Source organism: Rousettus aegyptiacus, unplaced genomic scaffold (assembly GCF_014176215.1).
Source record: "Rousettus aegyptiacus isolate mRouAeg1 unplaced genomic scaffold, mRouAeg1.p scaffold_m13_p_10, whole genome shotgun sequence".
Taxonomy (NCBI): domain Eukaryota; kingdom Metazoa; phylum Chordata; class Mammalia; order Chiroptera; family Pteropodidae; genus Rousettus; species Rousettus aegyptiacus.
In genome coordinates, this window is record NW_023416285.1 from 373,754 (window position 1) to 508,380 (window position 134,627).

The 134,627-nt window shown below is 64.6% G+C and overlaps 5 protein-coding genes and 1 long non-coding RNA gene across 21 annotated transcripts; 3 read left to right on the plus strand and 3 right to left on the minus strand.

The window, feature by feature from the left end:
* Window positions 1-6,304: 6,304 nt before the first annotated feature.
* On the minus strand, window positions 6,305-11,018 carry SPON2 (spondin 2). Its single transcript, XM_016159342.2, has 6 exons — window positions 10,794-11,018; window positions 10,115-10,334; window positions 9,571-9,794; window positions 9,299-9,490; window positions 8,714-8,882; window positions 6,305-7,054 (listed from the first exon to the last, which is right to left on the minus strand). The coding sequence occupies exons 2-6, from the start codon at window positions 10,329-10,331 to the stop codon at window positions 6,870-6,872; spliced, it is 987 nt and encodes a 328-aa protein (XP_016014828.1). The 5' UTR covers window positions 10,332-10,334; window positions 10,794-11,018; the 3' UTR covers window positions 6,305-6,869.
* Window positions 11,019-20,988: 9,970 nt separating this feature from the next.
* LOC107518003 lies at window positions 20,989-29,093 on the plus strand. 6 transcript variants are annotated; one of them, XR_004953011.1, is made up of 6 exons: window positions 20,989-22,069; window positions 23,503-23,590; window positions 24,749-25,895; window positions 26,642-26,748; window positions 27,620-28,585; window positions 28,988-29,093. It is a non-coding gene; the product is annotated as an uncharacterized LOC107518003 (long non-coding RNA). The 6 variants fall into 6 exon arrangements; XR_004953008.1 differs by having other exon boundaries at window positions 20,989-25,895; window positions 27,620-27,982; window positions 28,283-28,585; XR_004953009.1 differs by having other exon boundaries at window positions 20,989-25,895; window positions 27,620-27,739; window positions 27,846-28,585.
* Window positions 26,337-52,331, minus strand: CTBP1 (C-terminal binding protein 1). Of its 4 annotated transcripts, XM_036227380.1 has the most exons (10): window positions 52,149-52,322; window positions 45,293-45,485; window positions 43,679-43,833; window positions 37,033-37,177; window positions 35,171-35,377; window positions 34,384-34,598; window positions 32,973-33,103; window positions 32,452-32,579; window positions 31,937-32,054; window positions 30,659-31,564 (listed from the first exon to the last, which is right to left on the minus strand). In XM_036227380.1, exons 2-10 carry the CDS (start codon window positions 45,297-45,299, stop codon window positions 31,378-31,380), a joined length of 1,293 nt encoding a protein of 430 aa, XP_036083273.1. In that variant the 5' UTR covers window positions 45,300-45,485; window positions 52,149-52,322; the 3' UTR covers window positions 30,659-31,377. The 4 variants fall into 4 exon arrangements, with proteins under 4 accessions (XP_036083274.1, XP_036083273.1, XP_036083272.1 ...); XM_036227381.1 differs by lacking the exons at window positions 30,659-31,564; window positions 45,293-45,485 and adding an exon at window positions 26,337-29,830 and having other exon boundaries at window positions 52,149-52,330; XM_036227379.1 differs by lacking the exon at window positions 45,293-45,485 and having other exon boundaries at window positions 30,659-31,561; window positions 52,149-52,331.
* Window positions 52,332-64,635: 12,304 nt separating this feature from the next.
* MAEA (macrophage erythroblast attacher, E3 ubiquitin ligase) lies at window positions 64,636-86,976 on the plus strand. 7 transcript variants are annotated; one of them, XM_016159296.2, is made up of 10 exons: window positions 64,636-64,760; window positions 72,856-73,038; window positions 74,618-74,821; window positions 78,422-78,544; window positions 79,144-79,257; window positions 81,511-81,587; window positions 82,662-82,770; window positions 84,907-85,040; window positions 85,805-86,000; window positions 86,165-86,976. In XM_016159296.2, the coding sequence occupies exons 1-10, from the start codon at window positions 64,692-64,694 to the stop codon at window positions 86,258-86,260; spliced, it is 1,305 nt and encodes a 434-aa protein (XP_016014782.1). In that variant the 5' UTR covers window positions 64,636-64,691; the 3' UTR covers window positions 86,261-86,976. The 7 variants fall into 7 exon arrangements, 6 of the variants coding, with proteins under 6 accessions (XP_016014782.1, XP_016014784.1, XP_036083277.1 ...); XR_001598703.2 differs by lacking the exons at window positions 84,907-85,040; window positions 85,805-86,000; window positions 86,165-86,976 and adding exons at window positions 82,988-83,872; window positions 84,006-84,900; XM_016159298.2 differs by lacking the exon at window positions 81,511-81,587.
* A 5,261-nt stretch (window positions 86,977-92,237) lies between these two features.
* UVSSA (UV stimulated scaffold protein A) lies at window positions 92,238-119,997 on the plus strand. Of its 2 annotated transcripts, XM_016159314.2 has the most exons (15): window positions 92,248-92,279; window positions 92,836-93,023; window positions 93,394-93,493; window positions 94,487-94,817; window positions 95,505-95,625; window positions 96,024-96,353; window positions 96,807-96,919; window positions 97,032-97,160; window positions 104,033-104,138; window positions 108,187-108,325; window positions 108,656-108,781; window positions 109,292-109,475; window positions 109,834-109,945; window positions 111,828-112,002; window positions 113,270-119,997. In XM_016159314.2, the coding sequence occupies exons 2-15, from the start codon at window positions 93,017-93,019 to the stop codon at window positions 113,361-113,363; spliced, it is 2,067 nt and encodes a 688-aa protein (XP_016014800.2). In that variant the 5' UTR covers window positions 92,248-92,279; window positions 92,836-93,016; the 3' UTR covers window positions 113,364-119,997. The 2 variants fall into 2 exon arrangements, with proteins under 2 accessions (XP_016014801.2, XP_016014800.2); XM_016159315.2 differs by lacking the exon at window positions 92,836-93,023 and having other exon boundaries at window positions 92,238-92,279.
* Window positions 119,998-125,784: 5,787 nt separating this feature from the next.
* NKX1-1 (NK1 homeobox 1) lies at window positions 125,785-129,090 on the minus strand. Its single transcript, XM_036227169.1, has 2 exons — window positions 128,676-129,090; window positions 125,785-126,632 (listed from the first exon to the last, which is right to left on the minus strand). Exons 1-2 carry the CDS (start codon window positions 129,007-129,009, stop codon window positions 125,785-125,787), a joined length of 1,182 nt encoding a protein of 393 aa, XP_036083062.1. The 5' UTR covers window positions 129,010-129,090.
* Window positions 129,091-134,627: the final 5,537 nt, after the last annotated feature.

The following is a 134,627-nucleotide window of genomic DNA, read 5'->3' on the forward strand; positions in this document are numbered from 1 at the left end:
TGTCCTGGGGGTGAGAAATGAGAGAAGGGGGTGCAGTGGGGGGGCATGGGAGTGTGCAGGGCAGGGGGTAGGGTTGTCGAGAAAAGCGTGAGGGACATGGAGGTGGCAGCGAGAGCCTCGGCTTAACTGAGGCCATGCCCTGAATGAGCCCGGGTCTCAGCTTCCTCATTAAAAAGGAATTACAGTCGCCAAGTGTGATCCACTGGGTCCTTTCAGTTCTGGCGTCCAATGTATTTTTTAAACCTTTTATTTTGAAATATTTATTGACACAGAAGGTTATAGAAACGTACAGAGAGGTCCCATGTGCCCATCACCTGGCTCCCCCTAGTGGTGATATTTCATCTGATCCAGAGGCCACATCACTGCATCATGGAAACAGAACTGGACTTTGCACTACATCTTAGAGCATCTTTTAAAAGAGCCTTTGTCCAGTAGATCTGCTATCCGGTCTTTCTCAGGGACAGTTTGTTAATCTGTGTTTTCCTTACAATAGTCCATACTTTTCTGTTTCTTAGCCTTGTGATTATTTGTTGGAACGTTGGACATTTGGGTCTAATAATGTGGTGAGTCTGGAAATGAGATTCTCCCTTTTCCTAGCGTTCACTGTTTTGTATCATATATCATCGTTTTGTGATTGTTGTAGGCCATCTCTGTGTCAAGGACCATCTGAAGTGACAACAGGTCTTCTCAGGTCTTTCCAAGATGTTCCCTGGGCATGCACACTTTCTAGTTTTCCTTGTAGGTGCATTGTTTTTGAATGTCCTTGTCTAAATGTTTGGCTTCCAAAAGGGAAAAAGGGGAAGCATTAAGGGGGAGTGGAGAGAAGGGGTGCCAGCGCTTTAAACCCCTGGAAGTCGCTTCAGCTGGAGGGGCGTGGCTTGCGACAAGGGGGGCGCTGCAGCAGTGGTGCTCCCTGCCTGTTTGTCCGCATGTCCTTATGTCCGCTTCAGAAGCAGCGGTCGCCCAACAGCTCACGGATCCCTGACGTTTGGAGGAAAGGCCCTCTTGGCCCACCCTGGTTCCTGCGGACTGCACGTAGGTTTCTCCAGGGCCACGTGCACAGCCACCCGCCCCGTGGCTGGAGCGGGGGATGGTAGCTGCCGCTTAGCTGAACTGGCCAAAATGAACCTGCGATTTACCCTCCACGGCTTCCCCTGAAGTTGCAAGCCTTCCACAGACTCCAGGGCCCCAGAATAATTTCATCAGACAGATCGTGCCTCCGCGATGGCTGCCCAGGTGGGAGACGCGTCTCACCTCGCAGGTGCGGCCTCCTCTGCTGTCTCCCTTGTCTTTTAACACCTTTAACATAAAAGCATTATGTGAAGGGTGTGCGTGTCTCCTGGGCTGTCACTGCCTTTAGCTTTTCAGAGGACAGAGCTAGGGGACACTTTGTTCTGAACCACACCTTCTGGAAGTTCCTTCAGTGGAGTTCTCTTGGTGCTAAACTCTCAATTTTTGTTAATCTGAAAATGCGTAAAAGCCCCCATTCTTGAAATATGGTGCTGAGTTCACAACTGTGGGTGGACAGGTAGTTTCTATCAACATGTTAAAAGTGTCACTTGACCACCTTCTGACTCCCTTGGCTACTGTTGAGAAACTGCTGTCATTCTGATAGACACTGCTTTATGGGTGGTCTGTCCTCTTCCTCTGGGTCCTTTGACGGTCCTCTCGTGTTGCCCAGCAGCTTCATGTCACGTGCGTGGGGGGTGGCTTCTTTCCGTCCTGTCCAAGGTATACCGTGTTTTCTGGTTCTGAAGCTACCTTTTTATTTTAGCCAGTTCTATAACTTGGCACTATTTTCTTCTTAAATATTTCCTTCTCCTTTATCCCCATTATATTCTTTAAAGTGTCAGATTTAAAACATTTTAAAACTTCTCACATTATCTTTTGTATCTTCTTGAAGTTTCCCACCTCTTTGTCTCTCTGCGCTGCATTCTGGGTGACGTCCTCGGCGACATTCTCCGTTTCACTGCCTCTCCCTCCAGCTGTGTCCAGACTAGCTCCCTAACCGACAGACTGAGTCTGTCTGTCCACATGGTCTTCTTTTCCAACCGTATCTGTCTGTTTCCAGTCACCCCGTGTTGATTGGTCGCTTTTGTTGTACCTGTTCTATAGTCCGTTTCTGACAATGTCATTATCTTGGGTGTCCGAATCTATTGGGTGTTTCCTGCTGACTTCCAGCCAATCACAGTGACTTGTTTTTGTTTAACTAGTATTTGGGGTTATACTCACTGCTCGATTTGGATTGGGCGTAGCCTGAGACCCATACTGGAAAAGCTTCCTCCAGAGGGGACTGCTTCCGCTCCCCCCGACGTCAGGGCGCCGCGGCTGTTCTTGAGGGCCTCACTCTGCAGCAGCCGTGGGAGCCCGGCCTTTCCCCGCTGCTCACCCAGCCCCAGTTCAGTGCTTTCGTTTGCTCATTTTGGGGAGCGGGAGGAAGTGAGAGTTCTCGCCACCTCTTCTGAGAAGGGCAGTGTCTCAGGCGGCATTTCCCTCCAGAACTTAGGGTTTAGTTGTACTGTGTGGTGGATGATGTCCCCTCAAGGCACCTGGGCACACCTGATGCCCCAGGCAGGCATCTGAGTGATGCCCTCTAAACGTCCTTTTCTATAGTTTAGTGGAGTTGGGCAGAAGTGGGGTTGGATGTGGGAATTTGGCCCACCATCCCTACCAGGAGGACCCCTTCCCTCTTACCAGCGTCCTGCTCTCTGCCTCCTTCCCCCCGCTGCCGCATTACCTGCTTGGTGTTGCTGACCATTCCTCCAGCAGGTGCACTGCTGGCTGCTTCCGCCGCCTCCTTGACACCCTGGCTCTGGGCCCTGCCACCTGCTGGGCCCCCTGCAGCCACCTGAAAACCCAGCACACACGTCTCCTGCCTGTGCAGGAGGCCTGCAGCTGTCGACGTAGGTGTTCGGCCCAGTGTCCCTCCCCTGTTCAGTAAATGGCAGCGCCACAGAACTAGCAGGAACCTCAGCCGCGACCTGTCCTCACTTGTCCCCTCCCTGTCCCTGGGCTCACCCCGCTGGGCCCAAACCTTCTTGAACTTAGTACTGTGAACAGAACCAACTGAGACTCTCCGGAGTCATGCAAGACCCCAGTCCGTGAGTGTCTGTATTCCCTTTACATCAGAATGAACCCAGAATCTGTCCACTCCCTACCACTTCCCCCAGAGCTCTGTGGACCCCCCTCCCTTTCTACATGTTCCTGACTCCTAGCTCACTCCCTTTTCCCGCCCCTGCCCCGCTGCTGTCAAAATGACCGGACGACTCTCTACATCATACGCTGATGACTTATCAGTCAAAGCCTTGCCATGACACCACATCCCGCTCTTCTGCCGAGAGGCGGGCTCATCAGTGAGGGTGTCCCCAGCTGCCTTCTTGGAAGAGTGTCCAGCAGCACCAGCACCATCATCACTGTCACCGTCGTCGTCATCGCTACCACCACTGTCGTCACCTCCACCACCTCCACCACCTCCATCATCGCCTCTGCCATCACCACCCCAGCACCAGCACCAGCACCAGCAGCCGTGTGCTCTGCCGCCTTCTCCGGAACCTGAGCACTTGTGTCTGACACGAGATTCCTTTCCTGGCTTACTTCCATTGTTTGTCTCTCTGATCTCAGTGCTTTAATACAACAAAGATTGTTTCAGAGTCGACTGTAGATCCCAAATCTTCTCCAGGGTGGGTGTCCTCAGTATGTCGGCCTCTGGTGGCTTCTGCAAAGGTCTCTCCATGTTGACATGTGCTTTGGGGTCTGGAGCGTCGCACACGATCAGTAAATGTCCTGGCCCCAAAGATACTTGTCATTTCTCCCCCTGCCCAGGGCCCGCCCACCACTTGCTCCCTTCAGGAGGGGAAGGCAGGCATGGATGTCCACGGGGGTCTCCACCGCAGTATCTTGCCCCAGTCTTTTAGTGTCCGTTCGGGATTTTACATGTCCTGTAAGTAGCACGTGGTTTGCGAATCCGGTCTGCCCGCCTCTGGCATTTGACCAGAATGTGTGGTCCATCTGTAATCTTGCTGTGTGCTCAGCATTAAGGTCTCCTTTTGAGTTTTGCACTCAGGCTTGGGGAACGTGGTCTGCATTCTTGATCACATCCTATACGTAGTAATCCCAACACCAGCGGCTTTTTGGGTCTGATCTTGTAGTCTGCTGTTTCCTCTGACTTAGAGGTGTCCTACTCGTTTTCCCGTGTGTTTGATGGGTTTTGATTTGTGAGTTCATGTTACGCTGGGAATTCTTTGAGTCCCGAGTCCATAGTGAGGTCTCCAGGGAAGATTCGTGCTCATTGCTTCCAGGTGCCTCAGGGTGTTACCAGCCCAAGGTTTTTTAAGCAAAACTTTTAACTAGGATTTTTCAGGTCCCATGCCCCTGTGAGCATGGGCTCACGTTCAGGAATTTTCACGGACAGTTTTCTTCTTTTCTATGCAGAGCCAAGTGCAAGAAAGGCTGTGCCTTTGCAGGGCCGCTGTGTGCTCCTGCACTGGGGCGGCGCCTGCAAGGGCCTCAGGCACCCCAGGCTGAAGGCACCGGAGTTCAGCAGGGTGTCCAGGGTGGAGTCTGTGCCCTGCACATGCCACTTACCCAGTGGCTGCTGGTCGTCTGGGCCGCAGAGGAGTGCCCTGCCTTCGAGCACTTCATCAACGCGTTGTATTTTTTTCAAGACATCTCATTTGTCTAGTGTTTTGGGTGCTCAGTGTAGGACTCTTGCGAAATAGATGAAGCGAGTTGAATTCCCTGCTCATTCAGCAGGTGTTTACATTGTCTGCCACGTGTCTGAGCTGCGCTGTGCAGCTGTCACCACCTGCGAGCGCTGCTCCCCGAAGCCTACCAGGCCAGCCGCTGCAGGGCAGGGGCGTCCGTGAGCGGACAGACGCGGCGTGGTGCTTCGCTGCAGTGCAGGGGCCGCGCGGGGCTCAGGTCCTTCCTGGGCTCTCCCTGGGCGTCACGGTGTCATGAGGCACCTCCGAGTTGTACTCCCGACGACCTCCCCGACAACCTCCCACAAGCAAGGCCCCTCCTCTCAGCACCTGCGGCCAGTCCGTTCAGCCAGTCTGTTCGGCAGCACATCCAGGCTTCGGCACGAGCTGGGCTTCCACTCCCTGCTGCTTCCGCTCCTCCTCCCCGAGGCCAAGGGTCCAGGTGACCATTGGATCTGAATCTCTTCTCGGGGGAGGAATGGGTCCAGGGGGCTGAGTGTCAGTGGAGGTGGAGGGTCTGAGGGCGGGCCCATGGGAGGCATGCGGGAGGGGAAGGGGCATCAGCTGGCCAGTGTGGGGCGGGGAGGGGGGAGATACTTGACGTATCAGGGTGTTGAGCCCCTGTTCCTGAGAGGGCTGAGAAGATACGCAGGGAACGTGGCCCTCGGCAGCCAGGGGGCAGGGCCGGCGTGGGCAGCGCAGGCAGAGGCAGGACCAGGCTCGCAGTCGCCGCAGCGTGGGCCGTGGGGCCGGGGACCTGGTGGGACGGAGAGGCCAGGAGAAGTGTCTTCTAAGGGGGAAGCAGCACGTTTGCTGGGAGAATGACCATGTAGGGACACAGAGAGGGGAGACTGTCACAGGGACGTCACTGGACGTGCCAAGGCCAGATGTGGGGTCCCACGTCGTTTCCGATGGGAGCGTGGGTGGTTGGCAGGTGGAGGGCTCAGCCTGTGGCTCAGAGAGAGGATGGGGGTGGGGCGTAGGGTGGCGGTCAGGTGGAAGCCGGGGTCCTGAGGAGGTAGAGAGGTGGGGCGGGTAGAGGCTCTGCGTGCACGAGTGTCCCGGATCAGGGGGGCAGGCCACGGAGGGCAGTGGGTGGGTGCGAGGGGAGCGGGGAGTGGGACCTGATCCTCCAGGAGTCCCAGCAGGGGGAAGATGGTGTGAGAGTGTTTCTTAGAGGGGTGCAGGCCTCCCTGTCCCCCACTATTCTCCAAGGGCCCAGCCTAGCCTCGGCCTATAACCCCTCAAAGATGCATACGAACCCTTGATCTCAGACCAGGGCCAGGGCCAGAAGCACTGAGCCCTCAGGGGCATCTCCCCAAGGTCAGGGACCTTGGTGGCCAGTGGCCTGGGGGAGGGGACCTCGTCCTACTCCTCCTCGTGCCTGTCACCGTCCTGTCAGCAGCCATCGTACGTGCTGCGTGTGCGCAGTGGGTCTGAACACCATTTTTATGTTATTCTGATGCTTGCCAGGAGCCTTCTGTGAAGTCTGGGTCATGACCCCTCTTGGGGCAAGGCAGTACTCCAGAGGTGGGTGCGTGGCCTGTGTCTGCTTGTCCTGCCCTTGCCCAGCGCCTATCTGGGAAATGCGAGGCCACAAGATGTCAAGAAACAGATTGTCTTTATTCAGGTGCACAGATTGGTAATGTGACAGTGCCAGGCGAGGTGTCCTAACCTGCCCCCCTTTATTTGTCTCCTACTGTGTTGCCTGGTCGGATTCCAGGAGCAGCAGGCGCTGGGTGGCAGCCTCGCTCTGAGGAGCAGGAGCGGGTGCGGGGCTCCGGGGCCTGCAGCTGCCCAGGCCCCAGGTCTGAGGCATTTCTCAGCCGCACGCAGTCTGGGATGCCCGGGCCTGGGCGCCTGGCTCTCCGGCAGCACCGAGCGGCTGGGCGCTGTGTGCAAGTCCTCTGCATGGAGGACAGTGTGCCACACAGTGAAAGCGGTGCTGGCTGTGACCGTGCAGACAGCCTCCGCGAGCGGCAGCCCTCAGGTGTGGGGGCCGCAGGGAGAACTTGCAGCAAGGAGGCGCCTGCTTACGGCCCAAGGCATGTCTGTGCAGAGGCGTCTGTTAGCAGCGGAGCTCAGACAGGTGATGACTGCGCTGCCCACTGAGCCCACTCGCTGTGCGGTCCCAGCCCCAGAGACTGGGCCGGGGCCGCCAGGCGGGGCTCACACGCAGTTGTCAGGGATGCACTCCGCTTCCTCCTCCAGCTCGGGGCAGGGCGCCCCGTGGTTGGCAGGCTGCACCCGGATGTAGCGTGTCCTGCTCTTGGCTCCCAGCTTCCCGCATGGACCTCCACACAGCCCCCAGGAGGACCATAGGGAGACCTCACAGTCCAGCGGCGTTTCTGGAACTGGACCAAGCACGGGGAGACCCATGAGTGTGTGGCGGAGGAGCAGGAGGAGCCCCAGGGTGGCTCACCCCCAGACCAGCTCCAGACCGCGGTGTGCAGAGGAAAGACTGGCTGTTCTTAGCACAGTTTAGAGTTGGCTGCAAGAAGATGCCACCAACGTGCCTAAAAAGCCACTGAACTGACTTGATGTCATGTTTCCTTGCTAAGAGCTGGATGCTGTGCTCAAGTCTCCACTGTCCGGGGCTGACTCTGGCACCATGGTGGTGGGAGCCCAGAGGGACTCTTAGCTGTACTCCCAGAGGAGAGAGTGGGGACTGCTCCTGTTGGGCAGTGTCCTTCAGGGAGCACACGCCGAGGGTCTCGATCTCCTGACGTGATTCGGAGCTGACCACAGTGGGAGCGTGGCCCCCATGCTCAGCTAGCACCCGACACACACAGGTTCCCTGCCACCTCCACTGACACCCCAACAACCCCTTTGCTGGGGAGGGTACAGAGGGATCCCCTGAGTGAGGTGACCTTCCTGTCAGTTGTGACATGGGCCACGTGCACACCTCTGACAGGGCTGGGGCTATTCCATACCTCACTTCTGGGCTGTGGCCGTGTGAGCACTCTCTCACAAATGTTGGGCAAGACTTGAGTCTTCAGTTTTAAGTTTGAATCAATCAGCTACCAGATCTCAGCACCCATGTTTTGTGCCGAATGCTCTGACCCCCGGAATCTGCGTCATCCTTCCCAAGTGTTCTGAACCCTTTGGACCCGTGTCATCTGGTGCCAGACACTCTGACCGCCAGAACCTGCGTCATCCTTCCTGAATGTTCTGAACCCTTTGGACCCATGTCATCTTGTGCCAGACACTCTGATCTCTAGTATCTGGGTCATTCTTCCTGAATGTCTGAACCTTCTGGACCCCTGTCATCTTGTGCCAAACGCTCTGATCCCCAGAATCCGCGTCATCCTTCCCAAATGTCCTGAAACCCCCGGACCCGTGTCATTTACCAAACACTCTGACCCCAGAGCCATCGTGGTTGTGCACCCATTTTTGAAGTCCCTCAGAAACGCGGATTCGTGTGGCCCTGAGCACGGTGCCTAGCTGACAGGGTACCAGTGTGCTCTCCCGGGTTTGATTCCCTGCCTGGCCCCTGGTGTCCCTGGTGGCCTCGATGGCCTGGTCTGGTTTGGCCTGGTGGTGGGGATGTCACACCCAGCAGCCTGGCTTAGAACTGGGTGACCTCAGCTGCAAGTTGGAGTTGCCGTGGGGGAGCGCCATGGAGGGGGACAGCGTGGCCTCGTCCCTGGACTATTGCCCTTCATGGGGTCGCATGGCAACCAGCTTGGCCTCCAGGAGAGTGGCAGATGTCAAGGCATTGTCACTGCCACTTCACAGACACCCTCCCGGGCGTTTCTGGCCTCTGTGTCACTTTCTGTTTCTCTAGGGTGGACAGTCACCTTTGAGTCAGCCTGAGGGTGAGAGGCGAGAGCCGGCACAGAAGGCCTGGGATCCACAGTTGCCTGTCGCAGTGAGGGCGAAGCAAGTCCCCGTGTGACACATGGACTCGCCCCCACGCTCCAGTGGCACACGTGCAGCCTCCGTAGGCCTGAGCGCTTGGCCCCAGAATCAAAACTGCTGAGGTCAGGGAACATGGCGGGAGCCTGGCTTACCTGAGAGGCTGTCCAGGATGTCATTGCCCGCCAGGTCCATGGCGGGTGGGATGAAGGCCCTGGGGCTCTGCCGGAGCCGCACCAGGGTCACCCTGGCGATGGGAGGCAGGGCCTTCAGCCGCGGGTAGTAGAAGGAGTTTGCCGGGTGGCTGGGGGAGGAGGATGTTATCTGGGGAGGGGTGGGGGGGTGGGTATCAGCACTGACCGAGGACGCAGGAGCCACCTGCACCTGCAGTGCGCGTGGCCCCAGATGAGAGCCGGGATGGGGTCCAGCAGGGTAGCGCAGAAACAGACTCCCACCTGGGCTGCTTCTGAGTGACACGACCCAGTGAGGCCTCTGTGGCTCCTTGGGGTGCTGGGCTCATGGCCTGGGAAATGTACCAGGGAGGCCTGGCCTCCAGGCCCCTCCCTGCTCCCCCCCCCATCTGCAGCGCCACCAGCTCCTCATCTTCTCAGGGAGCTGCCCCCCTGCTCACTGGGACCGCACACACAGGTGCCATCCTAACAATGGGCACAGCTGGGCAACAAGAGCTGTCCCGCGTGGCCAGTGCCATCACACCTTCTTAAGGGCCGTCAGACCCTCACCTCGGTCACCGTGTCCTGCGGGATGGTCGCAAAGTTGGGAGAGGAGAAGGTGAAGCCACTGTCTGTTCCGGCGTCGTGTGGGTAGAGGTCCACGGTGACCTCCTCCCTCCAGCGGTCCCCATCACACAGGTCCAGACTGTCGATACCCACAAACCAGTCGGGGCTGGGGACGATGCGGACCACAAAGGACACCTGGAGGGGCCGGGCGCTCAGCAAGGCCGACAACACAGCCCACCCACACCCTGTACTCCCTCATGCCGCCCGCCACTCACGAGCGAGTGCCTGGCGTGGGCCTCGAGCTCCGCAGAGGTCTGCCCGGTGCCGCTGGGCACGGCGGGCGCCGAGAACACTGTGTGCACGCTCTGCAGCCTCTCCCCGGCCGCCTGCATCTCCTTCATCAGGGCCCAGGCCTCGCCGCGCTCCGCAAAGTCCCTCAGCCCGTTGCTGGCGTACTGGTCCTGTCTCCACAGGCTGTAGTCGGAGCTGTGCACGGCCCCTGTGGACCTGCCGCCTGAGCAGCCGTGCAGAGTGCACGCCAGCCCTCCTTCCCACCCGCAGCGTGCGGACGTCCTGCGGCCTGGCGCTGCGGGTGGGGCCGGTGTCCCGCTGGCCCTCCCCATGACTGGCCATCCCGTTCCCACCACAGCCCCAGAGCCCAGGTCATCACCAGCTGGCATGCAGTAGGCACCCAGTAAATATTCTTGCTATGAAGTGTATTAAATGAGAGCACTCTCCAATCTGTGAAGTGTGGAGAAGCTGTTGGGTGACTGTCCCGTCCCAGGGGGACACACAGCTGGCGGCAGGGGCGTCACTTACCCAGCAGGGAAGACCACTGTGCGGGGGGCCGGAACAGGGGGTACTGCTTGGGGAAGGCCGTCTGGCTCCACTTGCCGGTGAAGGTGATGCTGTACTTGGCCAGGGGCCGGGCCGTGCACACGGTGTCTCCCCCCAGTGGCTGGCCGGCCGCAGAGCCCAGTGTGGCCAGAAGGAGAGCCCAGAGGGCGCTGCTGGTGGCCAGGGTTGGGGTTTCCATCACCTAGGAGATGAGGGAGCGCGCCACACGCTGGCATGGCCTGGCAGACACCCTGCCCTGCGGGGTGTGTAGGGAGGGGGCGGGAGGAGGGACAGCCCCTGAAATTCCTCTGGGCTCCACCTCCCGGCTCAGGCTTGGCCTGACCCCGGGCAGGAAAGCAGAACCGGTCGGGTTACAGCTGGATTTGTGGGCACGTCTAGAGGATCCCCCGGCTGCCTGGCAGGCTGAGGGTGCTGGCATCGGGGGCTTGCGCCCGGCTCGCACAGGCATGGCACCCCGATTCCATGCCCTGGCGCTGCCGGCCGAGGGCACCCAGAGCCTGGAGGGTGAACTCTGTGGACTTGCTCTGAGAACCACAGGGCCAGCTCGGGCTGCCCTCTGGGTGCTGCAGGATCCCCGGGGAAAGCTCCAGGGGTCTGGGGAGACTCTGGGGTGAGGGGCAGCGGCGCAGGGGACACTCACCCAGCAGGGGTGGCGGGAAGACAGGCAGCCGGGCTGTGGCAGCAGGCCGTCCCAGCAGGAACCCGAGCTCCAGCGTGTGCGCAGGATGGCACCCCAGGTCCTCCACCGCGGCCGGCAGCGAGGGCAGGACGCGGGCCGATGACTTCCCTCAGCGCTGCCTGCCGCCTCTGAAGCCAGCAGAGGCCCCTCCAGCTGAGGTCACTCTCCACTCGCCGCACCCCTTTCTTTGTCTTTTCCTCCCCCCGCCCCCTCCCTCCTCTCACTCCCTCCTGCTCTGCTTTCCCATCAAGCCCTTCCTAGTGTCTCCCTGGAGGTGGTGCCAAAGCCAGCGGTGGGGGTGGCGGGGCAGCCAGCGCTCCGCAGCCACAGCCGAGCCACAGCCTGGTGCGGTGCCGGAGCCGGAGCCGGGCTGGCAAAGCAGGGCGCGGGGCACCTCCTCGCCTCCCAGAGCTGAGCCTCAAGGAAGCATGCCCTGCCTCAGGGCGGGGAGGCAGCCACCCCCACCCCACACCCCACAAGGACGGGCTGACAGATTCCGAAGTTTATCGCCACTCACCGGCTGGAACATGTTTTTAGAACCCAAGTCACGAGGTCTGAGAACTAGGGAGAAGACTGGACAGAACTGCAGGGGTCTTACGAGCTTAAACAGAAAGCACTCTGGTTTTTGGAACCTTGTTAATGTTTTACATACTCGGAAAAAAATAAGTAGAATCAATAAGAACAGAATGCAAACGAAAACAAATAATCCCCCCTGCATTTCAGGTAAACAGCAGGGAGCCAAGCACAGTCTGTGAGGGGGGGCCGCCTGGTCTTCTGTGCCTCGGGGTGCTCGCGCTCAAAGAGGTGGTCTGTGTTGGTCACACCAGGTGGTCAGAATTCCCAACTCCCTTAAAAGCAGCCCAGCCACTCCGCCTGGCCAGCTCTGCTGCCCCGGCGCCATCCCGCGGGCACGGGCGTGTGTGTCCGTCGCTGTCCGCAGCCCCGCAGTGCGGTGGGAGGGGGCAGCGCCGTGTCCGTGGGGTCTGCGTGGTCACGCACACGCGAGGGTCACGGGCGGAGGGGCAGACGGCGCCTGCCAGCTCTTACGTCTGGCTCTCCTTGGAGAAGCAGCCAGCCCCGTCTGAGGACAGGAGTAGGGCATCGTGGCCTGGGGCACCCTCTCAGGCCCGGAAGTGAGGAAACGCTCGTCCGCTCTCCCGCGGTCCCGGCCGTTCTCACTTGCTGTTCTTGCCCTGCAACGCCACCCAGTGTCATCGTGAGGCCGCACTCCCAGCCCCCAGCACCCATCCAGAAAGGTGGCACCTGGGGTGTGTGTCCAGTGGGGACAAAGGCCACGAGACGTGGGGCGGGGCCGGCCTGGCCCAGGAGGGGTGCTGCCTTTGGTGGAGTGCGCTCCCTCCTGGTCAACCTGAGGGGGTTCTTGGGACACAACGGGGTGGGGGACAGGACCCACTTCTTTGCTGCGCTCAGGAAGGAACACAGAGAGAGGTTCTGGGACAGGCGACCTGTGGGCTTGGGCAGGGACTTGGCCAGTGGGGAGCTGCTCGCACCGTGAGTCCCGGACAGTGCTACAGACGGCTCTGACCCTCCGGCGCCCCTTCTGCAGACCAGGGTGCTACATCTGCCTCCTGCCGAGGATCGAGCCGCAAGGCATCGGGGAAACACTCCTCAAGGCGACTCCCTACAAACAGAGGGTTCCTCTGTGCACTAGGTGGGGACCCCCCCCAAGCCCCTGCCAAGGTGAATTCATTCAATAACAGATATCAAGCACCTTCTGGACCTCAGTGCTGTGGACACAGAAGTACCCTCAATAGACGAAAACCCTGCTCCCCAAGTCTGCGGGAGGAGGGGCAGCAGGTGGACAGAACACATTTTGTAGATTTTCTGTCATTCAGTGAGTGCTTGGTTAACTGGTTGACACTAATGCCAGGGTCCCTTCCTGAAAGTCTGTGGTCAGTCACTCTAGAGGTGGTTTTAGGGGAACGAGGCTCGGGAGCGTGGCTGCAGGCCAGGCTCTGCTCCACACCCCCTGACTACAGCCGCGGTGGGATCCCCTCGCCCGACCCTGGCCTTCGTAGCTCAGACTAGTCTGAGCACAGGATGGTCACTGATGATCTCCCCCTCCCAGGAGGTCTGTGGTTTTAAATGGTGTCTTTAGCCCAAATGTGGCCTTCAGGCAGCTGTAGAGTTCCTGCGGACAGGGGGTGGCTCTCGAGGAGTCAGTTTGTGAGCTACTGAGGACAGGGAGTGCTGGCTAAGCTCTGGCCTCGGCTGTGACCTGCCACAGGCCCAGAACCCAGGATGCCCCCGGGCGCTGGGCTCCGGTTGTACAGGGAAGGTCTGGTCACCTCTCTGGGTCCTGGCTGAGGGCCCTCTAGGTCTGGCCAACAAGGGTTCCTTCAGAGCCCTCCCTGGGCGTGGCACAGCACCTGAGGGGGACCCTGCCAGTCACACAGGCACGCATTTGTCTGCTCACCCCAGTTGCCAGACATTTACCAAGGGCTATTCCCACCAGACACCACAGCCTCTGCACACACAGCTCTCCAAGGGCTGCTCAGTCCTGGAGACCGACCGTCCCCAGTCATGGCCCCCTGACCTGCTGTCCCTCTTCACAGCTCCTCCTCCCGGCATCTGGGCTCCCTCCACCCCGACCAGAGGAGCACCTGGTCATGCCTATCCCATCTGGCTTTGTTTTACATCAGGCAGGGATTCCCCTCAGAGCACAGGCCAGGCCGACAATCGACAGTCATTAGGAGGGTGGGCAGACTGCGCTGAGCTCCTGAGCACTTCAAGGCCGAGCTGCTGGCCCCACCCGCCCGTGGCCTGCCCGCCTTCCCGCTCTGAAGGCCTTCAGCCTTCGGGACAAGGGATTCTCTGAGCACCCTGGTCGGGCAGGGCAGCCAAGGTCCTGGGCTCAGCTTGGCGGCCTTGGCAGTGCTGGAAGGACTGGGAAGGGGGGGCGCGGGGCGGGGAGCCCCGCCGCCCTCTGCTCTTCCCCTGGAGCAATGCTGGCGGCCCTTGCCTGCTGGACCACCTGTAGCATGACCCCAGCAGCACACCTGGCTCGCAGGGGCATCAGAGAGCCCAGGCTCTGGCCCAGCGTCACCAAGACCACCAGCCCCACTTCCTGGAGGCTGGGCCGCCACTGGGCTGCAGTCTGGAGGGTGTGAGCTGCTGTCTGGCCGCAGATGCGGCTTTGACCACCTCAGTGCGCCTGTCGGCCTCCCACGAACACAGGCCTGTCTGTCCAGCCGCATTTACCATGGTGTCTTCATCCAAATCCAGAAGCCAGGGCCTCAGCAAACATGGCAGAGTGAGGCATTTGAGAATGCCCTCCTTCGTGACGGCTAGGAGAAAACAGGCAGAGGCGGTCAGAGCAGACCTCAGCACGGTCGGCCCTCACTGAAGCCTCGTCGGCGGGTTCTGCGACTGAGCGAAGCGACACGTAGGGAAACCAGCCGTCCCACAGGCGGGCGGTGTAGTCGGTTAGGTCCCCTGGCCACTGGACAGTGGAGGGACAGGACTCGGGACTGGCCGTGCCAGGAGAGGCTGCCGAAGGCTCGAGGCAGGCTTCGCAAAGGCTGCGGGCTGTTCTGTTTGCCCTTTTTAAATTAAAAAAAAGAAATTGAATCTTGCTAAGAGTAGAACAGCAAGTTATGAGGTGTTTTTGTTTGCTCGTCTGTCTTTACCATCTTAACTATTTTTAAGTGGACAGCTCATTCGCATCGTTGTGCGGCCTCAGCACCATTCCCATCCCTTCAGCCTGTGCGCCTGACACCCTGTGCCCACTGAACATTCCCTGTCCCCTACCCTCAGCTCCTGACGACTCTAGGGACCTCGTGTAAATGGAGTTGTCCTTTGTGACTTGAGGACTTAGAGTAATGCCCCCAGGCCCGTCCACGTCGCAGGCATGCGGGGTTCCCCTCCTCTCTGAGGCCGGGTCGCCTTCCCCCGCCTGGCTCACCCTCGTCGTCCGCGCTGTGGCAGTGAACGCCGCCGCCCGCTGCCGTGGCGAGCGCCGGAAGTGTGTCGCCCTGCACAGATCGCTCTAGGTTCGTGGTCGCTCTAGCATCACATTTTCGAGGAACCTGCTCACTGTTCCCACAGCAGCTGCACCGGTTCACATTCCTGCTGACGGAGCAGGAGACTCCCTTCCCCCGCGTCCTCATGAGTCTGTGAGGTGTTTGAACCTGCCCGAGGCTCGTGCCCCCCGCCCAGCTCTGCAGTGGCCTTGAAAATCCACAGCCCACACTTGTGGTGAAACCCAAAAGCTCGTCAACCCCGGGATGGGACAGGATTGGGTTGGAGCCCCTTCAGAGCAGTGTCCCAGAAAGGTGTCCCTCCCTGACCCGCTCGGTGCTTTCCGGGAAGACCCCACCTGCCCTGCGGCCCGCGTCCGACTTGATTCAGCGCTCGCCCAGCATGGCGGCCTTCTAGAACACAAACGGGCGACACGGGCCGCTCCCAAGATGTGGCTCTGGGGAAGGGGGCCGCCACTTTCTCCAGTGTTCACCCTCCGGGGGCGGACAGGGCCTTTCCACACCGCTGCGGTGGAGGCAGGAGGCTGCGGGCGCGGGAGGGGCGGCCTGAGCTGTGGGAGCGGAGCGGCTCGCCCCCCGGCTGGCGGACGGTGCCTCCGGCCTCGTCGGGGCTGCGCCTCCGCTGCAGCCAGGCCGCGTCCTCACCGCCCTTCTGGGTTCTTGCTGCCCGAGGAGGGCACAGCTGCTGACTTTTGTACACTTGCCTTGTGTCACGTTTTCTTACTGATTTTTAGTTTTTTTTAACTGGGGCAGAGAAAAGCCCGTCGGTTTGCAGTCGCGTCATCAGCACATACGTACAGCTGCACCTGTTTTGTTCTTAATGTCATGTCGCTCGTTTGATCGTCTCGCCTTCCTGCGTTTGCGAGACCCTCCGAGGCCATCCCGGCAAACACGGCCAGTGCCGCAGCCGCTCCCCACAGGCCTGGGGACAGTTCTCTCCGTGTAGAGATCGTTGCCACTGGGAGTGCAAAGTTTTAATGTTTTAATCTATTGTAATTTGTGCTATTAGTCACGATTGCTGAATTTTGTCACATTTCTTGTCAGTGTGTACTGATTCGGTTCTCCGAATGTCCTGTGCTGATTTGCCGTGACCTAGGTCAGCCGCCAGCCCCGCGCGAGCCTGGCCCAGCCCTGCTGCCCCGACACAACCCCGCAGCCGCTTCGCGGGCTTCTCCCCGCTAATCCCCTGCTTAGACTTGTTCTCGCCTTCACCTGTGAGTGATAGCTGTCTATAGTTCTCTTTCTGTTTTTGTGGTACTGCATCAGGCTTTTCTATTAAATTATCCTGGTTTCATGAGATGAATTCTAGCCTTCCATCTTGTTATTCGTCTTAGAAGAGTTAAAATCGCACCGGGGCAGCTGCCCTCCCGGCTCGGGGCTGGGCCGCCCGCAGCCGCGCGCCCGCTCCCGGAGCTTCCCTCCAGTCGGCCGCCCCGCTCGTCTGGCCAGCGCCTCGCCTGCGCCTGTGCCTGCCCTCCCTTATTTTAAGTTATTGTGGTCATTTATGTTCACCAGAAAAACGACCTGTTGCTCCAGGTTTCCTCACAGCTGCCCCAGCTTTGCAGGCCGTGCGGCCGTCGCCCCCTGCCCGCCCCGGCCCCTGCGGCTGCTGACTGTGCGGGCTCCGGAGGGTCCTTAATCCGTGTTCTCCGCAGGGCGAGGGGCTTTGGGTTTATTTTCTTTTAGAAAAAATGCTTTATCGTTTCTCCTTTTTACTTGTGTTTTCTACTTAATTTCTAGGTTTCTCCTCATTATTCCCTCTTCCCACTTTTTAAAATGCGTCTTCTCGTTCTCGTGCTTGTTCTCATTTCCTGAGACGGGCGCAGCATCCGTCGCTGTCGTTCTTTCCTCCGAGTGGCCGAGTGCTGTGTCGGGTGAGCGGCTGGCTCCGCCGAGACGTGTTTACATTTTTGTGGCTTTCCAGAAAGCTCGCGTGTTCAGATTTGATTTCCTGTTTTATGTCAGAGTTACCTCGGAATGCATCTCTTGGTTTCTGAGTGTTAAGATCGGGGGTATACGTGTGACTTTTTTTGCTATTTTAAGTGTCGTAGGATTATAATAAGATCATTTTCATGAATCTCTTTGTGGCCAGGTGCACATCATGGCCTTACGGAAAACGCTCTGTCCTCTCCGAAGGTCGCGGAGGTCGTGAAGGTCCCCGTCTGCGCCCACGCTGGCCTGTGTGTGTCGGCGGCCTGACCGTGGAGAGATGGCGAGGGCTGGCGGCGGGGGCTGGGCAGGCCCGTCTCACCTCTCGCTTGGGCTTCATGGGTGTGGCTCCCCCGCGGAACGGTGCATGACTCACACGTCACGCACTCACTCCACGCGCGGCCACTGCACCCGCCGCCTACGCTCGGCTCTTCCCTGTCTCAGCTGGACGCGTCTGGTGGCCTCTGCTCCAGTTCCCAGCCAGTGCGCTCATTTCTTTCTGGTATTCCCCTTGGATGGGGTACACGGATGACATATGCTCAGAGTGACGACTTTCGGGGGGGTGTCCTTCTCCCTGGGTGACCTGTGGATGACACTGTCTTCTGCTGCCAGGGTTGCAGATGAGAACTCCAGGCCCGGCAGTGTGTTTTCTCTTGCGGCGACACGTGGTTTCTTTCAGCAGCACGTAACCACCCCGGCCGGGCCGCGCCGTCCACCCAGCAGGCTTCGTGGGCCTGCGAGGTGAGGCGCAGAGGGCAGGGGCCGGCGTGGAGCGTGCGGGTGGCCGCGGCCGTGATGGTGGCCGCACCGGGAGCCGCCTGCGGGCCCTCACGTCCCCACCCACCCCAAACCTCGCACGTGCTCGCAGGGGCTCCTCTGACACTGGTCAGCAGAGCTGCGTGAGCGCGCAGCTGCTCACCCCATGCGTTCGCCCGGCCACCTGCATGGGTGCCCGTGACGAGGGAATCGAGATGGGGCCCACCCGGCCCCTTGGACTCTGCTGCACTGGGGACAAGCTGGGTCCCAGAGCCCAGTAGCCTCCTGGGTCACGTGGCCAATGAGCCAGGAGCTGCACTCCCCCGGGCTCTCCGGCACCCAGTAAGCGACAGCCATGCCTTCCAGACACCCGACCAGCTCTTGCCGCCTGGGTGGGAGAACACCCCAAATCCACTTCTGCAGGTAGTCATAGGGCCCCACTCCAGACCACAGCATGGGTAGACTCTATTGTCTTCAGTGACGGGCGAGCAGGGCGGCCCCTGCCGGGCCATGGTGGACCCCGGCGTGTCTGCCCTTCAGCTCTGCTTGCGCGAATGTGTGCACCCTCGGACGGCCGATGAGGGGCTGAGCTAGAACCCTTGGCCCTTGTCACCCCCAGATGCACAGAGCCTGGCCAATAGCTCTAGCTAGGGACATTGGGGGCATCGGGTATTCTGATTGCTGAGCGCTTCCCCACGAGGGCAGGACCCCTGAAGGGGGGGTGGAACCAGGAGAAGGGAGCTGGGACAAGGTCACCCTCTGAGGACCCAGGAAAGCTGGGCCTTGCTCATTTCACACAGTGGCCAGAGCGACTGGTCCACCCACAAATCTGAGTAATATCCGCAGGGTCTGTGTGTGGCGAGGTGCCTGGCACGATGTGTGACCCCAGCCAGCTCCAGGCCAAGTGGCCAACCTTGAGGACTCATCAGCAGGTCTTCACACAGCAGCCAACATGTCAGTAATGGGCATGGCCACAACGTGACCCAAGAAGGACAACTGTCCCCCTCCCATGGGATGCCTGCCCAAACTAGCCTCGCTGCAGGCACCAAAATCAGCAGATGGACTCAAACGCGGGACCTGGCCAGCACCCTTCAAACTGCCCAGGGTCTAAGGAGAGGTGACCAATCGCAGCTTGGGGTCCTGGAGGGGGTCCCGCAATGGAGGGACACAGGTGGGAATGCCACTGAAGTTTGGATGAGGTCTGCAACTGCGTAACAACAGGTGTCAGCACCGACGTCCTGGGTCTGGGGACAAGGCGCCAGCAGCAGTAGAGGAGGCTGAGTGAGGTGTCAGCTGGGGCTCAGGCGGGGCGTGTGGGCTGTTCGTGCTGTGCGTGCTGGTGTGTGCATGTGCGTGTGGCACTTCGGGCAGTGCACACATATGCATGGCGTGTGTGCCCGGGGCGGAGGTGTATACATGCACGTGTGTAAGGCGCAGCCCTGTGCAAGGGGCCTGACCGGCTTCGCTGGCCAGATGGGCCGGTGCTGGAGGCCCCTCCCTCTTCCCCTCGTCAGTGGCACCTGTGGCCGGGGGCGCTGAGGCCGGGGGCTCTGTCGGCTGGGGGCTCTGACGGCCGGGCCCTGCTGCCCGCGGTCTGCGGTAGGGGCTGCAGCAGGCACGGCGCCAGGGCGCCCTCCATGATTCAGGCCCACAGCCCTTCGGGAGTGGGGCCCCTGGAGCTTCGTGGAGAATCAGGGGGCCCGGGGCAGCTTAGGGTGCAGACACCCTGGAGGGCGAAGGCGGGGGCACAGGGCCCTCCCTGCCTGCTTTGTGGCACGCAGGTGGTGGCAAGGGCAGGGGCACCACTGGGCTGGGGCAGGGCCCACCAGGCCCCCGCGGGCTCTTGTGCTTCCTTCTGTTTACCCGGGCCGCGGGCCCGGTGAGTAAACGCTGACCCACATTTCCATGCGCCTGGCAGAAAGTAGGCCACCGTCGAGGCTGGCACCGGGCCGTGCGGCCACAGGACTGCAGGGCCAGCCAGCGCCTGCTCAGACTTTCCAGGCTTGGGGTGGGTCCTGAGGGGGGGCCTCCCCCCGTGCCGGGGGTGCTGGCCCAGGCGGGCTCGAGGGCAGCTCCCTCCCGCCGCGGGAGCCTGACCCACAGCCGGCTCTCGGGGGCAGTGGGAAGGCAGCAGGGGCGGGGGACACTGACAGACCGCGTGCGTCTCCCCGCCTCCCTCTGCGGGGCGGCACAGTGTCTCCCCACCGCTCCCTCTGCTGGGTGGCACAGTGTCTCCCCACCGCTCCGGGCCCCAGGCCGGCCCCGGACTCATCCTGGGGTCGGCTCCTTTGACGCGGCCCCTTCCCCAGCATCCCGACGGGAAAGCTGGGCTGCTGTCCTGCCCGGACACTGCACCACGGCCTGGAAGGAGTCGGTCGCCGTCTTGGGGGAGGGGTGCGTGGAGGCCTGGCAGGCAGGACTGGGGAGAGTCTGTCCCCCATGAGCCCTGCCTGCCGTCCTCGGAGCCCAGGTGCTGTGTCCCTCACAGCAGAGTCCCAGCCGTCCCTGGTCCCCAGGACCCTTGGAGGGAAGATGTGGCAGACCCACCCTCGGAGCTCAGGACGGCAGGCACGCAGAACCACAGCCTGGCCACCAGGGGCGTCCCAGGCTTGTTCGCATTCCTAAGATGCGGGGCTCTGGGGCGAAGGTCCAGACCCCTCCCCACTGCACAGACATGGACACATCACTAGACGACGACGTCTCAGCATGGGGCCCTGGGGTGAGCAGGGAAGGGGAGTGTGGGCCCACTGCGCAGCTGCAGGGACAGGCCAAGCCCAGCTTCAGGCCAGAGTCAAGGTCAGAGAGGGCCCAGGCTGTGAGTGTGGGGTGTGCACCGCATGTGCGCTGGAGTGTGCGCATGGTGTGTTGGGTGTGTGCACACGTGCGTCGGGTATATGCATACAGGCAAGGGGCGGCCCTGTGCCAGGGCGCGTGTGAACAGAGCCGAGGCCCCCGCGGCCTCGGATCCCGGAGGGACACCGAAGCCTGTCTGCCTGCGCTCCATCCCCTGCGCCGCTTGGGCTGGCACCTCCCTCCGCTGGTGCTGGGCCTGCCCAGTCTCCCCGCCCAGACCCCTGCCTAGAGGAGCCCAGCTTCAGGGTTCGGGTGGGGCTGTCCCCCTGGCTGTGGCCCCAGGGGACTACTGTCTCAGGCAGGGGTGGGAGGAGGAAGGCGCCCTGCGGCCGGGCACCAGGGACTGTGAGGATTGTGCAGGCCCCTTGCAGGGACAGGACATGCCCGTGGGCTTGTCGCCCAGTCTGTGGTCTGTGTGTGGAGGAGAGGCGCGGGCCTCTGCCCCTCTGCTCGTTCACCAACATCACCCTGTCTAGCTGCCACCATGCTGCCATCAAAAGGTGCCTCTCCTGTGGACACTCAGTTTCTGCCCTAACGCTCACCAGAACACAGCATTGTGGAGGACCAGAAGAGGAAAGTCCCTTGGGAAGAAGAAAATGTGAAAACTAACCCATGAACCCCCCAATCCCAGGATCCGCCACAGCCCTGCTGCCAAGGCCCTGGGCTGACTCAGGGGGCGGGCCGCACTCCAGCAGAGCTACTTGGCTCTGAGGTCATAGGAAGGGATTATCTCTGCACTGAAGCACGCGGACCGGAGGAGCCCAGGGCCATCTGGTGAGCCGCGTCCTGTCCCACATTCAGTGAGGGACGAATGGCGCTTTGCCTGGAGAGGTGGGCACGCAGGGTCAGGCCGGGGGAGGGCCTGCGCGGAGCCCTCGGCCTGGCTCCGGCTCCCGGCTCCGGTCCGGCTTCTGCCCAGCCTCCTGAGCTTTGCTGCCTCTTCAGAGCCTAGGAAGCTCTGGAAAGGGAACCCGAGTGTCATGGGGCCGGGAGGGAAGGGCTGACTGTCCCAGGAGCCCCTGTACCCTCCATGTACCATGACCCCAACCACGTCCTGGGGTGCCAGTGTCCCAGCCGTTTGTGTACTCACAGCCACACTGCCCGCACCTGCCCTGGAGGGTTTAGAGCCAGTCCAAGAGCCAGGTTCCACAGGCGGGTCCCAGAGTGGGCACAGATGTGCGATGCGGATGACTGGCTACCTCGTCACTCTCTCAGCACAAGCGTGAGAAGTCCCAGTTGCCATTTTCCTCTTGTGGGTACTGACTGACTTTTGTGGAGGGAAGGGCCCCCAGAGCCAGCTGAGTGAGGCCCTGGCCTAAGCCTCTGGCCTGGGGCTACCTGGGGCAGGAGTGTTACCTGGGACACAGGCCGCGCCCGAAAGCCCAGCCCTGCTGCTCGCCAGCCGTGGCCCGGCCGCCATGGGCCAGCGCGCAGTCTCGCCACGTGTCTCACCCGGTGCCCTGGTGAGCGGTGACCTTCTCCAGGAGGAAACTAGAAAACTGACAGGAAAGGCAGGAAACCCACACGAGCAGAATTAAGCAGGACGTCCTAGGCGATGGGAAGGCTCCGCTCCCAGGTCTGCCCCGTGCGCTTCCCGTGAGCTTCCCACCTGTCCAGACTGGACGAGGCAGCCTTCCGGGCACCTGCAAAAGGAAGAGGAGGAGCAGCGGGGGCCCGTCCAGACCCCCGCCCTGCCAGGTACCAGCCGCGTGTCCTTGGGGGCTGACTGAGCCGCCCTGTGCCTCAGTTTCCACATCCGTGAAGCGGAGGCAGTTGTGGGGTGAGCGAGGGAAAGTGGGAAGTGCCGCAGCACGCGCTGGCGGCCTTGTCCGCAGGTCCAGCCCGTGCGCTGTTGACGTGAGGAGTCAGTCGCCCGGCACCCTAGAGCAGGGTCCAGAACTGGACCAGGGTGTGTGGATGCCTGGGGGGCATGCGCTGGGTTCAGTCGTAAGTAGATGACAGGAGCAGCCTTCGGGCCGGCCGGGGGCCCCGGGGCCGCGTCAGTGGCGCTGGGTGGCCGCCGCGAGGAGGAGGTGTCGCCCGAAGAGGAGGCTCTGGCCACACTGGCTCGGCACCCAGGATGCGGCCAGTCCACGTGACACTCAGTCCGAAGAGCACGTGTCCGCCGCAAGGCCCCTGCTCAGGGAGGGTGCGTTCCCTGGCGGCTGACAGCTGGTCCCCATCGGGGCAGTGCTGACCAGGGCTCTGGCTGCTGCTTGCTTTCCAGCAGGAAGTCCACGGCTGCTCGCCATACCACACTGCCCAAGCCCAGCTTCCGGGGCAGAGTCGTGGGGGGACAGATGGGGCCCAGGGAGCAGGCGAGGCCAGGCGTGCTGCCTTCTCATCTGCAGGACCTCACGGGGCTGGGGGTGGAGCAGGGGAGGAGGGTGGGGGTGGGGCAGTGGTCAGCATCCCAAGGACCCTCGGCCCCCAGGGTGGGACACAGCCTGTGGCTCTGCCGAGTGGTCTTGAGTGCCCAGGTCTAGGTGGATGGACACCCTTCCGGACCTTCGGCCGAGAGCCTTCCAGCTTCCTGTTGGGTCCCACCAGTTGTAGGCTATGAGCCAGAACCTTCTGGATGGTCAGACCTTCTTGTGTGGCCTAGCTGGGCCCATGCCAAGCTCCCATATCTTTGGCTTCCTTCTCCACAAGCCCAGGGCTGAGTCCTTTGTGTTTGAGTGTGCATCCTGCCCCCTCCCACCCCATGAGGTCTGCCCAGGGGCTGTGTGGGTGCCCTGCCCCTGGCACGCCCCTTCCCACATTCAGCTGAGACCAAGTCCCCTGCTCCCCAAGCCCCACTGCACTTGGGACAGAGCCACTGCACAAGGGGTGGGGCTCCCCACAGGCTCTCCGCCCCACCTGTCCCCTCCCACCTGCAGCGTGGGGCTGGCCCTTTCGTCATTCCCAGAGCATCCCTTGTATGGGCCCTGCCGAGCCCCCAGAGCTCACCCCTCTGGATAGAGGTGTGGGTCCTGCAATGGGCCAGGCCTGTGCCCAGCAGACCAGGCGGTGTGTGTGGCCAGAATGCCTTCGGGGAGGACGGAGCCCCAAAAGAGGAGGTGGCCTTCCTGGAAGAAAGCAGAGGGACATGTCACACAAGTGGAGTCGTGTAACACGTAGCCTCCTGTCAGGTCATGGACTTCACGCGATGCTTCCGGGGTCCGGGTCGTGCATGTGTTAGTACCCCGTTTCTCTTCGTGATGAACAGTGTCTCGTCGTGTGAGTAGAGCATGTTTCGTGGACCCGTTCCTCCGTGGTGACATCAGGGTTGTGTCCACCCCTTGGCCACTGTGGGTGACACGCTGAGCCCTCACGCGCTGGGGTTTGTGTGGACACGTGACCTCGAGTCTCAGGGTGTGTGCGGAGGCGTGGAGCATGGGGAGACGCGGGGACGCCGTGCGTGACGTTCCGAGGGCCGCCCCCCACGCCCGCAGCCATGCCACGGGTGTGCCCAGCGCAGAGCGTGAGGGGCGGCTGCCCCGGCCCCTCGCCAGCACTGCCTCCACTTGCCTTCCGGACTCCGGCCGTCCCCGTGGGGGTGAAGCACTGTCTTGTTTGCATCTCTCTGATGACGGTGACGTTGAGCATCTTTTCACGTGTCCATTTGGCCATCTGGAGAAATGTCTTTGGAGAAATGTCTGCTCGGGTCCTGGGCCCATTCTTTAATTCCGTTGTTTATCTTTCTATTGTTGAGTTACAAGTGTTCTTTAGCACATTGGTTTTCACTGCCTCACCCTGGAGGTGACAAACTTGACTTCTTGATCAGAAAAGTCTGATGCCCTCAACGCTGCTCGAAGAGGACGCACCTGCCCCCTCCAGGCGGAGTGTGGGGAGACGTGTCTCCCTCCAAGCTCCCACACCCACCAGGCGGGAGCTGGGAGCACAAACAGGGAGTGGGAGCCCCCATCCCCACCCTGCTGGCCAGCTCAGAATGCAGTTGTCACTGCGGGCCTTCCAGTTCCCTCCACTGGGTCCTTCTGTCCCCTCGGCTGGGGGCTGGCACAGAACGCTGAGCAGGAATACACCTCCTCCCACATACCCGCAACCCCATGGCCCACCACAGGAACCCACGCACAGTGGCCCACCCTTGACCGCCTCTCAGGGTGCCTGGCCTCTGAAACTAGAGAGGGCCCAACTCGGGGTGGACCAGCACGGCCAGCCCACTTGCCCCGTGGAGGCCCTGCTGCCGGTCCCCTGAGCAGGCCCAGCTCCCCTGGGCTGGCACAGGGCCCACGTGGAGCTGCCACTGGTCTGCAGGTGTGGGGTGGGTTGCCAGGCCAGTAGGTCACATGGGCATCCCCATCCACCCATTCACTCTTGCCACCAAGTGTGACCACAGCGGTGCCCATGCAGACCAAGTGCCTGCCCACCCCACAGGAACCACGTCCTGGGATCAGAGACCAGCCAGTGAGAGTTGGAGGGTGACGGCCACCGTGGAGATGCCTGGTGCCCCTGCCCTGTGTGTGAGCAGTGAGCCGAGCAGGGATGTGGGCACCCATCTGACATGGGTCGCAGAGCAAGAGGGGTCTGCACCTGAGTGGATCCCAGTCACCGCAGAGGGTCCAGCCAGCACACATGGCACCCACGGTGTAGAAGGACCCACCTCTACCTTAGCACTTGACCTGCCTCCTGAAGAGAATTGTGGGAGCTCCGTGAGAGGGAGCTCTTCTGAGCCCTGCCCCTCATCCCGGGGGATCGCAGAGCATCAGGGCTTGGAAGAGCCGGGGAGCTCCTGAGAGCTGTGGTTTGAGCATCTGCCAGGAGCCCAGAGAGAAGAAACCCATCCATGCCCAATCCCGGGGTACGGGTGAGAGCAGCCAACTGGCCACGGTGCAGAGAGCAGCGGGCAGATGAGGGGGGAAGGTGAGCAGACAGGTGACAGGCCAGGTGAGGAGTCCGGCCTCAACTGGGAGCCTGGCTCCTTTCCTGCCGAGGCGCTTGAGCCCGCCCGCCCCTGCCTTATCTATACTGCACCTCCTTCTTCTGTGCCCCAGGGGGCTGAGGGCGCCTGGTCCTTCCTGTGCATGATCTCGGCCAAGCCCAGCTGTGCCCTAGGATTAGTTTTTCCCCAGCAATTTCCAGGATCTTCCATTTGCTGAAACACTCACCACTTTCATTGGAAAGCTGGCCTTCAGCCCTGAGCGTGGGCTGCTGCCCAAGGGCTGCCTCCTCCTGGTCACTAGGCCCCCAGGGCGGCCACAGGAGACTATGCGCTGGGTGGACAGCAACAGCCCAGGGAGACAGTGACCAGCCACTGCTCGGACGAGGACACTGAGTCTAGAAGACCCTCGAGTCCCACCAGCAGGATGGAGGTGGTCTCTCCCCCTGGCCTCTCCTCAGCCTGGCACCACCCGAAGCACCTCCTCTGCCCTCCCAGCCCAGCCTCCTCCCTGTGCCTGGGCAGGAGGGGCAGGGCCAGCTCTGGTTCTGGCCCCCACCAGTCTGTGGCCCCCAGGAGACCAAGGCCCAGCTCACAACAGACGTGAGGACCACACGGCAGGCGCTGACCAGCCTCAGACCCTCGGTTGGTTTGGGACTGTTTTTCTCCATGGGGAATTTTAGCTTTGGACCCAGTTAGGACTATTAGACATTAGCTGCCTTGGACCATAACAGAGCAAGGAGGGAGACTGCCTCCCACCTCGGGGGCCTCCAGGGGGCGCTCTTCTCTCCTGACCACCCAGGGGGCGCTCCAGCCTCTCCATCTGGGCTGTGCCCTGGCCTCCACCCCTGGCAGACTCTGGAGAGCTGAGAGGTGCTGGGCAAGGCAGGCTTTAAGCTGATCCTGGGTCTGGGTGGGGTGGGCTTCAGGAAGCAGTGTGCATGGGGTACGAGGAGCCTGGAGCTGACTCCTTAGCGAAGGGGACATCATGCTTGGGCAGTCAGATACTCCTCGCCCTCCTGGGACCGGCCATCCAGTGGCAAAGAAAGACAATGTGTATGTAAACAGTTACATAAACAACAAACGATAGATAAAATGTCCTTAATACATAAAGAGACCTTATGAATCAATAGGACAAAGAACACCATAATTTTCGAAATAGAAAATAGTTTGAACAGGTGATTCATAGGGGATGGGGACATGGGCAGTGTGCGATCTCACTAGCACTGGGAGAAAAGCACATCAGCTGGGATAGAGATGCCCCTTCTCGCCGGCTACACTGACAAATCATGAAGTCTGGTAACTCGGGGTCACGGAGGCTGTGGAGAAGGAGCACTGGGAGTGTAAATTTGTCAATCTCTGCAGCACGCCATGTGGAACTCTGTCCCCAGGCCGACCCGCCGTTTGCAGCAGCGAAGTGGGGAGGAAGGTGTGGACAGGTGCACAAACAGCGATCCAGGACCACGGACCTCGGGCACTGATAGCGCCGCCATGGTTGGTGAGTGAGGGGGGGAGGGAGGCGGGTGACGCGTGCCCCCGCGGTCACAAACGCAGACCAGAGGAGTCACCCCGGCTGCCTGGAGGCGCCGCACAGTGTCACCTTGCGTGTTCACACCTCCTGGGCACGGCTCCCAGTGTTCGCGCGGTGCTGGCAGACACCGCGTCTTGCGCAGGAGGCCCCGCCGGCCGCTGCTCGAGGGCGGAGCTGTGGGGATGGCGGGGGCCGCGGCCCTCGGCTTGGCAGCAGCCGTGAGCTCCCTCCTACCTGGGTCTCGGCATGCCAGGCCTGGGGCTGGAGAGTCGGCGCCACCGACCGAGCCGAGCGTTCTTGCTGGGACCGCTGGGTGAGGCGGCCTGCAGGCACCCAGGGACCAGTGCTGGTCACAGGCCCGGGGTCCTCCCCTGGGCGCTGGCCCAGCGCTCCAGATGGCTTCGCTGTCACAGGAGCCCTGCTGCGGGGGCGGAAGCCGGAAGAGGGGTGCAGCTGGCCCTGGCTCAGTTTTCCTGATGCTATTTTGGCTGGAAGGCCAATCCTACAGACCCAGCTGGGCCCTGGCGAGAGAGCAGCTGGGGGTTCCTTCCTGCCTCCTCTACCCTGTCCCCAACGTCCTGCCCAGGGCTCAGCTGGCACCCATTCAGGGTCCCCACAGTCCTGAGCCATTGGAGAAGCACCCAGACCCAGGGCCAAGGGCCAAGGGCTGTGGCTGCTGAGCCCCTCATATGCTTAAAGGGATCAGCCTGATGGGGACGGGTGACCAGGCGCCCTGGCCTGGGGCCGGGCTGTGGGCTGGCCCTTCCCGCAGCCCCCTGGCCCCTGGCCCAGTGAACAGGGCGCCTGGTCACCTGTTCACTCTGCACCGGGGCCCAAGTTTTGTCCTTAAGGACGGCAGCAGTAGGAGTGGGTGTGCCGAGGCCTTCGGCCACCCAGGCGCCATCTGCCCGTGAGGATCAGCCCTGCGTCTGGGAGCACGGCTGCTTCCCTGCTGAAGGTGCGTCCTCCACCGACCTGTGCTCCCCGGATCCTGTCTCGGGTGTGAGCACACGCACGTAGGTACACGCAGGCCTGCACGCGTAAGTACATGCTCACGCCCGCAGCTGCACACACCGGGCCGGCCTGGCGGGCCCCCTTCCGCTGAACCCCGCTGGGTCTGTGGCTACGTCGGTGTCTCCGTGCGCCCTGAAGTCTCACGATCCCTGGGGCACAGGCCTTCGTCAGTCTGTATAAAATTGGGGTAAGACCATTGAATTGGCTAAAACAGCTGGAATTCTGACTGGGGTTGCAGTGGGTCTCCATGTGAATTTGGAGGGCGTGTGCATTTTACAGCGTGGCCCTCCACTGGTCCAGTGCCCACCGCAGAGGCCGGTGCCCTGTGCCGGCCCTCAGGCCATCTGTCCGACGTGCCGCCGGGTGGCTGGTGCCAGGCACCTTCCTCTGGGAGTGGCACAGGGGTCACTGCGTGTTGACACGACACGGGGAGGGCGCTGGGGGCCCCGGCAGCGGCTGTCTGGTGACAGCTGCCCGTCCCCTTCAGCAGGTCGGCCACAGATGTGAGAGCGGCTGGGTGGCTGCTCGCTCACGCAGGAGGGAGGAAGACCAACGCAGGCTGTCAAAACGCGAATGGCGGGTTTGGCCCTGACGTGTGAATTGCTTAGAAGTCATCACTGCTGTCCTTAAAAAAAGGAGCTGACAAACTGAAAAATCAGCAACTTTTCTTGGACCCAGCACAGAACCAAGGCCGCAGGGCAAACCACGATCCTGAAGTCTGGAGGGACAGGTGACAACAGAGTCGCCCTGAGGTCCCTCACCGGAGCAGAAGCCACTGGAGCCGTGACTGGTAGGTGACTTGATGCTGGAGGCTGAGTGGATTAGAGTGATAGGGACAGGGTCTGGGGAACACAGCCCCCTGGGTGCGGGGCCCTCCATCCTGACGCGGGAGCCTTGTCTGGAGGAAGCTGGGTGCTGGGCACCATGTGCGGGCCCACTGTGTCACGTGTGGACCTGTGCTCACTCTGCCATGGGTGCAGGAGCGCACTGTAACACAGCTGCCCAGCGTCGATGGGCAGGCGGGCGGGCTGGCGATGCTTGGGCGACAGCTGCTGAGGACGCCCGAGCCAGCTGTGTAGCTGCTGTGTGTCTGCACTCCAGCGGCCGTACACCTTGGGGAGGCTGTGCTGGGTGCAGGGCACAGGTGGGCTCCCTGGGAGACGGACTCTGAGAAAGGTGTTTGTGGGCGCAGAGGCGCCTCCAAGGCACTGGAGGCTCCAAGCCAGGATGGACCTTCCAGCTGTCCCCAGTGGAGCCAGAGCGGCCAGGTGGGTCTACCAGCAGACACCGGCATCGACTCATGGTTGGCTGTTGCCTGTCCTGGGAGTGAGCTCTCGTCCGCCGCGAATGCTGCCGAGGCCCAGCCGAGCCATCAGCACCAACACTAGCGGCTGCAGAATGAATACCTTGTCCCAAAGCGAGTCCCCTGCGGTCCCCACGGCGGCCCGGCCTTGCACGCCTTGATTCTGCAAAGCCCTGGAGTGGGTGAATGCGGCCTCCCAGGACGAGTGGGAGGTGCGGCCTCCTATGCGTCCCTGGCAAGTCACTGAAGCTGCCTATGTTTGTGACTTTGAGGAACTGGCTTTTAAGTTCAATTTCTTTAAAGCTGTAGAGGCTTCTGGATCTTTTACATTTTGTGTCAGGGGAGTTATCCATCGTATCCCGTCATCTCAGTGGCCTCGGCAACTGTGACGCCGTCCTCCTCTTCACACCTGATGACGGCTGGACTTGTCTTATCTTCGTTTACCTGACAGCGGTTTTTGATTGTACTGACTTCTTCGGAGAAGCAGCTGCCAAAGCCCTGGACCCTCCTTAGTGTTTTCTGTTCGCTCAGCTCCAGCCCTGCGTGTCTGATTTCTGTCCCGCTGCAGTGCATTTCGCTTCGTCGCCCCTTTGCTGGCTGCGTTGGACGCACGCCCACACCCTGGTCTCAGCCTTCGCTCTGTCTAATGTCTGGGCCTCGGTCTCAGTTTTCCTTTAATTACTGCAACTATTTTCCAGCTTTATGTGCTGTATTTTCCATCGTTCAGGATTCCTGAACGAGAAAACGGGATAAACGGGAAACAAGTGAAGACAGAATGGCTGAGAACTTTCTGTAACTGAGTAGACACAAGTCTGCCGGCTCATGAAGTGCGATGACTTCCAGAAACAGACCCACCCGCAGACACGCGCTCCACGAGAGGACAGGGTGCCCGGCAGCCACAGAGACCAGCATGCTGGCGACCAGAGTCACTGCTTTCGAGGACAGAGTGCCATGTGTGGAGGGGGGACAGGACAGCTCCTCGCCTGGAATTCTGGGCCTGGCCAACACCTTATCCAGTGTGTGGGCAAAACTAAGGCGTTTTCTCCCTAAAACTCTCAAATTGGTGTTTGCGGAGCGTGTCCCCAGCAGAACCGAGCTGGGGGAACCACGGAAGACGCGTGTGTGCCAGGAGGCACGAGATGCGGGCAGAGGTGCAGAGAACCCGGACGCGGCCCCGGGGACACAGCTCCCGGGACACAGCCGCGTCTGCCCAGGCACCGTCTAGTGTTCGGACGAGCAGACTGAGCTATGGGGCGCGGCCCCGGGGCTGGGCGCAGTGGGCCTCCCCCGGACTTGCCCGAGGCGGCGTGGGGAGGGCCGTTCTGTGGGGACCAGCGGTCTCCGCTCTTCTCCCGGGTCACAGACGCCTGGCGCAGGGGAGCTGAGAGCGGGTGGGCCACCGTGCGGGCGCTGCCAGGGCTCGACCGCGCCACGCTCACAGCCTCCCTCCGAAGGGAGCGTCCCGGGGACCACGCCCCCACCCAGGCCGTGAGAGCCAGGACTGAAACTCGCCACAGCCCTGTAGACGACGCCTCTGAAACAGACGCCGGGCCGGCCAGCTCTTTCTGGGGTTTTTATTTCTTTAAAATAATTCATACAAATGGTTACAGTCACAAACATGATTTAACCAAAATATTGCTAGCCTACCACATCAGCAGGACGGCACCCGCGCAGGCCGGACAGCGCCCTCACCCCCACGACAGACGCCGGCGGCCAGACCTGCCCCTCGCCCCTGCCGGCCGCCGCGCGAGGCCGCCTTCACTTGGAACACGGGGTTCATGCCAAAATCGGGAAAGACAGCCTTGGTTTTGTTTTTCTAAATTATTCTAAAAATAAGACAAGCAGGTAGAAAAAACAATGCACTGCGTGGCGTAGAAAGAAAAACGGGAGGATTCATTGTCCTGAGAAGTTTGCCAGCTGCCTCGCTCCGGGCACGTCCCAGCGCACAAAGGGGATGACCTGAAGTGACCTGCTGATGCCCCTCAGGCCTTGTCTGTTGGCAGCTAAGCAAACAAATCCTTTGTGATGCTCTAAAGACCGCACACGACGAGGACATCCATGATAGAATTAACTACTAACTTCTTTTGCTTAACGAGGACGCAAAGGACACAGGGCAGCGGCCGGCCCTTGGGACGGGACTACTACAGTCGGCGCGGGGAGGCCGGTGCCGCCTCTCGACGCCGGGCGCTGACACAGTCTCTGGAGCGCCGTGGCCGCCGCGGGCGCCGCCTCCACACACGCCCGGCCGAGGGCGCCGAGGCCGCAGAGCTCCGTCCGCGCTACAACTGGTCACTCGCGTGGTCTCTATCCGCCTCGGGCTTGACGGTTTGGCCGGGAGAAGGGGCGTGGGGCGGGTGGGACACGGGAGGCAGGCCATGGGACAGGGACATGGCGCTGGGGACAATGCCTTCTACAGCAGCTGGGATGCCGCTGGGGGCCACGCCCACCACGCCCGGGGGGTACCTGCTGGGAGAGGAGGGAGGGCAGGTGAGGCTGGCAGTAGGGGGACCCTGGGCCAGGCCCCGTCCCGTGGCTGTAGCACTGAGTGCGGCTGGGAGGGCAGGGGCTGCTGAGGGGACCCCACCCTGGCCCCGCCGTCCTCTCCCACAGACCCTGACCCCTGCTCCCAGCGTGGCCTCCATCCTGATGGTCTGCCGTCCACCAGGCCCTGAAGGTTACAACCTTGTTGTGGTAACGCCCCGGACTTGAGTCCTCTGCAGCCCAGGTGAGCGCATGTCCAGGCCCGAGAGCCCCCAGCTGGGCCACTGCCCACCCACAAACAGCCTGGAGGCCTCCCACATCCCCAGACCCCTGGCGTCCCCTGGCCCGCCTGCTCACCTGTACGGAGCCCCATTGAGCTCGGGGTGCACAACAGCGGGGTCCATGCTGGCCCAGTGGGTGGCAGCTGTCAGATGGTCCTTGTTGACGCAGTTCTTCAGGGTGTCAGGGATGCGGCCTGGGTGACGCAGGGGCAGAGGGAGGACAGCGCCGTGTCAAACAGCTGAGGAGCCCCGTGGTGTCCCTCCTCCCCGCACCCCTCAGGCACGGTGCCCTCAGCTCGCTGGCCCACCCTGTCCGCTACACCTCAGAGCTCCAGGGAGCAGCTGAGGGGCCACACCCAGGACATTCACAGGTGCCTTCTGACTTTTAGAAGAGTGGTTAACAAGCGACACATGCTAAATCCCCCAGTGGGTGACAGTGAGCCGGCATATACGAGATGTGAGGAGGGCCTGGGGCCGCACGACGTGTGGCCTGAGGGCTGACTCAGCGCATCACTGAGCACGATGTCCGCCCCGGAGCCAGCCCCGGCCAGTGGAGCACAGAGGTGTGCGTGGGCCGGCCCTGCGGCCCACCTGTGATGGCTCTGCGGATCTCCCGGGCAGCCTCCTCGCGCATCTCGATGGACGCCTGCTCGCTGTACCAGGCCGTGTGCGGGGTGCAGATCAGGTTGGGCGCATCCTTCAGGGGGCCCTGGCTAAAGCTACAGACAGTGCACCCGGTCAGGATGCGGGCAAAGGGTGCCCGCCCCTGCCCGAAGCACACCACCCTCCACCAGCCCAGCGGGCTCCCTGTACACTCAGACCTGCCCAGGGCTCCTGACAACGGCAGGAGAGGCCTAGCAGCCGGGAACGCCGCCCTGGCCGCCCTGGCCGCCCTGCAGGCTGGCTGACCCCAGGCTCTCCTGGCACCACTTGTGCTCTAGGACAGAGACTGCCAGGCTGGCCCCAGATGGGCGTCTCGGCCATGGGGCCTCCAAATGTGGCCACACGGGGCCCTCAGGGCTCTGCAGGAGGAGCAGGCCTGGGCCGGGCCTGGGAGGGAGGTGCCCGGGACCCAGCCCAGCAGCCCTGCCCGGACGCCGTGGCCCAGGCACCTGAAGGGCTCGGACTCGTGCACGTCCAGGGCCGCGCCGCGGATGCGCCCCTCCTTCAGCGCCTGGGCCAGCGCCTTCTCGTCCACCAGGCCGCCCCGCGCCGTGTTCACCAGGAAGGCCCCTTGTCTCATCTGTGAGGAACAAAGCAGCACCAAGGTCAGCCAGCAGGGCCCTCCCGCCCCCCGCCAGGGAAGGCCGGCAGGGACAGCCCCGGCAGGCTGCTCTCCCAAGCCGGCAGAGCCACCCGCCCCACCTGGAGGACCGCTGGCTGGAGCAGGCAAACCACGCTCGGCCTGGCCCCGTCTGTTCCGGCAGAGGGGACATCCGGTCTGGCACCCATTTGGATGCGGTGCCTGGGCAGGACCTGGGGCAACTGGGAGTGTCCAAGCACTTGGCCCCCACAGCCTGGCTCCTGACCCTACACTCACCTGGGGTGATGGGGGCCTAGGACCTCACAATACCCCAGAATCCCAGGATAATGGCAGAAGTCCCCAGGGCGTCTTCTCTGAGCTGGGTCTGTGTGGTGGCCCAGCCCAGGGCCCATTTCTAAGGGTGGGCTGCGGCTAAGGCCACTTTAGTCCAGCACAGATTCGTGGATCCTTTCCTTTTTGTTAAAAGCTCTCAGAGTTGGCCACTTCATGGTCAGGAGCGGTGCTGTCCAGCAGGTTCAGGTTAGGGAGGCTCTTCCTCAGTGACTTCTCTGTCCTGGCCTCACACTCGGTTCTCAGGGACGGCACTGCTCTGACCAGGGTCCCTGGCTATGTCCTGCCCCAGAGGCCCAAGCCCACTGGTGGGAACAGAGGGCAGAGCTCCTGACTTCGTCCTCCATGGGGCTGCGGGGTGCCTGCGTGCACACACTAAGGAAGCACATGCGCACACCTGTGTGCACACATGTAAAAGCACACGCCCACGCATGTGAACACATGCCGTCGCGTGCACGCAAGCACAGTGGACAGAGCAGCACACACATGGTCGTACACACACACACACAGGGACCCAGGTACATGCCGGAGCGGCAGGAGGTGGCCCCAGTTCTAGCCCCCCTGGACACCAGGCAGCTGGGGAGCCGGAGGAGCCTGTGGGCTGCAGGCTGCCGTGCCAGGCACGGGCTGCCCAGCGGCCAGCACCTCAGCTGTGGTGTAAACCGCTGCCCTCGACCCTTGGCTGTCCTGTGTGTCCCATGTGCCGGGAACTTGGCATCGAAGTTACTGTTCTGCCTCTGCGGGAACCTGCAGCCCGTCAGTACCCCTGGCAGGACTCAAACAGAATGAGCTGTGCACCTGAGCGCGGCCCAGCGTCCGCGTTGCAGGGGTGGGGGCCTGGACCTCAGCCAAGGTGGGGGTGGCCTCAGCAGAAGCGGCCAGCGGAGCCTGCCTGTCGCCCGGGCCCTGCCCCCAGGCCTGGCCCGCACCTGCTTGACGGTGAAGTCGTTGATGAGGTGGTGGTTGTGCTCGTTGAGGCCGCAGTGCAGGGTCACGCAGTCGCTGTGGAACAGCAGGTCCTGCAGGGTGCTCACCCGCTGCAGCCCCAGGGCCCGCTCCGTGCCGTCCGACAGGTAGGGGTCGTAGAAGAGCACGTTGAAGCCGAAGGCCTTGGCCCGCAGCGCCACCGCCTGCCCCACGCGGCCTGGCGGGGAGAAGGCATCACTGTGGCCGGCGGCACCCTCCCTGCCTCAGCGTCCCTCTCTGCCCGGGGCTGACAGCATGCATGCACACCGCTCAGGGTGGGCAGCAAAACCCCCTGGGCCCAAGGCGCACCCCCCACACTAGGGGGATGGTGCTGTGGATCACTGTGTGCTGGACCCAGAACATGACAGCACGGGACAGCCGCCTGCTGAGTGACCAGCGGGCGACGAGCACAGAGTGCGTGGTGGGGCTTGAGCGCTTCCCTCTACCCAGACCAGCGGCTACTGACAAGCCCTGCCAGGCCACCAGCCCTCACCTGAAGGCCGTGTCCACTCAGCCACTGCCACGCAGGAAGTGGGCAGGGCAGAGGGACCCTGCGGGCACCTGTGTGGCGTCTGTGTGTGTGTGGCCCATGCCCGATGCTCCTGGGGCAGACGGGGGCCAGCACAGCTGCCGTGGCAGAGACCCTCCGCCCCAGGCCGTTCCCGGCTGGGGGGACGGTCCTGCAGCAGACACGCTATGGCCTCACTGTCTGCCGAGCCACGCAGAGGGTGAGGGCAGAGGCTCACACACCTAGTCCGATGATGCCCAAGGTCTCCCCACGGATCCTGGCGGCTCCAGAAGCCACTTCCCGGATCTGCTCGACGCTCTGGACACGCGTGCCTTCCCGCAGCGCCTGGTGCAGCCAGGTGGTCCTGCGGTACAGGTTGAGGATGTGGCACATGGTGGAGTCAGCGGTCTCCTCCACGGACGCTGCCGGCACATTGCAGACAGCGATGCCTGGGGACACAAGACATGCATGGGCAGTCACCAAAGCCCATCCTGGCACTTCACCCGTGAAAGGCTGGAGGACATGTTCCCTGGCCACCCTGGGGACTACGAGACAAACGCAGGTACATGCTACATGCCACGTGGAAAAGCCACCCACTCAGTGGACAGGCCGGGGACAGGAAGTGAGGCTGCCTGGGCAGATGCCACGCCTGGTTCTGCCCAGCCTGGACCACCTGCCATTCAACCTTGCAGGAAGGGGTTATGGTCACGTTGGGGCCTGGAGCAGCCTCGCAACCACCCACACCTGCACGGGCACCGCCCTGTCTTCCTCCACTCCCCAGGCCAGTGGAGTCTGGCTTTGGGCAGGGCTGTCCCCATCCTCTCAGCCCCTGCAGCCCCTCAGCAGAAGTCACCACAGCAGTGGGGGGCCCTTCTCATCTGCGCCGAGCCTCAGCGCCCTGCGCACACGCCGCCGGCTCCCGTGAGCAGATGCTGGTCCCAGGTTCGTGCCCCAGCTGCACCCGCCCCCTTCTACCCTGCTGTCCCCGCGCCCAGCCCCCTTCACTCTGGTCCCAACGGTCTCCTCAGTGAAGAGGTACCTGCTGGCCGGGGGTTGTCTGACACACAAACAGGGCTGCACGAGAGGACCCAAGACGGATCTGGCCCTGCTTCCCCAAAATAGCTCCCCTGAAATTCAAGAGGTGGAGGGGTACGGAGGAGATGGAAGGGGCCCAAGCTGTGCCGCCCATTAGATTTTGGAACGAAGCGCTGGACAGGTTCCGGGTTGCCGCCTGCCAGGCCTTGAGGGGTGACCACGTGGCACAGCCCTAGACTGTCCCTGGCTGAAGGACAAACCCCAGCCTGTGGAATCGCAGAACTGAGGGCCAACTTAGCGCACAGGGACGAGGCCCTGAGGACACCAGCCCGACACTGCAGGTGCATTCCCGGGGACACCGACAAGGGGCAGGCGACAGCCGAGGCCTCGGTTGTGTAAGTGGGTGGTGGGCAGGAGGCCTTCAGAGGAGAAGACCCCAGGATGCAGGCGGTCAAGGCTGCCTGCGTCTGCAGCACACAGGCCAGGCCATTCCAACTCAAGGTCCCCGAGCAAGCAGTGCCGGACACCAGAGGCACTGTCTGCACCGCACCCCGTGCCGGCGTAGCCGCACCCTCCTGGGCTGCGACCGGCACAGAAACAGGAGAGAGACCAGAACATCAAGAAAACAGACTGAGGCCAGCACGTGCCAGTGCCAGACGGTCACGCACATGTGTGCACGTGGCCACGTGTCGTAACTCCCAGCACCAACTGCCCTTCCTCCTGGGTCTCGTGGACGGGGCCCTGTGCAGACAGACACGATGTGCTGGGTGCTGGCTGCCTGGGAAGTAGTGTGGAAGCCCAAGAAGCCAAGATCAGGGGACGCAAGACATGCACGTGCCCACAGGTCAGGCCGCGTGCCCTGGGCAAGGCTTGAGGAAAGCTGCTGAGACCTCGCACCTGCCAGGAGCTGCCGCCACAGCCCCCGGGCGCCAGCATGCAGTCTGCTTCCAGCCAGACCCTGGGGGGGCAGCAGCAGGATCCTCCTCGTCGTAAAACTCGTCGTAAAGAAAGACTGAGGTCACACTGAGGGCCCACCGCAGGAGGCCGCGAAGGAGGTGGGGCAGCGTACCTAGGTCCCCGGCCGACTTGATGTCAATGTTGTCGAAGCCGCTGCCAATGCGCACGATGATCCGGAGCGCCTTGAACTTCTCCAGGTCCTCGCGCGTCAGCGTGATGGTGTGGTACATCAGCGCACCCACCGCCTCGTTCAGCACCTGCGGCAGGGGCGGCATGGCGGTGAGTGCCCCCGGGTCCCGCCCCCTGGCCCAGGAGCCCCGCCGTCCACACCCTTGCTGCCCCCGCACTCTGGCTGCCTGAGAAGCCACGCGGACGCCCCCCCCCTCGAGTCCAGCCCTGGCTGGGGCTTCGGAGGGCCCTGCAGCCCCTCGCCAGCCTACCCTGCCCTGTACGCTGCAGGGTCTGCGGGGCCGGAAGCCACCTGACGCCACCCAGCGACGCCCTCAGCTTCAAAAAGCCAGGCGTCCTCGCTCCCCACCCGCACCGGAAGGGCAGGGGACGTGCAGCGCGGGCACTCAGATGGGGAATGCTAAGCTTTGGGAGGCCACAGCACCCACGCCCCAGGCCCTGCTGGTGAGGCGAAAGGCTGCGGGCCCGTCGACAAACTGCCACTGCAACGGGAGTGACCCTGCGACCCCGCACTGCCACGCAGAGCTGTGAACACAGCCGGCAGAAACACGCAGCTGAGCCCCGTGAGGGGGAGCCAGCTGCAGGTAAGCGCCTTGTCTCCTACACGCACGGGAACCCAGGCCTGGTCGCCCGCGGAGGCAGAGGCGGGTCCACGGAGCTTACTCCTGGGCCGAGGGCGGGGCCTGGAGGGCCAGGTGCTGGGCTCCTGCCCGGGCTCCGCGTGTGCGCACAGGCCGCAGTCAGTGCAGCTCCGGACGTACGGGACAGCGCAGTCAACACGGGTCCTGGGGACACGGCCTCGGGTCTCCAGCACAGTCCTGCCTGCCCCGTGGTGTCCGCGTGGCCTGGGAGGCCACTCCCCACGAAGCCCATGCACAGCTCAGTCCTGGCCTCTCCCCAGTGTTCGGATGACACAGATGGAAGTGCCACTTTTGCAAAACTGCCCGCCAAAGGCATGAACCTCCCCACAGCAGGGCTGCCCAGGCCGCCCCACGCAGAGCCACACACGTGGGGCACAGCACAGCGCCCTGGCATCTGAGCCCCATCTCGGTGCCCCAAGCCTGTGCAGGCCCGGCCGGCCAGCACACCCGGCAGCTTAGGGTGCCCGGCTCTGCAGGGACTTAGTATGGGTCGAAAAGGGCAGCAAGCCCACACCCCAGACCAAGAGCACGGCCTGGCCCCGCCCTGCTATCTCAGTCTGCAGGGGACATGCCCTGGCAATGGCCAGATGCAGGAGGACCCACAGTGTCCCACCCGGTGTCCCAGACCAAGGATAGTGGGCCACGGAGCTGGGGCCACTCCTCTCGGAGGGGCCAGAGGCATGGTGTAATCCATAGCATGTCATAGTTGGGGGACTAGATTAATTCTTCCCCAGTGAGACATATGAGTGGGCCTTGTAGTTAAGGATGTCTCAAAGTCACTGAAACATGGTGGTCAATGGGAACCTGTGGCTGCCCCCCTACTCCAGACTGAGCTTCCTGTGCTGACCCGGGTCCCCAGACAAGGGAGGCTGAAGCCTGCTGTACACAGCTTGCTGGACCCCAGAATGCCCGGCGTGAACTGAGAGCGCGGCCTGCTGCACCCAGGAAGCCTGAGCTCGGGGCTGATTGGGGGAATGAGACGGCGGGGCTCGCGCATGGGACTGCTGGCTGTCCCGTCCTCTTAGCTGGACGCGGCCACCCAGAACAGATGATCCCCTGTGAGCCGGCCTGCAGGACACGGCCAAGGGGATGGCTGGACAGCAGGCCAGACGCACAGACAGCCTGGACTTCTCTGATGAAGGGACACTGAAGACCTCAGAAACCACCCCCCGGAGGCAGGGGGCTGGATGGGCCGGGCCACTGTCCTTATCCCAACAGCGGTCCCTGGCCTCCTGGGAGGGCGTTGAAGCCCCACCGGCACATGGACCTCTGGTGCCAAGACTCAGCTGAACCTGGCATGGACAGGTAAAGGATCTGTGTGACGGCCGGAGCCAGTGCCCACGGGAGGCAGACTCACCAGGAGCACGTGGGGAGATGGACAGAAAAGGACAGCACTGGTGGCGGCCAGAGCAAGGGCCACGGAGTGGCTCCCCGTGCGGTGTGGGCTGGTGGCGGGGGCGGCCGCAAGGGCCGGTGGCAGGGGCAGTGCGGCCAAGTGGAGGCAGGTTTGGGGGTCCGCTGGGGGCAGGCGCGGCCGTGCCCTGGGGGCCCGCACAGGGTGGACGCACAGCGCGCGGAGCAGCCTGGCCTCGGCAGACGGGTCGGAGGCACCAGAGGTGAGCCCCGGTGTGCGGCTCGGGCAGGGGCCAGCTGTGGGCCCTTGCCGAGGTGAGCATGCGCAGGCCAGACGACAGGCCCTCGCAGCCCAGGCTCGCGCACGTGCAGGTCGGGCTGGCTTTCAGGCCTGGGCACTGATCCATGGCAGTGAAACCTTCACACCGTGACTGTGTGTTGTGCCCCGTCCCTGTGGACGGTCCGTGGCTGGTCTGGACGCTCCTAGTGTGGGGTGTTCGTGCTGCTCCCCAGTGTTGGCTGCAGCACAGATCCGCACGGTTGTCTGCCTGGACACGTTCTCAGAAGTGGGAACGAGCAGGTGAAGTGGAGAAGCCCCCTGGAGGCTGTGGGCCCTGCTGCCGGCCACACGCCGGAGGTTGGACTCAGCCCCGGGTGAGCCTGAGCGACGCTGGCCACTCGCAGTGTCAAGCGCTACGTGTGGTGGGTGCATCTGTGCTTACCGCTTCAGCTTGTGTCCATGACTTGCCGTGTGCTTCCTGGTAAGTTATTTTTTTCACGTCCTTTTTCTACTGAGCACACTTCGACTCGCACGGCATGAGGTGACGCATTCGCAGAACGGGAACTTGAACACTCCTCGAAGACCAGCCCATGCCGAGGGGGCCCGCGCCCGCCTGCAGGACGACAGGCCCCTGCGGCGGCAGCTGTCCAGACGTGCACAGGCCAGGGCCCCTGCGCTGCTCCGTCCAGCCGCCAGGGGCACGGTCCTTGCAGGTTCCTCCTGTTCCTCTTCATGGTTGCCAAGGGGCTGCGACAGCCCCGAGCACTGTGTCAACCTCCCAGGGAGGAAGTGTGCAGGAGGCCTCAGGGCCGGGTCCGCCTCGTGAGCACGAGCACCCAGCCGCCGCGGGCTGCAGCCCCTCGGTGTTGCTGCAGCTCCAGGCGCCCTGAGTGTCCGGGGGTGGGGACAGTGTTGCCTGCTTCTCTCGGGCACTGTTTTTGGCCAAATGCCCATTTCTGCTGATCTGCCTCTTTCCTGTGGACTGGGTACTATTCTACTGCTGGTCCTCTGGCTGCTACGCACCTGTGAACGCCCGCCCGTCTCCCACCTGCTTCACGCCTTAGCTCTTCTGCACGTGGTTTCTGTTTTTAATCAAATGATCTTTTCCGTTATCCAGCCATTTTCTGCTGAACTTGTCACACTGTTTCGTCCTGACCTCAGTGCAGCAAACGCACCCCTCCAGATGTTCCTCTAACGCCCTGAGGGGCACAGCACTCCAACGACGTGGCCCCAGGCTCGCCGGTCCTTACCGCCCCGACGGAGGCCACGTCCCAGGTACCTGGGGCCCCGGGATGGGCGCTGTGTCAGGGTCTGCGTCCTCTGCACTCGCGCAGCACCGGCACTGCCCCCAGCTCGCGGCGCGTCCACCTTGTCCCCGGACTTCCATCTCGCTGGTCACGCGGCCCCAGCACCCTCCCGGGACGGGACGCTGCACCCTGACAGCCCCCGCCGCCGGCAGAAACGCTCCTCCGCGCCCCCTGCACCTGCCCCTGGCCAGCTGGCGCCCCGCCGCCTGATGGAGCACTGGGTCTCCACTCCGTCTTCCTTCTCGTGGCTGCTTCTCACTTTGCGGGCACTTCCAAGAGTGACAGACACCTGCCTCTGCCACTGGATGAGCAGCTAGCTGCAGGTCACACCCCACCCCTGGCGCTGGCGGAACCTGGAACTCCAGTGGCAGTGCCCCTCGGGGCCCCGGCGCTCGTCCCGGCTTGGTGGCGGGGGGCTGGAGTCTCCGCTTAGCTCTGGAAGTGTTCTTCACCACATAGTGGTGGTGACGCCCGTTTCTCCCGTGACACGCAGATAAGACGCCAACAGCCAATGACCCGTGAAGAGGGCGAAATCCTGATCACAGCGACACCGAAGCCTGCAGACGGGTGGTCCAGGGCCCCGTGTCAGCCCCACGGCCGTCAAGGCACCAGGCTCCTGACTCGCCGCTCGCCATTCCCAACACATGGCTTCTCGTCACCTCCCAGGAGGCTCTCCAGGCACGTCATCACACCTGGTTTCCAGCCGCAGAGAGGGAAGGCGACCACACACAGCCTCCTCACTCTCACTGGCTGGACTGAGTCACTCGGCCACCGTGGCGGCAAAGCTGGGGAAAGCACGTGCTCGTCCAGGACTGCGCGTCCCCTGGGAAGGGGGCCCTGCCGGGGCCGCGGCCGCAGCAGCAGGCTGGCCTGGAGCTCCCGCGGGCCCCCCGTCCCCACCCTTCTCCTGTGCCTCTCTTGACCGTCCTCGAAGCTTCTACCAAAACTCAAGTTGTTGCTCAGATTCTTAACTTCTAAGCTCGTCCCGGGTCTGTGATGGTTCACACCCCGGTGCTGCCAGGAGCTGCTTCCGGTCTGAGGACACTAACTCCGCGGGGTCATGACACCGAAGCCGAGACCGTCCCGGGGGGCACAGCTGCGCTTCCTGAGGTCGGGTGGTGGCAAGTCGGCCATGACGCCGAGGGTCCTGCCCCTGCCCTCTCCCCAGAGTGTCTGTCATCTTCCTTGAGTTGTGTGTTAGCTCAGTGAGGTAGTTTTGGTGAATTACTATTTTAGAAGAAACCATCTGTTTTGTCTTAGTATTCAAATTTATTGGCAAAACTTGCTTCAATATTGCTTATGATTTTGAAAATTTTCTATTTGCATGTCTTTCCATAAATTGGTATTTTTAGAAATATCATTTTAGTCTGAAATAGTTTGAGACTCACAAGAAGCTGCCAAAATCGCGCAGAGGGCTCCCGTGTCCCCTTGCCAGCTTCTTCGGGCACCTCGGCCCACACGCCCACCTCTTCCCTGCACGTGCGCGTGCGCGCAGCTCTGCGTAGCCTCCCGTGTCACACAGAGGACGCGTCACCACCCAGAACACCTGCATGTGCGCGTTCTGGTCGCCCACCTCTGCCCCCGAGCTCCCAGAAACCGGGTCTCCATCTCCGCGGTCCCGCCACTGGGGAGCAGACAGGCTGGCACAGCGCCCGCCCGTGGGGGTCCGCCTCCGTGCCGTGCCGAGCTCCAGCCCCTCCTCCCCGCCGGCCGAGCCCGAGGGCAGCCCAGCCGCACTGCCGCCGGCTGCCCCTTCTGCACCGTCGGGGTGACGCTGCGGGCGTCCGCATGCGGGCTTCTGCGTGGCCGTGCTGCTCTCTGGGAGGAGCACCAGGAGTGCGACCACGCGGTGTGTGACAGCCGTGGGCTCGGCTCTGGAGGAAGCCACGGGTGCTTTCCAGGCGCCCGCGGCTCTGCCGCAAGCCGCACTGTGCTCGCCTCTGGCTGTCGGCTCCTGCCAGCTTTGGGAACTGTCCGCTGTGCTCTCATCGGGGATGCTTCTGGAGTGTCCCCTCCCTCACTCCCCGAGGTCTCCGCAGAAGCGCCAATGCCACAGCACGGTCCCCGGCGCGTCCCCCACCCACCCGCCCAGGGAATTCCCGCTCTCAGCCCTGCTGTTCCAGCTCCAGCGCGTCTGGGAGATTTGCCCAAATCTGCCACGTCACTGTTCCTGGTCACAGGGTTCCTTGTCAGGATGTCAAGCTCGGGGGCCACAGCCGCCCCCCAACCCGGGGTTCCTGTAAGTGCTCCTGCCCTGCCCCCTGGGCCGCCTGCTTGGGGGTGGGCGCCGCACTGAAGGTGATGAACAGAGACAGTCTGAGGCCGAGGTCACCCTCCTGGACGGCCGCCCTGTCTGCCTGGGCTCGGCGTGCAGGGCCGCCCACCCAGGCTCAAGGCTCGGTGCTGGCCAACGGGCTGGACGGCGGGCTGTGCACGGGCGCGTTTGGTTCCGCCTCGTCCTTCCTCCGGGCTTTCCGCCCAGGCCCACCCCGGCAGGCCGGTCCAGCCCACAGAGTCCAGCCCTCTGGTCCTGTTGGTTCCCGGTGCCACTAGGTTTTCTAAACCTTTTGTCCAGCTTCTTCCCGTCCCAGTGGGAAGGTCGTTCTGAAGGACTAACTCGGCGTGACTACAAACAGAAAACCAGATTAACATACTCCACGTGGTGGGGACCCTGTCACCTCCAGAGCAGACAAGGCATGAGAGCCGCCCCAAACCGGCAGCCCCCAGGCCGCAGGCTCCTGGGTCGAGGCGGCCCACGCTGGCGAGGGGCGAGGAGGACACGGCCTGCCAGCTCAGAGCACCGTCTGCTGCGTCCATGCCCCTGGGCTCCTCTGGGGACAGGTGACTGTGGAGATGACTCGAGAACAGAGCACGTCCCGTCTCTACCTCCCGACAGGGCCAGGTGCTGACGACAGCCCAGTGGGGTTTCGCCCAGTCCTGCCCTGCCCGCCCGCCCTGCTCGGGCCCCGAGCCCCTCTGCACGCTTACCTTCTCGTGGATCTCCTGCGTGGACTGTGCGTCACAGAAGGCCACCGTGGCCACGTCCTTGAGGATGGGCATCTCCACCGTGCAGTCCCGGCCGTCCAGCAGTGCCACCAGGGGCCGGGGATGCAGCGGCCCGTTCATGATCGGAGGTCGGACGCCTGCCACGACAGGGGCGGGCGCTCAGCCTCCCACGGCGCGGCCCCCGCGCAGTCCGCCCCCCGCGCAGCCCACCCCCCCACCGCTGCTGCCGTGAGAGCCACGCGCAGCTGACCCGGACGAGCCGCTCTGAACGTCCCGTCACCCGGGTCTTCGTCAAGAGGAAGTTAAAGCTCAGCAGGAAACGTGAAAAACTAGTGCTTTCTAGAGCTTGCTTACGCCTGACGGGAAGAGACAACGACCACCCCCGCTGCCCCACAGGGTGCAGGGACCAAGACGGCCCGTGAGGTGGGGAGCGTGGGCCCCTGTGGCCCAAAAGGGTCATCACCACTTTGACCCCGGACAGGCAAGTCCTAACTGACAGGAAGGTGGCCGTGTTTCCCTTCTGCCCAGAAACCACGGCGGCGACCGGCTCCTAGGCCCGGTGCGTCGCCTGCCCTGGTCGACGTCAAGGGCGGGGAGCCGTGCAGAGGCGGGAAGGTGAACGCCCCGGGGGAGCCACAGCCACGACCCCCCCACCGCGGCGGGGTGAGAGGTCTGGAGCCCCCGCTCCCCCAGCGCGGGGCAGCACGCTTCACTCTGGGCCCAAGCGGGGACACTCGGTACGGCCGTGCCCCATGCTGGGCTGCACCAGCCCCGTCACCCGACAGCTCTGCGAAACATCCCGTGGACGGCCGTGCGCCCATGGGCGTGGCGTGGCCAGCACATGCTGGGCTGGCTGAGACCGTGGAGCGGGGTGACTGCGCTGGCTCCCCACTGCCCACCCTCCCCGCGGGGCACGCTGGTCACCCCCTCCCCCGGCCTTCGCCAACGGCAAAGAGCCGCACGCCGAACCCCCAGCCCCGGAGTCTGCCAGGCCAGCCCCGCCCCGGCTCCCGCCCTATCCCTCTGCGAGCTGCGACCCCCGCCCACCCTGGGGTGACGCAGCCACTGGGGGTCAGAAGACGCGGACAGCAGCGCCCCGTCGCCCGGCCCTGCGGGGAGCGCGGGAACGTGCCTCGCCCCGGGGTCGGACGGTCGCCCGCAGCTCCTGGTGACCTGTGCACGCCTGCTTTGACTGTTACTAACAGAAACGTCGAGCGCTGCAGCCCGCGTGAACCACGGCGTCCTCGGGGACCGCGGGCACGAAGCGGGTGGCGTGTGACACTGCCTGCGGGGGGACGGCGGGCGGGGGGGGGGGACCCAGCGGGGAGCCGCTGCTGACTGTGACTCGGCGAGGAGCGGACGGGGCCCGCAGCCCTGCAGTCGGAGCAGGGCCGGCTCTCGGCACCGCGTCCCGCAGGAACCACCAGAACAAACGCAACACCGGCCTGCGGCTCCATCGGGCCCCGAGGACGCCCGCAGTGGCACACGCGAGGCCGCGCGCAGAGCGCTCCCTGGGGCGGCACGCGCCCTCCCCCAGGCTGCTCGCGGCCGGTGGGGGGGGGGCGGCTCTGCCCTGCGCCCTCCGGGAGCCCCTACCTGACATCGCCTACTATGGGCCTGGCTTCCACGACCATGAATCCGGCCGCTCAGAGCGTCTATCTTCAGAGTCCCCGGCAGAACCGCGTCCTGTCCCCGGATGCTCAGCCCGCGTCTGTAACCGCGTCGGACCGAAGCGCTCAGGCTCCTGATCCACGGCGACCACTGAAGCCTGCGCCGGGTCCGAGTCTGACTAAAAATCAAACACAGAAGACATGTTAAAACTCTGCCGGGGTCAGCGAGGCCGCAGACTGCGGGGCCTCTGCACAGCCGCGCCCACGCCCCGGCGTGGACGGGACCACGGGCACCCTGCGGCCGGAGGCGCAGCGAGGCCTCGCCCCAGTGTCGCCACCATGCGCGTGGGAGCCCCAGGGGTCCTGCCCCCCAGACGTGGGCGGGACCCCGAGGCCGCCGGGGGCACGGCGGGGAGGGCTCTGCACACGGTCTGCAGCCGGGTCTGGAAGCTTCCGCTTCACGTTGCTTCCTGGGCCTCTGTGACAGGACGGAGAGTGGCCGTCCAATGAGGCCGCCGGGCGGAGGGGCCACAGGATGCGTACGAGGACACACGACCCCCAGCTGTGGGCCTCCCCGGGTCAGCACACACACTGACCGTCCTCCCACCAGGCAACCCCCGGGACCGGCTCCGGGTCCAGGCACGGTTCCCCCCGCCGGGCTGGCCCAACAGGTGGCTAGACGTCAGACTGACGAGGCCCCCAGGCTGCAGGTGTGCGCCTGGAGACCGGGCTGCCCCGGGGCGCAGGCACCGAGCAGGCCCCCACCCACCGCTGGCGCAGGGAGACCGGGCGGCCTGACCCCACCACGGCCGGCATGACAAGGCTGTCGCCTGGCCCTGGGGCGGCGCTGGGGCTGGGGCCGCAGCCAGCAGGAGGGCCACCCACGTCCCCGTGGCCATGAGTCTGCACGTTTCCCCGTCACGTGCCTCTGCAGTCGTGTGCTCGTACCGATACCTCGTCGTCAGCCTCCCGGGACGTGGGGGGCCCACAGACCTTTACCCCTCGGTGGGCCCTCGCTGGTGCCACGCAGTGGGAGGAAGGAGTCCCGGGGACCAGACCCCCAGTGGGTGGCCTTGGGTCCACGCCAAGCCTTCCTAGTCCCATGTGGCCATGCGCACCAAGGCCTCTGCCCCCCCGCGGCCTCTGCTGGCCAGCTCCAGCCTGGCCCTCCCCCGGGGCGGGACTGCCCTCAGCCCCGGCCACCAGAGCTCCTCTCCCAGACCCTCTTCAGTCACAGCTGGGATTTCCTCACAGGCAGGTGGCGGGTCCCGAACAGGACCCTGGGGCCTTCCCAGCTCCGCAGAGTCGCACGCACACTCCAGATGTGCGTCTGGGCTCCAGGGTGAAGGACTCGATGCCTGGAGGCCCCCACACCCTGAGCTCCCTGACACAGACTCACAGCTACCCTCACCTCACCCCTCAAGAAAGCACGGACCACGGGAAACGGAACGTTTCCACGTCAACGTGACGCGCCCGCCTTGGATTTGACGCTGTCGCATGTTCAGTGAGTCACAGCTGTCGCCCTTCAACCCAAGACCCGGGAGCCGCTCCCCGACAGGGCGACACCCCACCCCGGTCTCCACAAGCGCGGGGACGGCGGCCCCCGAGGACACAGGCCACCAACGTCGGGTCGGCATGGCCAGAGGCAGCTGAGCACATGGGCAGGCCCCTCCCACGGCCGGCGCTCGGCAGAGATGGGGGTGCCCCGGACCCCAAAGGGCCTGCGACCCAATTCTAACTTGTCCCCTCCTCATGCTCCACAAGTTCCCAGAGTCACTGCAAGCTTATTCCAAAGCAGGGGCGACAGCCCCCCAAACCAAGGCCACGAGGCCCTGACAGGCAGCGCCTGCCCCGGCCAGCATGGCCGCCACTAGCCGCTGTGTCCCTGCTCACCCGCTGCTCAGCCAGGGGGCCCAGGCCTCAGCCCCACACGTGACGCGCCGGCACTGCACAGGGGTTCCAAGTGTCCTCGCAGCCCTGGGAGGTGAAGCAGACCCCGCGGGTGCCCAGGAGTGTCACCCCGTGCTCCCCACGCCCACGGCCAACGCGCTCTGCTGTGCTGACGCCTGCAGAGGTTCCCACGCCGGGGCGCGGCCGCAGGGCGTGGGGGCTGCAAGGTCAGCCCGGATCAGGGCTCGGAGACCCCTACGCCCAGTGCGGGTCGAGTGTGGCCCTTAGCCCCCTCGCCCCTGGGGACCGCGTGCAGGGCACCCCCCGCGCTCCCCTGTGGGGCTGGGGGGCACCAGGCAGGTGACCGAGCCCGTGCCTGCCCCGCGCCCTGCTCCTCTGCCGACCTGCGCTGCTGCGGCTACGGCACGCGGCCCCGGCGCGCGGCGGGCTGCACTGCGGCGTGTGACTGCACAGGGGCAGCCCAGCTCCTTCGGCAGCCCTGGTCGGGGGTCCGTGCTGGGGCCTCGGGGGCCAGGGCCTGAGGACACTGACGGCCGCTGTTCGCGTTCGGCCGGCCTGAGGCTGCCAGGTACCTAGGGCCCACCCGCCCTCGGCCCGACCCGGGGCTGAGTGCAAAGGAAGGGTTCGGCCGTCCGCCTCCCCAGTCACGACACCTGGTCGCCACACAGGCCGGGGCGCCACACCTGCCCTGGGGCCGCACCTCCTGGCGCTGCGCCTTTGGACTCCGCCTGCCGCGGGGCTTCGGCCCCGACTGGCCCTGCCATCTGACACGTGCGGGCTCCCTGCCCCCCGCCTGGCGCCGCCTCCTCCGGGCCCCCCGCCCACTGTGGGAGGCCGCGTGTGCTGGTTTACAGCCGGAGGCCCCAGTGCGGTCGGCGCGTCCGCTCCGCCAGGCCGGGGTTTCCGCGGGCGACGCCCCAGCACCCGGTGGGCGCCCGGCGCGCAGCCAGCCCACGGCCGAGAGTGGACGCCGGCGAAGTCCCGCCACGCACGCCTGCCCGCCGGCGCCCGGGCTGCGCTGACGCCCCACAGGGCCGGCGGCTCCGTGCACCCCTGCGCCTGTAACTCGGGTGGCGGCAGGGCCTGCACCCCCCACGCTGCTGGGCGACGCTGGCGGCGGGGGGCTGGGGGGCACCAGGCAGGTGACGAGTGTCCGGCACAGGACTCCAGGACAGCAGAGACGGTGGGGCCCTCAGGGGTGACGCGAGCACCAGGCTACGGCGAGACACCCCCCGGGAGCCGCGGGCAGGGGACAGGCCGCTGGCACTACCTTCGTCACGTTCCAGCAGGTCTAAAATTGACCTAAAACCATTCATTTTAAAGAACGTGAGGCAAAGGAAGGGACAACAGGCCCCGGGGCTGCGCCGGGCGGGCAGTGACCTTGCAGGCAGCTCCTGCCAGCGCCCAGGCGCCACACGGCCAACCTCTGGGCCGTCCTGCTCGGGGGCCGAGCCTCTCCACTGCACTCACTGTCGGGGGGGCCAGAAGTCGCACTCCAGGGTCGCAGGAGCCACAGAGCCCCAGACCAGTCACAAAAGGTCTCCGGCACCAGCGCCATCAGGAGGAACCCACCTTGGGCCATCCCCGGCCACATGCACCCTGAGGAAGGCGTGAGGTGGCCCCCGGCTCATGCCCCCCTGCAGTTCCGATGAGAGTCTCAAAGTCAGGACGTACCCCAGACTGCTCCCTCTGCAGCCTCGGGGGCCCGACCGCCCGCCTGCTCGGGCCCTGGCCTCGGAAACCTAAAGTGGAAACCTCGCCTGCACCCGGGAAATGCTGTGGGGTGCGCATGCGCCTGGCCCTGGCCCCAGCCCCGCACGGACGTGGCGCAGCGGCTGCAGGAGGCGCCGGGGGCACCTTCTCCATGGCCTGGCCTCACAGGTCAGACTCAGAAAGACCTCACAGCTGACGGCCAGCCGGCCTGAGACACAGCTCTGCAGACAGGTGGCCTGACGAGTCACCATGGACACCGAGCCCACCTCACGACAGGCCACAGTCCTCACCTGGGGGGTCCAGGAATGGCTCCCTTTCAGGCCGCAGTGCTGCACCCCCCCCCCCAAAAAAAAAAACCCACTGGGATCTCTTCCGACCCATCCCAGGTTCTAACCCACCAGGTCGTCGCCCTCCTCCACCCTGGCTCCGGGGCGGACAGGGAACACGGGCGGCCCCCTCCCTGGCACGGGCAGGAGCAGCACCACCAACAGCCACCGGGGGCGTCCGGCGTGACCAAAGCCCCCGAGTTCTCCGAGACTGTGGGGAGACGGCGTTTCCTCTCGGGACACCCCCTTGCCGACCCCAGGCTGAGCTTCCGAAGGAGGCGGCCCCTGCTACGGGGTGGGAGGGCTGTCCTGGGGGGCGGAGAGAAGTGCGGCGTGGTCGCCCCCGCCTGTGCAGACGGCGGTGCCAGGGCCACCCGGGGCTCTGAGCCTGGCATCCCACGGAGTGAGGGGAACTGCCTGTCTTCGAGAAGAATTGTCACCAAAAAACCTCTGACCCGGCCCTCCCAGCCCCGGAGCCACAGGTGCCACCAGGACCTACCAGCAGGAGCTGCCCGGAAGGCAGCTAGCTCGGCAGCAGCGTGGACTGCTGGCCCAAAGTGTCATAGTACTGAAAAGCCAAGCCGCCGGCCACTCAGACAGGGAACTCTAAGCGCGGGAACAAACCGTGAGCAGAGAAAAGCCCCATCAAGGACCCAATATGCTGCTGGTGGCCTGCTGGCCCCAACAACGCCCCCAGACAAGCGTTGGCGGCCATTGGCCTGGTAGGAAGCTAAGGCCGGATCTACCCCCAAACGCCAAAGGCCCCTCACCGGCCCAGAGAGCTTATCCTGGTCGCCCCGGGAAACACGTGAAGCCCATCCACAATAGGACCCAGACACAGCAGAGGGGCTGTGCTGCCCCGGGCGGCTCCCACCCACTGCGGAGCCCAAACGCCCACCTGCTGGGGGCTGGCTTTCTGCTGAGTACATTTTTATACAAACGAAGTTGCTACTTTGAAGAGGAGAATGGGGGAGGGGGTTTCTGGAGAAACGGGGGACAGGTCGTGGATATACAGGGCCACCCAGCCCTGGATCCCCCCATTTGCAACCTGACCCTCTAGTTCACCTCCACAACTGCTCAACCAGCATGCACCTGGGGGGAAATCAATCCTGTGCACCTGCCGTGGCCAGGCTCCCCTCTCCCCAACCCAAAGGGAGACGTGTCCTAATGGAGGTGTCACTGGGACGGGGCCTGGCTCCTGGCCAGGTTCCGGCTGCTCCTCAAGCCTGCAGCCTAAGGCCCATCCTCCCAGGCACCCCAGAGGCAATCCTGGCCTCAGCCGGCAGGCAGGGTCAGGGCTGGGTGCCAGCCAGAGAAAGCTCCAGCCTCCACCCAGGGCTCAGGTGTGGCCGCAGCTCCTCCCTCCCACAGGCCCAGCACTGACTCTGCAGGCTCCAAGGGCACAGGGAGGGGGGCTGGGAAACGGAGGTGAGGGCAGGCCCCTCCATGGGGCGGGGAGGCCAGCAGACCACACAGCCCCTCCCTGCTGCACCCCAAATGGCCCTTCCCTCGAGGAGGGCCCAGCCCTCGCTGGCTGAAAGTTGACAAGGACTGCAAAACGTGCAAGATGGCCACCGGCAGTCAGGCAGGACACGAAAGCAGGCATGGAGCCACCACCAGACCACCTCCCGCCCGAGTGGCGTCCCCAACCCAGCCTGCTCCCCGCACAGGCCCAGGTTCGGGACCCCCCAGTGCTGCCTAGAGCACCCTGAAAGGCCCTTGTTTCTGACATCTCGCCAACACAAGGGGGTGAAAAGTGCCTTTGTGACAAACAGAATTGGGTCCGAGGCCTTTGAATTATTAAGGTGGAAACAGACTGGCTCAGTCCAGAGACTGCAGCTCGCTGGTTCCCACGACAGGGCTGTGCAGGCCTCCCGCCCTACCACCCACACGGACAGCCCAAGGCCACCAGGGCAGGGCCGCCCTCCCAACCAGCTGGGCATTACGATTCTGCACATTTTTAGAAACGGAAAGAGGACCCCAACAGCAGTACGGCGCTGGCTATAACACTAAGCACTCCTGAGACCGCTGGACTGACGACATGGGAGGGCACGGCTCCCACTCCTCAGGGAAAACACTCCCGGCCGAGGGCCATGGCCTCCCAGCAGCCCAGCACCCAGGCAACCTGCTGGGGAGCACAGGCCTTGGCCACCCACTGCACCCCAAAGGAGACAGGCCAGGAAGGCCTGGCCAGAGCCCCAGGGGCAGGGACAAAGTCCCCACTGGGCCAAAACACAATTAATGCCTTCAGGACACGGAAGGTCTTTTCCTTTCTTTCAAAGCACGTTGTTTGCAGTTAATATTGTGTGCCAGTCAAGGATGTGACATTCCCTAGCCGGCTTAAACCTTGGGGGAGTGTTTACAACAGGAAGTGACTTCGAAGAAGCAAAAAAGTCAACCTCATTGAGACAAGGCTTGTGAACCCTGCAGGACGAAAGGGGCTCAGGCCCCAGGCCTGAGGCCCTCCAGCCAGACACCCAGCCTCTGGGATCTGGGCTCTGGGGGCCAGGAACCGGGGGTCTCGGGGTATGAGGCCCTGGGGTCCACAGTCTGGGCACTGTGGGTCTGGGGGGACCACGATCATGGGATCCGACTGGGAGTCACGCGGCCAGGATGCGACAGACCGGTGGACCGAGGGTCTGCAGGGTTGGGGTCCGGCGCCCCTTTGTGTCACCTGCGCGGGCGGCGGGCGTGACGGCAGCGCCGGCGCACGCGCACTCGCTCGCAGCAGCCCGCGCACGCGCTCGGCGCTCCCCGGCCCCGCCCCGCCCCGGCCCCGCCCCCGGCCCGGCGGCGCGCGGACGCCACCGCGCACGCGCACTCGCACACAAAGCTGGCGGCCCCGCCCGCCGCCCCGCCCCCGCGGCCGGAAATGCGCGCGCGCGGCCTTACCGAGCGGCAGGCCCTTGTTGAGCAAGTGCGAGCTGCCCATTGAAAGGCGCGGGCGGCCGCGGGCCCCGACGAGTCCGGCGCGCTCCGCCGCGAGCCCGGCACCTGGGGCGGCCTGGGCGCCGTCCGCTGCTCCGCCCGCTCGCCTGCGCCCGGGCGCCGCCGTGCCGAGCCGCGCCGCGCCGCGCCAGCAGCCGCTCCACCGGCGGGCGGGGACAGGCGCGCGCGCGCGCGGGCGGGGCTTCCGGCCCAGCGGCCTTCTGTTTCCCGGCGCGGGCGCCGCGCAGCACCACGCGGGCGGCTGCAGGCTGCGCCCGCCCGCCCCGCCCGCCCCGCCCGCGGCCAGACGGCCGGTTCCCGCACCTGCCCCACACCGGCGTCTGCCAGGCCCCCACCTCGGTGCTCTCTGCCGCCAGCGGCGCCTGCTCGCATCCTCATCTGCCCAGCACATGCACCTGCCCCGCGCCAAACTGCCGGGCCTGGGGCTCCATGCTTCCCGCTGCGCCGCACCCCTACAGGCACTGGCGTACGCGCCTGCCCCGCACCTGCAGACCTACCTCCTCCACACATGCGCTTGCACTTGGGGGGCTGCGCTGCCCAGGCAAGGCGACCTGGATGGGAGGCCCCTGGACAAGCTTTCCAAGGCCACTGCAAGCTCAGCGCTAGGAACCAGCACCAAACGAGAAACTAGAGCACACGGGCTTCTCGGCCTAGGCTGGGGGTCCCTGAGAGGTAGCCAGGTGTGGCAGAGTCCATGCCCCGTCTGTCTGGCCACCACCCCCAGCCCAAGAGAGTGGCCTGTGCTTAATTCCAGAAGTTCAGAGGAGACTCCGCTTTTGCAGGAGCTAGTGGGCCACAGCAGCAGCCCAGGCGATCCGTTCATGGGCAAGAACCACAGCCCAGCCGCGGGAGCGCCTGGGAGTCGGTGGAAGTGGGGAACGCTGGACTGCTGGTGCCGTTCCGTGGGCCCCACGGGCCACCTGAAGTCACTCCTGCTGTCGTTGTAATTCATACCTCAGTGAGAAAGTACGACGGATTCAAGAAAGGATGCCGGGGAACTGGGTATCTATTTGCAGAACAAATGCTATTCAACCCTGGGTACTGGCCTATGAAAATGCCTCCCGAATTGGATTGATGAGAACACGTGGGGGGCAGAAGTGAGAGTGCGCAGACCTTTGCGAGAACTTTCCCTGACAGATGCAAAAGGAGCCAGAAGGGAAAGTTCCGGAAACCAGACCAGGACGGATGTCTCACCCCACCGCACCCCGTTTCACTCCCTGCACGTTGTCCTGGACCAGACCTCCCCCTCCCCACCACACGGCCTGGACCAGCTCCTGCCCCAGCACCTCAAGTGCTGAGAGCCAGGGACCCCTGATATTTGCTCTTGCCACCTCACAGCCGCCTGGAGCAGGGTGACCCCAATCATTTCATCCCTGTGAGTGGCCCTGGAACATAGATCAGATTCTGTCATCCCCGGCTCAAAACCCTTCGAAGCTTCCCACGACCATCACACTCCAGAGGAGAGCCGAGCTTCCTGTCACAGAGAGCCCTCGGCCCGGGCCCCCCCCCACTCTCCTTCCACCCCAGCCATGTGGCCCTGCTTCCTGCCTGTCATCACAAGGCCATGGCCCCTGCCATTTCTGCTGCCTCCCCTGCTCTTCCCGTGGCCACCTTCTCCTTTCCTCGTGCCCAGAGCGGGAGTGTCCTTCCCATCGGGGCTGTGCAGCCAGCTCCGAGGACGGGGGGATCTGCTTGCCCAGCGCTGTGCATTTGAGATGGGGACGGAGGAAGAGTCGCCATGCAGCACTGAGCACACCTGTCCGTGTGCGCTCCTTGGTCCTCAGCGCTGGCCACAAGCACCAAGGCCACAGGCACTGCCTCTGGGAGGGGGCCCCGGGGGTCAGTTGGACACCCTGATGCCTTCCACTTCTCAACATCGTCGTGTGGCCCTGGAGGCCCTCAGCTCCCTTCAGAGAAACGGCTAGCAGATGGCAGGACAGGCAGAGAGAAGGGGGGGGCGCTGCCCCTGCCCTGGCTGTCCCCGCCGCGGCCTGAGGGCGGACCCAGCACCTAGGACCACCGCCCACCCTGCCTGGCCCTGCGGAGCCCTCGCCTACGGGAAGAATTCCTCGAGTGCGTGCCCAAGCACGTCCTGGTGCCTGAGCTCTGGCCTCCGTGGCAGCGAGGCCTGACTCGGCGACCGCGGAGACGCGCTGGGCCCCCAGCCCCGCTTTCCTCAAGGAATGTGAGAGCTTCCTAACGCCCGAAGTTAGTGTTGTTCTTTCCCTTCGAGAGTGACTACAGGTCCTCGTCCCACGGTCACCTGGGTCCTCTGCACAGTCTGCCGAGTGGCGGTCAGTCTGAGCTCGGGCAGCGCTGCGGGTGCTCAGCTCGGTTCACTGGCGGTTCTTGAGGGGACTCCGAGCGTCCGCAGAACACCTGGCCTCTGCCGAGGGCATGGACGTGGCCTTTGGGTCGGCTTCTGGCAGAATTAAAGTGGCGCTGACGATTCTCAGACATCAGGGCATGCTTGTGGCTTCCCGCTATTGCCGAGGCCTGGGCCGTCCCACTGTGGGCTGGCTCGGGCTGCACAGAGAATGGATCCTGGGGGTCCTACAAGCAGTGGGGCTGATGGGCAGTGGGCCCCGTGGGTGGCCGAGGGGCCAGGCAGGCTCGCCCACCCGCCCGCCTCCCTCGCCTCCCTTGCCGCCTGGGTGAGCTGACAGGCAGCCCCGCCCGTGTGCGGCGCCTCTGCTCCCTGGCCCTTCGTGCCAGGCCTGCCGGTGGCTGCAGACAGAGGCGCTCAGGGCCCGTCTGTCCCTGGAGCTGCCAGAGAGCCACCCAGGTCGCGAAGCCGGGGCCAGGGCACGGAGCAGAGCCAGCCTCGGCCCCCCTTGGGACAACAAGGTAGGAGGGACCACGTCTGCAAAGGAGCACTAGCTCTGTGTGCGTGACTTGGAATTCACTTAAATGTTTGTGTCTCCTGTGCCGGCCACATGCGGGAGGACAAGGTGCTGGGCAGGAAGGACGCCACGCCCACTGCCCTCGCCAGCACGAGGGTGCCAGGTCCTGGCGCTGACATGCGGCAGCCGGTCTTACTCAGCGTGTCCTGGCGGGCAGCACCCAGCATTGCGTCCCACTCCACGAGTACACGGCTCGAATGCCTGGAGGTCACGACGACACAGGGAGGGCACTGGGCTGCCAGCCAGGCCGCACGGGGAGAAACGAGATCGCCAACAGGTGCATCCGAAGCAGAAGCCGTTACCCGAAGGCGGGGGGCGTCGCCGCTCACGCAGCCGCCGTGGGACACCTCTGCTCTGAAAACGCGGGTCGCGTGAGGGAGGAAAGGGCAGCAGGCGTCTCACGTCCCACGGGAGAAGCGAGAAAGGGGCCACCAAGGACACCGAGGAACGAGGAGGGAGAACACGAGGTCCCGGAAGCGACTGTGCATCAAGTCAGGAGAAGAAGCGGGCGTTAGATTCGCAGAACCGAGAGCCGCGGGGCTGGCCACGGGCACTCACCCTGTGCGGCCCCAGCCGGAGCTGCGCTTGCTGCTCATTCCGATGGTGACGATGGGCAGACGGCGGTGCCAGGATGTCACCTGGATGAGTCACAGGACGTTGTCACTCAGCCCAGTGCCTGCCCCCCCCCCCGCCAGACTCGAGGCCCTTGGAGGCTTCGACCCCCCACCGCACCCCCCGGGGCAAGAGTTTGGGGCCAGCTCTCTGGAGACACAACTTGGCAAATCCCTGGGTGGGCAGCACCTGTGGGGCGGAGGTCAGGGTGCAGCTAATCCCTGGGAAGGGTGAGGACAGACCACCAACGGTGACGGTCGACTGCCTCCTCCCCCAGGACAAGTGCAAACAGCTGGGCAGAGGTGCACGGCGCGGCAGAGCCCCGGCCATGCGGCCTGGGCCGGGAGGCCCTAACGCGCCGGCGCGCACCCCAAGGACCCCCGCAGGCCCCACAGCAAGGAAGGTCAGCTCCCTGGGCCACTGGGCCGCTGCCTCCAGAGGCCCAGGCCCAGAGCCGGCTGGGGTCTCAGGGCCCAGGAGTCACAGAGAATGGTTGAGTTCACAAAATCTTCAAATACAGAGCCCGCGCCGAAGAGCCACGCAGTGTGGCTGCAGCACAGGCCGGAGGGTCCCCCGAGCTGGCAGGTTAGGAACAGCGAACCGCAGGGCGGGACGCAGTCGGGACAGGCGGCGGGGAGGACACTCGGGGCCGCCCACGGCAGGAGAGACGCTCAGGCCCCTGAGCCAGCGAGGGCCCCCCGCGGCGGCTGGGGGAGGCACGAAGGACCTGCCCTGGGCCTCAAAGGGAGCCCGGCCGCCACGCTGTGACCGTGGCCTCCGGCCCTGAGCTGAGGAACTGGATTTCCGTGTTCGAAGCCGGCGTGCCGTGGCGGCCGCGGGAGGCCGGTGTGGACGGCGGCGGCGCGCCGGCTTTCCTGAGTCCTTTCTCCGTTCGGAGGAACTTCCGAAAGAAATCTCTGTGCCGGTGGAAAACGCACGTCTGAGTTTCCTGGCGCTTCTCGCGTCACCATTTCTGTCCTCGGGGCAGAACGGTGGCGGGCCGAAGCCAGCCCTGGTGACGCCGCGCACGCCGCGGTCCTGTTTCCTCCACACCCGTCCAGCTCCCTCCGGCACTCTCGCCCCGCAGGCTGCGGGGCTCAGCGGCCGCCCGGGTGCCGACTCTTCGCGCGTGTGCGGGCACCTGCCGAGCGGCAGCGGGAGCGAGGAGACTGGCTGGGAGGCGGGAGCGGGGCTCCGGGCAGGTGGGGACTGTGACAGGGAAGGTGGCAGGGGCTCCCGGGGACGGGGTGACGCTGAGACCGTGGGTGCTTCTCCGTGAGTGCTGGGCGGGTGCCCTGGGATGGTGGCCCCCACCCCGCGTGTGCTTGCAGGTCGAACCGGGATGGCAGCGGTGCCGAGGCCATGACTGGCTGTCCCCGTTGGGGGGCGCATTGGCGGGAGGGGCAGTGCCACCACTGAGGGCTGTGGGGAGGACGCACAGGGCGGGGGACTTGGGGGTTTAACGGCGGCTCCTCCGTGCTTGGTTGCAAGGGTAAATGGGGACTGGAGGCACTTTCCCGTGGGGAGACAGAGGGTGTGGGTCACAGGGAGGCCACCGCACGGAGGCTCGGTGGACAGTGGGGATGAGGGCCACGCCTCTCCCCAGCAGCCAGTGAGCAGCAGCAGTGGAGAGAAGGTGGTGACCGTCCCCAAGGCCCCGAGTGAGGGCCGAGCAGGACTGACATGCGTGATGGGCAGGGTAGGGGTGGGAAGGGCGACCTGCACGCGGTCCCAAGGTCAGCGTTCTGCCGGCCACACACAGAGGGCCTGTGGCTCCTGGGCGCTCACCCCCACGCCGCCGGTGCCCGGTGCTGCCCGGCGACCCCCAGGCTCTCTCCCAGGGCCCACCCCTCTGGCAGTCCCCAGGGACCACCCGCTGCCCAGCTGGGGCCCCTGGCCTGCATCTCCTTAGGCCACAGTCTGTCCCCAGGAGCTAGGACACTTAATCCTTGCTCTGCCACCGTCCCCACTGGCCACCAGTCACCCCTGCCCTGCTCGAGCCCTCAGCAGCCACGCGAACGGCCTAGCTGGTGCAGGGTCCAGCCCCACGGGCCCTCCAGCCTGTGTCCTCTTGGGGAGGGGGTGGGCATCCCCGCCGGCAGACAGCAAGGCGGGCGCAGTCACTGTGCTGCTCCCCACCCCCGCTGGACGCCGGTCAGGCTGGCGGACTCCGCTGCAGCCTCTGTCGCCAGCCACCGCCAAGGGCAGAAAGTGGAAGAACGTCTTCCCGCTGGCGCGGGCCCGGGCAGGGGCAACGTGGGCGCCTGTGTGTCCGCCTCGGGGCCATGAGGGCCAGAAGGCGGCCTGCGGCCGGCAGGGACAGAGCGTGCCAGGACCCTGCATGGGCTGTCCCCACAGCCGCGGGCCCACTCAGGCACGTGGCGGCCACCTGCCTGGAACCACGCACTGAGAGGGGGGCTGGGCGGGAAACCCAGCTGGGGCCTGCCGACTGCCCGGCGCCCTTGCTCGACGCTGCCCGCGCCGAGAGGCGGCAACGCTAAGGCCCGCGAGGCCATGGCCCGGCCAGTGCGAGCACCTCCTGTGCCCTGGGGCCGTGCTCAGGCCAGCGGCACGGAGCGCACAGACAGGGCCGCCTGCCTTCCGCTGTCATGGGCAAGGAAGGCGGGGACCAGACGGCCCCGCAGACGCCTGTGTGATGGCGACCGTGGTGGATGGTGAAGAAGTGGGGGCTCCGAGCTAGTGGGGCCGCGAGGACACCGTGGGGGAAACGTCTGGGAGCGAGGCGATGGGCAGGGCCCGCCCCGTGGCCAGCGCCCCAGGGGCAGAGGCGGGCAGCTCTGGGGGCCGGAAAGGTCACCGGAGCTCAAAGGGGGGCTGCGGAAGCTGCCGGCGGGCAGGTGGGGAGGCCCTGGAGCCGCAGCGCAGGGGGCAGCCCTGAGCCGGCGCGTCTCCACGGCACGAAGCACCAGCAGAGCTGAGGCGGGGGGCGAGTGGGGGGCCTTCTCCCCTCTCCCGACACACGTCCGTCTCTGTGCAAGACGGGCCCTGGCGCCTCTGGCCACTGTCACCCTCCCTTGGCTTCTGGCCTCATGGCGCCACCGGAGGGGGCCCAGCCGTCCCAGGTGCCTCCAGATCTGCTGCCTCGCCCCTCAACGCCCCTCGGAGGTCTCATGAGCCCTCTGCTGAACACCTGTCCCAGGAGTGGCTGTGCGGGCTGGGGGTGGCCGGGAGGCGGCCTTCTCAGGCGGCGCTGAGGAGGACCGAGGGCCGGTGCGCATGGCTGCGGCCACCTCTCCGGCTCGGCCGCTGGTCTGCAGGCCGGTCTCCGCCCTGCGGGGCTGGGGGGACCCGGCCCCCTGGGCCAGGCCTAGACTTGTCCTCCCACCGGCTTCACAGCAGTGATCACGGGCATGTGCTGAGCCCTCCGGGTCCTCGGGGTCCCCCGTTTTCCCGGTGCTTTCCTCGAGCGATGTTATCTGTCCGGGGGAGGCCGTGCCATTGGCTGCTCCTCACGCAGTCACTCATCACGAGTGCTCAGCGCCGACCCGGGAGGGTCCAGAGGGACGACAGTGCCCGCATCTCTTCAGGACGAACACCAGTGCTGGCAGTCAGCGAGCGCGGGCGGCCCGAGACACTTAGATTATTCTGGGGGTGGCAGGGACCGGCCAGGGAGCCTCCAGCTCCCTGGACCAGACTTTCTGGCCCGAGGCGGCTTCAGCGCAGGTGGCCACCCTATCAGCCGCGCTCCCGGGTCCAGAAGCCCCCGCCTTGGTTGGCTCGTCCTGTCGCGGGGGCAGGCCCTACGGCCGCTCCCTTGCGGCCTCTTTACCCCTTTCTGCAGCTCCTAAGGCCACATATTTACCCCACCAGGTCACAGGCAGAGAGGTGCTGGAGTCCTACCATCTGCCTTTCCTTACTTAAGAGATAAAACGGTCCCCTCCCGGGCCCCATTGGCTGGGACGGTCAGGCGCCCAGCCAGTCCAGGCAAGGAGGAAGGGGAGGACGGCCGAGGTCCTCCCGTCAGGGTCGGTCCCCTGGGAACGGCCTACTTTCTCTGAGCCGAGGCACGGGGCGGCTGCCATTTTATTAGGGAAGGACTAGGAAAATACCAACGACGTTTGCCGCAGGAGGCAAGGAGGCCAAGGACCCAGAGCCCGGGCGCAGAGCGGGCTGTCTCGGTGGATGCGGCAGTCATGGAAACCGGGCAGCGGCGGCGGCGCCTGCAGCCGCGGGCTGCGGCCGCCACGCATGCGCCCGGGGGCGGCGGGCGCGGTCTCGGGCGCGCGGCCCTGGGCCCGCGGGTGGCGGCCGCCCCCCTCTGCAGAGGCGCCCTCTGTGCCTGCCCCAGGCCGCCAGCGGCCGCCCGCGCCGCACGCCGTCTCCGTCGCTGCGGTCCGGCCCTCCGGGCAAAGGCCGTGGGGCAGCGGCTGCCGCGTCGGGTCCGGGCGCCCGGATCACCACGGAGCCCCGGGGAGGGGGCCTGGCGGGCGTCCGGGCGGCGGCGTCGGGAGGGCCCGGGCGAGAGGCGCCTGGTGACTGGCCGGGGCGCGAGGTGACGTCGCGAGCCGTTGCGACGCTGACGCGGCTACAAACGCCTGCGCAGCGGCGCGCGCGGCGATGCGGCTGCGGGGGTCGCGCTCGTCGTGCGCCCGCCGCGCCCCGCGCCCCGTGCGCGCCCGCCCTCGCGCCCCCCCGTGGTCCCCGCGGAGGGCGCTCGCACCCGCGCCGCTGGAACCGCCGCAGGGCTGGCCGCTCGCGCAGGCGCCCCGTGGGGCCGGGGCGGTGGGGGCCAGCAGTGCGAGCCACCGGACCCTCGGCCAGATGGGCGGGCCACCCCCCTCACCCCCGCCACGCAGCCGACGATGGGACCTCCGACCCAGGCGCCTCAGCCACACTCAGCAGAGGGGAGCTGGCAGCTGCACCCGTGGACCGCTGCCTGAGCCCGAATTCGAGGTCTCCCCCTTGGGCAGACTGCTCCACAGAGGGAGGCTGCTCACCAACCCTGTCCATCTCCACACACGCTCTGCACTCCCTGCCCAGTCAGGGCGACCCAAACAGCTGTCACAGCACCTGGGATGTGGTTCACCCAGGAACCTCAAAACCAAGAGAGCGCCCCCAGACTTCCTGTTCCACACTGGACAGTCGCCAACCCCTGCTCCCCAACCTCCAGGACCCCCCCCCCAGACACGCGGGTGGGGCCCCACGGTGTCCCTCCCCGTCCCCAAGTTGTGGACTACCGCTCCCTAAGTCTTCAGCCACCTGGTGGAGGAGAACCCTCACCCTAATTTTTATTCACCCACTACCGAGAAGGTTCAGGGAGTGAAGAGGGTGGCCTCACAAACCCCGGTCGCCTCCTGGCATTGGGGCCTTGGGCCTGGCCTTGTCTCTGGCTTCCAGGGGGTACCCCAGCCGCCAGAGAAAACAGTCCCAGCTGTTCTTCCCACCCCACAGTTCGGCTTCTCTGGCAGACAGATGAAAGGTGGGAAACGGGGAAGAACAGCCTGTACCCAAAAGAGGGGGCATATTGACAGACATGAAAACCGTGAGGCCACCCGAGGGCAAAATCCGCCTTCCAGAGGTAGGGGGCCAGGGGCTGGCTGGAGGGGTGGGTTGCTGCCTCTGCAGGAAGTGGGCTCCTGCTCATTGTGGGCAGTGGCCAGTGGAGGCCTGGCCTGCTTGGAGCCATTCAGAGCACAGGCCCCCTGATGAGTCACTATGCTGAGGTGTTGGTGGGACCCTTGGCAGGGAACCAACTTCAGCCCAATGTCCTGGTAGCATGTAACCTGGGGAGTCTTTTTCTCCTGGGGAGTTCTCTTGTTCAGAGGCAGCAAAAGATGCTGTGTCTTAGAGCAGGACCTGGCCTCCCTGGACACTGCATGAGACGGCCCTGGGAGCAAGGCCCGGAGGAGGCCCCACCCTGAGTGTGGAGGCATCCTCTGCCAGCTCCTGAGGACAGGTCCGGGCCCCTGAGCAGGCCCAGCGAGGAGCTGTGTCTGAGGGCCCTGCCCTGGGACGGTTCCACCCAGAGGTGAGACTCAGGGCTGCTGGAAGCTTCTGCCTCTGGGCAACGTTCCCAAAATAGGGCATGTCTTGGCTTCATCCTCCCTGTCTCCCTGGGTCCCCACCGGCTCTGTGGGGATCAGAGGAGCCAACTGTAAACTGCTTCACTTCTCAGCCTCTCCCCAAGACTAGACACACTTGCACACAAAGATGTCGCATGATGATTATTTACACGTTGAGACAGTGGTGAGCACAGTATTGTTGACAAGTGGCAGCTGCAAACATTTCCTGGTGGGGTGAGACCCACGATGCTGAAACACTAACTCTGCTGCAGGGGGAGCAAACGCCGACAACTGGCCAATAACTGTGACAAATGACGTTCCCGGTGCTTGCCGCAATGGAGGAAATGGTGCACTAAGTTAATAAAAGACACCACAAAGCACACCTTTCTATTAAAGAATAATTTTGCAGTAACCCAGACATATGGAAGCCTCCACGCATGAGATCATGTGACATGCTGAGCAAAGGTGGCATTTTGTGATAAACTGTGAAATTAGGCTTTCTGCAGCAACCAGGAAGCATGGTGCCCACGGTGTGTGTCCACAGGCTTTATGGAGCCTCTGTTTTAGCAAGAAGAGGGTGTCGGGTCAGGCGGCCAGGACGTGTGACTGCGCCCAGAGCCCTCCTCCTCCATGGGGTCTGCGTGTGCAAGGCACAGACTTCACTTATCCACTGCATGCCTAACCTCGGGATTTCTGTCATTCCTGTCACGGGGCACTGTCACACAACCAGCTAAATCCTCGTTTTGATCTCTTAAAGATGTAGCATTATGTGTTTAACGACCTTTTCTGTAGTATCTACAGAATTGGAAATATTTGAATATAGAACGTCCATGTTGGCACACTAAACCGAAGATATTCATTCATTTTTTAACCAATGCCAGATGTCGGCTGCAGACCCTGGGGCCCACCTGCTTCAGCCGAGCGCATGGTTTGGAGAAGCCCAGGTACCCTCACAAGGGAAGGGGTGTCTCTCCCACCTCCAGGGCTGCCCTGCCTTCTCTTGGGCCCCAGGCCACCCTCACACTCCACATGCCAGCCCTGCCTCTCTGCAGACTCCTCTGGAATCAACGTCTTACCATGCTCCGGTCCCTGCCTTGGCCCCACATCCTCCAGTTGCCGCCACAATTAGTCTGTTCTCCTCTGTGGCCAGACTTCGTGGAAGCTGTGCCACTTCCCATCCTCTGCTGTGGGACACGTGTCCCCGGCCGGCCTCCCGGGCCTCCGCCCGCTGCCAGAGTGTTAGCTCCCCTCCAGTGGCACAACGTATCAAATATCTTGTACACCCTACACTCGCACAACGTTGTTGTACGGCAAATATATCTCCATTACAAAACAAAGGGGGCAGGGACGGGTCTGTGAGCCTGGAAAGAGGACGAGTCTGTTCCAGGGCTCACACTGCAGGTTCCTGCTGGGGAAAGTGCATTCGGATAACTTCAGGAGCTATTTTATTTCATTGGCTACTTTGAATGCAAAGCACCTATTCCGTGAACTTCTGAAATTTGAAGACAGGACGGCCTGGGTTAGTGCAGTTTCCCAACGCTGCGTGTGCTCATTTCAGGCCCAGTTTTTCTGTTGGAAACGACAGCTTCCTAAAGCCCCGATGATCCGTGAGTAGGTGAGCCGATGCATTTCCACGGTTCACATGTTTTCTTTTCTCTGGCAAAGGGTTTAAAAAGTTCTGGAATAGCTGCCTTTTTCTAGTCTTACACCAACACTTTTGTCTTAAATGTCTCTTGTGGGGCACGTGCCACACATGGACTCCACCTTCGCCCTTCTCTCCTTCACACGCTTGCAAATCCATGTGGACGCACATGCCATGCTGTCTGCTCACCAACTGCAAGAAGGCTGTGAGTGTTTCTGATGAAGCCACACGTGTCGCCATGAGCAGGTACAGGTCCTAGGTTTATCCAGGACAGGAAGCTGCTCCTCACCCTTCTGAGGTTCTCCCACCACCGGGATTTTGCTAGGGTGCTGCAGGGCATGGGTGCTGGGTGGGAGCGGAGGACAGAGGGTCCTGGAGCCTCCCACTCCAGGGAGAGCATCTCCCCTTGTGTCGTCCTAGTTATCTTTTTCAACACTAAACATTTTTTTAGTTGTTTCAGAAATAAGCATGAAATGTGAAACATAAGATGGTTTAATGTGAAAATCTTATAATTAATGAAACCTACTTTCATTTCTGCTTTAAAAAGAATAAAGGGACTAGTTGGATTTGAAAGGACGAGAATGTGAAGTGTTTGAGACGAAACGAGAGTCCCGCGCGGGTCACCGGGGCCAGGGGCGAGGGAGAGGACAGCGCACAGGCCCTGGTTGCCCGGGTTTTCCTGTTCGTTATTGTAAACACCCTCCCTTTCCTCTTCCGATGGAAAACCGGGGTTCCACGTCAGGACTCCAGCAGCTGCTGCTCTGTGGAAATGGGCCCAATGGGAAGTCGCTGGCTGACAGGCAGGGGTGGCCTGCACACACTTTGGCCACGTTGCCACGACATTATGACGAAGGACCAGTGTCACGAGGGACCACTACCAGGAGGGCTCGCTGCCTCAAAGGGTGGCAGGCGCCCAGTCGCCCACTGACACGCCTCTTGCGGGTCCCAGCCCCGGGTGGATCCGCAGCCGGCCGAGTCTGTCCTCCGTCCACCCAACTGCCAAGCGCTCCGTGCAGCCCGCGGGGCGGACGCCGAGGGTCGTACGGGCGCGAGCAACTCCGGCCTCCGTGCGGCCCAGCCGAGAGTTCAATGAGGGAACTACCCAGCTGCTCGTCCCGCTGATTGGCTGGACCGGAGGAAGGCCGGCGGTGATTGGCCCGGCCGGACACCCCTCGGCACGCACGCCGCCAGACCGGTGGGCTCACACGATTGGTGCAGACGCGTCGCCCCGCCCCGCCCGCACGTCACTACCCGGCGTGCCGCGCGGCGCTTCCCCTCCGCCCGCTAATGTTTTGGCCGATTCAAGATGGCGGTGCAGGAGTCGGCTGCTCAGCTCTCCATGACCCTGAAGGTGCAGGAGTACCCGACCCTCAAGGTGGGTCTGCGGGCGCGGCGACCGCGCCTGGCCGGGGCCTGGGGCCGGGGCCGGGCCCGCGGGGGGCAGGGAGGGGCGGGGCCCGGCGGCCAGGCTCCTGGGGGTCTGTGGGTCTGGGGGTCTGTGGGTCTGGGGGTCTGTGGGGTGTGCAGGGTCGGGCTTTCCGAGAGCGCAGGCTCTGCGGGTGTGGGGTTCCATGGGGCGGGGTGTTCGGGCCCGCCTCCCGGGGTCTGCAGGGCCTGTGGGTCTGTGGCCCGGGCTCCCCGGGTCTGGGGTCCTGCGGCCGTGGGGATCCGCGAGGCCGGGTGTGCGAGGTGTGTGTAGAGGGGAGGGTCGGGCGCCGCGGGGGCTGTGGGGTCTGGGGCCTGCCGGTCTGCGGGGCCGGCTGCCCAGCGCCAGCCCGCCGGGTGTGGCCTGCGGCCGTCGCTGCCCCTGTCCGGCCCGCGAGGTCTTCGTGGCAGGGCCGGGAGCGAGTCCGCCAGGCTCCCCGTTTCGACCTCCGGAGTCAGATTGTGGTCTCTTCGTCTTACTAAGCGTGAACTGCACCAGTGACAGCCCTCGGGATAGGCAGGCTGGTTACTTTGGAGGCTGAGATGGAGGCCGGGATTTCCCGGGCGTGGGGTCGCGGGCGCCGCGTTTCCTGGGCGTGGGGTCGCGGGCGACCAGCCAGAGTGCCCGACCTGACTCGTCGTTGGTGTGCAGGTGCCCTCCTGAGGTTTAACGTCCGAATGTGTTAGTGTTCTGGCCTCCAGTCGCTGAGGGAGGTTCTAAGGAGAGCTCTAACGATCTAATGGGAACCCATTTTGCTGGGCGTCACCAAACCTGAAATACAGCTTTTGCCACTTGGTTGCCGGTTGGGTGACCTTGGGTGGTCATTTAGCCAAGTCACATTCCATTAGGATGAAATCGCTGTTCCTAGAAGGGCCTGCACTTGCTCCTTACCTAGATAGTAGAGGATTTGATGGTGATTGACTGGAATGAAGCACCTGGGAATAAATCCCTTAAAAGGTCAAGGTCATAGCTTTTCCAAGAGAGCTGTGGCTGAACCTTAGTGATTCTGGATTCTTTTCCTAGGGGGCTGGGGACTTTTCCTCTCCTCACTGTAGGGCCTCAGTGTCCCTGTCCACCTCGGTGGTGACCAGTGGTGGTGGGTACAGTGTGGCTGGGTTGCTGTGAGCTCTGAGCCAGCCTGCCGGGTTTGAATCCTGCCTCTGTGTTCACTACTTACTGGGAGACCTCAAGCAGAATCCACAACTGCTCTGAGATCATTTACTCCTGTCAAATGTAGGTAAGCGAGCACCGATGTCACCTGAGTGTGAAGTGGGGACTCATGTTAGAAGGTACACGGCTGAAGTCAGCTGCCCTGCTGTGGGCATCGACACAGGAGAGCAGCAGCCCGAAATCTGCTCCTCCACAACCAGCAGTCAGTCGGCGCTCTGTCTGGGCACCCCTTTGATGAAGGAAGGGACGCATACCAGGCACCTGTTTGCAGGACTCCTTGCCTGAGGCCCCCAACTAAGCATCACCAGGGTTGGTCTTTAGCCCTCCTCCCAACTCCCAAAAAAAGGAGGCATTGTGAAGTAACTGTAACTGCTGGCCTTTTGTCTCACCCAGTCAGCATTGTCATTTGAACTGACAGACAGGGTTCAAAGGTCAGAACTGTGGTGGTTTGTCATTTTGGGTCCTGGTGAATGTGGGCAACATCAGGCAGAAAAGGATTTCTTCTTCAAATCCTCCTCTGTTGTTTCATAATCACGAGTGTAACTTGAGTTCAGGTTATTAAACAGCTTTTGATTAAAATCGTCATGCAGATACACAAGTAAAGAAATATTATAATAAATGAGCTTGCCAGATTTAAAAAACGTTTACTTCTTTTCTAGAATGATCGTAAAAGCAGTTTCTGCAGTCAGAGGGGCTCCCCGCACCATTTCCCCTCCCAGCTTGTTTAGAACCCATGTAATAACTCCTCTGTCCTGTTGACATACGTGTCACTGCTGAGTTAACAGTTTCCCTAGTTTTCAGGATAATTCCTAGTGGATAATGAGGAGGTTTCCCTGGCTAGGGATTCTTGACTTAGAGGCGTTTGTCAGCATAGAACCTAGCAGAGTGCGGGCAGAGCTGTGGGGCGCAGTGGTGAGCAGTGTCCAGACACAGGTGTGGCAGGGTGGGGGGTACAGTTTATAGGTCAGGAAGAAGGGCCAGGGGCTCAGGGGCTGGGGTTCTGGAAGGTGCTTCCTGTGCTTCTCTAGTCCAGAGCACGCTGTCCTGCAAGGTGACAGGGACAGGCGTGTGCTAGACCAAGTCCCATCCAGTGAGACCTGGGACACGCCGGAGTCCTCACTGTTCAGAGGGCTGGTGCCTCTGCAGGGGGTCCCCCAGCCTGGGGGCGGGGCGGAGGGCCTGGCGGCGCTTCCACACGGACCTCCTGCGGGAGCAGAGCTGCTCCTTGGGTGCTCACCGGGCACCCGCTTCCTGGGCGCCCCATCCCACAACGGGCTGCGCTGGCACCGGCCTCCCTTGCCTGTGGGCCGGACGATCCTCTGTCATGGGCTGTGCATTGTGGGACGTTTACAGCACCCCCAGCCTCACCCACCGGATGCAGGAGCATGTCCCCCACATATCTCCAGACGTTGCCAGATGTCTCGGGGGGGGGGGGGCGAGATCACCTCTGTGAGAACCCTGGACTGGATCTGGCTCTCCAGAGCTGATTTTATGTCCTTATTACAAGGGGCTGGTTCACCAGACCCGCCCTATGCTCTGGCCGCATCTTCACCCCCAAACTGCTGGCTGTTGTCTGCTGTAGGTTGTGCCTCGGGCCTCTGTTGGGGGCAAGGACAGGCACTCGGGTACCTAGCCCACCAACTTAAACTGGAAGCTTTGTTTTAACTTTGTTTTTAGAAGTATTTTCTGACTACAAAATTAATTTATGTTTGTTCTCCAGATTCTTCTGCAAATCCTCCAACCAGTATTTCGGTGTGTTTCTGTCTCTTCCCTTCAGATAGCTGAAGTAATGCAGTGGCACAGAGACCTTTACCACTGTTTGAGTGGGAGTCTGCACAGCCCAGGAGAAGGGGCCTGGCATTTCCACCGGGCCACCTGGCTCCGGGTCCTGGTTCCTCCCTGACTCTCACCTGGGCCCACCTCCACCCTTGCCTGGTGCCTCGTCTCGGTGCCTCAGCCAGGGGTTCCCCAGCTCGGGGATTCCCAACGTGGCTCAGCTCAGTCCCCACCTCCTCGCTGTCCTCTCCTCCTCACGGATGACATGCTGGGGAGCATGGAGCATTGTCCCTGACGGGGTCTGTAGGTGACGACTCCACTCCTGTGTCTTTGAGTTCTCCACGGGACTGTTTAAGTTTCCTGGGGACAGTCGTTGACCAGGGACTGCCCTACAGTTCAGAGCCTGGATTTGTGCTTGTCGTAGAAGTCCCAAGTGACTTTCAGGCAGTTTTCCAGGATTGGCCTCAGCTGGATTTGGGGACCGTGCATTCTCCCACTTGAGACTCACCAGTAGGCGTGAAGTTGGGCTTTGGTCCCAGGCCTGCTCCGTGTCCTGGAGAGTGGCCAGGTGAGGCCTCGGCTGCTGCTTGCGTGAGGGTTTGGCATGTGGCACTAGAGACAGCCCCCGTGTGTCCCTTCGCCTCCTCTCCAGGCCTCCACCAGGTGGGCCTTCGTGCTGTCCGGTTCCTGCCTGGAGCCTCGCGATCCTGGCCCACCCAGGGCACCACTGAAGCTGCCGCCCGCGGACCCCGCCCCCCACCCGGCAGTCGCAGCCCCTGGTGGGTAGTGACCCACACGCTGAGACTCCAGCCGGTGCACCTGCCTCCTGAGCCTGGGGTGTCCCAGCGGGGCGGGCCCGGATGACAGAGGGTACCCGCTGGCCACAGGCGGGGCTATCTCTTCAAAGTATTATTTAAAACAGACGTCAAGTCAGGAAAAGAAAGGGCTTTCTAGCATCCAGTTCTCGTGCCGGATGGGCTGAGCCACAGCACTAACCCTAGCCCTGGGCAAATGGCAGCAGCGGGCAGGGGACCTCTGGCTTCAGGGTCTGTCATGGCCCTGGGAGCTGACACATTACATCTGCTGTCTTAGTGTCCTCGCGACTGACCCGGAGGCGGGTCCCGTGGGTGCCTCTGCTTCCCAGTGCATGATGGGAGGTGCTAGGGTCTCCCGCTCGCTAGCAGCCCTGCAGCCTCTGAGCACCAAGCAGTGCTGAGGGCGCCAGGATGTCGCCAAGCAGAAGACAAGGAGGGTCCCTTCTGAGAGGGGGCCGTTACATGAGTGGGCACAAACACAGGTCTTCGCAGACCCTAACCCATCAGCGTGACCTCAGGGAGCCCCGGGGTCCCCCTCTCTGTGAGGCAGCCCCCTCTTGGTGCCCCTCTGCTCCCTGGTGGTACCCAGGTGCTTGTGGCCCAGGCCCCCTCGCCGGGCTCCTCCCAAGCTCACAGCCGCCACGCACCCTCTCTCTGAGGCATTCTTGCTGTGACCTCTCTGTCTCGGTGACCTGTGTCACCTCGTGCTGTGAGAACCCCACCAGTGCCTTCCCGTTAGAACCGGCGACCGGAAGCACATCAGCTTCCTCACCCGATCTCGGCAGGGGACCGTGGCACGTGCAGGTCTGAACTTTGACCTCGCCGCCTTCCCCAGAACCCCCCGCCGGCCCCCAAGACCTTGTCCCTGCTCGCGCAGCCCGGGCGTCCTGGTGAGCACAGGCCAGCACCTTGGTGTCAGCCTTGACCCCTCCGTTCTCCCAGCTCACACTGGCACCCCGAATGCCCTCTTCACCCTCCATTCAGTGTACCTGAGCCTCGCTGTGTCCCCCGTCACCTCTCCCCTGCCACCATGCCCAAGACCGCCACCTGTCTGGGCCGAGGGAGAAGCCTGACTGGGCTCCTGCCCTGCCGTGCCCGGCAGCCACACATCGCGGCGAGGCGCCTTCTGTGGGGCGCTCCCGGTCTTCCCGGGGTAGAGGCCGCAGTTGTGGAGTGGCCCCAGGCCATTTGCGACATGGCTGCCCTTCCGCTCCTCTGCGTCGCCCGCGCCGGGGCCCTTCCTCACTGCCGCCCCCCTGCGGCCGGCGTGTTCGCGCTGCCCGGAGCTCGCCCCGCAGCCGCCCCCGGGGCTCCGCTCGGGGTGGGGGGGCGCCCTGCCCGCGGAAGCCCCCCCTGCGGCCTGGCGGTCCGCTGCGTCGTGTCTGAGCGCGGGCGCGCAGCCCCGTGGAGCCAGAGCGTGGCGCGCCCGGAAAACACGAGCCAGCTCACCGGGAGCCCGCCGCAGTTTGGGAGTGAGGCCCGGGCCGCGGCGGGGCCGTGGCCGCACGTGCACACTGCGGTCACCGTTCTGCACGCCGGCCGCAGCCTGTCCGAGCCCGTCGTGGGGAGTCCCCGAGCACGGGGACCCGACGCGCGGCCAGGCAGCGAGGTGGGCGCCGTGGGGGAGACACCGGCTTCTCCAGGACGGCCCGAGGGGAGGCCGGCAGCGTCCGAGGCCGCCACGCGTCCGTCTGAAAACACTGGTGACAGCCGCGGGGCGCCGGGCGCGGCCTGACACCAGAGGGGGCGTGGAGCTGCGGGGCGGCAGCGCCGGCTTCCGTTTGTGTGTTTTGTCTAAAAGTGAGAAGCGAGCCACGGGTCGCGCCATGGGGGCCGAGGGCGCTTGACCGCGAGGAGCGTGCCCCCCCCCCCCCGGCCCCCGCCCCGCCCCCTCTGCCATGCCGGTGCCGCTGCTGGGGGCTCGCTTTGTTTTCCGTTTCCTGCCTCTTCTGGAATGGACCGGTGGCACGGGAAGGTGTCCGCAGGTGAGCTGGCGGCTGAGACGGTGGAGCGAGCCCCGAGCGGAGCGTGCAGGGGCCGCCGCGCCCCCCACCTCGGGCTTCCCCAGCGGGGCGCTCCGTGAGGGCAGAGCCTGCTGCGCCGCAGCCCCTCAGGAGTCGGCCGGGCGAGTGTGGCTCTTTCAGAAGCCTGTTTGAGCGGGGCACGCTCAGCTCGGGGCGCATGAAGCCACCAGGATTGCGAGACTGCCCCATGCCACACGCCAGAACACGGGACAGCTCCTCGGGGTGGAGTGGGGTGTGCACTGCCATTCGGGGCTCACGGCAATGCTTTAGAAGATGTCGCTGGCGTTGTGACATGTGTTCAGAAACCTCTTCTGAGGTTCCTTAGTTGTGAAAGATAAAAGGCCTCGCGGATGGGGGAACCTTTCCTTCTTGTGCTGGTAAAGATGGCTGAAAACATGAGGCCGACGAACGAAGATGCTTTTCTCTGTCGGCGGCCAGTCTCAGCAGAGCCGCAGCCAACACGGGGAGGGGCCGGGGACACGCTGGAAAGCAGACGGCGCTGCGGGGCACCGCGGGCACACGGGGCGGCGTGCGGTGCTTCCTCCGCGTCTCGGCTGGCACGTCTGCCGCATCGTGGGCACCGGGTCCGCTGCGGAAACTGGGAGGGTTACTTCTCGTGAGTCACCGAAGGGCACGGACGGGCGCGCGGGGGCAGAGGCGGCGTGGGCGAGCTCAGGGGAGGGGCCCTGCGGGCCCAGAGGCCGCGGCGCCCTGTCCCGGGAGCGCTGGGCGGCTGTGCGTCTTCGGTAGAGCCAGAGAAAATCGAACCAGGGCTGAGACGAAAACGAATGTTTACAAACCCGCCAAACGTGAGCCTTGAGGAGCTGATTCAGATTGATGAGGAAGATCTGAGGCTTCTCCCCCCTGTGGGGTGTTGGACAAGGGGCACAAACCGAACGTGGAGAGGGAAAAGCGTGTCGCGTGGAACCACGCGAGACGACCAGTGGGCCTGCCGGCTTCTCCGTGCGCTAGTGCCGCCGAGCCCAGTGCGCGTGCGCGCTGGCGTGGGAACGGAAGCTTCTGGGCCCGGCCAGTGCCAGGTTGACCGAGATTTTGTCGAGCTGTAGGAGTTCCTGTTCTGCATGTCCGTCCTGCCTCAGTTCTGTGGTTCGCACGTTTTCTCCCATTCCTAGGTTGATTGTTTTGTTGGCTTTACAGAAGTTTGAAGTTTGATGTGGTCCCATTTGTCTGTTTTTGATTTTGTTGCCTGTGCATTTAGGAATATATTTTTATTTTCCCTGTTTTGGAACTTTCCAGTCATGTATTTCCATTTACATAGGCAGCGTCTTTTCTAATTTTCCCGCTGTCTTTTTGTTGGTCTGACTTTAATTCTTACTGCTTTTCTCTTCACTGCTGCTTCCTGTGTCTCCCAGCGTCTTACCCACATGGGTTTTATAATTTTGTCTAGCTGAGCACCGTCCTTGAGAAACTTTCTTCCCGGAAAGGGTCTTGTGCGCGCGAAACTCGGAGCCCTTCATACTCCAGGGGGTCTTGATTCATTAATTCTTGATTCTGCCCTCGTTCTTGGATGAGCACCTGGCTCAGTGGTGGATCTTTGTCCCTGGAAGTCCACCCTTCGTGTGGCAAAGGCCTGTGAGGGTGCTGTGGGTGACCCGCAGCAGGGGGCTTGGGAAAGGCAGGGGAAGGAGGGGCCGGGCTGCGCACCCCCAGCGGGCTCCTGGGTCGGGGGCTGCTGGTGGCACACCCCAGGCTCCAGGCGTGGGCCACACTGGCGGGGACAGTGGGACAGATGGGGGGGGCGAGGAGGGCAGGCGGCAGAAGCTGGGGGTCTGCAAGTGGAGCCCCGTGGAGCACGTGGCCGGGCTCCGGGCCAGGGGCCGGGGGAGGTCCGGTTCCGGCGTGAGGTAGTGGCAGCACGAAGTGCCGGTCGGGGCCATTCGGAGGTGAGCGGATGGGGGTGAGGGGCCGGCTCCGGCCGGGGGGGGGGGTGCTGGAGGGACAGGGCATGTTCAGAGTAGGGGCTGGGTACCGGTGATGGGCCGAAGGTGAAATGATAGCATCGCCTGCTTCCTTTTGGGATAAAATTTGAAAATGGAGCTGGCCTTGGCATCTCCCCAGCTTTGCCGTCAGCCCTGCAGGTCCAGGGACAGTTCGTGTCTGCGTGTGGCCCTGCGGGAGCGTGCGTGACCTCCAGTCGGGTCTTTTGCGGGTGTCAGTCAGGTGTTGGTCAGGCATGGTCCGAGAACCAGCCCCCTCAGGGAGGCAGGCGTGCCCCACACACTCTGCTTCCTGGTCCAGGTGCCCTACGAAACACTGAACAAGCGCTTTCGAGCTGCGCAGAAGAACATCGACCGTGAGACGAGCCACGTCACAATGGTGGTGGCCGAGCTGGAGAAGACCTTGAGCAGCTGCCCTGCCGTGGACTCGGTGGTCAGCCTCCTGGACGGTGTGGTGGAGAAGCTGAGCGTCCTCAAGAGAAAGGTGAGTGCAGCGCGGCCCCTGGCCTGCCCCACTTGTCCTGAGGAGAGCTGTCTCTGCGGGAGCGGGGACGGTGGGGCCTGTGGCCCAGCATCCTTAGCCTGGAGTGTCCCAGGCCCAGGTGGCGGCCGAGGCTGCAGCAGATCAATTTATTATTTTTAGAATTTCATCTCAAACAGCAGGTAGGGCTTCTTGTCTCTGGGAATGGTAGATAGGGCATTCGGACCTATGTCCATGAGAGCAGCCCAGAAAGCGTGCTGGGACATTTTAAAACTTATTGAGCATGTCAAAGAGGTCCTGAGGAGGAAGGGCTCACCAGAATTGGGGGGCAGGGTTGTCGCCGCTGCCTGGGGCGCTGGCTGCCTGAGCACAAGCGAGCGCCTTCTGGCGCCTGGTGGGGGCCTCTGGAGCGTGGGCCCAGGAGCAGACGCCCAGATGGCACCGCGGCCCTCCCGCCTGGCGTGGCGCTGGGCAGAGTGGATGTAGATCCGCCGTGAGCATGTGAATGTTCGAGCACAACACCAAGCACGGCGGAAGGAGCCAGGGGCACAGGACACCAGGACCGAGGCGTATCAGAAGGGGGGGGACACAGGCTTCAGGTACGGACGCGATCAGGCCCCCTCGAGTCCCGTGTTTAAACGTAAATAACAGCATGAAAATACTCCTCGATAGCAGAATGTATAAAACGTGATTCAGATTTAAAAAATAAAATTTCTAAAGTGAAAAGCTCCGTTTGCTTACAACAAGCATTCGTGGACTGAGTGTCAGATGGAGCTGCAGGGAGGGTCAGTGAGCTGGTGGGGGGTACTGCAGTTTCAGAGGCTGCCGCAGAGACGTGGGACAAAATGCAGGGGCGGGCGCGGCGAGAGCAGAGGCAAGGCTGCCCGGTGTCCGGGACAGGGCCGGGGCAGAGACAGTACAGGGAGAGGGGCCCAGGGGTCTTCAGAGCTGATGACAGTCACCACCTCAGACTGTGGGATAAAAAAACAAACCTGTGTAGGATTTTCACACAATGGAAGGGAGCAGAAACCACGCTAGTGGCCAGAGAGCCCGGTTCTGACAAGAAGCAGGTGCCCGACAGCTGCCTTGGGGGCAGTGGTTGGCAGCCAGAAAGAGCGAGGCATGCTGGGGGAAGCGAGGGTGGGCAGAACCCCGCCGTGGGTCAGGCGCGCAGTCCTGAGCCACAGGCCGCCACCGGCTGAAGCTCCTCAGTCGCCCTGGCCACTTCAGGTGGCTGGCAGTGGCCGCTGGCTCGGCAGCGCAGGTCCAGAGCGCTGCTGCATACCTGTGTGAATTTTGACTTCAAGGAAAGAAGTCTTAGAAAAGGTGGACGGTCACCTGGTAGCGACAGGTGGTTTAATTAACCCAGAAGTGGCCACAGGTTTGAAGGCAGGTAGGTGTCCAGGCAGCAGAGCTGCAGCCTGCAGGACCCACGGCGGCGCCGGGGTGGGAGGTGCAGGTCCACACCGTGGCGCGCGTCCACGTGCCTCTGTCGGACGGGCGCCAGCGGCTTTCCCGCCCGCGTGGGCAGGTGGGCGGCCTGGCGGCCCCCGGCCTGAGCCGTCTGTGTGCGCCCGGGCAGGCGGTGGAGTCAGTCCAGGCGGAGGACGAGAGCGCCCAGCTGTGCAAGCGCCGGATCGAGCACCTGAAGGAGCACAGCAGCGACCAGCCGGCGGCCGCCGGCCTGTGGAAGAGGAAGCGCATGGACCGCATGATGGCGGAGCACCTGCTGCGCTGCGGCTACTACAACACGGCGGTGAAGCTGGCGCGCCAGAGCGGCATCGAGGTGGGCGCCGCGGCGGGGCGGGGCTCCGCCGGGCAGGCGCGTGTCCAGCGCTCCGTGCCCGGGTGGGCGCCGGTGCAGGAGCCGCGGGGCCCGCGCCCTGGGTGCGTCCTGAGGCCGGGCGGTCGGTGGCTCTGCGGAAGGGCTGCTCCGCGCGGCCAGGGCGCCTGGCCCGGCGGGGTCGGGTTCCTCGACTCACTCCCCTTCTTCTCTACAGACCTTTCTCCTTCCTCTGGCCTATTTAGCTGGGACCACCAGCTCTGCTGTGGGGCTGTGGTCCCCCTGGCCAGTGTCCACCATGGGGGTCTCACAGCCTTCAGGGCTGCCTGGACCACAGTGTCCGCCCCTACTCCCTGCTCTGTTCTTGTCCAGATCTGAGGCGAAGTCCATGTCCCACACTAACTAAAAACCCCATTTTGACACCTGGTGGCCCCCTCTACAGAGAACACTGTCTTCATGGCCCTCACAGCCGGGGATACCTGCCTCAGCCACTTCTCTGTCTCGTACTGGGACCCCCTGAACCCGCTCCCCCTCGCCTCGGCCAGTCTGCACAGGGCCAGCTTCTTGGGCCTATCTGCTCCCCCCTGTGCCCCGCTCATGTGCCCCAACCTCAGCTGCACACCCAGCATGAGACCCCAGTCCCTGGGAGGGGCGGCCTCAGGACCCCTCGGTGCTGAGCGCGTGCCCTTGTACAGGTGTCCACAGGCCCTGGCCGTGCACCCTCACCCCACTGCATCCCGTCTGGTGTCACCATCCTAGTCCCAGTCCCCAGGCTGTGGCAGGGCCCCACCCCCACCCCGCCCCCCCGGCAGGCTCTGCCTCTGGTCCACTGGTTCCCCCCCACCCCCGCCGAATTTTGCTTGTGACACCATCCACTTGAGCACCTGTCCTCCCTGAGCCGCCCACAGGCCCCTTCAATGTGGCCTTCACACACAACAGAGAGGGGAGCTCCTGCTTGCACCCCGGCCTGGGCAGCGAGGCCACTAGTCCCCGTCAGATGTGCTGCCCAGGGGTCCCTTCTGCCCGTCCCACTGGCGCTTCCCGCCCTGCACCTGCAAGGGAGTGGCCGAGTGCACCTGTGCGCCCCTCCTGGTCCTGAGTCCTGTGTGCTGGGGCAGCTCTCTGGGCTCGGATGGGCCTCCCTGAGGGTGCCGTGTGCATGGCTACGCAGGAGGGCTGTGGCCGTCTGAGGGGCAGAGCAGCCTCTGGGAGACTTGAGGCAAGGCGAGGCTTAGAGCAGTGGGCGGGGAGGGTCCAGGCTCGGGGAACGCAGTGCACTGGGAGATGTGGGATCCCCCTGACTGAGAGGCCGGGCAGGGCTGAGCGGGGCAGTTGCTTTAAAGGGCTCGTCTGGTTGTGAGGACTGGAGAATGGGGACTTGGAGTGAGCTGCCAGGCCATGGCCAGGGGGACAGCGGTCAGGTCCCGGACGTCCCGTAATGGCGCCACAGACTTTCACGTGGAACCGCAGCTTCACAGCACGCACGGAAGCGCAGGTTGCTTCTGGAAGCAGACGTAGACGTGTGTTGCGGTCATTCACCAGAGGACGCGATGAAGGGGGAGTACCACCCGCCCAGATGCGGCCGAGTGCCACCACAGTCGTGGAGAATGCCACCGGCATCGTCCCCGGCCCTCCTCATGGGAGGTGACGATGCCGGCATCTCTGCGGGCTGGGAGGGCACCCGGTTTTCAGTTTTGTGTGCGTTGTGCACCTCGGCCTCCTTCAGCTAGCTGGTCGACTGGCTTCGTTGTGACTCCCACAACCAAGGGTCCATGCACGTCAGAAGCCATCAGCAGGAAAGATCCAGAAAGATCAGGCACTGAGGCTGTGCGGCTGGAGGACATTCAGGTGGACTGTGAGGTGCAGGCAGAAGAGGCCTCCTTTAGGAATTTAGAGCAAAACTGGAAAAGATGGAAAATAGCAAGAGAAAGGCAGACCGGAACCTTGTCTAGGAGACCCAGCATTTGCCTGTAGTTTCCAGAAAAGAGTGGAAGAAAATGGCAGAGAAAGGGAGAGGGGAGACACCATCCTCAGTAAGCGGGCGCTGCGTAGGGTGGTGCCACGGAGCTCGTCAAAGTCCCCGTCAGGATGCCAGGTGCTGGGAAGCTACAGCCTGCAGGCTTGGGGACCACGGAGTGCCGGCCACATACCCAGCAGCATCTGGCCCCTCTCCCCCTGCCCTGGCGGTCAGGACACAGCCCTTGGGTGGCCATGCCAAGCTGCCCGCTGTCAGGAGGGGCTGTACTGAGCCAGCAGCACTCAGGGCCTTCCCCAGCACTGACCCTGGTGGGCACACGCCTTGGCCTTCACGCTGCTGCCCTTGACCCGGCAACCACCTGGTTCTGCAGGGGATGCCGTGCTGGTCCACAGCAGCCATGTCGCGGAACCACGGGCCGACGGCGGTCCTCCTCGGCCTTGCTGTGCATGCCCGCATGGCACTGCAGCCTCGTTAGCCACTGTGTGTTTCTTCACGTGGATGCACTGACTGGCTATTTCAGATAGAAGAGCAGGTGCCTGCCTGCGGCGGGACGTCCACGTACAAGCTGGTCTCCTGGTGCGTTCCCCTGAGGGACCTTGCGACCTTTCTCCAGCCACAACTGCCGAGAGCTGGACACGGCCCTGGCTGCTGGATGTGGCCAGCTCTGCACTTGCTGTGCCAGTCAGACCCTGGGCCACCTTCACAGACGCGGTGGAGACTGTGGGCAGGAGAGCTGAGTAGCCCTGCGCTGGGCAATGCCCGGTGGCTGTGTGCGATGCCTCCTGTGGCCCGCAGGCCCCGCCCCCACCCCAGCAGAGTGGCTGGCTCTCGCAGGATCCAGATCTTTCGTGTTGGATGGCCCACCTCTCTCTTCCAGATGGGAGAGTAGTTTACCCTTTGAAATCAGTTTTCTCTAAATGGCTCCCTCCCTCCTGACACTGAGTGGTCATCATCTTGCCCCATGGGGCCAGGAGGTCCTGCCTTGCGGGCTGTACCTCACTTCTTGCTGGGACCTGTGTGTTCTGGGTACCACATGGGGCCCCCAGCTCTAGCAGAGGTGCAGTTGAGTGGGTGGAGGAGCGTCACTGTGGTGCCTGCCCCTGGCGGGGTCCCCAGGGCTCAGCAGAGTGGCCCAGTGGCCCTCCCTGGCCATCCCCTCTTAGAAAGCTCAAGTTGAAAGAAATCTCATAGGGAAATAACAAGATGAGGGGATGAGGCGATGGGGTTTCCAGGTCTTCTTGTCAAGGGCGGAATGGGGGGAGGCTTCTGCTTGTGGAGGCCCCAAGGTCTGCTGGGGGCAGGGCGTCCCCTGCAATTGGGAGATGACATTTATGTACGGCACAGGCCTGGCGGGTGTGTGCCCCTCCGTGCCCGCGGTGAGCTGTCCAGGTGGGTGCGCTAGTGGCCAGAGTGGCCTGGGGTTCTCTGGCAAGGTCGAGCACCCCCAACCCGTCTGCTGGGCATGGGACTGCTGGGCAGTAGGGAGAACTCCGAGCAGGGGGCAGCAGGGTCAGGGCTGGCGGCAGGCTGCTGGGAGAGGCCGAGGGCCCGGCAGGTGGCGGGGCGGGGGTCCAGGCCTTCCAGCGCTTTGAGCTTTGAGCACTCACCCGCTTCCTTCCCCTAAGGACTTAGTGAATATCGAGATGTTCCTGACGGCCAAAGAAGTGGAGGAGTCGCTGGAGAGGCGCGAGACGGCCACCTGCCTGGCCTGGTGTCACGACAACAAGTCCCGGCTGCGCAAGATGAAGGTGCGGCTTCGGGCGGGGCGGGGCCTCCGGCGGGGCGGGGCCTCCGGCGGGGCGGGGCCTCCGGCGGGGCGGGGCTGTCCCGCAACGAGGCGCCTTTCCCTAGTTGGTTCTGAGCCCTTGGGATCTGGTCGTAGGCTAGGGTGGTTGTTTGGTGTGTGGGTTTGGGGTGTTTCTGGTGGTGCACCCTCTTCTGCCTTAGGGTTTGGACCAGTGTTCTGAGCGTGAGTTTGAGGTGCCATCCATGGCAGCCGCTGCTGGGTCTGAGCGGGGTGCACCCCCATGCGCATCACAGACTTGGGACGCCCCGCTCCCCCCCCACCCGCAGAACCACAGAGGTCCAGGCGGGGATGTTCGTCTGGCTACAGCTTTGCTTTCACCCCACAGCCGTTTAGAAAATGGGCCTTAACTTGCAGCCGAGTGTAGCTATCCTGGAGGAAAGGTGTTTTGCCGTGGGGCTTCTAGACACGTTTAGCACGTCACCTTCGTGCTCCGTGAGGGATCTGTTCTGCTCTCTAAGCCGAGCTCCTTTAACCCCTCCCCGGTTGAGTTTGTCTTGTGCACATAGTGACCAGCCAAGGGTGACACTCTCTGCCACTTAGGGCCGCCAAAGTGAGCATGACGCGAAGCCGGGACGGAAAAGTAGAGTGGCCAGTGGCTCCCCTAAGGAAAGTGAGGATCTTGGTATGGAAACCATAAGAGGAAAGCCAGAATTGGTACGTAACACTCGCCCCGCTCTCCTGCTCCAGCCCCACAGCCCGGACCCCAGCGGGAACCAGGTCGGAGGGAAGTGGGCTTCCCAGACCCATGGCTGCTGGGCAGCGCGCGGTCTCAGGCAGGGCCTGCAGCCCATGGGCAGGCGGGCGGGGCCGAGTGCGCCGTGGCCGTTGACCCTGGGGTACGGCAGTGCACGCGTAGACACTGCCCGAACAGACGGGCGCCTGGCTGCTCATACAGCCTGTGTGTGCGCGCGAGCTCACGCACACGGTTGCACACACAGTGGGGAGGGAAGAGGAGCCTGGGGGGCCCTCCGGGAGCCAGCGGGAGCCCTCAGACCAGTCAGGAGACTCCCGAGGAGGAAGGAGGCTTTGAGACCCATTTCACGGAGCGGGAAGGTGCTTCTGAGGCAGTCGTTGTGTCCAGGTAGTGGCCGTTGACTGAGGTCTCTAGACGCTTGAGGGCACGGGCTCCGCGACCCGTGATGGCGCCGCGTGTCAGCCTTTGGTGCTCGGGCCGGCCCTCTGCGGCGGTGGCGTGCACAGAGTCGACGCCCAGGCGTCAGCACGTGTGCACACGAGTTCGCCTGCCGTGGGCTGCAGCCAGCCCCCACCCGGCGTCAGCGGGTCCCGTGCTCTAAACGAGAGGACACAGCGTCGCCAGTTGTCCTGCTCGCTGGCCGATGGAAGAGCCGAGTTCCTGTGGCGCGTCGTCAGCGTTAGGATGAAACCGCGTTGGAGACGTGACTCAGGCCCCAGGGTGTTTGAGAGTCAGCCCGGTGGAGCAGGCAGCCGCGTGCGCCCCTGCTCAGCTAGGCCTCTGCAGTAGAAGTGTGGCCATGCGGTGCCTGGTGGGCAGGCGGGGCCTCTTCCCCCGGGCCTGGCGTTTGAAGGGACCACTTCCTCTCCACCGGCTTGTGCCATGCCTGCCACTCAGCACATGGCAGCCGCCCCACTGGTCGGGGACAGGGGTTGGGGACAGGCAGGAGGTCCCAGCGGCTCTCTGCCCCTCTGCCTGGCCAGCCGGGGTCTGGGCAACAGGTCAGCACACTCTGTCCCAGTGTCCATGGGGTGGGCTAGGCCTAGGGAATCACTGCCGAGCCACAGGGGCTGCATGCAGCCTGGAGGCTCGGCCGGAGAAGTGCACGTGGTTGGTCAGCGTCACGTTTCAGCTTTGGCCGGTGGGGGTTGACTGACTTGCGGTGGTCAGCTCTGTGCACGCTGGGAGCTGGTGCTGGGGAAGCCCCGATGACAAGAGCGAGGGCCCGAAGGTTTGCTTCCGTCCTGTTGCTGCAGTGTGGTTCAGCTTCCTGTTGGAAATGTGGAGTGCTGACTGAGATCACGTGGAAGATGATACAGCTTAAATCACTGCTCCCGTAACGGGGTCCAGGTTTTTGTCTTAGGTTGCAAAAGTTAGTTTTGCCTGCTTGCTCCTGTTCCCAGCCACAGGCGTTTTAGCCCAGACTGGTGGGTAGCGCCAAGACCTCAGCCAGCGTTTGGGCTTCTGTATGAATGACCTCGTGGGCTGTACATCTCCCATGCAGCCTTCGGACGGACTGACTGTTTGTCGCCTAGAGACACAGCCGCCCCAGGCCCCGCGCACACCTTTGGCCAGTCCCAGGCTTCTGACCAACCCTCACCACCTGCCCACCCCGCCTTGCCCGCCAGCCCCCCTCTCCCGGGCCTTTGCAGGGGTTCTCCCTTCTGTCCAGAATGCTCTCCCTAGGTGTCCGTGTGGCCCCGCCCCCAGGAGGCCCCACCCAGTGGTCCCTGCCCCTCCCACCGGGCATCCAGGCCTCAGCGTGGGGTCTGGCTTGTCTCCCCGCATCAGCCCCTGGCATGGTGGGATGGACGAACAGGTCAGGATGGACGTGACTTTGATTGTGTCGTTCTGAGGCCCACGAAGGTTGGTGACGGAGGAGGAAGCTGAGTGAGCACCATGTGCTGCCGGCGTGGGGAGGCACCATCCTCCATGTGGTCACAGCTTGCTGGGAAGTTGGGTCCAATGCTCTCTGTGAACTGCTGGCTCTGCCAGCCTGGTGGGGACTCCCGGCTGCGCCCCCCTCTGCTCGTGCCTGTCAGGCCACCCAGCTCTTCCCCAGGTGGCCATGCTGCTCCCGCCAGTTCACAAGGCTTCGCTAGGAGAGCCTGGGCCGGCCCAGGGGAGTGCGGGCAGCCGCCTGGCTCCAGGCCCCCGCCCCCGTCTCGTGGGGGCTGCCGCTGCGGCGGCTGAGCCTTGCTCTCTCCCCTCAGAGCTGCCTGGAGTTCAGCCTCAGGGTCCAGGAGTTCATCGAGCTCGTCCGGCAGAACAAGAGACTGGACGCCGTGAGGTGCGTGCTCCGTGCGGGGGCCGAGGTGGGAGGCTCGGCCACCCGCGTCTGTGCCTGGGACTGAGCAGTGGGCGTGCACCCCGTCTTCTCACTGGGAAGCGCCGTGAGCTCCATAGCCCAGGAGTGTCCTGATGTGGTGGTCCTGCATCAGGCCCCAGGGTCCCCAGGCTGGGGGGTTTCAGGCGTGCTCATTGGAGAGAGCAGTGACAGCACACGGAGCGTCCTGGGCCCCTGGGCTTGTCTTTGGGCCAGGCCATGGCATTCCAGGCGGGGCAGGGATGCTGGCCGTCACTCCCGCTTGGCCCGGCGTCCCCAGAGGAGAGCCCCCAGGGCAGGCGCTGAGCGTCTCCCGGGTCCCGCCACAGCCCGAGGCGGCCCCTGCAGTGCCGCTGTGCGGCCTCGGCCCCGCCGAGCATCCTGCCTGGTTGGACCTTGGCCCTGAGCCCGGGCGAGGGCCACGAGCGCAGTGAGCGAGGGTGCCTCGTGGGGCCGCCTGTCAGCAGTGCAGCCGCGAAGCTCAGCCCACAGGCTCCATTTCTCTCGTGTACTTGTCCTGTCTGACTCAGGTCCGGCCACCCCAGGACGGTGCTGGCCGGGGAGGGGCGGCCAAGAGCACGGGTGGGCCGAGGTGTCCGCGAGGGCAGGAAGGACAAGCGTGCGGGCGCAGGCAGCGTGGCATCCTGTGTCCAGGGCGTCCTGCGTCAGGATGGGCGGTCACTGCAGGCCGGGAGGGCTGGACCTCCTGGTCTCCTGGGGCCGTCGGGTGGCGTCCAGGTGCCGTGTGCAGCCCTTGGGGTTCGGGGTCACTGGAGGGGCTCGGAGGGGCCCCGTGTGGTTTGGGTGCTGCCTCCAGGCGTCTCCTCCCTGGCGCTGCGCACTCAGCGAGCATGTCGTGCGCTGCCCCGTCCCTTTGAGGGGTGCGGATCGCTGCGCCTCTGAGCGTCCGGGTGCGGGTTGGACCCCGGTGAGCCGCGTTCCTGGTGGACCCTGGCCCAGGTCACTGAGTGCAGACTATGAGCTCAGGTTCTTGAAGTCGAAATGCAAACTTAGATGAGCCAAAATGTTGTTTTCTAGACACGCACGAAAACACTTCAGTCAGGCCGAAGGGAGCCAGCTGGACGAGGTCCGCCAGGCCATGGGCATGCTGGCCTTCCCGCCGGACACGCACGTCTCCCCCTACAAGGTAACCGGGGCCCGCGGGGCTGCCCTCGCACAGTCCAGGGCGCCAGCCAGGCCGAGCAGGCCTCGGCCTGCCGCGTCCCTGTTTTGCTGTAGGGAATTAGGGTCGGAGGCGCTGTCAGTGGTTTGGCCTGCAGGCGCATGCCCGGGCTCGGTGTGTCGCCTGCTTCCGCCCCTCCTCCGCGTCCCCGGGCCATGCCTTCGAGTTCTCTCTCAAACAGGCTTGCTGCCTTTGGCACTGTGGACAGGCCAAGGACGTTCCAGATCCCCAAGTCCTGCTCCTCTGGACGAACAGTCCGACTTATAGGCACTCGTGTTCCCCTGTAAATAAACACCGAGAAGCCGCTGCACCTTCAGCTCAGAAGCGGTCCAGGGGGGCCTCCGGGAGTGCAGCCCCGGCCCTGTGCCTGCCACAGGGGCCGCCCGCCCCTGCTTCCATGACAGGTCACCGGTGGCCTGTCCCATCCTTTTCCCACCATCATCTGAAGACCAGGCGCATCACATCTGTTCACGGCAGTACAGCCCACTCCCCTGCCTCCGCCTGTCATCGACCCGAAGCCGCTTCCGCGCTGCCGTCCTCGGCACGCCACACCCACTCCTGTGCGCGCGTTTGTCTCGGCCCCTCCGGCTGCTGCACAAAACTCCACAGACGCACGGAGCAGCAGCAGCCAGCCTCGCACGGTCCTGGGGGCTGGACGTGTGAGGCCAGGCGCCTGCATGGTCAGGGGCACCGCTGCTGGTTGCGGGCTTCTCTCACGTCCTCTGGGAGTGAGGCTGTCCACTCTGGAGCCACGAAGCTCAGTGCCCTCCTCGCAGGCTGGACCCACCTGTCCTCTGGGCTGGGGGCTGCTTTCTGCCCGGGGTTCCTGCGGCCCCACCCTCCCCAGGGCTGTGGGCCCCTGCCCGGTCGGGCTCACGTCTTCTGTATGGCACTTCTGCACCCTGGCTGACCTCACAGCTCCGTGTGTCAAGTTGTCGGTCGGGTCACGGGGCTCTTCAGGAGGGGTCGACGCAGACGGACGGGTTCGTGGGCCCGGTGCTCCTCGTCCTGCCCTGGAGAAGACCCGCTAGGAGCGTGGGAGAGGCCGGCCTGCTCTGCGGCCGAGGTGCAGGCGGGGGGCCAAGGCACCGTCCCCTGCCCGGGGAGGCCCGGTGGTGGCCTTGCAAGGGCACCCGCCACACCCCCAGCAGCCAGTGTGGGGGGTTCCCCAGCGTCACAGCTGTGCCCACCATGCGCAGGTGCTGCCCACGGCACGTGGCTTCCTAACCCAGTGACGACGGCTTGAGAAGTTAGGAAAACTGAAAGAGAAAGACCAGGGTGCACACGGGTCAGCCTCAGTCCAAGCAAATGGCGAGTTAAGGGCCAGAAAGGTCAGAGCTGAGACAGCGCCGAGTCCTGGAAACAAGAGCAGGAGGCGCGGGGGGCCGCGGGGGGCCGGAGTGCTTGGATTGTCACAGTGTCACCATGCACACGGAGCAGAGCCCTCGTTCTGGCAGGGAGTCCCAGGCGGGCCCGGTGTGTCACGCACAGCAGGACAAGCAGTGTCGAGCGAGGCGGCCCCCGAAGTGTGCAGCCGAGGGAGCCGTCACGGCAGAGCAGGCCTGGGACCAGGGCCCCACCTGCGGACTGGGCTTGGCTGCACGTGGCGTTAACACGATTCTTTCCTGTGGGCGCTGAGGGGGCCGTGTACCCTAAACACGGACTCCGAGGGGCTCGTGTGGGCAGCACTGTCCCCACGGTGGGCCTCGATGCCCCTGGCTGGTATCGGGGTCCGCTTGCGAGTGTGTCTGCTTCCTCCTCCACAGACACCTTTGTGTGTAAACCTGGCGACTTCAGGGCCAGGTGTTAGCAGACGCAGGTCTCGCTGCTTTCTAGAATGAGGATTTTCCACTTAACCCTTAGTGATATTAGCAAGAGGCTCCAGACCTCGTTCTGGGCTGAGCTGTCCTTCCTGCCCACTGAGTCCTGCCCATGTCATGAGGCCACGGGCCGCCCACCCAGAGCGTCCAGCTGGCGGGGGGCCAGCCTCTGGCTGGACGCGTGGTGCCTCGGCCCGTTGCCTTCGACCCGCGGGGAGGCGCTTTCCTGCGTCTCCTGCCGCCGGAGGGTCTGCAGCCCCTCTGCCCTTCTCTGTTCCAGGACCTGCTGGACCCGGCCAGGTGGCGCATGCTGATCCAACAGTTCCGGTACGACAACTACCGGCTGCACCAGCTGGGCAACAGCTCCGTGTTCACCCTCACCCTGCAGGCCGGCCTCTCGGCCATAAAGACACCGTATCCTTCCGCAGCCTGCTCTCCAGTCCGGCCCGAGTCTGGGGCCCTGCGCCCCGCCGCCTTTGCCCTCTGTCATGCGAGGGGGCACTGCTCCCGCCCGCCGCAGACCGCGTGGTCCCCTGGTGGGGGGGTCTGCAGAGATCCACCCGACACACACCCTGCGTCTGGTCCCCGTCGCTGCTGGGTAGACGCGAGGGTTGTTGCAGAGTGGCTGTGTCTCCTGACAGCGGGCCCCAGACACAGGAGCTTTCCCGCACCGTCCCCGGGAAGCCTCTGGGGTGTCAGTCGCTCTGAGCCCTGCCGTGCTGTGGCTTGTCTCCTTGGATGAGCTCATGAGGTGGCCCCATTTCCCGCAGAGCAGATCCTCTTTCATGGTCGTAGTGAGGCGCTGTAACCCCAAGGCCTGGGGCCCTGCGAGGGCTGTAGTGGGCCCTCTGGGACTGCCCCTCCGCTCCTCCCCTCAGGACCCCTAGTTGTTGGCCTCTTAACCGCCATCTGACGCCAGGCGCCCTTGGCAGGCCTGCTCATGACGGGCGGGTGATTGTCCCCGGCCGCTGGTGCCCAGCAGAGGGCCAGGGCGCGTCCTCTAGCTGCAGCTTCTCTGGTGTCCATGGTGATGTCCCATGGAGGGGGGCACGCCCGGGCAGGCAGGGGTGCCATCCCCGCCTTCCTGGCGTCTTCCTGCTGAGCGAGTGGCAGCGAGCAGCCCTGCCCCCGTCCTGCCCTGGCCCCCACCACCCCGACGCTTCCTTGACCCGGCACAGGCAGTGCTACAAGGGGGACGGCAGCTCCAAGAGCCCCGACTGCCCTGTGTGCAGCCGCTCGCTGAACCAGCTGGCGCAGCCGCTGCCCATGGCCCACTGCGCCAACTCGCGCCTGGTCTGCAAGATCTCGGGCGACGTGATGAACGAGAACAACCCGCCCATGATGCTGCCCAACGGCCACGTCTACGGCTATAACGTGAGGCCCCCGGGCGGGCGGCGAGCAGGGCGGGGAGGCTGCCAGGGCCTCGGGAGCAGCTCCTACAGGTGGCGGCTCAGCCCCCAGCCACGTGGGGAGGGGCTCTGCCTGCAGGAGCCGCACTCGGAGCTGCCTTGGCCCTGACGCCCAGTCTTGTCTTCCAGTCCCTGCTGTCCATCCGCCAGGACGACAAAGTCGTCTGCCCACGCACCAAAGAGACCTTCCACTTCTCCCAGGCCGAGAAGGTGTACATCATGTAGGCTGCCGGCGCCCGCGGCCCTGTTTCCTGCGACCAAAGACCCGTGAGCGACGGCAGATGCTCTTGGGAGGGAGCGAGGGTCACACGCTCATGCGCACGTGAAGACGGCCTCGATGGGCGGGCTTCTTGCCCTGAGTCAGCTCTCTGATGCTCTGAGGACTTTGGCCCGTGAGAGTGATTTCTGAGACCGGCCAACCGCCGAGGGGTGCGCGGAGCACCTTGAATGTGGGAGCCAGGGATCCCTGTGTCCTCCTCGGTCCCCCCTGTTGCTGATGCCGAAGCCTGGGGACAGGCTGGTCCTGCACCGTGGCCTGGAGAGGGGGTGGCCATGCCGCACCCCCTCAGTGACGCGATGCAGGGCCACAGGGCACGAGGACTGCCGGGCTGCTGCCAGGACCCTGTGCCACGGCCGCCCCGTGCGCCTGAGGCCGAGCGGGGTCGGCGTCCCGCACACAACGCGCTGGCGTGGTGTCCGCGGGGCGGGTGTCTGCAGAGGCCTCTCCGCCTGGCGCCCTGACTGCAGATCCCAACGCTGTTTGCTGCGGAAGCCGACGGTTCAGATCGCCAACGACGACTTTTCGGATCAAGCGACCATTGTAGTTGACACACCCGTGTCGTAGAGGTTTGTGCTCAGTGCTTATTTCTGCATGTCCACGTGGATTAGCCAATAAACTGTAAGCGGAAAACGTGTCAATAAAAGGGTTTCTATTTCTCCTTTCCGTGTGAGGCAGAGGCCGCTGTGCCTTCCTGGCGTCCGGCTCGTGGGTGCTCGTCCCCTGGCCCCTGAAGTCAGCAGCGAGGCGCCAGGGCCTGGCGGGCCTTGAGGGGCCCTCACAACCCCAGCTCCATCTCTGAGTCCTTCCCCAGGATCCCTCCAGCCTCACCGTCACTCTCCGAAACAGCACTTGGTCTCTTGAGTCTCACGGAGCATATCGTGTGTCCAGCCGAGCAGGTGCCCTGGTCATGGGTGGGGACATGTCCCCATGTTCCCGCCAAGGTTGCTCAGAGACACCGCCGGACTTCGGAGTGGGGCGACCGTGCCCCCTCCCCACCGCAGGCTCAGGCCGCGTTGGAGCCATCCCGCCCCTGAGAAACGCTGGTGGGGGTGGGGCGCCTGCCGGCCAGCGCAGTCTGCGCCACAGCGTGGGGCCCACGGGGGCCACGGGGCCAGGCCGCAAGGTGGCACAGGGTGACGTGGGATGCGGGGCTGCTCTGGCCACCGCCACCACTGCCTCAGCCCCAGCAGCTGCCTGGCCAGCTGTCCTTCCGTAGGTGCCTTTTTTCTGTAGCTTCTGTCACTGTGGCCAAAGCAGGCCAGAGCTGGAGACCGCCACCTGGGGGTGCAGGGCACTGGGCTTGGAGGCGGCCAGTCCGGGAGCCTGCCCTGCTCGCGTGCCCCGGCCCTGACATGCTCCTGCTGCTGTCCTCTGTCCGCTTCTGGCTGGAGCCCAGGCGGCCTCCTCGGCCCTCACTGGCCTGCTGCTTCCTCGGCCGCCCGCCGTCAGCTGCCTTGGGCACTGACCGGCAGCCATGGCTTTTGCAGGGGGCCGGCCACCCTCTGCTCCCCACCCCGAGCCTGGGGTCCGCGTCCCAGAGACCACGCTTCCAGGTGTCACCACACTCGGGCCACGGGGCCGTGTGTCACGGGAAGCACTCCGTTTGGCCTGTGCGCGCCGAGTGCCCGGCCCAGCATGCCGCTGTCCTGCCCGAGCCGCACAGGGGTCAGGCGGTGCCAGCTGCACCTTGCTCTCCTGCTGGCCTGTCTCCTTCCCTCCCCCAGTGAACAGCACGTGGGGTCGTGGGGCCTGCACACGGGCGCCTCGGCCCCAGCCTGCCCACGGGGCCGGGCCACCACAGGCTGGCACAGCTGCTCTCGAAGCTTGGGGCACATGAAGGCCACAGAGCTGTGCACCGAGAGTGTCCCTGGTGGCAGGTGGCAGCATGGGGGTGCGTCCGTCCCCACCTGGTGGCCGTGACTCGCCGTGGCTGCTGCGCACGCCCACCCGTGGGAATGTGCCGAGGAGCCCAGTCGCTGGCCACGTGTCTGCCTGCAGTGGCCGCCCCGCCTGCAGACGCCGTGGGCGGTCGCTCGCTGCGGCCCTCTGCCCGAGCGACACGATCCTCGGGGGTCTGCCAACGCCACGGGCGTGGCACACACTTGGCCCGGCCGCACGGCTCGCCCGAGCCCAGGGGCCCGCCACGTGCCCCCCTGGCCGCCTTGCCCCACCCGTCGTCCATCCCTCACTGCTCAGCCTACGGTGACCAGACACGGGCTCCGCCCTCCTGGGCGCCCTGTCGCGGACCCTGTCACCACCAGCCGGGCTCACTCTGCCGGTCCCCCGGCCAAGCTGCACGTCCTGGCTCCCCGCGCACACCGCTGAGCAGTGCCCGGTCCACGAGACACCTCCCAGTGTCTGTTCGTCTCTTCCAGATGGGCACGTGGCGCGTTGCCAAGTTTCGGCTGCGCTGGACGCTGGCGGGCAGCAGCTTCGTTTCCCTTGGGTGGGCTCCGCAACAAGTCCCCGAGACGTGGCACCGCAGATGCCCCTCCACGGGGGCGGGCCTTTCCGGAGTGGGCCCCCCATCGCACCCCACCGGCGGCGCTGACAGCCCAGCGGCTCCCCACCGCCAGCCACGCCTGGCGCTGCTGCCCCCGCCCCCGCGGGTCGGCGGCGGGGGGCTGCGCTGGCGTCGGGCTCAGGGCCTTGCGCATCCCGGTGGATGCGCTCACGGGGCAGCCACGTATCTGTCCAGGCCTCCTGCCCACTTGTTACTGGATTGTCTGTTCTTTCTTGATTTGCGGGAATTCTTCAAACATTCTGGACGCAGATCATTTGTCAGAGGTTTTCACACTTTTTGGCAGTTTATTCGATCAGCGGAGGTTTTCATTTTAGCGAAATTGAATTCGTCCATTTTTTCTCGCACAGGTAATGCTATTCTGCACTGGGAGACACTTGCCCACCCCCAGGCCTCAGTGAGGTCCTGTCGGACCTTCTGGAAGGTTTAGTTTCAACTTTTTCACTTCGGGCCGTGACCCACCACAGGCTGGCTTCGGCGTGTGCTGTGAGGGAGAAGTTGGCATCATTTGTTGCAGACTTTTTCCTCCCAATTAATAGTGTGGCTTCTTTGTTTAAAACAGACAGACAGACAGACAAACTGCTGCAGTGTCTCCGGGGCCTGCTTGCGGCAGCTTTCCTGCGCGTAGCGGACGGGGCTTGTCCCCACCCCGGCACCCCAGGGTCTCGGCCACTGCAGCTTCGACATCCGGCTCGAATCCAGACGTCACACTTATTTTTCAGAATCATTTTGGCTTTCCTCGTCCCCTCACATTTCCACATACATTTTAGAAGAGTCTGTCACGTTTTTCCATCTGGGGTGACACCGCGTCTGGGGACCGGCCTGGGGTGTCTCGGTCCACTCAGGCGGCCTCCGTGGTGCAGTGCTTTCTCAGTTCTGGGGGCCAGAAGTCCAAGGTGGCAGTGCTGGGGGTGGTCCCCTAAGGCCCCCTTCCTGGGAGGGGCCCCCAGCCCGCCCTGTTCTCGTGGGACACCAGCATTCACGCTGTGGACTTCATGTAGCCCTCACTACCCCGAATGCAGTCACGTGGGAGGGGCTTCCACACAAGCCTGTGGGGGGCACAGCTGAGTCCACAAGGGACTGCAGGGGCTCGACGCTGGGCCGCGGACGCCGAGCCCAGACCTCCCTGCGCTCGTCTGCACTCGGTGCTTCTCAGCATCCACACTGCGCCCATGGCTTAATTTAACCCTAAGTACATTGCGATTTTTACTGCTAGCGTAAACGTTAATTTTTAAATTCAGCTTTTCGATCGTTCCCCCACAGTGACATGTGGACCCAAAATGGCCGTGTTGATCCCGTGGCCGCTGACCTCCCTAAGCTCACGGAGTTCTAGCGGCTTCTCGGCAGATGTGGGGGCGCTGCCCGCCCGTGCCCCGGCTGCACGCACTGCCCCGTCTTCTCCCACTGTCCTGGCCTTTCCTTTCCTTTCCTTCCGTTTCGTAGCAGCCGGAGCCTCCGGCTCAGTGTCCACAAGGGGAAGAGTGGCCCTCTGGCCTCGTGTCCAGTCTTCGTAGACGTGTCCCCCGTCACTGCCGAGGACGAGGTTGCCGCGGGTTTTTGTAGCTGCCTTTTGCCGCCTGGAGGAAGTTCGCGTCTCATCTCCTGAGTTACCGTCATGGATGGAGGTTGAATTTTGCCACATGTGCTTCTCTTCAGCTGATGAAGTACCGGATGTTTTGCTCCGTTGTCCTGCCGACTGGGGAGCTGCGTCTGCGGTTTGGACTGTGAAAGGGACTGTGACGAAGGCCATGGTGTGCTGTCTCACGTGTGACCAGTGCTTTACTTGCCTGCTGTCCATGCCACACTGTTATTTTTGGTGTCGGCAGGACACATGGTGATGTCCCTGTCACATGGACGGTGGGTGTCTGCTCTTTACCGATCAGTCCAGCTGGAGGCTCATCAGTTTTGCTGACCATTTCATAGAGCCAGCTATGGGCAGTGCCGGGGCCAGTGGAGGAGGAGGGGCCGCGCGATCTGACCTCTAGCTTGGAGGGCCACTCCGGTGGCAAGGGCAGTGGGCTCTGGGCAGGCATGGGGACCTGCGGGGGAGGGGGTGGCAGCAGACTGTCTGGGTTTCCACATGGAGTGGACATGGGTGAAGGAGAGGGGTCTGGGGACTCCACGGTCGTCGGCCTCAGTGAGTGGAAGGGGGTCATCTGCCCACCAGGTGAGACACGGGCTGTGGGAAGGTCGATCAGGCAGAGCAAGAGACGGGTGAGCCACGCCCACGTCCCCAGTGCCGGGCAGGGGTGGGGCCAGCGGCGGGGCCAGGGCAGAGGGCGGCTCTTCCTAGGAATTTCGCCGTGAAAGGGGAGCCAAGCGCAGCAGGCTGAGGAGAGGGGCTGGGCAAAGGGCAGGGTTCTGTCCGGGCGGCAGGAGCAGCGTGTCCTGTGCTGCCGGAGACGGAGCCCGTGCAGGCCCGGGCCGGGCACTCAGGGCTGGCTAGTGCGGCAGGCGCGGCGCGCTTCCTGCTTCCTGCTTCCCGGAGCCCAGCTCCAGACCGTGAGGGCCACCCACTCACGACGTGCAGCTCAGTGTGTCGGCGTGCGACAAGCCGGTGCCACCACCACCTCTAACTCTCGGGCATGTCTGTCACCCCCAAAGGAGCCCCGTGCCCATCGGCGGTCACTCCCCACCGCCCGCCGCCCCAGGCCCGCGAGTCTGCCCCCTGCATCCGCGGACTGGGCTCCAGCCCTCCTTGCGGCTCTGCGTCAGGCTCAGCGCCGTCTGTCCGAGGTGCTCAGCGCACACGGGCCTCGCAGGCCAGGAGCCTTGTGCCTCTCGGCTCCTGCAGGTGGGGGCTGACTCTCTGTGGTTTGGGGCGTTCCGTCACACTCTAAGGGCGGTCCCCTTACGTGCAAGTTGACATTACCGCATGGCTCCCCTGGAACCCACTTTGCGAAGTCCACAAAGTCCTGTCTTTATGCTCTACACAGGGGGGCGCTGAGACCTGGCCAGGCCACTGGGCAGGGGTGAGGGGCGTCCTGGGAGTAGCTGAAGCCCCGGAAAAGTCCAGACCAATGGAGATGGTTCCCTGACCTGACGGTTGACCAGAGGAAGGTGGGCCGAGGCAGGGATGCCCGTAATGACAGCGTGGGAAACGCTGAAGAAAGGGGGGTCCCTGCGGGAAGATGATGATGGGGGTAGGGTACAGGGCCGCCCTCTGCCCTCCTCCCCAGATCGCCTCCCAAGCCGCCGCATTTCACTCCGCGGAACCCCCTATGCAGCCAGCCCACGCCGCCGCCCCAAGTCTCGAGGGCCCCGGACAGCGACAAGCGCTCGGGGAGAAACGCACCCGCGCCGGAGCCTGCCTGCGTCACCGCGCTGACCTCAGCCCCGCCCCCAGGGTCAGCGCGGGCCATTGGCCGCCGGCTCGGGGCACGTGACAGGGGGCGGGCCCTCCGCCGGAAGGGGCGGGGCGAGGCGAGCGGCCCAGCTGTGCGGTAGGTGCTGTGGTGGCCGCGCTGCCGGGTGGGGTCGCGCTTGTGCCCCGGCGGCCGGCCGGGCGGGGCAGCGGCACTGCGCGGGGCGGGGGACGTCTCCGGGTCGCCCCCTCCCGGGGACACCGCCCCTCTGCCCGGGACTTCTCGTCCTCCCTCCCGGGGACACCGTTCGCTGCTCTTCCTCCGGGGACACCGCCCCTCTGCCCGGGACTTCTCGTCCTCCCTCCCGGGGTCACCGCCCGCTGCTCTTCCTCCGGGGACACCGCCCCTCTGCCCAGGACTTCTCGTCCTCCCTCCCGGGGTCACCGCCCCACTCCGCTCTTCCCCAGGACGCGGCGCCCCCTTCTTCCGGGGACATCCCCTCTCTGCCCCTCAGGACACCGTCTCCCGGGCCGCCACCCCCACCCAACCGCACCCCTTTCTCGGACTCCGCCTTCTCCTTCCTGGGACGCCCCTACTCCCCGCGTACGCCTGTCCGCTGACCCCTTTATCCACCAAGTACAGCGGAGCCCGGCGGCCAGCCAGGCGTGAATGCTGTCCTTCCGCTCTCTCGTAGAGTGGCCGGACCCTTGCCTTCCCGTGTTCCTGCCTGTGCTGCGCGGCGCCTGGTCACCCTGCCCCTGCAGGCTCTGCACCTGGCCTCCAGGTGGCTCCCCAGGCCCACATCGGGTCTGCTCAGAAGAGCCAGCAGCAGCTCACTCTCGCAGTCTCCAGAGGCAAAGCCTTGTGGATTTCTAATGGATGGTATTTGTTGGCCATGGGAAAAGTGCCACAGTCACATTTGGGAAAAGCTCTTTTAAACATAGACAGTTTCCCTCAATGCGGGTGTCACCAAAGGCAGCCATCACCGTCATTGTGGAGCTGCCGTTAACATTTGCTTGTTGCATTTTTCCTAATGACCACTGAAAAGGCCTGTTGGCCTTGCGGGGCCCCTCACCTTGAATTGTTACAGTTCAGTATCCAGGGGGTCATCTCAGAGGAGCCGGGCGCGAGGACCCAGCCTCGCCCCTCACCCTGTGCCCAGCATACAGTGGAGCTCAGTAAATGTTTGTTAAGAGAACTGAAACCTGTGAAGTCCTAGGCACTCCCTTAGCGTTGGCATTTGTGTTTCTAGGTATGGATCAAAGACTTTCAGAGTTGGTGGAGGACCTCACAACTTCTGGGGAACCCCAACTGAACCCTGAGAAAATGAAGGAGCTGAAGAAAATTTGCAAGTATGTCTTAAGGTTCAGCATTTCATGGTGACTGGCTGGCTCAGCCGGGCTGCAACATCCCCGGGAGGGTGTGAGCCCTTCCCCGGGGCCAGGCCTCAGGAGCACGCGGGATGTTCCCCCGCACCCTGTAGTGCCCAGCCTGGGCAGCGGCTGTGTTCTGGGGCAGTGGTCCCAGGGTGGAGATGGAGGGGTACGTTGGGTCTGTGGTCACGTCTCTGTTCACAGCTCTGTGTGTGTGACAGAGCATACCCCTCAAGTGCACACCAGTGATTTAGAGATGAGTTTACATCTTTTTCTTTGCAGCTGGGATACTCAACGGGAAGTAAGTTAGACGCCAGAGGTGGGTGGGCTGCCCCTTGGCCTGGCAGGACCTATGTGTCATCCCTGCCCTTCTCTCCCACTGCAAATGGGTCAGCTGGGGTCTGCCAAGGGGCTTTCAGACCCAGGGGCCGTAAGCCAAGCTTTACCGAGCATCGAGCATCCTTATCCTGGGTTTACAAAAGAGTAGAACTCAAGGGATTGCTTACTGAGTGATGAAGCACTTACATTTCAGTTAAAAAACTTCGGCTCGGATCAGGTTTCGCTCTAGCTCAGGAAACCCCAAAACAGCAGCACTCACAGCGTGGGCGGTACTTCAGTCTTAGCCGCAGCCATGCGCCTGAGGAAAACAGTGACGGGGACACGGACAGGCACGGCCATGTCGCAGTGAGGCTGTGGGCACTGACCCTGAAATCTCATAGTTTCCGTACATCGCGAAGTATTCTTTTGGTTTGTTTCAACCTTTTAAAAACAATGGTCCTTGGGTTGAGGGTTTTACAGAAACAGGCAGGGGCCGGATTAGGCCAAGGACAGTGGTTTGTCCACCCTGCTCTGGCCAGGGCGGGGGGCGAGGCCGCATATCTCTGCCGTTTGTGAACACTGTCCCCGTGCAGAGCGCTTAACTGACGTGTCCACAAGCGTCAGGCACTTGTTGAGGACAGCCGGTGTCCCCAGGTCTTCGGAGGAGCGGCTGAGCCACGCATACCACCTGCTGATGACGCAGCTGCGCCAGGAGCATGCCGAGGTCCGCCTGTCCGCCTTCCAGGTGGTGGACGAGCTCTTCGCCCGCTCGCAGCACTTCCGGACGCTGGTCGTCGCCGACTTCCAGGCATTCCTGGAGCTCACACTGGGCACTGACCACAAGCAGCCACTGCCGCCCCCCCGGGAGGTGGCCCGGAGGCTGCGGCAGGCCGCCGCCCGTGCCGTGCAGGCGTGGAGCGAGAAGTTCGGCTCGGCCTACAAGAAGCTCGCCTTGGGCCACCACTTCCTGAGACACAGCCACCAGGTGGGCGGGCCCCGGAGGGGCTGTCCTGGCTGCTGGCCAGGCCTGGGGACCAGTAGGCCTGAGTGTTGCAGAAGGTGGGCTTCCAGGAGCTCCCGCAATGGGAGCCAGCGTAGGAGGAAGAGCTCAGCTCAGGCCCGGCGGGGCGAGCGGGGGACCTGTGCCCCTGGTTTCCCACGTAAGATGAAGGGAAGGAGGGTGCGACTTGGCCTGTGACAGCGGCCACTGCCCTCGGCCGCCCCCCCCATCCGCATGCCTTGCGCTCACCTGGGTCCACACCGCCACCCTCCCCTACCTTTTCTGGCGGCTCGGGCCTGGCCCAGCGCTGTGCCTGTCCCTGCTGGTGGCCTGCAGGTGCCACCTGTCTGCTCGCCACACACCAGGATCCACACGCAGGCGGGTCCACCCACGGCCTCCGTCCACGGCGGTGGGAGTGAGCCCGCTGCTCTCCCGCTGCGCTCGTCGGGCTGGCAGTTCCGCCCGTCACCTTGCTGGCGGGTGCCGCTGGCCGGGTCCTCCTGAGGTCTAGACGCACAGTTCACTGCTTCCTCGTGTCCCGAACACCGCACAAATGAGGCCGCGGTGCGGCTGTGCGCCGTCCGGCCGTCCTGTCCTCTCTCAGGCCCGTCCGGGCCTCTGTCTGTTCTGTGTTCTCTTCAGCCGGGTCTGACCGTGAACTCACTTTCTCAGGTGGACTTTGAAGACGTGGACATGCGGACTCCGGTAGAGAGAAGACGAGGAGAGGAACAGCAGAGGCACAGGGACCGGCTGTGGCGGGCGCGGGCCGAGCAGGCGGTGCGGGAGATGGCAGGTGGGGCTCTGGGGACGGGTGGCCCTGCCTTCCCGCCCGAGTTCCTGAGCCCTGCTGGCCATGCTCCCCTCTCCTGCGCCTGTGGTGGTCATGGCGGCCATCAGAGCAGGGAGGGGGCATGCATCCAGCTGGTCACGCTGGTCTGAGCTTCGGCCCTGCACCTCTGGGCCTGGCTTGCTCTCGCCAGTCCCCTCCTAGAAGCCCGGCACTGGCCTTGCTGCCGCCGGCCCTTCCCTGGGGGCGGGGTCCCTGCGGGCAGGGCGCAGTGGTGCCGCGCACTCACTGCCTGCGGTGTGGCCATGTCCTCTCGCTGGCTGCTACTTTCCGGGCTTTCGCTCAAGCCCCCGGGGTGGGGGGGACGTGACCGTGACCGGCCAGCGGCGTCTCGCTCTGTGCAGAGACGGAAGAGGAGGTGCGGCGCTGCCTCACCGAGGTGGACAGCTGCTTCCAGCTGCTGCTGCCCTTCGACTTCGGGCCTGGCCTGCCGGCCGCCCCGCCGGCCAAGGATGTGGCTGCGTTGGAGGAGGGCACCCGCGACCTGGGGCCCGAGGACGAGGCGCAGCCATGCTGCAGCAAGACCCTGTGTGCCCGGGCTCGCCCCCCGGCAGCCGCCGTCACGGGCGACCCCGCGCAGGGCGCCGAGGACGAGGACAGCGACCAGGAAGCGTTCGTGCGGCAGCACGGGCTGGGCTCCCACAAGTACACGCTGGACGTGGAGCTTTCCGCAGGTAACCGGCCGCCCGCTGGCGCCCAGGCCGTCCCCGCACCAGGCCTCCTTGGCCGCGGGCCCCCGGGACACGTCTGTGAGGCAGGCAGGGACCCCCAAGGTCGGGCGAGGGGCGACCTGCCCGCCGTGTGGCTGGGGCGGGGAGCGGCAGTATGCAGCCGGTGGCAGGGGCGGGGGGGGGCGGGGGCCTCCATCCTGGCAGCAGTGGGGGCGGCTCGTGGGGCAGCCGCAGGCTCGCGGACGGCCAGGCCTGTCCCCGAGAAGCCTCGGGCGTGTCGGGCCTCGTGTGGGGGTGCGCAGGGGTCAGGCCGAGGGTGTTTGCCAGGATCGTGAAGCGGCAGATCTTCTAGGGTGTCGGGTTTGGGGAGTTGGGTTCGGGGTCCCAGGCGACGTGGCGCGGGGCACAGGGGACCTGCCGCACGCCCCTCCGGTGACGGCATGTGCCTCCGTGCAGACAGCCTGCGGGTGCGGGAGGACGAGGACAACGGCGCCATCCTCCAGTCTGCCCGGGACGCGCTCAAGCTCATCCGCAACAAGTTCCTGCCGGCAGTGTGCACCTGGCTGCAGGTGGGGCGCGTGCCCGTCAGGGCAGCGGGGCCGTGTGGGCAGGGTGTGCGGGGGCGGGGGAAGGGGGAAGGGGGCGGCTGGCCCGCCTGGTGACACGCCCCCTTGGCGGCAGCTCTTCACCCGCGCAGGGACTCAGGGCGGGCACTTAGAGGCCGCAATCGACCTGAAGGCAGAGCTGGAAGCCGCCCTGAGAAGGTCTGGGGAGCTGGCCATCGAGCCCGAGGGGCCGCGCAGGATGCAGGTGAGTGCGGCGGGGCCTGGGTGAAGAGGCTGGGTGCCCAGACCCGCCTGCCCCTCACAGCCATGAGTCCCGTCTGCTCGCCGTCAAGGCCGCGGGGCCCGTGCCGGCAGGGTGCCGAGGTCGGGCACATCCCCAAGGCCGACACGGAGGGCAGTGCCCGGCCTGGGGAGGTGGACCCCACGCTTGTCCCTAGCAGGGCGGTCTAGTAGGTGAACCGGGGACCGGTGCCCACTCGGGAGGACGCCCCAGTCACTGTTGGCCGGGCAGAGCTGGTCCGAGCAGGGCAGACCCGAGGGGCACCTGGTGGCGGGGTGCAGGACACCGGTACCCCCCTCGGTGGCGTCGGCCCCCTCTGTCCTGCCCATGCTGGGAGCCGGACCTCCGTGCCCGAAGGGCCTGAGGGCTGCGTCCTCTGCGGCTGCCCTTGGGGACGGTGGGCGCCCCTCCCAGCCAGACTCTGCCCCGGGACGCCCAGGCCCTGGCCACGCCTCCCGCGGGCAGGCCCAGCGGGGCCTGGGGTGGACAGAACAGTGTTCCTCGCTGAGGGGACCAGCGTGGCCGAGCCCTCGGGCCCTCGCACCGAGTCCCGGGTCCCGAGGAGCAGCTGGCTGCCCCTCAGCAGGGCCCTGCAGCCCATGGGGTCGGGGCGGGGGCGGCGGCCCCACCTCCTGTCCGCGCCTTGGCGGGTGTGCGGCCCCTGGGGACCGGCAGAGGGCGATCTCGTCCTTCTCTGAAACCCCACTGGTGGGGAGGAGCATGAGGCCGCCCCGGTGGCGGCTCGTTCCTCAGCACTGCCAGGGCTCTGACCGGCGGCCTCCTCCCGGCGGAAGCAGGTCCTCCGGGGCCCTGCGGGAGAGGCGCCAGTGGCGGCATGTGCTGGCCCTTGGCAGACACTCCTCTCTGTTTAGCGGACGTGGGTCGTAGCATCGGAGGGCGAGGCTGGGCCTGCGAGCCGTGGCCGAGGGAGTGGGGGTGTCCCTTCCGTGACCTTTTGTGAAGGCCGCCACCCTGCGGCCGGGTAGTAGGAGCTGGGGACACACCCTCTGGCTCCTGCGCCCTGTGCAGTGGGCCCCCAGGGACCGGTCCCCCCACACAGGCAGCAGCCCCCCGGGCAGTGGCCCCCCAGGCAGCTGGTCTTGTCCTGCCAGCCCCGGGCCCAGCAGGGCTAGCAAGGCGCCGGCCCGGAGCTGGCGGCAGAGCTCTCCAGAAGATGGGGCTCCAGTCACAGCTCCAGGGCCCTCAGGGGAGGGGAGCCTCCCTTGTGGCCCGAGTGAGCCCTGCGCAGTCTCCGGGCTTCTGGCTCTGGCTGCGGTGTCACCATGTCACCGGAAGCTGTGCCTGGCAGGCGGGCGGCAGCCAGGGCGCGGCCTCCTTCTGGCAGGCGGCTGCCTGGGAGTCGCTTGGGGACGGAAGGGCTCAGGCTCTCCGTGGAGGAGGGGCGCTGCCCAGGGCCTGCCTCCTGCGGGGGGCAGTGCCTACCCGCCTAGGCTCCGGCTGCTGCCACCCCCGCAGGAACCAAGGGCCCCATCAGCGCCTTGGCCACCTCCGAGCTCACCGTGACTCAGACCCTCGCCGCACCTGTGTGAGGGTCACGCACAGGGCCGCCTCGCAGGGCCCGTGCAGTGTCCCGGCCCGAGTGCGGCGTGGGCGGCTCCAGGCTGCGTGTGGCAGGGTCAGTGTTGGGGGTGGGGCGACGTTGGTGGAGGAGACGCCACCATTCATCGCGTCCGTCGTGGCGGCTGGACAGGCTGTCCAGGGAGGGGCCGCCCAGGGCGGTGCCTGTCCACTGACGTGGGGCGCCGGGCAAGCCAGGCGAGCGCCGGCGAGTGCGCCCTGTGCTGGGCGGGGGCCCTGGCCACGGGCAGGCAGGGTGCAGGGAGGAGCTGCCGGGCCGGCTCTGTCGGCGGCGGGCACTCTGCAGGCGCTGCCCCAGAGTCCTGGGCGACTGCTCCGCGCGCCGGGCTGCAGGTGATGTGACTAGGGCCGCCCGGCCAAGGGGCGGCGACCGCTCCGCGAGCCCCTGTCGCGCAGACAGGCAGCTGCACCCGCTCAGCCATGCGCGGGACGCCTGCGGGCGCCTGGCGCCGGGGGTCGCGGGTTGCTGCGCGCTCATGTCCGCGTGTGGTGCCAGGCGAAGGCCCCCCACGTGCTGACGCCCCATCTGCCCAAGCCGTGGTGCTGATCCCGGGGTTGCGACTTACACCTCTGAGCACTCCTCGCCGACGGGTGACAGACGGAAACAGACAGGGTGCTCCTGGTTCGGACAGGCCAGCGGCCCCGGCGCGGAGGGGCGGGGGCCGCCCTCGGTCTGGGGCGTCTGGCAGGGCAGGCGGCGCCTCCGTCCGTGTTTGGGTTTCTGTGGGGTGTTTTCCTTCGATGTGGATGTTCTGTCTTTAAAGGACGTTTCAGCTGGTTTAAGTCGGTGTAATGGTGTTTTACGGAGTCTGTCTCGGCCCGGCGGGAAGCGGCTGGCGTAAATCTTGAGCAGATCGATACGGGGCATCGTGGGTGGATTCAGTCCCCAGCCCTGCTGCTCTCAGCGAGGGGCGGCAGCCCACACTGCGACGTCCACCACGCCGGTGGAAGTCCTCCGAAAACTCACGCTGCCTGCCACGTAGCGGTGTAGCTGAGCTCACCAGTTATTTTGTGTTCGTAATTAACAAAGTAGTTTTTCTCCACCGATCTCTAAGTCCGAGTGTCAGTCTGTTTGGCTGTCAGCGGCGTGTGGCGCTCCATGGATGGGGCTGCGCACAGGCAGCCGAGATGCCCACACGTGTCCTCAGCACTCACGTCCTGGCGCGCGGACGCACGGTCTCCACGGGGCCCTCTCTGGAGGTGCCGGCCCCTCCCGCAAGGCCCCGCGTGGTGCTGGGGCCCGCAAGCACGGCTTCCTGCAGGCGAAGAGGGCAGCAGGGCCCCCAGGGAGGCAGGAAACTAAATCAGCGGCGTGGGGACCTTGCGCTCGGCAGGGCTAGTAAACAACCTTCCCGGTGAGGCAGCCCCTCCATCACGCCGAAGGCCGAGCTGCCTGTCTGGGGCTCCGCGGGGGGGTCGGCTGCTCTCAGGCCCAGCCCTCCGGCCCCGCTGCGGACACCTGCATGGCGTAGCCTTCCCAAAAGGCCCCCTTGCTCTGGACAGCTGCACACGCTGTCCCCCTAATTCCAGAAGCAGGTGCTGACCCTTTCATGGGGCGGGGGGAGATGAGTCTGGGGGCAGTTGTGTGAGCCGTGGCGTCCTCTGAAGGCCTGTTAGCAGTGTCCCATGGGGTGTCACCTGGAGCCCTTCCTCCCAGCACCCGGGGGGTGGGCCAAGCCGGAGCGCTCGGCTGAGTCGTCGGCAGGGCTCCCTCTTGTCCAGGGCTGGGCGGCAGGTGTGATGTCGTCCCAGAGGGGGGTGCCCAGATGAGGGACCGGCTGTGCCCTGTGCCACTCACACCAACTGCCAAATCCAGCACACGCCTCGGTGTGGCCCACCTGGCCGCGTCTCCTGGGGCAGAGGGCTGCCCACCCGGACCTAGCAGTGCCCGCCCCCCAGGCGTCCCCCTCCCGCCGCAGCAGGCGGACGCGGCCGGAGCAGCTCCCACGAGGCCTGCGGAGAACCTGGGCCCAAGGCCGGTCATGCAGTCGGTCACGCGGACGGTCACACGGACGGGAGGGCGGGGTGCCTGCTGAGCAGCCTTTCCCGCTGCGCCTTCGGGAGGCCTGTGCGTGCACCGCGGCCTCGTCCACGTCCACTGGGCTCCGCTTGGCCAGCGGCACGGGGCCAGCCCAGCCTGGCCGTCCTCTGCAGCGGCCCCACTGAGAAGCCCAGAGACACTGGCGGGCCATTTGCAGGCCTTGGGGAGGGCATTAGCATATAAATAGCAGCGGCGGGCCAGCGCAGCTGAGCACGGTTAATTTTTAGTTTATGCGATAGGATGGGGTTTTAAATGCGTAGCCATCAAGCCAGGAGACAAATGCTGGTGGGAGCTCACTGTCTGACGAGGCCCTACATCATTTTTTTTTAAAAGGGAAACACACATAAACTGAACAAAAGTGATTTCTTGGGTGAAAAGTAATTGAGATTGCGCACCAAGTTAATTAGATCGTGTGGAATTTATTTACGGGCCCAGCTGCACCTCAGGCCGGTGGCGGCCGCTGGGCTGCTCCGCTCCTGGCCCTTCCCAGCCGATTGGCAGCCTGGCCGCCCCTGCTCTGCGCACGGACTGCGGTGTGTGTCTCAGCCGCTTTATTGCTTGTTTAATTATGATCGCGGAGGCTCATTTTTCTAGATCCTTTTAACTGTGGTGAGAATCTGTGCAAATCGCAGCAGGCTGGCCTCCCCAAGCCTCCGCAAGTACGGGGGGCGTCCAGTGGGCCGCAGAGCACTGACCGCCTGCCCCGGGCCTTTACCCAGGGGGGCGGTGGGCAGTGCCCCAGGGGCGGCCCAGTGTGACCTGGTGTCCCCGGACAGCGGGGCTGGCTCGTGTCCTTGCTGTTGGGGCCTCCGCGCTCTCAGGCTGCTTCGGGTCCAGTTTGCAAGTCGGCCGGCCGGAGGATGACCACCTTCCCCCGGCCTCCTTGGGGGCTCCCAGCACCCTGCGTGTCCACGCACCCCTGGCCTGGGGCTGCCTTCTGACCCCATCTGAGACCTTTGACCGTGAGGGTGGATCGCTGCTGCCGCAGGCCACTGGACAGGCCCCTAGCCGGGCGCACTCCCAGCGTCTGGAGAGGGGGTCCCGCCTGGCGGTGGCCCTGCTCTCCTCTGAGCCGAGCAGCCACCTGGGTCACACAGGTGTCACAGCTCCATGACCTGGTGCTTGCTCCGTCTCCAGAGGCCAGCGTCACTGTCCTCCCCCGATGCACAGGTTGCTGTGCCACGGGTCTGAGGCGAGCCCACCCCCTGAGCCCCCCGCCCGAGCTCGGGCTGCAAGGTCTGGCTCTGCTGTGCCGTGGCACGTGGGTGCCCGGCCCTGGCGGTCACCACTCGTGGCCGGCGCCAGGCTGCCCAGGACACGGGTCCTGGTGCCCTCCGCCCCGCCCGGCCGATTTAAGAACAAAGGGGCCAGGGCTCCACACTGACTTCCAGAAGGAAGCACACTGGGGTGGGGGGGGCATAATTCCTAACAGTTAGCTAAGCAGCCGAGTGTTTTTTAGGAAATGGAAATTTAATAAAAGTCCCCGGTGAAATTCGATGGCGAGAGCAATAAGCATAATATTTTATGAAAATGACCCCCATATTTAAAGCCTGGCACCGTGTGTTCTGCATTGTAGCACCCAGTCCACATCTACCTTTTAGGAAATTAAAACACATAAATTCTGTTTAGTGTTTGATGCGCACGGCACAGGCCAGGAACCGTAATGCCCTTAAACCTTGGGCTGCTTTCCACCTTTCATAAATTCCTGGGCAGATTCTATACAAAAATAATTTTCAGGTCCGCGGCTCATTGTTATTCAAACGTGATTGATTGTCGTCATTTGCTCAGCTCGGGAGCTAAGTGCCCCTGTCATTTCCAAAGAGTGTAATTGGGACGTTTCACAGGTCAGCGGTGGGGACAGGCTTCCCTTTTGATCAGTGTTAGACTGATAACAAAAATCGCAGTTTCCAATGATTGATGCTTCACACACCTCCAGACTGCAGGGCCAGGGTCGTCCCCAAACGAAGTGCATTTGCATCTGATTATGCCTCTGGCGGTGGGCGGCGTCCAGTGCCCAGGCGGGGGCCACGGGCCACAGGGCTGGTGACTTGGTGGGGCGGGTGTGGGATGAGCTCGGTGTCGCCCTGTGGGCAGTGGCTGGGCCTTGAGTTCGTGGCGGCCCGCGTGGCCCTGCCTCTGGGGCGGCGGTCAACAGCGAGCTCGGGGGCGCAGGCCTGTGTCAGACGGTTTCGTTTCCAAAGTTTGCCCCTCGGCCGGGCTCGCCACCAGTGTCCGTCCAGCAGGGTCCCCTTCCAGACCTTTCCCTCAGGCGGGCTGGGCCTGCCGGGGGCAGCGCTGCCACTCCTGGCCTGAGAGCCAGCCCCCGAGTGTCCCCCGCGGGGCGGGCAGTGAGCGGGGGCCTCCGGATGCCTGCCCACTGTGACCCTCTCTGGAAGGGCAGGTCCCTGTCCCGTGGGTGTGGGGGCACTGAGAACACGGGATGAGGGGCGGGTGGGAGAGAAGGCCGGGGTGGCCCAGTGCCCTCTGAGCGGGGCTGGCCCTGGAGGCCGGATTCCTGCTGCCCTGGGATGTAGGGGTGAGTGGCGGCTATCGGCCACCCAGGGCAGAAGTCCCCCTCTAAGCCCCCTGACCCCGTGAGGGGACTCCTCATGCACAGGGGCCCTGCACTGGCCAGGGGAAGGGCGGGTGGCGGGTCCCGGCCTGCTCTTTCCCGTGCAGTCCTGAGACACCCCAGCTTTGCTGGTCGCCCCAGACCCCACTTTACTGCACTCACCTGGGTAGGGGAAGTGACCTCGTCTGGAGAAGACTCTTCAGTGGCTTTTTAACACCATTCATTGTTAAGGACAGAATATTCCAGAAGCACCATGGGCACAGGTACCACAGGAGGCTGGGTGGGGACTGGCCCAAGAGTGGGGTGCAGTTCTTTGGCATACATTGGACTGGCCTGCGGCTGGGCCTCGAAGGAGGGGCCGCCACCTCCCCCAGGGCGCCTTGCCTCTTCCAGGCTGGGCCCCGTCGCCGCTGCCTGTGAGGCTTCGAAGCGCCTGGTCCACCAGGTGGCGGCTTCTGGTGGCCAGGCAGGGGACACGTGTGGGTCTGAGCAGAGGCGGGACAGGCTTGGGGACAGTCCAGGGTGTCCAGCCTGCCTGACGCTTCCACCCCTGGCCAGAGAGCTCCACGGGGACCAGAAGCGTCCGGGCCGCTGTCACACGCGGGTCTGGGGGTGTCTCCACAGACGGCCCCGGAGGACCAGGACGAGGACAAGGAGGACGACTTCGTGGAGGTCCCGGAGAAGGAGGGCTACGAGGCCTGCGTCCCCGCCCACCTGTGGCCCAAGAATGGTGAGAAGGGGGTGGCGGCTTTGGGAGAGTTCTGCTCAGGACACCGCCTCACGGCTGTGGCCTCACATCCAGGGTCTGCGGCCGGGGGCGCTGAGGAGCTGGCTGTGCAGGGCGGTCTGAGGTTCGCTGTGGCCCCACCTTCGCTGGAACTGACTCTCCTTCTGTGCCCTGGGCACTCCCTGGCCCGGGCCCTCCCCAAGGTGCACCCTGCAGTGGACTCTTGCTGTCCCCCAGCCGAGCAGGCCCTGCTGCCAGCCCCTGTGTGCAGCCAGGCTGTCCACACAGCCGGACTTCGGGGGGCCCCCAACTCGACACACAGGCCCGTGGTGACCTCCCACCCCGGTGAGGGCCAGCCCTGCCGGGGCTGAGGTCTCGGCCCTTGGCAGGGAGCGGGGGGGCCAGAATCCCAGGACAGACCAGGTGCGCGGGGCCTGCACGCAGGAGGCTGCAGCCTCTCCGAGGGGGGCACAGCCCCACAGTCCTCTGGGCTCCCTTGATCCCCGATCGCCGTTTTGGGGTGCCACGTGTGAGGCAGCGTTCCTTATCGTGTGGTGTCGCAGACGGGGCGTCTAGCCCAGGACGTCCGCCTGCTCCAACCGGGGGGTGGAGCCAGCCTCGGGGCTTCCTGTCCAGAATGCCTTTTTCTCCAGACCCTCCGAAAGCCCCAGTGGGACCCCTGCGCGTGGCCTCCAGGGAGAAGGGTGCGGGCCGCGGGCCTGCACTGTGGTCGCGTCCGGGGGGGGCCAGCGCAGACGAGACCTGGGGCCGCGCGGCGCGTGCGCGTGGGGGGCAGAGAGCTTGGACCTCGGGGGCCTCGCGTGTGAGATGTCGCCGTCGGCGTCCTGGCAGACGGACACGGGCAGTCAAGGACCCCCGCCCGGGCGGCCCCCGCCGACTCTCATGGCTGCCGTCTGCCCACCCCTGCCTGGTGCTTCCTGCCCCCCAGGGTGGGGACAGGTGGGTGAATGGGTGTGGCCAACAGGCAGTTAAGTCTCCCGCTGACCCCTGGGCCACCCCACCCCACCCCACGACCCCCCCTTCCCGCCCCGATCCCCCATCCCCCGAGGCACCTGGGCCGTGCTTAAGCCACACACCAGCAGCCGGCCGCCCGTGCGGCTGCCCACACCCAGGCTGGGGCAGCGGGCGGCGGGCAGGGAAGGCCGGAGCAGGCCTCCGCGCCCCGGCCCAGCCCCCCGCCCAGCCCCCTGCCCAGGCCGCGCCCTCGCTCGCGCGGCCGAGACCCTGGCTGCAGTGCTCTGCACCGTCCTGCTTCGAGGGCCTTGAGTCCTCTCCGCAGAAGCCACGCGGCTCCCCATGCCTGTGTCGTGATCGGTGGCCAGTGGTGGCCGCCTGATGGCGGAGGCCTCACCAGCCCCCACAGGACGTGGTGGGGCTGCCCTGCTCCCCCGGCCAGGTCGAGGACAGGGGCAGGTCCTTCGGCCTCCCGTGGACCTGGCGATTGTCCCGCAGCAGCAGGAAGCAGGGCGTCCTCCCTGTGTTCCTGCCGCCTGGCTCCCGGCCGCGCCCGGCCCCCGAGCTGTGGGCCAGCTGGCTGCTGTCTGCAGGGCCCACGCGGTGCCCGGCCCGTGGTGGGCGCCCTGTGAGGGAGGCAGAGACCCTGTCGCATCTGCTGCCAGGAGCCTGCCTTCCCTGGACGGCTCCCGGCGCTCCGTCTGTCACCGTGAGTGTGGCGGTGGCGGCTGAGGCCAGGCGCCGTGCGCCGGGTTCCCTGAGCCGTCGCAGACGGGGCGCACAGGGGCCAGGGCTGCCACGTGGGGCTCGGGCTCCCCCCAGCCCCGTGAGCCGGTGCCGCCTCCAGGCCCTGCCGCAGTGGGGGGCGCCGCCCGGGCCCGTGGGCACCCGCAGGCAGGCGGGCGGCGCCCGTTGCGGTCTGTGTGGCGCGGGCGGCGGCTCCGTCTGAACCCGCCGCGTGGCGCTCGTGCTCTCACTTCCTCTGACTTCACGGAGGGGCTTTTATCGTCCCTTAATCCTGCCGTTTCTGTCAGGACATAATCTCTTTCTCAAATTTACATTTTAATTACAAGGCCGGCTGAAGGAGGGAGAATCAATCGTGTCAGGCGGGAGCCTAACTTTGCGGGAGCCCAGGCTCTCCAGTGCGATCGATCCGCCTCCCGCCCTGTCCGCTCCTGCAGAGGGGCCGCGTGCTCCGTTTACGCTGGGAGGGGATTTGGACATTTTTATGATTCTTCCTAAAAGCGGCTGTGGGGTGAATTTGTGCCGAGACCCGGCGCAGCCGGGCGCCCACGGGCGGTGCGGGGTGGTGGCCGAGCGGGCGGGGGCTGCCGTCCTCCCTGGGGACACCGGCCGCGGGGCGCCGGCCGCTTCTGGGGTTCTCGCTGCGCACGTGCGTCAGCGAGATTGATTCTCTACAGCAGTGACATGCGGGGTGCTTCCCGCCCCGAGTGCTCACCTCGCTCCAACACGCTTACCCATCTTTTTAATGGTTTAAAACAACAAATCAATGAAAAATATATTTCATTCGTGTAACTCCTAGGAATTCTCACATCGATCGTGGGGCTGCGGCTGCATCCGTCCGCCTGCCACCGCGCCCACTTACCAGCCTCGCCTCCCACGCGGGGCACGCGGGCCCTGGCGAGCGCTGGCCTCCCGCGAGGGGGGCCTGTGACCCTGTGTGGTCACAGAGCTGCGTGGGGCCCCAGCTCCTTCTGCGTCACCCAGGGCCTCGCAGCCCATGTGCTCAGGTGGCCAGAGGGGGACCTGGTCACCTCTGACGCACTCTGCACTCTCGGCAGGGGACCCCGAGAACCAGGGGCCTCACACTCACGCAGCAGCACGCAGGGCTGCAGGGCTGGGCAGCGGCTTCCTGTGAAGCCCGTGCAGGACGCCCTCGGCCTATGGGCACGTGTGGTGTCCGCGGCTGCCACTCCCCTCTGCTGCCCCCCGTGTGGCTGTGCAGCATGCGGAGGCAGGCGCAGCCCTGGCCGGGAGGTGGGGTGGGGCGCGTCAGGCTGGCCTGCGGGGCAGGGCCCCGCCCCGGGCCGAGGGGACCCTTCCGGTTGCTGGGCACTGGCAGCAGCGGCCTGAGCAGGCCCTTCGGGGTGCGACTTTCCCTCCATCCTTGTCCACACCACTTGCCTGGGAAGCTCGCCGTGCGTCCAGTGCTCGTAGGGGTTGTCCCCTTCACTCTCAGTCACACGTCCTTCGTGGGCCTGCAGGCGGATGGGTGGACGGACAGGTGTGCCCAGCGGGACGGATTCAGGCAGCATGCGCGGGGCGTGTGCAGCGTGAAGTACGCTGCGCCGATCAGCACCCCCATCTGGGACTCCGGCCACCCTCCGCTCTGCCCCCTCTGACCTCCCATGGCTGGGGACACGGTCCGGGCACTGCTGGGTCTTCAGAAGGGCTCCGTCTGCCCAGGACTTGCCCTGGTCACCTGGCCACTTACACGCGGCTCGGGAAGGGTGTCTCGGGTGGGTTGGGTGCGGCCGACGCTGGCCCGCGTGCGCCGGCCCCCCGCGCGGCCTCCGGGCTCTCTCCCGGCCCCTCACGCGCGCGGCCGCCCCGGCCTGCCGCCCTTCCCCGCCCCTCAGCAAGGCCTTTCTTCCCCGTGCTCCTGCGGCTGCCCGCACGCCCCTGCCTGCCCCTGCCTCTGGGCCCTGTGGGGAGGACGCGGCCTCTGCCCCCCCGCCTCTTGGCCCAGCGGTCGCGGCGGTCACCAGGCAGGTCCCTCGTGACCACGTGCCCGACAATCCCTGGCGCCGCCTCCTGGCACCGCGTCCCCGTCCCCGCCTGGCGGCTCTCAGCCCTCGTCTTCCTCCAGCTCCCTGAGCCGTGGGAGGGCAGGGGGCTCCGGTGCGGGCAGACGCTGCCCGTGTCCTGCCCCAGGACTGTGGGGACGACAGTCCTCCGCGGGGTGTCGCTGAGCCGCCAGCGTCTGGGCTTCGTCTGGTGGGCGGCCCTGGGCCAGCGCGGGGTTCACCCACTCGGTCAGTGCCTGGCCGCCCCGGGGGTGGGAGCAGTCTCCCCAGGGCCGGCCGCGTCAGCACCAGACACACCTCTGTTCCAGGGCCGCAGAAGGACCAGGCTGCACGGGGCCCACTGGCCAGGATGAGGACGAGGCTGGACGAAGAGGCCTGCGACCCCACCTCCGCAGCCTCCCAGCTCCAGTGGCTCCGGGGCCACCCGCCCCCACCCCCACGCCCCAGGTGACACCTCTGAGCCCCGGGCCCCTACGGCTCTTTAAGGCACCCCCAAGGGTGGGTCCCAGGGGGCGTGCGGGGTAGGGGTGCTGCCCATCGGCCAGGGCTGGCAAGGGGCCTAAGGGTCTGGAGTCTGGGGAGGCTGAGGACGTCAAGGCACCCCAGGGTGGGGACCACAGATGCAGAGCCAGCTTCCCGGGGACAGCGGGGGCTGGGCCTCTCATTCACAGCTCACGTGTGTGACCCAGGTCCGGGCCTGGGAGAGGAGAGAGGTGGGTGGTGGTGGCTGCTGGGGCACAGTCACCAGGTCCTGCGCTGTCTCCCTGACCCCTGCAGGGCTGCCCTGGAGCCAGAGGAAGCCGGGAGGCTGGCGGCGGAGCGGGCCCGGGCTCCCATTGTGCCCTTCGGGGCCGACCTGTGCCAGTGGGGCCAGGAGCAGCCAGAGGCTCGGGAGGTCCACAGGTGAGCCCAGGCGCGTCCGTGGCTCCCGTGGCCGCCACCCGGTGGACACACGCAGCTGCGGGGCTGGGCCCAGCAGCCCCCGGTGCCCCCTGAGCACTGACGTCCTGCGCCGTCCTCCCAGGCGCTCGGGCGTCATGCAGCTCTGTCACGGTCACTGGTCACGACCCTCGCAGCCTTTGACGCACTGGGATTCTGTGTGGCCTTGGGCTCTGCAGGAAACTTCCAGAAGCCACCCCCTTGCCTCGCTGGCCTCTGCTTTGTCCCTGTGGCAGCGCAGATGAGGGGGGAGCACCTGTGTGGGGAGCTCCGCGGGGCGCCAGCCCCGCCCGCCCTTCCGGGCCAGGCTCAGGGCAGGCAGGGCCGAGGAGGCAGGCGGGGCGGGCGTGGCTCATGCCCTCGTGGCTCAGGCACCTTCTCCTGGCGCTGTGAGGCCTGTCCCCGGCCCAGAGTCTCTGGGACCTTCCTCAGGCCACCGGCCCGGCCCCCTGATGGCCTCTGTCCATGTTGCAGACCCGAGTCTCAGCACCGCTTCTGGAAGCCGAGCGAGGTGGACATGGAGGTGGACAGCATCCACGCCCTGGACGAGCTCCGGACCCGCCGCATCCCCTTTGCGGGGACATTCGAGCCTGTGCAGCACCGGTGCCGGGCCCCGAGGCCAGATGGCCAGCTCTGTGAGCGCCAGGACCGGCTGAAGGTGAGGCCTCGGCTGCCCCCAGCCGCCTCCGGCCACTGGGCCTGGACCTGGGGCCTAAGGCTGCTGACCACGGGTCTGTGCCTGGACCTCTGCCCGGGCCCCCAGCGCTGGGCGCCGTGGCTGACCCTGCATCTCTCCCGCTCCGTGGCATGTCCTCACCTGCTCTGGGGGGCCTGGGGCAAGAGGGTGGAGGCCTCAGCCCCGCGGAGCCAGGCCGCAGACGCCCCTCCGTCTGGCGCCTGAGGCAGCGCCCCAGCGCCCTGCCTCTGTGCGGCCGGAGCGGGGCGAGCCGCCTGCCAGGAGCCGAGGGCGGCAGAGGCTGGCGGGGGTGCTGAGGGCCGCTCTGTCCATGCCACAGTGCCCATTCCACGGGAAGATCATCCCCAGAGACGACGCTGGGCGGCCCCTCGACCCCGAGGACCGGGCGCGGGAGCAGAGGCAGCAGCTGCAGAGGCAGGCCGAGCGCCCAGGTAGGAGTCTGCGTGGCCCCGCCACCCCCAGCCTGGTCGTTCTGGGGGTGCACTGCCTGCGGGGCTCACAGCATGCTCGGGCGTCTGGTGGGGCGTCTTCCTGCAGCTCCTGCCGCCAGTTGGCGGGTCGGGTTTGGTTTCCTGGCGACGTGAGTGCGGGTCTGGGCAGGCGGGTGGGCGCCAGGTGTCCACACAGTGCTCTGTCGGGGTCCTCATCAGGGCCCCCCGTTTTCTGGCCAGTGGGCTTCAGCCACCTGAGTCGTTCTCAGGACAGGCCAGGGGCGTGTCTCATGGTGTGGGTGACCGTGTGTGCGGGCGCGTGCCGCAGGCTGGCGATGTGCAGAGTGGCCGTCCCTGCTGGGCGGATGTGGCCACGGGCAGAGTGGCCGGGGCCTGGGGGCCGTGTCCACGGGGCAGTGTTGGCCGGAAGGTCCCTGCCCCGCGTGTCCGCCGTCACCCGCGGGCCTTTCCCCTTTGTCAGAAGAGACACGTGATTTCAGCCTGACTCCTGGGAGGGCCCTGACCCGCTAATCCGGGGGGCGAGGCCCCTGCGGCTCGCACAGGAGGCTCGAGGGCCTGCGCCGTGTGGGCCCCGGAGCCGCCCCGCCACCCGCCCGCAGCGGCTTGTTAACACGGCCTGGCCGCGCGGCGCTGGCCAGCCAGATGTGAAATAGCGTCTGCTCGCTAACTGCGGTATCGATCCCGCCTCCCTCGCACGCCGGCAATTTTCTCTTCCCAGGCGCCGGCCTCGGGGACAATGGCGCGGCCCGGCCCGGCGTGCAGGAAGCCGCGCGCCCCGCGCCTATTGATTTTCTCCCGAGGCTTTTAAATTGCTCCTTCATTTTCCCGAGACGCTCGTTCCGTCTCGTGCGGGTGCTGCGTCTCCCCGTTGTGTTTGAACAATCGGTCCATTCACTGGGCCCCGAAACTGTGACGCGCCTCGTTGCTGGGAGATGGACCGCTCGGGCAGGTTTCCTTAATCTTGGATTAATCGCCTCCGCGTCTGAGCTGCGCAGCCCCGTGTTCCTCCACCTCGAAGAACCGGCTCGGGGCGGCCTGGCCGTCGGTCTGCAGCGCGGCCCCTCCCCGTGCTGGACGTGCCCTGCCCCCCGCTCAGCCGGCGGCCGCCCGTCGGTGCCCTGGGTGTCCAGCGCCTCTGGCGGGGCCGGGTGCATGGGGGGTGCCGTGCCGGCTGGGCCGACCAACCCCGGAGCTCCTGGGTCCCCGAGTGGCCTTTCAGAGCAGGCCAGCTGTGCGGGGCTGAGCAGAGGCCGAGGCCGGAGGAGCACTGAGCCAGGGTGCTGGCGGGGTGGAGTTGGGGCCTTGGCCTCTGACCCCGTGCGTGCGACCTGCCCTGGGCTGAGCCCTCACCCCGGGCGATCGATGCTCTCCTCAGCCCTGTGTCCAGGCCCACGGGCCTGGCTGCACAGGGTGCACGTAGGGGGAGCAGACCGAGTGGGCGAGCAGGTGCCGGCATTCTCAACACATGTGGCCAGGTGGCCTGCAGACCAGCACAAAGGACGGCCCAGTCCAGCAGGCAGGTCTAGAAGCCACGATGAGGGGCCTGGTGGTGCTGTCCAGCCTGGAGGCTGGGAGCAGCCTGCAGATGGCACTGTCCCCCAGCCACTGGCCTCAGCTGCTTTCCTGTCTGAAGGCTCCGAGGATGCAGCAGGCCTGGCCCCTGGGCCACCTGCTGCTCCACGACCTGTGCGGGCAGTGGGACCCCCCTCTGCCTCGCTCTCAGCGCTGAGCAGCGGCCGGCGCCCCCCTGCCCCCATCGCCAGCGAGCCAGGTGGCCCTGTGTCAGGGAGGGGTCGCGGCTCAGGTGAGAGGCGCTCTGGCTGGCACCAAGTGCTTTCTGAACTCCGGGTTCTGTTTGCAGACTGGCGGGACCCGGAGTTTCTGCGAGACGTGGAGGCAGCCACGGGGGTGGATCTGGGCTCGGCCAGGGCTGGCGGGAGAGGCAAGGGCAAGAGGAGGCGGCACCCTGGGCTGACCGACCTGAGGCAGCAGACCAACACCGCCCGCACGCGCATCGCCAAGAAGATCTTCGCTAAGTGAGAGCCGCGCGGAGCCCTGGGTCCGGGGCGCCGGAGGGGGGCCAGCCTGGCTCTGTGGGCCCTCTCCGCCTCGAGCGTCTTCCGTGGCCCCGGGTCCCCGGGCGGGACGGGTGCCCCCAGCCAGCGGAGGGGACAGTTCTCAGCAGCAGCAGAGCTGGGAGCTGGTGGCCGAGGGTGGCAGCCGGCCATCTCCTGAGTGGGGCCTGCGTCCTGCTGTGCCAGCTGACTGGGCCCAGCGGGCCCGCGTGGTCAGTGGGGACGTCCACGTGGCGACTTCAGACAGGCCAGTTCCGTCCTGCCCAGCGGGACAGGTTTACCGCGTGGGACTCAGCAGCAGCAGAGCTGAGCCGGTGCCACCGGAACGCAGGCAGCCGCGCCCTGGAGACGGGGCGTCTCCCAGCCGGACCAGCAGGCCAGAGCAGGGAGGCCACCAGCCCAGCAGCCCCCTTGCCAGCTCCCCGCCGTGGTCAGCCAGAGGGCCCCACCAGGTCCACAGTGTGGCCAGAAAGCGTTCCGGGTGGCTGTTTGGGTGGCTTATGGCTGCTGCCCATCCCCAGACGTTGGCGGCAGCTCCAAGCTGGTCGCCGACGGCCCCCTCCCTGCCCGGCACCCAGCTCCATGCCCCGGACAGAGGCTCCTCCCGCCCTCCCTGCCGGCTTTGCCCTGCACCTGCCGAGCGGGGCTGGACAGGTCGCAGCCTCTTCAGTGGCCACACGCTGCTGGCCCGTCATGTCCTGTGTCCAGAGGAGAGCTCAGCCCCACCCAGGCACGAGGCCGGCTTCCCATGGCTGGGCAGGCCTCCCGGCGTCCTCTTGGCCCTGCAGCGGGCCCCTCGCAGCCCCCTGCGGAGGGCCAAGCTGACCACACGCCCGGCGGTCACTGCTCTGTGGCCTCGGCTGCTCCCTCCTGGGCTCGGACCCCTGTGTCCAGGGCCCACCGCCACAGCAGCCGCGGGGCAGACGCCCCCACGTCCTCGGCCCTGTCTCCCTGCCTCACGCTCGACCGTGGGCTTGGCGGCCTGTGCCCTAGCTGCGCAGCCTGCTCGCTGTCCCCCCCACGGGAGGGCGGGCTGCGCCCTCGACCTGCGGTGTAGCCGGCACTGGTCTGGCCACCTTGGGCTCGGAGCACCGAGCTGTGTCGCTCGTCGGCTGGGAGTCGGCGCGTGGTCCGAGTGGGCGGCGCCCTGGCCCTGCCCGGTCCCAGCCCGGCTGGAGTCCAGAGCCCTGGCCCTGCCTGCTCACGTCCTGCTCTGCTCTGCCCACAGGGCGGCTGTGCAGAGGGTGGTCACGGCCATGACCCAGATGGACCAGAAGAAGCACGAGAAGTTCGCAAACCAGTTTAACTACGCGCTGCACTAGAGGGCGGGCCAGGTGGCCATGGCCGTCTCCGCCGGTCCCCCTGGCAGCTCCCGGGGCGGCACAGCGGGCGGCCCCACTGTGTGCGCCCAGTGTGCGGAGGTGCTGATTAAAATGCCCGGGTGCGGGCACCCCCCGGCCCTGAGGCCGTTGCTGTCGTGGTCACTGGGCTGGCTGCTGGAAGGCCCTTGGAGCCCGGAGGGCGAACTTGGGCCGTCTTGTTCCTCGTGGGCGCCGTGCAAGGCCCGTGCGCTTCGCGACGTGGCTCAGAGTCGGCGGCACGCCCGCTCAGCTCGGCACACAGCGCCCGCCACCCCCACCCCCGGCCCCCAGCCATCTGCGGGGCAGCGGCTCCGGGGTGCCCGGGAACGCCCACACTCACACGTAAGCACCGTTTTCACGCTGTCACAGCTGTGTCCCCAACGCGGGCCGAGGGCTGCCCCCCGGTTCGCGGACGTGACGTCCGTGCTCTTTAAAGCGCGCCGTTCGGGGGCAGCCACTGCGCTCACGGAGCGGTGTCCCCCCACTGTCCAGCCCGGCTTCGTGCCCGCGACAGCCACTCCTGTCCCCCTCCCCGGCCCTGGTGCCCTCCAGTCTGCCGTTCTCGGGGCTCCCTGTCTGCACACTGGGCAAAGGGGGAGTCGCGGCGTGTGGCCTTTGCATCTGGCTTCACAGCGCGGTGGCCTCTCCAGTGCCCGGGACGATCCGTGGAGAGCAGGTGCCCACACTGGCCGTCTGCTCGCGGGGGCCGTCTGCGTTCCCGCTGTCACGGAGGGTGCTGCCGAGGACGTCCGCGCGGGGCTCTCGTGGGACCGCAGCTCCGTCCGCCCCCGGCAGTGTGCGCAGGTCCCCACGTCGGTGGCCGACACATGGTGTCACGTCTCTGCTCAGCCGTGCGCGTGCATGCGGGGCGCCCCCCCCCGTTCCAGGGGTCTGGGGGGCACCCCCAGTGATTAGTGACGGGCAGCATCTTTCCACGTGTCTGTTGCCCATTTGCGGGTCGTCTTTGGAGAAATTCCCGCCCGGTCCTTTGCCCTCTTTCGTCAGATGGCTTTGAATTCTGAGAGTCCCTTGTCTGCTCGGGGCAGTGGACCTGAAGTGGCGTGTGATCGTTTCCTCTCATCTCGTCCCTTTCTCAGTCGTGTTCTTCGAATCGCAGAAGTTGACGATTGTGATGATGTTCGGCAAGTCTCTTTGTCTGTCACGCGTGCTTTTGGGTCATGTCTAAGCAGCCAGCGCCTGATGCGGGGTCCTGAAGTGAACCTCTGTGTTTCCTCCCGAGAGTTCTGTAGGCTCAGCTTCCTGTCCGTCAGGTACAGTGCCTTCGGTGTTGTGTTATGTCGGCTTCAGGTGCACAGCATGGTGGGGAGACATTCGCGCCCCGGAGTCGGTCGGGGGCCCTCCTGACACCACGCACAGGTGGTACCACGTTATTGGCCACATTCCCTGTGGTGCACATCCTCGTGTGGCTTCAGCTCTTAAATTCAGGTCTTTGATTCATTTTGAGTTAATTTTTACATGGGCTGCGAGATAGGCTTCATTCTTTTGAGTGTGGACACCCAGCTGTCCGGGCACCACGTGCTGACAAGATTGTTCTTCCCCTGCTGCGTTCCCTGGGCACCGTGTTGGGCGTCAGCTGACCGATTGTGCCTGAGTGTGTCTCTAGGCTCTGTCTCTGTCCCATGCCAGCACCAGCGTCTCGATTAATGCAGCTCTGCGGTGGTTCCGGAGGTGGGGACAGTGGGACCCCAACTTTGTTGTTTTTTGGGGTCTTTTTTGCTATTCTAGATCCCTTGGGTTTCCAAGTGAATTTCAGGTTCAATTAGTCAATTTCTGCAAAATGAAAGAGAAGGTAGCGGTGATTTTGTTATTGATTGAGTTGAACCTGTCACTTTGGCAAGTGTCGTCATCTTAACACTAAGTTTCCTGACTCGCAAACGCGGGCCGTTTTTCCATTTATTTGGATCTTTATTTCAGCGATGTTTCGTAGTTTTCAGTGTGCAGGTTTTGTGCTTGTTTTGTTAAATTTATTCCTGAGTATGTTATTCTTTTTATGCTATTGTAAATATAGTTATTTTCTGAATTTCATATCTGGATTGTTTGATGCTGATATGGAGAAACGCAGCTGACTTTCCTGTGGCCATCCTGTATCTGTGACCTTGTTGAACTTGTGAGTGCGTGCGTGTGGGCACGTGTGTGCGTGTGGATTCTGGGGATGTCCTGTGCACACATCACGTCGCCTCCAAACAGGGACGCCGCCGCCTGGCTGGCCGTACCCGCCGCCTGGCGTGTGCCCCCGGCGCGGTCTGCAGTGGTGGACAGCAGCGTCCTCGTCCCGGCCCCCGTCTCGGAGGAGGAGCCTCTGCCTGTCGCCGCTGAGTGTGACGTGTGCTGTGGGTTTGTCATTCTTGACTTCCGGTACGTCGAGGTGGCTCCTTCTGCTCCTCGTTTGTTGAGTATTTTTTTCGTGAAGGGACGTTGAACTTCATCTACATTTATTGAAATGATCCTGTGGTTTGTATCACACTAGCTTTTCCTTCTTGAGTCAGCGTCAGTAGTTTGTGTATTTCCAGAAATTTGTCTACTTCATCTAGGCTGTTATAATTTGTTGGCTTACAATTGTTTATGTATTCCTTTATCATCTTTATTTCTGTAAGGCGGTAGAAATGATTTTGGAGATTCGGGTCTTCTCATTTTTTATTTTCTTGGTCAGTCTAGCTAAAGGTTTATCAATTTTACTGATCTATTCAAAAACCAACTGTCGGCTTTCTTGATAGTCTCTGTTTTCCCATTCTTTATTTCATTCATTTCCACCCTCATCTTCATTATTTCGGTGGGTTTGGTTTTCCTTCTGGTTCCTCGCAGCGGAAGGTCAGCTTATGATTTGAGACACAGCTTCTTTCAGCATAGTGTCATGTGGTGAACGCGGAACGCAGCATCCGTGTGGCCTCGTGTTGAATCGTGCACGTGAAGCCTGTGTGATTCTGTTAACCGACGTCACCCCAGTAAGTTCAGCTAAAACAGACGACAGGCGTTGACGGCTGTGGGCGCCCCGCCCCGCCGCCGTGACTGACAGGCGTTGACGGCCGTGGGCGCCCCGCCCCTCCGCCGTGACTGACAGGCGTTGACGGCCGTGGGCGCCCCGCCCCTCCGCCGTGACTGACAGGCGTTGACGGCCGTGGGCGCCCCGCCCCGCCGCCGTGACTGACAGGCGTTGACGGCCGTGGGCGCCCCGCCCCGCCGCCGTGACTGACAGGCGTTGACGGCCGTGGGCGCCCCGCCCCGCAGCGCACCTCTGGGAGCCTGCGTCCCTGGTGTCCGCGTCCCTGGTGTCCGCGTCCCGGCGTCGCTCAGGGCCTTGCTTTCTTCCCGCCGTCGTGAACTGCGCGGCTTTCCTTCCGGTCCTTGGGGCCTGGTTTCTTCCCATGGGGCCAAAGGACGCGTTTCTCTGACCTCAGCCGTCCGCGGTCAGGGACTCGCTCTGTGGCCTGACGCGCGGTCTGTCCGGGAGGACGGCTGTCCCCTCCCGTGCCGGTTTCGGCTCCGTCCGCTGTCCGCCGCCGAGGGGGGGCGTCGGCGTCCCCACCCACCGCCGTCGCGTCGCCGTCTCCCCCTCGCTGCGTCAGGCCTTGCCGCAGGCACCGGCGCCGTGTCTGAGCGGGCACGGGCACGGGCTTCTCGGAGGCACCGCGGGCTCCGGCCGGGCCGCCAGCGCGGTGGGTCGGAGCCTTTTCGCGGTGGCGGGTCTTGCCCAGGGAAGCCCGCTCTTTCTCCCTCGTGGGCCGACCCTCTGTCACGTGGCCCCTGGGACCTGTCTCTGTCTGAGCCTCTTTTGTGCGATGTTAGTATAGCTTCGGGTCGTTGTCGGCATGGTATATTTCCATCCTTTTACTTTTCATTTTATCTCTGCATCTAAAGAGTTTTTTATAGCAGCACATAGTTGATCATGGTTTTTAATCTATTCTGCCAATCTCTGCTGCTCGAATGGGGCATTTAATCCGCCTACCCTTAACGTAATTGCTGATAAGGTAAGATTTATGTCTTCCATTTTTCTGTTTGTTTTCTACATGTCTTTTTTCCCTTTCCTCCTCTGTCACTTTTTTCTTGAGTGTTAAATGGGTATTTATAATACAATCTAGTTTGAATTAATACCGGCTTAATTTCAGTGGCATACAAAAGCTTTGCTCCAGTATGGCCGTCCCCCCACGCTCTTTCGTGCTATTTTTGTCATGCAGATGAAATCTTTATAGACTGTGAGCCCGTCAGCGTAGTTTCGTAATTATGGCTTTCTGCAGTTGCCTTTTAAATCAGATAGATAGGAAAAGAAAAGGTTTGCAGACAGAAGCTGTGCGGTTGCCTTGCTCTTCATTTCCCTTTGGGATTCAAGTTGTGTCTTTTGCTTGGTCCTGGAGACGCCTTTCACTTGAGTATTTCTTGTGGGGAGGTCTGCTGGAGACTTCACTTTCGTTTACCTGCGAAAGTCTTAATTTCTCCGTCACTTTTGAAAAATAGTTTTGCCAGATACGGATATTTTTCTCTCAGCAGCTTGAGCGTGGCATCCCACCGCCTCCGGCCTCCCTGGCATCTGACGGGGCAGCTGCCGCTCGGTCGGAACGAGCCTTGTGCGCGGCCCGCGGGGTTTCTCCTTGCCGCTTCCAAGATGCTGTCTTTATCTTCCGACGCTTTAACTCGAGCGGCTGGCGTGGATCTTTGTGTGTGCATCCTCTTGGAGTTCGTTGAGCTTTTTGGACACAGAGATAGCTTTTCCACAGACTCGGGCTGTCTGGGCCATCATTTCCTCAGAGGTCCGTCCTGTGCCTTCTCCCGTCCCGGGACGCTGCTGCGTGTGCCGGTGCGGCTGCGGCGTCCCTGGGCTCCGAGACCCTCTCGCTCTCTCCTCTCCTCCCTTCCTCAGGCGGGACCTAATGGTCTGTCTCCAACGTCCGCATTCTTTCTTCGCCAACTAAAATCTGGCGATCCGCTGGTGAACTTTTCATTTCAGGTCTCGTCTCTTCAGCTCTAGAATTTCTCCTTGGATCTCTTCTGTAACTTTTGTCTTTTCACTGATATTTCCTATATGGCAAAACATCATTCTAATACTTTGATTCTTCAAAGTATAAGCAGGGGGCTCACTCAGGGGCCATACTTCTCCTGTTTCTTTATGCGTCTCATTTTTGTTGTTGAAAATTGGACATTTTAAATAGTATGATGTGGCAGCTCTGGAAGTCAGGCCCTACCCCTTCTGGTTGGTTGTTGCTGTTTGCTTGTTTAGTATCAGGACGAACTCTGAAACCTGCATCCTTTGCCATGCTTAGCCGCTGAAGTCTCCGCTTGGTTAGCTAGGGTCGAGCTAAAGGCTAGACAGAAGGTTCCTTAAATGCTTTGATGCGGTGAGTCTTGCAGTTTTTACCAACAAGCTGTGTGTGTGTGTGTGTGTGTGTGTGTGTGTGTGTGTGTGTGTATGTGTGGCGGGGGGTGGGCACCTTCGACACACAGCCGGGCAGTCGCCAGCTCTGCCTCAGCCCTGCCTCCTCCCCGAGCAGAGCCTCGGTCGGAGCCTTTGAGATGGGGGGCCAGCCTCCTGTTGGCCCCCCCGGTGTCACCGCTGCAGGCAGCCGCGACGTCAAACAGTGCCGCTGATTGCTTTCGACGAACCCGCCTGAGCCGGTCGAGTCAGGGCGAATGAAGACAAGCCCTGTGAGCGCGGTGGCTCCGGCCAGCAGCCAGACAAGTCAGACCGTCCTCCGAGGATGAGGTCTCGGGGGTGCCCCACACCCATTTCCCCTTCCAGTGGCCGTCAGGCTGCCAGCTCTACAGGCTGCCACAGAGCTGGCGAGACGGGAATGGGAATAACACAAGGTAAAAGCCACAGAGCTCACTTTTGCTGAGATTCGACAGTTTTTCTTGAAAAAACACCCCTTGGCATTTTACAGGTCTTGGGTTAATTCGCAGCGTTCTGAACAGCTGATTCTGTCATGTCTGTCCCCTGCTCTGGGGCTTCCCAGGTAACGGGGTGCCTGGCTCTCTGCCTGCCTTCAGGAGCAGCTGCATGGCCGGGTGACGTTCGTGTTGGGAGGTGGTTTTGACGGCGGCCCGGGGCTCCTCCTGGCCTCTTGCTGCTCCCAGCGGGCCCACAACACGCGGGCCGGTGCGGGGCAGACGCCGGTGCCACCCCTCCGCGCGCTCCCAGCAACTGGCCCGCCGAGGGCGGGGGAGGCGGGTCCCGTGGTGAGGGACACTGCTCCGAGGAGCGGGCGCCGGAGCGGCCGTCCGCGTCCTGGTCCGCACATCACGTGCCCGCCCGGCGTTCATTTTTTCTCGGCTCTTTGGCTTATTAAATCGTAAGAGCTCTTTATTCTTCAAGAAAACTAGCTCTGCGTGGGGACTCGCAAATATTTCCTCAGTTCGTCCTCTGATTTTGCTCGTTTTTTGCCATATGGATTTTTTTATGCAGTTGGATTTTATCTTTCACGGCTTCTCGGTGGGTGTTTCTTCCCCACTCAAAGATTATATCAAAAAGTCCTCCCGTGTTTCCTCCCAGTACCTTTATGGGTTTCACCTTTATGTTTTAATCACAGATCTGCTCACTTGTTTTAATATAAAACATGACCCAGGAAATCACATTGTTTGTCAGCTGCCCAGTGTCCCAACCGTTTCTCGACGAACTCGCTCCGTCGCTCTGAAACGCCAGCCGCGCGTTAAAGCGCCCTGCGCCGTGGCCTCTTTCTTCCCGTTCTGTCCCACCCGCGCGTCCCCTAGTGTCGTCATGCTGTTTTGATTACCGTAGTTTTGTCACACGCTTGTATGTCAAAGGCCTACGACATTTCTGTCCGTGCCGAGGTAAAGTCAGAGACCCAGGAGGCAGAAGAGGACACTGTTTACACGAACCTCATTCAGGAGTACCTCGTTGCTGGCGCACTCCGTGTCAGACCTTAAACAAATCTCCGTGAGCGCTTACCGAAGGGCACACCTGCCGGTCAGTGTGTTTCTGGCTGGCGGGGAAGGGGGCAGTGTGGACCCCTGGGTGCCGGGCTGGCCCTTATGGCCCGAGGTGCAGGCTTTACCTCTCTGAGCCTGGGGTGTCAAGTGACTGGGTGCTGGGGGGTCCCGGGTGTGGGCCCACTCCCCTCAGGCCCCAGGTGAACTGAAGGAGGCTGCCCCCTTTCCCACCTGTTTGTCACACTGTGCTTTGGGTTCCGTGGGTCAGGGACGGGCAGCGAGGCCTGGGGGGCCTGGCCAGTAGGTGTGTTTAAGCCGTGGCCTGAGCCCACCTGCAGGAGAGGAGCACCCCTGGCGGGAGGGGCTGAAGGACCAGGTGGGTGAGGGAGGGGGCACAGCGGGGGAGCCGGGCCCGGCAGCTGCTCTTCCTCCCGCCATGCCCGGGGCTCCAGAGCAGCCGCCTGGTGACGCAGGCATCTGGGTGGGCCCAGCTAGCACTCGGCCTGCCCTAAGCTCGCAGCACTCAGCACCAGTGTGGGGACACATGGGCACAAGCCCGTGCCTCACACAGCCAGCTCCGAACCACCCAGCAGGCTGCTCCCAAGGGCTGCCACACAGGACCGTGGCCTGGGGCGGGACGTGGCACCCCGGAGCTGCCACCCGCCTGTGGGAGGTGGGGTGCTGGAACAGGCAAGACCTCCCCCATGGACCTCTGAGCCTCGGCCCTGCGTCCTCCTCGTGCGACACTCCTGCACCCCTGAGAATGGCCTGCTTGACCCCGCCGTCACTCCTTGCTGCCACCACAGGGTGCTCTCCCAGTGTGACCGCCGCCCCCTCAGAAAGCCCGTCCTGCTCCCCGACTCCTGCTTCCCACGGGGCTAGGGAAGGTTCTGTGCTGAGTGACACCTCATGTCACCACGTGACCCTCAGTGACCCAGGACAGAGACCTGGGGACTAACTGCCCTGGGCCCTGGGTGCCAGGTGGGATGGGGGACACGACATTTCAGGCCATCGTACATCGTAACAAGTGACAAAAGGGGGCCCGTGAGGGCGGAGGGCCGGGAGGGGCACTGCTGAGTGTGGGGGAAGGTTGGCTGGGCGGCCGGGAGAGGCGGCTGAAGAGCAGAGCCCTCTGCTGCTATGTGGAGGAGACCCTGTGGGGACAGGGGACAGGGCACGATGGGCTGGGGGCGCGGTCTGTGCAAGACAGCGGGTGGGGCACGGGTCCCTGACCCCTGGGCCCTGCAGGGAGCAGGCGGTGGGCACCGGCAGGCAGCCGTGCAGACAGCTGTCCAGTAGCTGCGGCGCTGAGCCGGGCCAGGCAGGGCTGGGTGGAGGGAGGGCGGTTCGGAGGCTGACAGCCCTGCAGGACTGGGGGTGGCGGGAGGGTGCGGGGTGGTGTGGGGGCGGGAGGGCACACGGCAGGACTCTGCTGGGGGAGGGTCAGTGCAGGGTGGTGAGTGGGGTCAGTGAACACAGTGGGGTGGGGAGCAGGCCACTGGCCAGGTGAGAGTCCACTCGGGAGTGTGACCACAGCTGGCTCAGGCCTGCAGCCCCCAGCAGGCCCGGCAAGGGGCTTCCGGGGGCAGAGCAGCTGGTTGAAGGAGCTCAGCAGGCGAGGGGGGAAGTGGGCAAAACCGCAAGGGCTCTACGTAGGTGGCAGGTCAGCTAGCAACCCCCATGCCCATGCTCCCCTTGTCATTAGGATAACAGGCTGCTGGCTAAGAAAAGACTACGTTTCCCTTTGGCTAGGAGTAGTCATGTGACCAAGCTCTGGCCAATGAGATGTGAGCAGCTGTGTTACTGGGGTTTCTGGGACCACTCCTTAAAAGAAACCCCTCTTTCCCCTTCCTCCTGTTTGCTGACTGGAATGGGAGTGTGATGGCTGGAGCCTTGTCCTCCATCCGGTCCACGAGGATGAGGGCCCAGCCCAGGGATTGTGCAGCAGACTGCCAGACAGAGCCGGGTCTCCAAGGACTCTGTGAAGGTGTCATAACTGTCCCGGGCTGACAACAGCCAGAATTCCCTCACACAAAATAAACGGTCTCCTTTCAACTTCCGTTCATTCAGCTTTTCCCTGCCACCAGGACAAATCCTGACACACAGCGGGGCCCGTGGCGTGCCAGGTGTCGGCTGGGCGCGGGGGGGGGGGGGCGCGCAGGCAGGGCACCCCCAGGGACGGGGGCCTGCGCCCTGGGCTCGCGCCTGTGGGGCTGCACTGCACCCGCTGGCCGGTGCCCCTCCCATGCAGGCGGCTCCACTGCGGAAGCCACATGGGCCCAGTGCCGGGGCCGGAGTGGACGTTGTGCAGGCCAGCACTGGCCCCAGCAGCTTTAGGGGGGCCCTGCCAGAGAGCACTCGGGTCCTGGGACAAGGCAGCCCCTCGAGACATGGACAGCAAAGTGGGAGCGTGGGAGCAAGCAGTGGACATGACGGGGTGAGGGCCAGCAGCCTCGCCACTCACTTCCACCTGCAGCTCAGGCCCCGGGGGGCTGGAACCCTGAGTCACGCCCAGGAACCCCAGTCCGGGCAAGCAGGGGGCTCCCCAGCCTAGTGGGAGCAAGAGCAGGGCCGGCCTGAGGGTCCCCAGGGAAGCAGCCGGAGGAGCCTGCTCCCCCAGGCTCCCAGGCGCACAGCGGGTTCTGGAGACCTGGGTCCTCCAGGAAGGAGCAGGGCGCCCAGCCTGGAGCCGGGGTGGGGGCGCCCCCAGCAAGCCCCACGACCCCCCCGGCCTCAGTTTTCTCTCGTGTGATGTGCAGACAGCCACAGCGCGGATCCCACACGGGTGCTGGGAGGCTAGGGTGGGCTGGCGCAGGTCTGGCCCTGCAACGTGCAGCACAGAGGCTGGGGTGGGGGTGTTGGGGGAGCAGCCACCCCACAGCGGGGCCTGCGCAGGTGCCTCGCGAGGCTGTGGCACCAGCTCCGGGCTGAGCTGCAGTGGCCTGGAAATGGACTGGACACATGCTGGACGCTGTTGCTCCCTTGGCTTCAAGTCTTGCAACCCACAGTGTGCCCCTGGCTTGCCCCGCATCCCTGACCTGTCCCACACCCTGACCTGCCCCGCACCCTGGACCACCCCACACCCTGGCCCACCCTGCACCCCTGGACTGCCCCGCACCACTGACCCACCCTGCACCCCTGGCCCACCCTGCACCCCTGACCTGTCCCGCACCCTGGCCCACCCTGCACCCCTGGACCGCCCTGTACCCCTAGCCTGCCCTGCACCCTGACCCGCCCTGCACCCCTGGACCACCCTGTACCCCTAGCCTGCCCTGCACCCTGACCCGCCCTGCACCCCTGACCCGCCCCGCACCCCTGGCCCCCCTGCACCCCTGACCTGTCCCGCACCCTGACCTGCCCCGCACCCTGGACCACCCCACACCCTGGCCCACCCTGTACCCCTAGCCTGCCCTGCACCCTGACCCGCCCTGCACCCATGGACCGCCCTGCACCCTTGGACCGTCTTGTACCCCTGACCCGTCCCGCACCCTGGCCAACCCTGCACCTGTTCCACAGCCAGGGCTGCTGCTGGAGAGTCCACACATTTGACCTCTGTTTCTGGGTGAACTTGGGAGATCAGCTGGCCTTGGTGGGTGAAGGCAGGATGTGGGGTGGGGAGAGGGAGGAGGCCAGAGCTGGAGTGTCGGTCTGAAGCTCCCTCTCGCTTTCTCCCCCACCTGCCTCCCGAGGAGGAGGTTGAAGGGCCAGGCCCCGGGCAGGTGGGTGCAGGTGCGAAGGTTGGGCTGGTGGGCCGAGGTCTCTGCACCGGCAGGGGCTGGAGCCAGGATGATGTGTACGCACACAGCTAAGCACGGTAAGGTGGGCGGGGTGAGGCAGGGGACCCTCGGGTAGACAGCCCCGCTCCAGCCCCGCCCCATGACGCACCTCCCCTGTCTGCCCCGCCCAGCTCCTCCACGTGGGGCTGGGGCTTTTGCTCTGCACCCCCAGCACCCAGCTCAGGCTAAGTCCACAGTGACGCCAGTGATTTCATATGAGGCCAAGAGCCTTCTGGAGACTTCTGGAGCCTCTGGGGCTCCTCAGTCAGCTGCCTAAACCCTAGATGCCCAGGCCAGAGCGCTGCGGCCAGGGCCGGTCCACACCCCCTGTAACCCCTCCTGTCGCCCACAAGTTGGGCAGGGCTGGGCTCTGTAAAACAGGGAGGGTCCGGCCCCCAGGAACCACCTGTGCAGAGACGGAACAGAGGAGGGGTCGCCCGCCTGTGGGGGAACCTGGGGTCTGATGGTGAAGCACAGTCTGAGGGACCCTCGCCCCCCACCTCGCCCGCCCCCTCGCCCCCCCAGCTCCAGCAGTAGGCCTAGCAGCACAGGATCAGGGTGGTCCGCGTGCCCCTCAGGCCGCTGCTCCTCACTCGCCCTTTGTCCACTGGTGACGGCGGGGCAGGTGAGGTCACTGCCGCCCACCCCTGCAGGGCCGTGCTGCCCCGCAGCCCTAGCCCTGCTGCAGCGCGGGACGCGGAGCAGGCCGCGACGGGAGCTCAGCTCCGCGTGCGGAAGGAGACGCCTGGAGGACGCGCAGGCCCAGCGCGGCCAGGGCCCTCCGAGGGCGTGGAGCTGCGCCCAGGGCCAGCCCCGCTCCCCCGACAGGCACATGGCCCCACCGTGTCTGGAGTCCCCTCTGAGTCCTCGAGTCCCCAGCGCTGCCGCTGTGGGGCCCCTTCATCCCCGCGCAGCGATGCCTTCGTTCCCCGCAGCCCAGGGCTTCCGGACCCCGCAGGAACCGCGTCCAGAAGCGACTCGCGGGTTGTTTGCGGAGAGGCGGCCTCGCTGGAGCGCTGAACTCCTGCAGGCGGGCAGCGCGGGGCAGACGGGGAGCCCGGCTCTCCTTCCCGCATGCGGCGGGACAGGTGGAGCGCCCCCCAAAAGTTCCCAGCTGGCTCTCAGGGGAGAGTGCTGTGCCCCAGCCCCGCCCCTGTGGTGGCTCTGTCCCACTGGGCATCTCCCACCCCAAAATTCCCTCAAGGCCACATGGAGGGGAAAGGGGACGTCCCTGAGGCTAGGGGGCCGGCAGCGCAGGGGGTCGAGGCGCGGAGAGGGCGTCTTGGGCCAGATCATCAGCTCGAACAGTGGTGACCCCCTGCGCGCAGCACTTAGCTCCTTAGGGGGACCCGGGCACGATCCGAACAGGAGAGTTCGGCTGTGGGGTGCCACCGGCCGCGGGGAGCTGGGGCCTGAGCTGCGCGCGCGGTGGAACACGGGGGGCGGGGGGTGGTGCCTGGGTCGCACCGAAGGCCCCGCCGCAGGCGGCGAGGAGGGCGCGGGGCGCGGGCGGCACGGGAGCCTGAGGGACGCGGGCGCGACCTCCTGCGGTTTATTGATTGAGTCAAGTTCGGCAAAGTGCTTCTGAGCGGCCGAGCCTGGCCCCGGCGCGGACCGTCATTTATAAATTTAAAACTCTTCCGTAGCAACCGGCTATACACAGAGTCCACGACGGAGCCTGGCGAGGGCGCCGGCCGCCGCGGCGGCGCTCAGAGGTGCGGCGCGTAGAAGGCGGGCGCGCCGTAGCTCTGCGAGCCCAGCACGAAGGGCGACAGCACGGCCGGGCTGGGCAGGAAGGGCAGCGGCGCCGCGCACACCAGCCCGCCGGGGCCGTGCGCCGCGTACCCGGCCGCGCCGTGCATGGCAAGCGGCGCGCCCACGGGCGGCGACGGGCTGAGCGGGCTGAGGCCGCCCGGCAGCCCCGCGCCCGGCCCGGCGCCCGGCCCCGGGCCCCCGCCGCCGCCGGCCGGCGCGCTCGTGTCGGCGCCCGGGTTCTGCTTCTTCCACTTGGTGCGCCGGTTCTGGAACCAGATCTTCACCTGCGTCTCGGTGAGGCTCAGCGACAGCGCCAGATTGAGGCGCTCGCACACCGACAGGTAGCGCGTCGCCTTGAACTTGTTCTCCAGGGCCACGAGCTGCTCGTAGGTGAAGGCGGTGCGCGCGCGCCGCGGCTTCCCGGACTTGGAGTCCGAGCCCGTGCGCTTCCGCTTCGGCTTGGTCGCCGTCGCCGCGCCCTGCGTGGCGGTCCCCGCGCCCCCCGGCGGGCCCGGCGCTCCGGGCGAGCTCCCGCGGGGGCCGGGGCCCGCAGCCTCGTCCGCGATGCCGGGCGGCGCCTCGGCCTCGGCCGTGCCCAGGCAGCCCGACCCGCGGGCCGCGAGGCCGCCGCCGCCTGCCCGCGCCTCCTCCGCGCCGCGTGCGGGCCCCGCCGCGGGCTCCGGGTCCTCGTCGTCGTCGGGCGCCTCGTCCCCGCTGTCTGCGCTCGGGCTGCCGCCGCCGCCGCCGCCGCTGCTGTAGCCGTGGGCCTCGGCCTCGTCTGCCTGGTAGGGGTCGCCGGCGTCTGCAGGCGGGGACGGGCGGGGACGTGGAGGGGGGACAGTACAGTTAGGACCCGCGCCCTCTGTCCTCGCCTGCGCGCCCCTCGGCCATTCCCGCGCGCCCCCGAACGACCGCCTTTCCCGTCCCGTTGCTTCTCCCCGTTTATCCGCCCCCTCTTATCTCCTCAGACGTTCGCTCTCCTTCCCTGTCCCCTTAGCCTTTCTCACCCACTCGCGTCTCTGTCCCGCCCTCCTCCCTCGTCCCGCGCTCTGCGAGCCCTGTGCCTTTGCCGAGCGGAACCCGCCGGTGCCGCCGAGTTGCTCGCGAAGGGAAAGCTCAGATCGAACCATGGGGCAGATACAAACTTCATTAAACTCAGTTTGTGGAATGTACAGACTAGTTAAGGGCCATTTAATTTATTTCGGTGTATATCACCCTCCAATTACAGCCGGGCGCGGGGCTAGCCCATTCCCCAGCATTTCAGGGCCGCGGAGCCACAGGCCTGGGCTGTTGGGGCAGAATGCGGGGAGGGGACTTCTGGAAACTGAAATCAGTTGCTGCGGCTCCATCTCTACCTCGAGCCTCCTGCCTTGGAACCCGGCCGCCGGCTGCCCCTCTGCCCCTCTGCGGAGGCTCTTGCAGGTCTGGCCTCCTTCAGGAGGTCCTGGCCTGGGTGATGGAGGTCCCAGCAGTGCTGAGACTGTGGACTGGGAGTCCCCGAGAAGCCGAGTCCAAGCAGAGGCTGGTGGCTGCATTCTGAGCCCCAGAAATTTGGCAGAAAGTGTCCTGGGCAGGGCTTGGGGAGGGGGGGGTGTTGTCGATGCAGCTCCCACCCCCACAAGTGGTTATAAAACTATGAGAAGCCAGGGCAGGTGCCCTCCACGGTGCCACTCAGGAGGGTGCTGCGGGGTCAGATAGGTACCAAGAAAACCAGAAAGTAAACCGCAAGTTCACCGCTAGCACACGCTGCCAGGGTGGCCGGCAGGCAGGGCAGGCGTCCTGGGCCCCCAACCCACACCCCCCAGCGAGAGCCCTGGAGCACCTTGCTACCCAGCCCCAGGCCGGTGCAGAGATGGGCTACAGAAGGAGGGGCCTGACCCAGCTCCCTCCCCCAACCTGAAAGAGACTGGGCCTTCCGCCTGGGATGGGCTCGCCTTGCCGGTGGAGGCTCCGCATGAAGATGACCCAATCGCCACCAGGCGGAAAAGGGAAGGGTCCCCTCCAGCCGGCCTGAGCCTCACCCGGAGGAAGCGAAGCTAGGCCTCCGGAGGCCCCGAGGAGCGGCCCCAGCCCTGCCAGTGCTGCGCTCCGGTCCTGTGAGCAAGGGCCGCGAAGTTGGAGGGAGGAAGGGCCCGGGGAGGGGGCACCGAAAGCAATCAGGACCCGGTCGAATGCAATTCTCGATCAATAGCGGCCCCTAATAAGTGTAATAGGTTTTAATCGAGTAATTATCCGAATTTTGACCCTATAATTTAGATGTTCGGGGGGAGTTTGCAAGGTGCTTGAAAGAGATATGCATGCTGGCGTAATGGGATATCGACCCGGCCGGGGCGCGGGCCGCCCCATTACCGGCTGCTTTCCGCCGCTAAGCACATTTCCCCTTAACTGTAATCGAAGGGATTTAATTGTTTTTCCAGAGATAACCAGCATTTTGTCACAATTAGTCTGATTTGTCCAAAAAAAAAAAAAAAAAGAAAGAAAGGGAAAAGAAAAGGAGGGAAGGAGGCCTCAGGCGGCCGCGGCGGGGGCGGGGGGTCGCGGGCCAGACCCCCGCGCACGTCCCCTCCTCCTGCAGCAGCTACTGCCCTCCAACGCTGGAGACGCGCGGTGGCCGAAATCGGGCCGGCCCCGCAGCCCGCGGCGCCATCCGCGAGGCGCGGCGCGGCCCAGAGTCCGGGTCGGACGGAGGCCGCGGGCGGCCGCTGCGGGCCCCGCGCTCTGCGAACTTCCTATTGAGCCTTGGCCCCCAGCCCACCAGGCTCGCCGAGGGGACCCTGGAGCGCAAACGCGTAGACGCGGCCGGTACCGCTGGACCCGCGAACGGCGCCGGCCGAGTCCTACTCACGCGGCGGCTCCGCTCCCGTGCCAGCTCCAGCTCCTCCGCCCGCGGCGGCGAGGGCGCGGCGCTCCGGCTCCTCTGCGCGCGGCGGGCGCCCGGGGACAGCGGCGCACGGGGCGCACGCGGTGGGCGCCACGGGGCCCAGCAGCACGCAGCGGCGTCTTTTGCTGTTGAACTTGTTGGGGTCCAGGATGTCCAGCACCGAGAAGGAGGTGGGGCGCGGCGGCGGGGCGGGCCGGGCCGCCCCAGCTCCCTCGGGCGCCGCGGGCACGGTGTCGCTGGCAGCGAGCGGCGGGGCTCCGGCCCGGGGAAAGGCGGGTAGCTCGGCGCGCCCGTCCATGGCGTCCCGGGCGGCGGCGGCGGGCGCGGGCGGTGCGGGCCCCGGGCCGGGTCCGGACGGCGGCGGCGGCAGCGCGGGGCCGTCCCCGGAAGCGGCACTCATGCCGGCCTCCCGCCAATCCGGCCGCTCGGGCCCCGCCGGCTACTGGGCTCCCATGCCAGGCGGCCCGTGCGCCGCCGCACGGTCTCGCGCAGGCGGCCGCGGCGGCTCTGCCGGCTCTTCGCGCCGCGCCGCGCCCCGCGCTGGGCCGGTGCTGCCTGGAGCTGCCTCCGCCGCCGCCTCAGGCGCCCGCAGCGCCCGGCCCGCGCATTTATGGCGGCCCCGCCGGCGGCGCCCACGCGCCCACACGCCGCACACACGTGCGCCCGCAGGCGGCCGCGGGGCTCCGCCACCCTCGTTAGCGCGCGCGCCTAATTGGCTGCGAACGGCCCCGGGCGGAGGAGGCGGGCCCCGCGCGGGACACACGGACAGAGCCCGGCTTGACCGACAGACGCGCGGCTCGGAGCTGGAGTGCGGTCCGCGAGTGGCTGTCGCAGTCGCCGCTCGTCGCTGCGCCTCCGCTCGTCCGGAAACGGCGCTCCCGCCTCCTGGGAGATGGGGGCGGAGACAGCCTGGCTTTTAAATAATTGCGAGATCAATCGGCGGAGGGGCTGCCGAGGCCCCGGGGCGCACGGGCGGGCGCGCGTCAGGAGTTGGCTGGGACACCTTGACGCGGGACGCGGCGCCTGCCCGCGTCTCCTCCCGGCTCTGGGCGCGCGGGGCCCGCGCGCTCTGTCCGCCTCGGAGGCTCCGGCGCCCCTTGGCGGCTGGGGCGGGTGTGGGGTCCTCTCTCCCGATCTTCGCCGCGTATTCGGCCCCCTCCCACCCGTTCCGTAGAGCTCGGTCGCGCCTCTCTCGGTCACTCCGCTCGGGGTCTCCCTTGCCCAGGGTCGCTGCCCCGCCATCCCCTCCCGCGTCCGCCCCCTTTTCGTTGTCAAATTAGAGCCCAGCTCGGTTTCCCCGCGGGGGGGCGGGGCCGGCGGGCAGGGTCGCTCTTTAGAAGCAGAATAGAAAATGAAGAAGGCTGGGCGCCCCTCCCGCCTGTGCTCCCGCCCCTCAAACGGGGACCGAAGTACCCTACCCACGGCAGGCACCCTGCGCAAAATCGATACCCGTCAAGTAAGGGGACGCAGTACGACAGACCGTCCCTTCCTGACGCCCGGAGAACTGGGACGCCCTCGGCCCCGTCTTTATTTGTGCACATTTATCTACAGCGGCGAGTTCACACGGCAGGCCCCGCGGCCCTCGGAGGAACCCGGGCGTCCCGGGAGGGACGCCGGCCGCTCCGCGGGCGCCTCCTCCTTCCACCCCTGCTCACACCACCGAGCACACCCGCCGCCCGTGGGGCCCAGGTGGGAACCGCGTGCGAGTGTCTTCAGGACGAGCGGCTGTGTGTGACGGATGTGAGTGTGCGCGGGCGTGTGCACGCGCGGTGGGCACGCCGCCTCACACTGCAGTCCCCGGAGCCTGCTCCGCGCACAAGGACGGGTCCTTTGCAATTACCGCGGGCAATGATCCTTTGGAAGCAGAAATTAAAAGTTGGGAGAAATAATGGGGGACCGATCGGCTGTAATTTGGGCCAAGCTCGGACATGCTGAGCCTCAGGGAGGCTGGGACTGGGGGGAGGTGAGGCCGCTCCTCCCCCGGCCCGTCCCCTCCCCCGCGTGCCGGTCCATCCTGAGATTCTAATCAGACCCACAACACTGTGTCCTTCCTTGCCAGGACTTGATTATTCTTTATCTTTAAATTATAAATCACCTCTGGGGAAGGAGGGTGGATAATCTCTCATCTCAGGGAGGTAATTATCTCCTTCCGCCCCCACCTTCCCGGAGGTACTCCTGGGCTCTCTCCACCCTCCCCCAACTAAGTTTGAATATAGATGTGCACACCCCATTCACACACACACACACACACACACACACACTCATTCACCAGCACGCACCGGTACACAAGGGCTAATTCACTCATAAGCACCCAGGCGCACCATCTGGGGCACACATCCCACAGATGCACTCACGCCCCTGCGGCCAGCCCCCCGCCCTGCCAGCACCACGCTGGCCTTGGCGCCTCCGCCTGCTCCCTGAGCTGCCTCTCCGCTCCCCCTTGAGGAAGAGCTGCTCGGTGCCCTGCGGGGGGCGGGTCCCAGTGCAGACCTCTGACCTGGCTCTGGGTAGTCTCAGTGTGACATAGAGCATCATAGTCCCCTCAGTGCACACTCACACTCCATGTCACAAAGCTTCTGTTTCTACCACAAGTCATCAAATGAGGGGCAAATACGGCAGTCACAGCCCCACACCCTGCTGGGTCTGCCCACCTCCCGGGATGTGCACAGGGAGCTGGCGGGTGGGGAAGGGCAGTCCGAGGGCTCTCGGCACAACGTTCATCCGCCACAAACACAAACACAAACACACATAAAATGACGTTTCAGGTAGCGCGGATGTCATCTGACATATGGCAAGTGTCGCTAAAACATAGTGAATAGAATGCAGCATACAGATTACATACGATATGGAATAAGCATAATGAAATAATAAATCATAACATACAACCACGAGGTGTCTTACCCCCAAAGAAACACACACGCGCGTGCACACACACACACGCGCGCGCGCGTGCACACACACTCAGCGGGCAGAATGTGTTCCTGCTGGGAGGTGGAGGCTGGCTCAGGGCTGAGTGCCACTTGGACGAAAGTGCTTTTCTGTCTTGGAGTTTGGAGGTGCCAAGATTCCCCTCCTTGGCCCTGCCCGTCTCTTCCCTGCCCTGCAGCATCTCATGGGAGCTGCGGCAGGCTGGGCAATGGGGTGAGATGGGGCCCTTTAGAGATGCACAAGGGACCTGGGGTTGCTGTCCCACCGGAAGGGGGTGCCGTGTATGGACAAGGCTCAGGGAGATCATTGCATGCTCTGCTGCCCCACCCCTCACCCCCATCTCTAGGGAACAACCCAAGTCGGTCATATGCACAGCACCCTTCTCATCTCCCAGATACCCTGAAACAACCCTTCCCTCCCCCCAACTTCAACCAGAGCGGTCTGGGGCTATAAAGACGTCCTTTCGCTCCTAATCACAATTGATTGTCAATTAGACCCTCATTTGTGCAATCTCTCCCCATCTGCCATATCGGGTTATCTGCAAGCCACCAGCTACGCTCGGGGGCCCCAGGTGGGCACTGACAGGTGAAATCAACGCCTGCGATGAGGACGCCTCTGTCTACCCAGTGGACGGGAAACTCCCCTTCATTGCCAAGTCCCACCCACTGCACATCGCTCACAACCAGATGGGGCCATCGGCAGGCTGGGGCCGACATGGGACAAGGATGGAAATCTGGAGGGGAACTGGTGGGAAAAGGCCTTAGAAGTGGACCCGGAGGAAGCAGCGGGCGGGGGCTGAGACTCCACAAAAGAGGAGGGGTGGGGGAGGGCTCCGCACCCGGTCCTTCCAACCCGCGGCCTGTATCCTCTCCCGGGCACCGGGGTTTGGGGACGTTTGGAGAGACGAGAGGAGGAGGGACACCCCACCACCTCTGCCAGGAACTCAGCGTGTGTTTATGAACCCTCACCTCATTTTTTTCATCTGTCAGTTGTGGGGATTGGATTCCATATGAACTGTAAAGTCCTTCTGCCCTCCCCTTGAGAGCCAAATGCTGACAAGTTCACAGCCTTCGTTGCACATGGTGGTGGGGGTGGAGTCCCCCTTCTCCTCTTGCACCTGGAGAGTTTTATTGGACAAGCTAGAAGGGCAGCAGAACAGTGTTCAGGGGTCTTCAGGGGCAACTGGATAAATAAACCCCACTTTGTACAACATTTGCTTCACGCAGAGCACAGCCCGCTCCAGAGCGCCCAGGTTCCTCCCAACAGCGCTGAGAAATATGCAGGGTAGGGGGCCACCGTCCCCATCTGCAAGTTGGAGTCTGGACTGGGTCGCACTGCTGACAAGCTGTCTCTGAACCGGCCACCTCCCTGTGCACCTGTGGGAAAGATACAGGAAGCAGAGGTGGAGAATGGGGATGGAAGGCTCCTACGGCCCCTCCTTCTGCTTCTCTACCTCTTCTCCATGGGGACGCTCCATGGGGACGACAAGGGCCCCAGCCCCAGGCGACCCGCACCAGGGCCTCTTCAGCACCGCGGACAGCGCGCCCGCCCAGCGCGGTCGGCGCGAGGCGCTCCCGCTTTCAGCACCGCGGACAGCTTCGCAAGCCCGCGGTGCCTCTGCTCCTTCCGGCACGCGCCGCGGTTCGACGTCGGGACCCGTCTTTGGCCTTCCTCCCCAAACTCTCCGATACCCCCAAGGGGGAAGAAGGCGTCAGGCTCGTGCGTGCTGTGGAATCCGGGCCCAGGATACGCCACACCCCGGATCAGAAGCCATTCCATCCACAGCGGCGGAGCCAGGACCGCCAAAGGGCAGGGGAGCCTCGCAGGTTTTAGCTGCGGGTTTGAATTCTGTTTGTCAGCTTGTAAGCTACCTGGGGTCAGAGGTGAAAGCACGTATCGCTGTGCCTGGCTCATGAACTTTAAACACTTTAAACTCAAAACAAGGATCAACAATGGGAGCGACTGGGCGTGGTGCTCAGGCTATGGGGGCCAAAGGTGGGGGGCACCCGACCCCCACATCAGGGCAGCAGAGGTGGCTGCCACCTCCCTCGCCACCACCTCGCAAATGACACAGCGAGGCAGGAGAGGGTCAATGACGTGCTCAAGGTCATCAGCCAGTAGTATGCCCGCTAGCGTTGATGACGGACCTACCGCCCACCCACCCCGCGAACACGGGCCCTGCTGGGCTGTCCTACATCATCCGACTCAGGCGGCGGGGTGCTCTGCCAGCCCCACCGCCCAGCGCAGCTCACCTCCCCAGTCACCATTTGCTCAGCGACTCTACAGGGCACACCTGTGATAGGGTGGGTCTTGTGGGGGGCATGGGGGCAGGAATGAGCAAGACAGGCAGATGTGCCCTCAAAGAGTGAGCGGGCAGTCACGTGGTTACCAGGGGGAGCAGGACTCCAGGCAGGGAGGAGGCTGGGCTTCGGCAGGGTTAGGGATGTGAGGAGGAAGCTGGTGGGCTCAGGGAGGAAGTGGGGGTAAGGGTGGAGAATACAGCGGTGGAGAGACATGGAAGCCGCGGAGAGTGCAGGGAGGGGACCCGTAGCAGATTCGCCGTGGTGCTCAATAAACGAACGCGGCGAAGCTGTCCGGCTCAGCGCGCGCGGGCTACGCTGGTGCGTGCGCCTGCAGGCCCGGCAGGGGTCGGAGGGCGCGAGGGGGCGGGTCAGGCCGCGTAATGAGCTTAATTGAGGTTAATGCCTCTCGCGCAGCTCCCTGATTATTAAATTATTATCGCACGCATGAATCATAATTAGAAGGTTGAGCGAAGCTCCGGGGTAGCCTCGGAGGCGCGGTTTTGGTGCGCGCGGCTGCCTGTCGCCGCCACGGCAGCCCCCAGGGAGGGCGGGGCGCTCAGGAAAGTTGTGCCCCAGGCGGGGGGGTGCAGGGAGGTGTGTGCGCGCGGGGGCATGTCAGCTGCGGGGCGCGGGTGCACGGATGCGGGTGGGGGCGGGCGCATGCCTCGGGTCTGCTGCGCGCTCA

Coding starts and splice junctions, on each gene's coding strand:
- SPON2 (XM_016159342.2), bottom strand. CDS start 10,331: ATGGAAACCCCAACCCTGGCCACCAGCAGCGCCCTCTGGGCTCTCCTT. Junction 9,491..9,570: donor CCCACGCCAGGCACTCGCTC/GTGAGTGGCGGG, acceptor CGGCCCCTCCAG/GTGTCCTTTGTGGTCCGCAT. Junction 8,883..9,298: donor CGCAGGACACGGTGACCGAG/GTGAGGGTCTGA, acceptor ACCCCTCCCCAG/ATAACATCCTCCTCCCCCAG.
- CTBP1 (XM_036227378.1), bottom strand. CDS start 52,188: ATGGGCAGCTCGCACTTGCTCAACAAGGGCCTGCCGCTCG. Junction 43,834..52,148: donor CAACAAGGGCCTGCCGCTCG/GTAAGGCCGCGC, acceptor CTGTCGTGGCAG/GCGTCCGACCTCCGATCATG. Junction 32,055..32,451: donor GATCCGCAGAGCCATCACAG/GTGGGCCGCAGG, acceptor TGCGTCACCCAG/GCCGCATCCCTGACACCCTG.
- MAEA (XM_016159294.2), top strand. CDS start 64,692: ATGGCGGTGCAGGAGTCGGCTGCTCAGCTCTCCATGACCCTGAAGGTG. Junction 78,545..79,143: donor CCCGGCTGCGCAAGATGAAG/GTGCGGCTTCGG, acceptor TCTGCCACTTAG/GGCCGCCAAAGTGAGCATGA. Junction 82,771..82,987: donor CGCACGTCTCCCCCTACAAG/GTAACCGGGGCC, acceptor TCTCTCAAACAG/GCTTGCTGCCTTTGGCACTG.
- UVSSA (XM_016159314.2), top strand. Junction 104,139..108,186: donor CCACCTGTGGCCCAAGAATG/GTGAGAAGGGGG, acceptor CCTCTGTTCCAG/GGCCGCAGAAGGACCAGGCT. Junction 109,476..109,833: donor AGCGCCAGGACCGGCTGAAG/GTGAGGCCTCGG, acceptor TCCATGCCACAG/TGCCCATTCCACGGGAAGAT.
- NKX1-1 (XM_036227169.1), bottom strand. CDS start 129,009: ATGGACGGGCGCGCCGAGCTACCCGCCTTTCCCCGGGCCGGAGCCCCG. Junction 126,633..128,675: donor CACGGGAGCGGAGCCGCCGC/GTGAGTAGGACT, acceptor CCCCGCCTGCAG/ACGCCGGCGACCCCTACCAG.